At 36.5% G+C, this 144,179-nt stretch overlaps 1 protein-coding gene across 4 annotated transcripts; it reads right to left on the reverse strand.

Moving 5' to 3' along the window:
- Window positions 1–17,994: 17,994 nt before the first annotated feature.
- On the reverse strand, window positions 17,995–79,888 carry MAP3K7 (mitogen-activated protein kinase kinase kinase 7). 4 transcript variants are annotated; one of them, XM_069488958.1, is made up of 17 exons: window positions 79,580–79,888; window positions 65,380–65,490; window positions 62,761–62,826; window positions 62,210–62,255; window positions 60,971–61,109; window positions 57,605–57,729; window positions 55,183–55,311; window positions 53,321–53,451; window positions 51,632–51,713; window positions 49,253–49,383; window positions 48,467–48,596; window positions 45,721–45,801; window positions 37,423–37,487; window positions 28,806–28,911; window positions 24,378–24,439; window positions 23,249–23,364; window positions 17,995–21,101 (listed from the first exon to the last, which is right to left on the reverse strand). In XM_069488958.1, exons 1-17 carry the CDS (start codon window positions 79,697–79,699, stop codon window positions 20,921–20,923), a joined length of 1,821 nt encoding a protein of 606 aa, XP_069345059.1. In that variant the 5' UTR covers window positions 79,700–79,888; the 3' UTR covers window positions 17,995–20,920. The 4 variants fall into 4 exon arrangements, with proteins under 4 accessions (XP_069345059.1, XP_069345060.1, XP_069345062.1 ...); XM_069488959.1 differs by lacking the exon at window positions 45,721–45,801; XM_069488961.1 differs by lacking the exon at window positions 23,249–23,364.
- Between the last annotated feature and the right edge of the window lie 64,291 nt (window positions 79,889–144,179).

Consider the following 144,179-nt stretch of genomic DNA (forward strand, 5'->3'; position numbering starts at 1 on the left):
AAAATAAAAAAGTGTCTGAAATTGCTACAGAAAAGTACATTTAACAAAACAAAATTATATGAGACTCTTAGCCTTTTTCTTTGAAACAGGTTCTCACTTTGTCACCCACGTGTGGTGTGCAGTGGCACAATCATAGCTCACTATAACCTGGAACTCCTGGGCTCAAGTGATCTTCCTGTCTCAGCCATCTGAGTAGTTGGGACTACAGGTGCATGACACCATGACTGGATAATTTTTAGAAAGTTCTTTTTTTTTTTTTTTAAGAGATGTTGTCTTGCTATGTTGTTCAGGCTGGTCTTGAATTCCTGGCCTCAAGCGATGCCTCCGCGTCAACCTCTGGAAATGCTGGGATTACGGTGTGAGCCACTACGCCCAGCCAGACTCTTAGTGTTTTATGAAGCTTTCCTTTATCTTTAAATTTAGACTCCCAAGAAAATTCCAAACTTCAGTTTCCTTCATCCTTTTCAGTTTTGAAACAATTTGAATACCTGCTTTTCCTTTTCCACCAGAGAGCATAAAAGTACTATGTTTGATAGCCCTTATCTTTATAACGAGTTACAGTATTCCTTTGTTTCTAATTCTCACCCAGGAGAAGTTTGTTGTCTCTTAAGAAGGATCAAAGAACATGAACCTTCTCAGAATTGTAGGGAATCTCTGTAGCAAACTTGACCATTGTCCTACCAGGGCAAGTGTCTAAGTCCATTTTGTGCTGCTATAACAGAATACCTAAGACTGGGGAATTTATAAAGAGCAGAGATTTGTTGCTTACCATTCTGGAGGCTGGGAAGTCCGAAGTTTTGAGCATTGTATCTGGTGAGGACCTTGCTGAAGTGCTATCCCATGGCAGATGACAGAAGGGCAAGAGAGCATACACACACACAAGATTAGAAATAGAGATAGGGATGAGAGAGAGAGAGTGCATGAGTGAGCAAGAGAGAGCTGAACTCATCCTTTTTATCAGGAACCCACCCCTTCCGTAACTAACCCACTCCTGCAATAATGGCCCTAATCCATTTCATGAGGGCTCTGAGCTAGTCACCTCTTAAAGGTCTCTGGTGGAGGATAAAGCAACTCTATCTTGTACACTAATACCCCATGTTGACTCTGGTTAACCCCTGTTTCAGAAATGTCTCTAGATTTCTACTTTATCTACTGTTACTGCAAATCCTGCCCTTAGGTCAAAACAACCCTCACCATAAATCCTGCCTTCAGGCAGAGTCACATAGCATTCTTGTCATTCTCTGAGAGATGGACGTCAATTGTCTTACCCATTCCTGCCCTATGGCATATAAGTCCCAGGTCTGGGAGTGACGGCACAGGGATCCACCATCCTGTTTTGTCTTGCCATTTCCTGAGACATGGACTCTGTTCATAAGTCCCTGTTAAATGTTTCTTTCTGAGAAACTTGATTTGTCAGCCTCTTTCTTTAGCATCTCAGCTTCCTCAGACTTTGGGGGTAGGTTTGCATAGACCTGCTCAGCGAGGAACATTCCACCTTTCAACACTGTTGCATTGCGAATCAAACTTCCAACGCATGGACTTTGGGGTGCACATTCAAACCACCGCAGCAGACTTCCTCTCTGCAGCTTCTCCAACAGACGGGCGTTCAGTCTGTGTCCAATCCTGTCCAGCGATGAGTAGGTCTCCACCTCACAGACCGCCCATTCCACTTGTGGTCAGCCTCACAAACATTCATTCCACAGTTTGTCTTGGACAGTGTGAGGTGCTGGGGATACCTAGAGAACAAGATGGATGTGGTCCCACTCTCATAAAGCTGACATTAGAACGTTCTTCTGGGTTTGTGTGTGTGTGTTTTAAATTGAAATCTTATCCCTTTACCTTAAGCCCATTCATTCTAATTATGACTGCAGAGTCATCAAGAGCCCATGACACGGTTTAAAGAGAGGCTGCCTTGGGCAGCCCTGTGACAAGAACCCTGTCGGCTTTAAACTCCAAATTATTAAGCATTTATACCTTTTCGCTCATCTCAAAAAGAAGTAGAAGCAGTTCATAACTTCATTATAATAGGTAATAGAATGATGGATTTAATGCAGACCAGAAACCTTGTAGGGGATGAAATCAGCCTGGATGCCATCTACTGGGTACATGTGAGTTACTCAGGGGACAGAACATGAAGCCAGACACCTCCCTGGTAAGAGTTGGGGAAGGAAAGACCAGCAAACTCAGCTAAAGTTCAGTTTAGCCAGGCAGGGGGAGCCTGGTGTCCAGAGAGCAAGGTGCCAAGCAGAAGGTAATGATCTGACCATTCTGGCAAGCAGCTGACCTTGGAAAGTTTCAGCAGAAGGTGACAGTGTCTTATGAGCTGCTGGGTGGGGCATCTGGGAACAGATCCTATTTGGATGTCTAGACAAGCGGGAAATTTGTCAGCCCAAGGATGGGCGAGCTGCTAACAGGGTTCCTACCAGAGGAATGGGGTGTACAAGATTCCAGATTCCACAGTGGGCATTGGTATGATTAGGACCAGCAATGGGCAAGATCAAGACAGGACTCCAACCCTAAACGGACGTGGTCATGTTATCAGGGCACAAGTCAAATGAGCATCAAGGAGAACCTGATGTTAAGTCCCTGAGTGGTCTATACCCCACATCTGTGGATAGGTTTGAGTCATGCCTAAATTAGTCAGGCATGCTTTCAGCTGCAAGTGGCTGAAAATCTGAGTCGCTGTGGCTTATTGCATAGGTACATTTATTGCCCCCTTAATAAGAAGTCAGAAGCGTGGTCTCAGGATTGGTGGTGCAGCTCATCAAGGTCATCCCCATCTTCTGCTCCATCAGCTGGACGTGGGCTCTTACATGCTGGTCGCAGGCATCCCGTCCTCACACCATGCCTTAAGCAGGAAGGACAGGTGGGAGCAAAAGCCTGCTTGCTCCCAAGCCTCTGTCCATGTGTCTGGATGAGAAAGGCTTTTTCAGAAGCCTCTCAGCAGCCTGTCCCCCAGTACTGATTGGCCATATGTGGGCCACTCAGCCACACTGAGCTGCAGCAGGAGCTGGAAATGCAAATCCCTGTTTCTGGCCTCTATGGAGGGAGGTAGACAAGGTGATGGAGACAGTGTTTGCCATAAATCTTTCTATTTTTTTCCTTTTTCCATTAATTTGAGCAGCACTTTAGATGCCCCTGCTTGCTCCCTTGTCAGAAGTACATTAAGGCCGGGCGCGGTGGCTCATGCCTGTAATCCTAGCACTCTGGGAGGCCGAGGCGGGTGGATCACTCAAGGTCAGGAGTTTGAGACCAGCCTGAGCAAGAACGAGACCCCGTCTCTACTAAAAATAGAAAAAAAAATTATATGGACAACTAAAAATATATATATAGAAAAATTAGCCGGGCATGGTGGCACATGCCTGTAGTCCCAGCTACTCGGGAGGCTGAGGCAGGAGGATCGCTTGAGCCCAGGAGTTTGAGGTTGCTGTGAGCTAGGCTGACGCCACGGCACTCACTCTAGCCTGGGCAACAAAGTGAGACTCTGTCTCAAAAAAAAAAAAAAAAAAAAAAAAAAAAGAAGTACATTAAGTGAAGGCCAGGCACAGTGGCTCACTCCTGTAATCCTAGCACTCTGGGAGTGCCTGCAATCCTCGGGAGGCCGAGGTGGGAGGATCGCTTGACTTCAGGAGTTTGAGACTAGCCTGAGCAAGAGCGAGACTCCGTCTCTACTAAAAATAGAAAAAATTAGCTGGGCATGGGGACACACACCTGTAGTCCCAGTTACTCGGGAGGCTGAGGCTGGATGATAACTTGAGCCCAGGAATCTGAGGTTGCTGTGACCTACGATGACGCCACTGCACTCTACCCAGGGCAACAGAGGGAAACTCTGTCTTAAATAAAAAAATAAAATAAAATAAAAAGTACATTAGGTGGCTTTGGCTACTTTAGGAACAAATGGTGTTGATTTTCACATAGGTTTACAGCTCATCCCTCTCTCTGAGATTGACCGATCCAGATTCTTCAGGGCCAGGTGTTGGAGCATATGAGACCTGGCACCACAACTTGTGGCCCTCGGTGAGGCAGGCGTCAGGTACTGGTCACGTGGCAGCCGAGAGAACACTGCTCTACACTCTCTGTTTTGGAAAACTGCCAAGCCCTCACAGTCCAAGGAGAGTGGATTTCAAGCCCTTGACTGACTTATTCACTTATGCCTTTTCCCTCCCCTCACCCCAATCCACAACGTTATACAGAAAAGGCCTACAAATGTCATTAAAAAACAAAGAGGAAGTATGTAACATACGGCAAGAATTTCCTTAGGTAGTAATAGGGTGGACCCTTAAATTCTGAAACGACCAGTCCCCCCAGTCTAAGATGATACCAAAAACAGTTGCGCAAGAGGGCAGGGACTGCAGAACTTGTGTGCATCTTGGGGAGAAAGAAACAAAGGGGCCATTGGGCATCTGGGATAGAATAAAGACACTCAGAAATATAATCAATTAAAAAACTTCACTTGTGCCGTTTCTGAAGAAGATATTGGATGACATCAGTGAAATGAGGGAGTAAACATGACACCAAAGACACGAAAGCCAGGAAATAGGGTCCATCCCAGGAGAATAGTGAAGTCACAGGATGACGGCTCAGCACTGGCCTAGAGAGCGCGGAGTCTGTGCTGGAGCTGGAGGAACTGTACTGGGGCGGCTGCAGAATGATGTCTCCGAGGAGAAACGGGTCTGGGAGGTCTGGTTTTGGAGAATAGGAAAAATTGCTGACAGGTGTGGGTGACAAATCTGTTGGAGCACTTATTTAAAAAGGGATCAATCTATAGGCAAATGAACAAAGGTACAAGGAGAAACAAATAATTTAAAATGAAAGGCAATATAATTACTGTCTTAGTCCATTCAGGCTGCCATAACAAAATGCCATAGACTGGGTGGCTTATAAACAACAGAAATTGATTTCTCCCAGTTCTGGCAGATTTGACCCCTAGTGAGAGCATGGTTCCCGGTTCACAGATGCCATCTTCTTCTTGTGTCCTCACATGGCAGAAGGGCAAGGAAGTTGTCCAGGGTCTTTTTTTATAAGGGCACTAATCCCATTCATGAGGGCTCCCCTTTCATGATCTAATCACCTCCCAAACGTCCCACTTCTTAAGACCATCAACTTGGGGGGTTAGGATTTCAGTGTATGAATTTAGGGGGGGACACAAACATTCAGACCATTGCAATTATAGTAATACATTACTTGGATCAGCAGCGAATGATATTTATATTGTCATGATAATGTAATATTGACTGTGATTTAGCCCGAAATTGTGCATTGGAAGAAAAGGTAGGGGAAATGGCAGAGGAGTGTGTCCATTACCTAAATCCTCCATTAACTAAAATATGATATTCAAAATTTTGGTATGCAAAATTGTTAAATCAAGAAATAGTTGTATAAGCATATTATTTAAAAACATGGGTTAAATAGAAGAAATGGATGGAGAGCAAAGGGTGGGACAGAAACTGCTAATTTTGTAAAAAAACAAATTTGATTTAAAAACCATGTGCATGAATTACCTTAAAAATTGAAATTGAGCTTTAAAATGCATTTTAAAAGTAAGGCAAATTGTTGATTTTGCTGAGGTGCATTATGCTTCTTGGCTCCGAGGCTTACCCCAACCTGTGGCCGGGCCACCATGGTGTGCTACAAAATCATGACCCTAATGAGCTGGCCCAGCAGGCAGAAGTGGAGGAGCACGTCAGCACTTCTGGGCTTGTTTTGCCCTCTTGTTAAACAGAACGAAGTTCTCAGGAGTTTTAATTAAGCTCAAATTGGGAATGAAGCAGGCTGCGGGATTGGGAGAAGAGATGAAAACCCCATTCCTTGTGGCAGCCTGTCTTGTCATCTGTGAATGCTTAGCACGCAATGATCAGCCCTACTCGGCTACCACAGGGGAAATTACCATATGTAAATACGAAACTCGGGATTACCAAAGGTCCTTGAATGCTCAAAGTGATTAGTGTTCAACTTAATCCTCAGGGATTAGTATTTATGCCAAGTCAATAATTGAAAGGATATTCTGTAAATGACTCATTTAGGCATAGTGTACATGTATGGTTTTACAAATAATCACTACAATTTATGGTGATTAGAGTATTAAGTTCAATTTCCACTTATGTTTGGAGGCAGCTGTTTCTCTCAGTGTCCCTCAGGTTTAATACACTAAGATTTGCAGTGGGTCATGTGTTGTATCTGGGAATGCTATCCTGTCATTTTATCCAAGAGAGACTCACCGTTGCGCTGGTCTTGCGAACGCATCCCGTGAGCAGAGCAGCAGCAATTTGGCTCAAGGACTCTCCCTGCAGTCCCAGAGATCTTTCACGGGGCCTGTCTTTTACACTTGCTCACAGGATATTTCCTGATTCCTAAGTCGAGGAAACACTTTTGAAATGACTGTGAAGAATTTATGTTAACATTGTTGTAACTGTGAAAGGATTTAGAGTCTTTTATAAAAGGAGGAACCAGCTAATCCACATTAATTCTAGTTTCCCACCAATGTTTTGATACCTTCTCATCAATGCCTGAAGTATGTGTAACAGAGGGAAAGTATGAGCCCCAGTGGAGAGTGGGGAAGGTAACATTAACGATACTGAGAGATTATAGGCATTTAGCGTTGGATCTGTGTTTACACGATGAGGAAACTGGGGCCGGGCTTACGGCAGGATCAGACTGTGAGTTGGTGTCCAGCTGGGACCAGAGCTCATTTGCTCCCCCCTCGCCCCCCGCCCCACCCCGGGGCTTTGCCATTCCCACACACAGTCAGCTGGAATTCTCCTGTTTTCAGGCTCCAAAGCAAATTTCATTTGTTGACTGCAGCTCCTTCCCTGAATTTGAGTGCAATTTCATGAATGCTGATGTAAGATAAAGCAGAAATGTACTCTTTAGTGAGGGCACCCATCGTGGAATTACAAATAATAAAAACTGGAGATTGTCATGTCAATGAATAGTCTGATTGTGTCCCCGTGACTATGGCTCTTTCCTTTTTCACTTCCTTTTTCTTTACAAATACGTACCTATAAAAAAATCACTAAAACGTGGATATTCACCAAGGAAAAATTAAAAGGAGCATACCCATGTGTTCTCAAAAATCAACTTGAAGAGGGCAGTCTTGTGAGATGAAATGTCATATTTCAGTGGATAATAAAATGGCCATTTCTAACAGCCAGCAGAATAGAGAATTTGGAACTAAGGTGGTAAAGAAACTCTTTTAAGTTACAAATATTTAATACTTTCAGGTCCCGTTTAGCCTCTTTAAAGTATAAAATAAAACATTTTTTTCTCCCAAATAACCAGTGCATTGTGTCTGAGTGGGGGCAAATTCGATTGTGTTTTATTCTGATGAACCTGCTTATCCACGAACAGTCTGCCGGAACGCTTTGCATTTCGGACTAACCACCTCCACGTTTGTCATCGTGACAGGTTGTTATTTACGGGGAATGGCAGGTTCTTCAGATCCTAAATGAAGCTCTAAGGAACGAAGCTCTAAGGAACAATTAGAGCAACAATGCTTAGACATTTCAGGCAGCACAATTGGCTCAGGTACTAGCTTGTTTAGTCAAGAAAAAGAAATGCATATTTCCTATATTTTTTGATTTATAGACCTGCCCAAAGAGTGTGATTTATGTTGATTTTAAGATAAAGTCACTGAAGTTAGGGGTATGCGGTTTGAACTGCAAGAGTTGGCATGGCTAATCCTGGAAAGAGTAGATTCATCTGATGCCTCCTAAGTGTGAAAATAAGCTAAGCTAGCTTTAAAACTAAGGCATCTCTCTGCAATATTTTTTCTGGTCTTTTATCATGTCTCTGAGTGGTTGGGAAGAGTCATCTGCTGGCAAGACCTGAACAGGATCTCAGAGGGAGACTTCCTCTTTATCCACTTAAGTGAGTAGGCAAAGTTAAAGGCCATTTCACTGCTGGTAAAGAAAGGCATGTGAGCATGAGCACGACAGGCTTCGCTGGTTTCCAGTTTCAGTGTCTGGACACTTAGGCATCAAGGTGCTTTTTTGTCTACACACGTTTTCTGCCCACGTGTGCGTTCTGTTGATGGGTCTGCTCACAACTCTATAAACTGAGTGTCTCAAGGACAGGCAGAGATTGGGATTTGTTCCTGAGAGATTAACGAATTTGCCTCCATTTCTTTCCCTCAAAAGAGACAGTGTGACTTCCTGAAGCTTTTCCTTGTGTGCTTCAGGTCAAAAACCTTACTGGGGTGCAGAGGGATTTATGCTTCATATATATGCGGCTGGTCATTACTGGAGAAGTACTCTGAAAAACCGCTAGTCGCAATTTGTCCTCTTTTGATGGTTAAAGACTGATTTATTACGCTGAGTTCTTGTGTCTTCTCTCCTTCTTTCACATTCCTCCTCAAATACTGGATTCTTTGCCACACTATTTAAAGACTGTGGTAATTACACAAGATCAATTAAAAAGAAAAAAATACACTTGATTATCTAAAAACAGTTATCTTTGCAGGCTTACATTGGGGTCAGTTATATTATATATGCTATAATGCCTACAAAATGCATTTTATGTCAAACAATTCAGAAATATATAAGAAAAAAAGTAATAGTCGCTCCATCACCATTCACCCTTCCTGGGATAAACACTGTTAAGAGTTTCCTTCTTCACTGTTTTCCATATTCTTATGCATGTCATGTTCCATTTTTCTTTGTTTTGCTTAGAAATTTTTTTGACCAAAACAGTACTATATCTGCTTTTCAGTGTTCTATTTTCAGGTAGCAATAGGTCACAGACATCCATCCATATCAATACATACATAGATCTGATGCATTCCTTTAAAAAAACTACATAATTTACCATAATTAATTTAATTTTTTCCCTACTGATACTTTTGTTGTTTAGGGTATTTTTGTAATTAAAAAAATTTGGGGCCTGTATACACAGTGTTTCAAGTAACTTCTTCGTAGCCATGTCTTTACATGTAGCTGCTCCTAATCCTGTAGATTCCTCAAAGTGGAAATGCTTTGTCCAATGGTATAGATTTACTTTTAATAGAAGCTTGCTTGTTTTGTTACATTTATGACTTTGGAATAAACGTGAAAAAACAAGTCCAAGATCTCTACACTAAAAACTACAAAACATTGGTGAGAGAAATTAGAAAAGACATAAATAAAGGGAGAAAATCCTCATGTTTATGAATTGAAAAATTCAATATCATTAAAATGTCAAGTCTCTCCAACTTGGGTCTATAAATTCAAGGCAATCCCAATCAAAATCCAAATAGACTTTTTTGGGGGGTAGAAATTAAGCTGATATTAAAATTTATATGGAAATTTCTAAAATAATTTCTTTAAAAAAATAGGACCAAAGTTACTGGTTTTGAGACTTGTTTTAAAGCTACAATTTTGTATAGATTCACGGGAAAGAATAGTGAATCCACAAATAGACTCATATATATATATGTACATATATATATATACACACACACACATATATGGTCAATTGATTTCAACAAAGGTATTAAGGCAATTCAATGAGGAAAAGAAAGTCTTTTCAATGAATAGTGCTGGAACACAACTGTGCAGCTGTATGGAAAAAAGAGCATTGATCCTTGCCTTACACCAAACATAATAATTACTCAAAATTGATCACAGATATAAATGTAAAAGCTAAAATAAGTAATTTCTAGAAGAAAGAGACGGAAAGGTCTTTGTTACCTTGGAGTGGGCAAATATTTTTTTGAATAGAACTCAGCATAAAACATAAAACAAAATAAAAAATTGATAAATTGGAGTGCATCAAAATTAAAAGCTTTTTCCCTTTGAAAAATATCATTAGGAAACTAAAAATGCAAGCCACACAATGGAAGAAAATATTCACAGCACAAATATAAGACAAAAAATTGTGACAAGAGTATACAAAAGTCTGACATCTCAATACAAGAAGAGAGCACAATTTTAATTTTTTTAGTTTTGGTACAGATGGGGTTTCACTATGTTGCTCAGGCTGGTTTTAAACTCCTGGCCTCAAGTGAGCCTCCCATCTTGGCCTCCCAAAGTGCTGGGATAAGCTATGACATAGGCATAAGCCACCACACATGGCCTTTGTCTCTTTTTATAATATTTTATTTGCAGTCTATTTTATCTAAATATAGCTACTCCTGCTCTTTTTTGTTTTCCAGTTGCATGAAACATATTTTTCCCACACGTTCACTTTCAGTCTGTGTGTCTTTATAGGTGAAGTGGGTTTCTTATAGGCAGCATATAGTTGGGTCTTGGTTCTGCATACATTCACCCACTCTATGCCTTTTTATTAAAGAATTGAGTCCATTTACATTCAATGTTATTATTGATAAGGACTTATTATTGCCAGTTTGTTGCTTGTTTTCTGGTTGTTCTGTAACTCCTCTCTCCTTTCCTTTCTTACTTACTGTGTTCTTTTGTGGTTAAGTGATTTTCTCTGGTAGAATGTTTTAATTTGTTTTTATTTTGAATGAATCTATTATAGGTTTTTGCATTGTTGTTACCATGAGGCTTATGAAAAACATCTTATAGATATAACAGGTCATTTTAAAAAGATGACAACTTATCTTGGATCACAGAGAAAAGAATAGAAAAACAAAGAATGAAAAAAGAACTTCTACACTTTAATTCCATCCTCCCCTACATTTTGACTTTATGTTGCCTCAATTTACATATTTTTATATTGCCTATACCTAACAAGCTGCTGTAGCTATTATTGTTTTTGATATATTTTTCTTTTGGCCTTCAGACTAGAGTTACGAGTGGATTGCACCACAATTACAATATTAGAGTATTCTTTTTTTTTTTTTGAGACAGAGTCTCACTGTGTTGCCCAGGCTAGAGTGAGTGCCGTGGCGTCAGCCTAGCTCACAGCAACCTCAAACTCCTGAGCTCAAGCGATCCTCCTGCCTCAGCCTCCCGAGTAGCTGGGACTACAGGCATGCACCACCATGCCCGGTTAATTTTTTCTATATATATTTTTAGCTGTCCATATAATTTCTTTCTATTTTTAGTAGAGACGGGGTCTCGCTCTTGCTCAGGCTGGTCTCGAACTCCTGAGCTCAAAGGATCCACCCACCTCGGCCTCCCAGAGTGCTAGGATTACAGGCGTGAGCCACCGCGCCTGGCCTAATATTAGAGTATTCTGAGTTTGTCCGTGTACTTAATTTTAGCAGTGGGTTTTACAGCTTCAAATGCTTTCTTTTTGCATGTTAGTGTTTTGTTCTCTCAGACTGAAGAACTGTCTTTAGCATTTCTTGTAAAATATGTCTAGTGCAGGTGAATTTTCTAGGGGTTCATGCCCAAGGGTTCCGTGGAAGGAACCTCCTACAGTGTGGCGCTGCTGCACCCTCTGATATGGTGTCTCCTTTGGCCCAGTTCCACAGCAGAGTTTCCAGGGCTGGGGATAGCAGTCCTGCCTCCCTCTTTGTCTCTGGCTGATCTCAGGTATATTTTCCCCTTCAGGTGCTCTCAGTGCTTCCAGTGGGTTGAGGCAGGGACAGGTCTCTTTACCAGAGAACCCCAGATGGTAAGAAAGCTGATTGTTGACTTCATTCTCACTTTTTCCAGTGTAGAAACTGTGAGTTGGGGAAAGTTTTCCACACACTTGGTGCTGGGCAGAATGGGGGGAGGGCATCATGGATGTGGAGGTCCGATTCTCTTACAGAGTGCTTGGAGTTTTTTCAATTCTGTGTCCCCAGGAACTGTCTTCTCCTCATGCTCGAGTTTTGGGATCTTGCTGGTGATATTCTCAGCAGTGTGTGTGTGTGTGTGTGTGTGTGTGTATTTTGTGTGTGTGTGTGGGGGTGAAGCCAGCTTTCTTCTATGTGACATTTTGGAACCAGAAGACTTGGTAATTCTCAAATTTGTTTGTATAACAGAATCATTTAGGGAATTAGAAAAAACAAGTTAAATCTCTGGGTCCTACCCTGTCATTCTGAAGCACAATGTCCCCAGAACAAAATTTCCTTCATCAAATCCAAGGGAGTGGATTTGGAATCCCTTCCTATCAGATCTATCCCTACCTGCTGGGATCCAGGTTAAGGCCAGTAGTGGAAAGTTCTAACCCTTGTAGGATGCAGACAAAGGCTCTAATTGTTGTGTCCATGGCAAAAGGCCTGGTTCCTGGTCCACATAGCTGTACTATGGAATGCCACTTGTCAATGAAACATGGTCATCCTGTTGTCTAAGGTTTTTATCCCCTCCTGGTTTTATTTTTAATGCACAGAAAACAATAAAAAGGGAAAGAATTTTTAAAAGGAAAAAGTCACTACAATGCTAACATCTGAAGAGATTAGCCATTTCATTTTTCTGTTTTCTCTCATAATGTTTGTTATTGAATCAAAAGTGTAGTTTATTATGTCTCAAACAAGAAGCAGTACAATTAATCAAAGTATGCACCTAAACTATCGACATAGTTTTGCCATCTTAACAGTAGCTTGTTTATGCCAGCAGTGAAGAACCCTGGAAGGTGAGTGGTGATGAAATCGTCAAAGGCCTTCACCACAGCTTGTTGAGAATTGACTATTTTTCCTTGCAAGAAGTGGTCCAAAGCCTGGAAGAAGTGGTAGTCAGTTGGTGCAAGGTCTGGTGAATATGGTGGATGACAAGAGTTGCCAAGTCCAGCTGCTGTAGTTTGAGCAGCGTCGTTTGTGCAACATGTGGTTGAACATTGTCTTGCAGGATGATTGGCCTGTCTCTGGTGACCAATCTTGGCTGCTTAATCACAAGCATCCTCATCATTTTGTCCAATTGGTTGCAGTAGACATCTGTTATAATTGACTAACCAGGTTTCATGAAGCTGTAATGGATAATATCAGCACTGGATCACCAAATAGACACCATTAGTAGTTTTTGATGAGTATGCGGTTTTGGACTGTGTTTTGGCATTTCGTCTTTATCCAGCCATTGTGCTGAATGCTTGTGATTGTCAATAAAAATTCATTTTTCATCACACGTAACAATCCAGTGTAGAAATGGTCTGCCTTTATGTCGTGACAGCAAATAAAGTCAAGCTTTGAGATGATTTCTCTTCTGATGCTCGTTATCCCATGTATCCAGCTTCTTAACTTGCTGATTGCTTGAAATGCTCCAATATTGTTGAAATAGTAACATCAAACCTTGCTGCTAATTCATGCATTGGTTGAGATGGATTTGCTTCCACTACAGCTTTCAGCTCATCATTATCCATCCACCTTGGTCTCAGGTCACCCACGAGGCTCATTTTCAAGATTGAAATCACCAGAATGGAACTTCTCAACCATCAACACACTGTGAGTTCCTTAGCCACATCCTCCCCAAACACTTCGTTGATATTTTGAGCTGTCTGTGCTGCATTGGTTTCACGATGGAACTCATATTCAAAAAGAACATGAAGTTTTGATTTATCCATGGTTTCACAAAAATTGTTCTAAAACAAAATTTGAAAGATAATCACAAACCCAAATCTGTGTTTGAAAGACTGAGGATGTACCTTTACAATAAAAATAAAACAAGAAGTGTCAAAGTGAAATGTCAGAGATATCAACTGTTAAACTCAGTACTGAAGGAAATCAGACATTTCATACTTAATAATCTAATCGAATTGCTCCATTCAATGACATTTTTATTTCATTTCCATAAAGGACCAAATAGACCGTTGTGAATGGGCATAGGAAGCTAGCTCTCTTCCCCTTTAGTAAGGAAATAAGAAAGTATTAATACATTCCAAGTTCTAAACTAAGTAATAATGAGATTTCTGTAGGCTCTAAGATTTAGAAGACCTGGGTTTGAACTGGCATCCATCATTTACTAGCTGGGCAAATTTTCAAACCCCTCTGAGCTTCAGTGTATCTCTAAAGCAAGGGCAACATTTAAGAAATGACTGAAACATATTAATAAAATACACTTAATAAATGTTAGTTCTCTTTTCTTTCAATTAAATTCTCTATAATGATGTCTCTAAGTTTGTTAAACACTTTTTCCCTAAAGTCAATTTTTCTTTGTTTTCTTACAGTGGACTTTCCACCATGTTTTCTTCCTAAGGGGCGCTGGCTGATACTGAATATTTAAATTATTTCAAGTCTGGTTTCTAACTAAGGTGTTCTAACCTAAAACATATTTTGAGAAGTTTTAATTTATTTTTCCAAGCCACATTCATTATAAAAGGAAAATATTGAAGTATGCGTCCACCATATTGGTCAGATTTTTATATTAATGAAAATGCAAGTCACTTGTGCGTTCTGGTGAGAGACCAGGTTTTCCCACTTCCCCTTTTATTGTGGAGAGTGGGGACAGTGGAAGTGGTGGAGGCTGGGCCCTACCTTCCTTTCCAAAGGAGTGTAGTGGTGGCTACTCTTGTCCCCCGTGTCCCTCAATCCTTCACTTGTAACTGAACTCTGCTCTCTTAGTTAGGCAAGTGGTGCCCATTACAAAGATGTTTCCCAGCCTCCCTGCAGCCAGAAGTGGCCATGTGACTAAGGTCTGGTCAAAGGATGTGAGTGTAAGCGATGTGCACCTTCACTATTCTTACTTTCCTTTTGGATGGGATGCAGATAAGTAGAATTATCATATTACTTTAGACTTCTATATGAGAAGGAAAGAACTACTACCTCATTTAAGCCATTATTTTGGGCAGCAGCCAACCTTATGTCCTAATGAATATAGGGAGACAGTGGACATGGTCTGGAGCACTGAGATTAAAGGGATTTTCTGATATGGGTAAAAAAGAAAGTATTAATAAAAGAAGAAGAAATGTTCGGCTCAGCCCAAGGAAATGTGCACCACTTCCTCAATCCCTCTACATATAAAACTTGGAACTATGAATGGGGAGACACAATTATATAGTCAGACATGAGTTCTAAGAAGGTACTAATAGTATAATGACCCCAAAGTACAGAAATAGATTTGTTTTATAAGCATATAATTCATTGATTTCATATGCGGCTTAGATAATAGAGCTATGCATACAATCCTTAAAGAAATAACATCTGTTAAAAGATCCTTATGGTAAATGCAAAAGGAAAAACAGTGGTATCAATTTTTGCAAGTAATATGTCTATCATATTTTAGATGGACATTTAGTTAAGGACCTTTGTAGGAAACTGCTTAAAAGCCAAAAGGGTTCTACCGTGTGTGATAAAGGAATATTACTATTTATTCTGCAACCGTAAAAGTTGCACCCATTTTCAGATTTCTTCAGCTTCTAATTTGAATTTGGTAAATGAGTCAATCAAAGATTAATGTAGTCATTCCTGTAATAACTAAAGAGGTATCCACAAATAAAAACAAGCAGTAAGTCTGAAAAGTAATTGCATTTTGTAAATTGTTTTTGCTTTTCAGAGGATAAATATCCAGCATTTACTCAGTAATTTCTGGAGCTTTCAAAGCAATGATCCTGCTGCTATATGGCATCTATAAGATATTGACCATTAAATTACAGGATAAGGAATGCATTTCATGATTTGGAAATTTAAAAGCACTATAAAACTCAGAAAAATAACCATCCATTTCTCAAAAAAAGCTTCACTGAAAAGTGGCCTTATATATTTTGGAAAATCCAAGTTATGTGTAACACAGAAGACACTGATTCCAAAGGCTGCCTAAAATAAATATGAAGGGCAGGTCATTTATTAATAAATAGAAGCTTGGTTTTGGTGAGACTGCATGGCAAGGGCTGTGAGAAACTCTTAGGGCAGTGGCTAGTCATGGATCGAAGAGGAGCATAGGGCCTGGTGGTAAGTAAGTACCACATAATCTGCTGACAACATAATTATTTCTTTCTATGTGCACGACTAAAACTGGAAGGCCCACTGACAGCATTTGTGATATACTGTATCAAATACTTTTATTTTTATGAAGATTGTTTTCACTGCTACTGAAAATATTGTTTTGCAGGTTGTGGTGTAATAATTAACCTAGTCTTCCCTAGGATTTTGAGCAAGCAGAAAGCAGCTGCAATCTACAAAAAAACCAAAAGAACCAGAAAACTTAAAATTCCTCTCCAAGGAATTAAAACTATTTAAGTGTGGGCGGGGGAAGGCTCAAAAAGTAAAGAGTACATACTGTTGGATTTCATTTACGTAAAATTCTAGAAAATGCAAACTATGTTGTTAGAAAGCAGATCAGTTGTCTAAGGCTTGGGGCGGAGGGAGGGCACAAATGGAAGGGGCAGGAGGGCACTTTCCGGGGAGGTAGACATGTTCAGGATCTTGATTGCTGGGGTGGTTTTCCCAAGTGTCAAAACTCAATTAAGAAGCACATTTTAAATGGATGCACTTTATTGTGTATAAATTATACCCTAATTATAAAATAATAAAACAAAACAAAAAGCAGAAATAAACATTTTAAAAAAAGGAAAAAAAAACTCAGGTTAACTCTCGCTTTCCTGTGGAGTGGCGAACAAGTCATCTTTCCAGACCAAGCCCCACGATGCTATTGTCTGTGTTTTGGGCACGTCTTTTAGGTGAAGGGGGTGGAAGAATGAAGATACTCCATCTGCCAAATAAGGGAATGTGAAAGCTAAAGCACCTGAGAATTTGGTAAGCATATAAAATAATAGCATGGCACATTGTTTAGAGCATAGACTTGAGTTTAAAAGACACATGGAGGTCTCAGTGTTGGCTTTGCTATCTAGCGGCTGGTTACAAAGCCCCTGTGCATGAAGGCTGGAAGTTACCTCATGTTCCTTTCCTTTGTCATTCAATTTAAGATTTTTCCCATGCTCTTCTTCACATTATGGACTTATGGTGGCCAAGGAGTCCCCATGCATGAGATTCTGTCTAAAACAGATGACAATAGAAAAGTAGACTCAGGCCCAAGTCTTAGCCTTTAAGAGCCTATTTTCCCATCTGTAAAATGGGAATACCATCTAACTACTGTGTGACTAAAATGGACATGTAACTTGGTATCATATTAGTAATAGCTGCTCAGTTTGTAACAGATTAACAATAAACATTTGTTATCATTTCCTTCAAAATGAAGGGCTATACTTAGTTAAATAAAAGATTAATGATATCTTTTAAGCCTGCGGTCCCTGGCCCCTGGGTCATGGACAGGCACCAGTCTGTGGCCTGTTAAGAATCAGGCCACAGAGCAGGAGGTGAGCGGCAGGCAAGCGAGCAAAGCTTCCTCTGTATTTACAGCCGCTCCCCATTGCTTGCATCACTGCCTGAGGTCCGCTGCCTGTCAGATCAGCGGCATTAGGTTCTGCATTATGGTGAGTTGTATAATTATTTCATTTTATATTACAATGTAATAATAGAAATAAAGTGCATAACAAATGTAACGCACTTGAATCATCTCGAAACCATCCACCCCCAGGGCCTGTGGAAAAATTGTCTTCCATGATACCAGTTCCTGGTGCCAAAAAGGTGAGGGACTGCAGTTTTAAGCCATCTTCTCTTCATGATGTCTTATTAAAATAAAATCTGTCAGGTCCTTCTGAAAAATGCTATGAGAGTTTCCAATAAAACACTATCAGAGTTAACTGAATATTTTTTCCACTTGTATACCTTTTTTCAAGCTACTTAGCTTACTATAATTTCTCTGAGAATATTAGTATATATCATCATCTTTGTATTATTGCTCAGTAAACATTTTGTTGAACTAAAAAAATATTAGTTAAAGAAATAAATGGATAGATTTACTAAAATGAAGGTAGGGTTTATAAGAATGTGTGTATAGGTAAAGGTTAGGGGACTAGAGTCAATAAATGAATGAAATACTTCATGTAACTTAGAAATACTGTAAGAAATGTTTTCTAATGGGAAGAATGACTTAGTGATATATGCCGTGTTGTGTTTCATATAAATTAGGACTCATAAAATTGTGAAAAGCACCCATTTAACCCAAAATTTTGAACTGGAGGAGATGATGTGCTAACTGGCCAATCACTCAGCCTCTCAAAAATCATGATTAAGGTACAACAGTGCTGAGTATTGTAAGAACACTGACATTTCAGCTTTTATTAGTTTCCGTGTAAGGTAAACACAGAACACCTCACAGCTCATTTGCTGATGTAAGTCATTCCACCATTTTTACACACCAGTTTAGAATAACAATCTGAATTTTATTAAAAACAAAAATAAATCTAAAAAGCTTCCTTCAATTACACAGTATGCACAAGAATTTCTGCATTACATCATTTTACATAAAATGTTCTGAATGACAGAAGTAGAACTTACTACCATTTGAAGAGAGGAGTTGAGCGCTGAAAACCACACACACTTATAGAAAGAAACAAAAGTTTCACAGGGAAGACCTGTGATCTCTGGCTACAGGCAGGAGCTGAAATTAGGAACATGAAAAAAACTTAAAGAAAAAAGACATTCAATACTCTAAAATACTTCAGCAAAAATAGTCAAACATCTGTAAACAACCTTTAACAAATCTTTTCAATATGCTGTGTTGCTACAAGGTAAAATACTCTTAATTGATTTTTAGTCAACTCAGAAAAGCAGTTTTTATTGCTGAGGAGTATTGCCCTCTAGACTAGATAAAAGCTTTGCTTTCTTTCCCTGGAAGGCAAGAATAAAATGGAAATTAGGGCTTAACAGAGTTTGTTTGTACATTTCTTAGACTGGGGCATTTCAGCCACTTGCTTGCCTGTTTGCTATTCCCACTCAAAAAAATGAGGGTTAGAATCGCAAAACCAGATTTAATTAAAACTCTGGCTCCAGTTAACATTTTTATTTGAAAGTTTGTTGGATGAGGACACTGATGAAACTGGCTGTGGATTTTAATTATCCCTGGTGTCCTTTTCTCCCATCTCCAGGGATCATCAGGACTTAAAAGTATGAGACCGGCAACACAACTACTTCAAAACAGAGTAAGGCTGAACTGCACTCAATGTCCAGGACAACTACAGTACTGAAAATCCCAAGGAACTTACTGTAAACAAACAAGCAACTGTTCAACAGCCTTTTGCATTTAGTACCATGACTAAAAAACCTACTATTTTCTTCCATTTACCTATCTGGATATTTTTATGAAGTGATTGCATGTAACAATAATAAAATTTCCCTTTAAGTGTGTTATGATACAGCAAAACGCATCAATAACTAAAAATAAAATCTGAAATCGCTAATGCTAAATCCTAATGGAAACGTTAAGCCTTAGCATTCACACTTGGACATCTCGTGCTCTGAGATAATTAGAAAAGCCTCTTAACAGTGACTAGGTCCCTTTTGGTGGAGTGAAAATGTACATACAAGCAGCAATGCTACAGATGAGTTACGCTTTTCCTTAGTCTATGGTTATTGTCTCTGTCAATTTTATTTATTATTACTATATTGAGCCCAGTATCAGTTTCAGCTAGGTAATCAAATTATTTGGGAATGATAACCTTCCTTTTATTTAAACTAAGTAATGGAAGACATTTAGTTCCCAGAAGCTTTATAATAATAGATTTGAAGAAGCTAAAAGTGACACAGTTTAGTACAAACTGTCCTTTACCTTTATTCCTTGTATACACAAGGAATTCATTATAAAACTCAGTGGGAGGAGGAAAAAAAAAATGGAAGAAAAAATTACTTGCTTTAGCATTTTTAAGAATAGTTTGATAACTTCTTAGATCAACTTGCTTATCCGAAATAGAGCAAAACTACAATACAATCATGATAGAATTCTAATAATCACAGCAATTATGCTTTCATTTAAAATTTTCTCTTCATAAAACATTAATGCTATAAAAATGAGATTGGTGACAGCTTTATTTAAAAGACACCTTGCACTGGTATCAAAATGTGACTTATTTTAATGCCAACTGAAAAAATAGAGCTTATATAGTCTATTATTTCAATGTTGTTTTATTACTTTTCTTTTGAAGGTTGGTAGCAAAGTTATTGTTAACAATATAAATATTCTCTTTTTTTAAGTGTTGAAATTCTCTTTAAAGTATTGAAAGGCAGCAGGCATTCCAGAATGGGCTTGCAAGGAAAATCAGTCGTTACAATATCTAGGATAAGGGGGATACTTGGATTTATATTTACTACTTTAACTTCCTCACTAACTTCTCCTGATTTGCCTGGTTTATTCTTCTTTCGGTATCATAAAAAGAAATCTAAGCCCAAGCCTTTTAGCTGGGACAATTATTTCCATTATTTCTCTTCAGTTTTTTTCCAAATATATGATAAAACAATCCAATAATCACTGCAGGAAGAAATGATCATTTAAACTGAATCATGTTCTTTTGCCTTTTAATTTCACTTGAGATATTAAGAGTCATAAAAGCTTTATAGTTTCAACACATACACACAATCACAGAACTAAAAATATGCTAAAAAAAGAGTTTAATTTTGTTCAATGTATCATAATCAAATTTTAGTCTAATGAAATCTGGTAAAATTGCTTTCATTAAATATATCAGCTGCTACTTACCTTTAAATATTTTACAGATGGAACTAAGTTCAGTACTGATCCAAGGATGCTGGCATCAAAGCCCTCACCTTTGAACTATCCCTGAAAGTTCTGTATATCTGTAATGTACCACCAATTATTCTAGATTTATAATACCCTGTCTTTAACTTGGTATATACCATCTTTTGGGAAAAAAAGTTACTAGATTTTTGAGATGAGATACAAGAACAAAATCATTCTTGAGGTTGCACCTCTAATATGGAAAAAAGGATGACGTTTGCATATAGCAGCTAGTTTGAAACCCTCTGCTCTCTCAGGCTAGCCTTCACACATTGAGCATGCATATACAGCCACAGTTCACCGCATCTGTTCTGATGTTGAGAACTGCTGCTTATTCAAGTCACAGATGTCACTATGTTATGAATGAGACACAGTAAAATTGCATGTCCACCATGAGAAAAGGAAAACAAACAAAGAAACAAATGCAGCAAATATAGGCAGATGGAATTCAGAACACGCCAAAGATCTAACACTCATGAATTGTCATTATAAGGGGTTTTCTTTCCTTAAAAAAAAGTCTTTCTTTGCATATTTTAAAATTTAACGGTCCCAGAGAATCATGAAGTGCCTTGTCGTTTTTGCTGCTGACTTCTGATAACCTCTAGTTGTTTTTTGCATTGCTGGTAGTAAGTTGAAAGGCTTTTGTTTTCATCTAAAAGCTTTTTATGTTCCTGTACCAGACGAGATGTATTTTGCTGGTCCTTTTCATCCTGGTCCAGTTCTGCAACCAGTTCTTGCCTAAAAACAAATACCACATGATAAAATATTACATGTGATGGAAAAATTGATACCTTACTAGCTGATGACAGAAGTTCAATTAATGAGAACTTTTATTTTGGGTCTATCATTCCGCATCTTAGGCACACTACTCAAATATAATTGTGGGCCAGAATGGAAACTATCAGCTACTCTTCCGGTGTAACCATATATGTATCATAACCTGTTTAATAAGTAACTGTAGTTGGATGATTAATGAAGCAGATAAAATGGTAAAATAAAAGTTTCAGAAAATTTCATTTAGTATCCCCTTTTTGTGCAGGAAGAAGAAAAAAGGTTGGGGAATGCTCTGACTATAGGAAAATAACACGAAGTTTTTATCATTCATATTCTACTTTTACATTTATATTCATATTCTGAAGTTGCAATTCTATTTAACTATAATTCAGAGTAGTGGGTAACAGAACATTTGCAAGCTAATTAAAATAGATGCTATCCAACTTATTTCCTATTTTAAAACAGGCAGAAAATGCAAAGTATCACTTTTAAGCCACTTAAAATTGCAAATATTTTCAGGAAAGACTCATGGAGTCTTTTTTTTTTTTGAGACAGAGTCTCACTCTGTTGCCCAGGCTAGAGTGAGTGCCGTGGCATTAGCCTAGCTCACAGCAACCTCAAACTCCTGAGCTCAAGCGATCCTCCTGTCTCAGCCTCCCGAGTAGCTGGGACTACAGGCATGCACCACCATGCCCGGCTAATTTTTTTTCTATATATATTTTTAGCTGTCCATATAATTTCTTTCTATTTTTAGTAGAGATGGGGTCTCGCTCTTGCTCAAGCTGGTCTCGAACTTCTGAGCTCAAACGATCCGCCCGCCTCGGCCTCACAGAGTGCTAGGATTACAGGCGTGAGCCACCGCGCCCGGCCATGGAGTCTTTTATAGTCTGATAAACTTCTTTAAGTCCCTTTTATTTGGAGAGTATTAAGAAGGGCGAGGTTACTGGATATAAATGAATACTTAATAAAAAGTCCTCAAAAATAATTTCCCAATAATATTAATATTTCTCACTTTAAATATTTAAAATTGATTAAAACTGTCATAATTTTCACAACCCACATTCCAATTCACCATTTGTTTTTTCCAGCATAGAACTCTTTCAAATGATTTTAAAGTATGACAAAAGTATAGGTTAAATATATGTTATAAGAACATAGAGTATTTTTTCAAAATAAAGTACCAGCAATTCCACAATTCTAAAATTTCCAGACTGTAGTATTTCATTTCCTATTTTGGCTTATCTTTAAGATACCAAGTTGATTTCATTTAAAACATTGTATCAGTAAATTGTGATAAAACTATTATTTCTTTTCTTTGAAGCACAAACAGAAAACTTTTTACAAATTACTTCAGAAAGTAAGAATTTCATTTATTTAGATTAAAATAGATAGATGGAATCCTATTATACATATATAAAGTTGCCATGATTTCTTCCTGTAACACTTCATTTTAGTTACCACTCATAAATCAGCTTGATAAGTATAAAATTTCATCATGCTTAAGAAAACTGAAGATATATACACATCTTTAAGAACTGTGAATTTAGTGGTATGGAAATTGGACTGGATTTCTTTAAAAAGGCAGGAAGGCAGTTTCTATAACGCTCAGAAAAACATGTACAGGTATCAAACTCCCCAGAAATACACTCATAGGTATGAAATAAAGTCCGCTAACAAGTGATCCTACTTCCTAAACACACACCTGGAAAGACTCTATCTATAGAAATGTTTCTAAGATAAAACACAGCTGAACGTTAGTAAATCAAATTATTTTACCTATGTCCAAGGAAACAATAAATCTTCATAACAATAAATCTAAACAGCTTTTAACTTTAAAACTCTGAGAACATAAAACACATGGGCATATAGCACCAGTTTATTTTCCTTAGTATTAATATGACATAGTCAAAAGCACTGAGTTTTAAATGAAAAATAGTCAAAGGGTACTTAAAACTTAAACATGAAAATAAAATCTCCAAATTGGAAATACACTTGATGACTAATTTTAAAAATCATAAAGTTTTCATGTCTTCAAACAATATTGCACCTTAACATATTTTAAACTCAAAATACTAATGTGTCTTTATTTTTATTCATAAAAGATAACTTACTTTCTCTGTAATAATAATGCAATTTCTGTTTGAACTTTCATATATTCTTGTGCCATTTTACAATGCTGTTCAAATACTGCCATAGATTCTTTGGAGTTCGGACAAGGTGCTAGAGGCTGAAAATAATCAGGAATGTTAAAGCATAATTAAATCAAATTTCAATAGCTAGCTGAGAGTTAAGACAGAGACTGTGATATATTTTTATAGCACTAAGGCAATGATCTTTTATTAATAAAAATAAGTGTTAAACTATGCCCTAGAAAATCTGTGTCCTTTTGTCAGAGTAAGCTAAGAATTTAAACTTACTTTTGCTGTTTTAACACTTTTGTTTTTTACAGAGAACCACGACTAGAATACTTGTAGCCTCTGGTGTGACATTTCAGGTTGCCAAACTATATTATGCCTAAAGATGTTTATAGCCCCTATACTCATGAGGAGGCACTGAAGGGTATTATTTACATTTTCCATCACTATGAACCTAAGAAGGTATCACAAAATGTGCCAGAAATAGCTTATAGGATACACACTCATGTTTTTGAGACAGAGTCTCACTCTGTCACCCGGGCTAGAGTGCAGTGGCAGTCATGATAGCTCACTGCAACCTCTAACTCCTGGGCTCAAGTGATCCTTCTGCTTCAGTCTCTCAAGCAGCTGGGATGACAGGAGTGTGCATGGCTAATTTTTAAAAAAAAATTTTTGTAGAGACAGAGTCTCGAACTCCTGGCCTCAAGGGATCCTCCCGTTTTGGCCTACCAAAGTGGAGTTTTGTATTTCAATGTGCTAAAGTTAAAGAGTACAAATGCTATGCTTGGCAGTCTTGAAGAAAGATATTAGGGATATTTCAAGATGACTGTCAGGATAAGAACATATTATGCCAATTTTAAATTTGATTAACTTCAGATGTAGTAATTAAAGTATATAAAAATGTAAAAAAAAATCCCTGAATAAATTTGATTAACTTAACTAAAGGAATTATTTATTTTAATTTGATTTTTAAAAGTTTAAGGAGGCCAACTAAAAGCATGAATAAATGAATATAAAATGATGGATAGGAACATAATTGTCAGCTTCAAAGATAAATTCTCTAAGAAGAAAAAAGTAAACTTTCTCTAGAAAAGTACTCCTTTACCTGTAGTTGGTGATCCAGTGTAAGATAAGCCATTGGGATGGAGTTATCTGACCCATTGGTATCTGGAATGCAAGCATGTGTTTCATTTATTTTCTGTTATAAATAATTATACAAAAAGCAAGAAAGCATGCATGAAATGCTTTTTTCCTTCTAAAGTAAATGACATGTAAAATAAAAGTTACTGCTATTGGCAATGAATAGAGTTTATTTTTGAATTCTAAAGGTAAAAAGAGGACATCCAATTTCCAGATAATTGGATGCAATCATGTTCTCATACCTACAATTAAAGTTGGCTATAAACTGAATAGAAAATAATACAGTAAAGCTTGTCTTTGTTTAACTAAAAGCAAAAACAGTGATATGGGACCTTTATATTTTGAGTCTCTCGTTCTGCCCACTGAGCCAGCAGGGAGAGTCTCAGGACCTTTACGTTTTAAATTTAATCTTAATTGACCCTACCTAATCAAACCCACATCTCTTTCTTTTCTTTATGGTGTTAAGTTTATTTTACATAAGCCTATGTCAACTTTGTTAACATCAGTGTTTAACAGGGAAAGGGAGAAAGCAAGAGACACTTTCTCTTCCAGCAGATCATTTTCAATTTATATAGATTCTAATGTGAAGCCCCCTCCATCTTGCCCTCCAACGAGAATCACTGCAGAAAATGAGAAATGTTATTGATGAGAGTATATTACAAATATGGATAGCATGGAAACAAAAAAGAGGTTTAGAACTGTGGCTCAATGTCATGCCAAAAATAGTTAAATTGGTTAATTCCGACAACCAGTCAACTCTATCAAACTATTTGAACAGGAAGTGTTTGTTTATATTTCAAAAGAGGTAAAATTGTTATACGAATTGATTGAGATGCATGAGATGGTCTCTTCCCAACATGAACACTTATGTAGAACAGTTCCAGAAGTAAGCAGAGTAACTATGAAGTAACATAGACTTTTCTACTTCAGAAGTAGCTGCTTTCCCATTGCTGGTACAGAAAAAATGAGCTAAATGAGTGAGCTGGTAAGTAACTTCCTTGAAAGAGGAAGGTCGGGATGAAGGGAAGGTCAGGATGACGGCAGAGGCACTGCACTCAACTGAATAAAAAACCAAGACAGTTTGATAGTTCAGTAACCTTTTAATTTATTGTTGACTGATATTCCAGGTTTTTAAAAAAGCCATTGAGAATGTGCTTGCAATAACTTCAAAAGCGAATTAGCTAAATCAGGCCAAATAATGCATATAAGGAACACTGTGCAACGCTGGCATATAACTAAGCACTCAAAACACGGTGGTGGCTGTTATCATAATCAATATTATTATTGCTGATACTAAATGGAGGTTTAGGAAGAAGGGCAATTTTAAATAGTCAAATATGTATTTAGATTAAAAAAGTAATGTTTATGAAATACTAGAGTGCAATAGAGAAAAAAAAAAACCCACTAGAGCCTTGAGGTACTTATCCTAAATCATCTACAGTACTAACACAAACATTTTTTTTGAAAAGGCCAAACAACAAATATACTTAATTGGTTATTTCTTTGACCAAATCTCTCTCTACTCCCAACAGTAGTTTTTAAACTATGCTCCCACGCAAATACTGCTTTCCACAAAATCAAAACTGATTAAAAAAGATTTCCTTCTGACTTAACAGGAAAAATTAAGTGTGCTTAAAAAAAGTTTTCTCAATTTAACATTTCCATTCTTGTTAATCTTTCTTAAATTATTGATACCTTATATATCCCATTATATTAGCATCCTGTATCTCTTATGTTTTAGAATTAAGTATACATCAATGTTTAACAGTAATCTGGGAGTGGGAAAAAAAGTCCAAGGATTGGGCTACTCAAACAATTTAATAAGCCCTTTCATAGTGAAGAACTTAGGATTCTTTATTGAATTGCATCTTTTCTCTAAAACCAAGAAGTGGGACTTTACTTTCTCACTTATAAATTGAAATTGAGGTTCTAGTCTCTAATAGCAATAATTGGTCACAAGATAGCAAGGTTATTTAATGAAAGTTTGTTTTTTTAATGTTTCCATTGTTAATCAAATCTAACCCCTTCTCCTCAATGTCAAAACTCACATTGGTTTGGTTAAATGAGGCAAATTCTCCTTTCTACCCACCTCCCCAAAACACAACACTTGTTACCATCTCGTATTTTTTGAGCATGCATTCCTTCAGTGGAATGCTGCCTTCTCCTTTCTGCTCTGTGGCTAAAGAATAAGCCTAAGTGTTTATGAAAAAGTCATGGACTATGCCAGGCCTTATTTAATTGATTTCCTCTCTTGACTAGTAAAATACTCAGCTTGTAACTGTAAATTTAGGTGTTTATTATATGTATGATGAGTTTATTTTTAATGTGTCAGTATCATGAGTTTAATCAGATTGTGAAGAATGAGCCACGTCTTTTATGTCTATTTTTGCAAACTACTAAGCCCAGGGGAAACTCTTTAGTGAGTTTGCCTCTCTGTGGCTCCCTCTACTGGGTCTAGATCTCTTTCTCACTAGATCCTCTCCTTATCTATGTCTTTCTTTATACTCATTATACTATAAATAGAAACTGAAGAGCACTCATTATTTGCAATGATTATTAAATTGTTATGCTCTTTAGTTGTCTCTGAGAATACACAAAAAATTCTTTTATTTTAAATTTAAAAAATCTAATTAATTAGGTTGTTTTAACTTATGTTTACACTCAATTTTTTCCTGGGGTGGTGGGCCTTCTAGGAAAAAGACTACCTATCTTCTTCCTATAATTTATTCCATTAGTTTTTTATCAATACTTTTCTTAGAAATACTGAAAAGCTGAATTAATCACAAAGTTAAACCAGAGTCTCAACTTTTAAAATGTATTCAAAATTATTTAAAAATGATAACCACGTATTTGTAACATATTTCAAGGCAAAGACAAAATTCAGTTGATATTGCAACCTACTACTAGCTATTGGTATTTTGTGGTATTTTTAAGTATTGAAAAAAAAAATGAGACATTGGAAGGGTAGGAGCAGACATGAAGCAAAAATATAGCAGTTATGTGAGAGATACTTAAAAATATTTGATTTTAACCCCATGAATTCACAATTTGCTACACTGCTGACTGCAAGTATAGATTAGTTTAGGCTGAAGTTAGGAGGCTCTGCAAACCGAGTACCAGATCCCACAAATTTTAATGTCAGGGAGAGTACTCTTGTCAGAGGATTCAGGAATCAAAATGAGTTGGTATCATCATCTGAATATTAATAATAAAATCTGCCAAGAGCATTTTCCTGTCTACTCACTGGGGAGGAGCATGTCTATGATTAATTCTGCACATTTGCTGAGTGTGGTGAATGCCCTGGACAATCCTAGGTTGAGCTGTGCTGGGGTGAAATTTAGACAAGTTTTTGTCACCACTAAATTTAAACTTACTAAAACTAGAAAGAGTACGCCCCTGGCTATAAACACTGTTCTATCTTACATGACACACAGAATAAAAACCACCCAGTTAATTTTTTAAATTAAATTATAAACTTGACTGAACACCCCAAATACCTAAATACTTGAGTTATAATTTAGTTTGTAAATCAGAGGCAGACTTTAAAATTTTAATTTAATTGCCACTATTAATAACATAGTTGATCTTATATAAAATCCCAAATGCTTTAATTTTCTAAGGTCTAAGAGATCATCTTTCTCTGTCTGACTTAATAAAATATAAATAAAAATTTTCATTTAAATATATTTTTTAGTATTTATCAAGATATTCCGTTAACATTAGGGAAAGTTAATTCCACTATAGCACATCATTTCTGGTTTGCCCATAATGAAACTATTCCAACATTACCTTCAGACAGGAAGGTCACTAATATTGGGACCAGTTAATTATTCATGTTGGGGAGTTTAACAACTCTTAATTCACGTTTAAAGATCTATTTAATAGAATATTTATATAACTGAAATAAAGTTTCCTATCAGTTAAAAATGATTCAAAAGGAATAGTCAGAAATTTTCTTCTCCCTAAGGCATAGGATATTTTATGTCCTTAAAACAAAAAATTGAGATGAAGATGATAATGATTTTTGCCATTCTGCTGATTTTAGTTATTTAAAAGATAATGATTTCACTACTATCCGATAGAATGGTCATAACAGAAAAACCTCAGACTTAAATATCAAGAATACAATATACTTTCTAACTGGAAAAAACCCAAAACAAACTTTTTCAAAATATATATTTAGCATCTGGGGAAAAAAAAGTACAGAGGGCAAGGCAGTCTTTTAGTACGCCCCCAAATTTTTTAAATTTATTGCTAAACACCTGATTTTATTAATATGTAAAGCTAAACTACTGTGTAATACCTACCTTTGCAAAGATTAATGACACAACTAAATGAACATAAACATGATGAATTCAATTTTATAATTAAAATGAAAAAGTAGACTGGTCACCTGTGGAATCATCAGGGGTCCATGGATGACTTCGAGTTGGCTTTTCTGAGGTTGGTCCTGAGGTAGTGATCATTCTGACACTGGGACTGGATGACCTACTGCTCACCTGTAGGAAGAAGTTACAGGAGGAACAAAATGTGATCTTTGACTACAAAAAAACGACAAGATATGTGCCTGTAGTTCCAGCTACGCGGGTGGGAGGCTGAGGCAGGAGGATGGTTTGAGCCCAGGAGTTTGAGGCTGCTGTGGGCTATGATGATGCCACTGCACTCTAGCCCAGGCAACAGAGTGAGACCCTGTCTCTCTCGAAAAAAAAAAAAAACCCAGAACATTTCCATTAAAAGGCAAAAAAAAAAAAAAAAAAAAACCCAGAACATTTCCATTAAAAAGCAAAGGTCAGACTTCAATTTCTATTAGTAGAGATCCCTAAAAAAAATCTTGCAAAAAATAAAACAGACCCTCTAAGAATGTTCTACATATGTAAAAATCTACATGCTCTCACATATGATACCTTTTAATAATTGATGGGCTTGCAAGAAAGTAAGAAATACTCTGAAACCAGAAATAAAGTAAGATCAGGAGACTAACAAGTGCTTACATTGCTGTCTCTGGGGATTTCATGGCCTAGAGCTTTTGTTTTGACAGCCTGCAGCACTCAGAAGAGCAGACCAGAAAGCCTTGGGCCTTTGTAGGATAGGAGTAAGACTGCAGAGACCTCTGCTTAAAGCTAAAACCCAGTAAAGGCATCACTGTCAGGGAAAAGGTTAACTAGGAAAAAAAAAAAAAATCTACCCTATACATACAGATAGCAAATAAATTTGCCTGCCTTGGTAGTGGTTCTGGGTGGAGAAGAGAAAATTTATTCATTGTGAATCTACATAAAGTTTCCAGAATTGATGGAAGATACATGAATCCCAACCACAAGCAAAAAAACAAGAGAAAAACCCATGTACTGACTTGAACATGGGTATATACAGTCAGATTCTAGAAAACAAATAGTAGAAACAGCAGCCAGAGAGAAAAGATAGATTACCCACTAAAGAATACCAGTTAGATTCTCAATAGCAACAAAGAAAGCCAGAATAAAGTAGAACAGTACCTTCAACGTACTGAAAGAAAATAACTGCCAACTTAGAATTCTTTAGCCAACAATAATGTGAAGAATGAGGTCAAAATAATATTCTTAGATGAGCAAAAACTGAGTTACCAGCCATAGATTCTTACCATAGAAATTTCTCAAGCATATTATCTTTGGAAGAAGAATAATTTTTCCTTGATGGAACGGCCAAGATGCAATCAAGACTACTGTTAAACAAGGGAATAAATCTACACACTGAAAATATTCAGTGATGAAAACAGCGACTAATTTACATTTGCTAAACAAATGAATAAATACGATAGTACTAAAATTCTTTTTTTTTTGAGACAGAGTGTCGCTTTGTTGCCCAGGCTAGAGTGAGTGCAGTGGCGTCAGCCTAGCTCACAGCAACCTCAAACGCCTGGGCTTAAGCAATCCTACTGCCTCAGCCTCCCAAGTAGCTGGGACTACAGGCATGCGCCACCATGCCCGGCTAATTTTTTTTTTTATATATATATTTTAGTTGGCCAGATAATTTCTTTCTATTTTTAGTAGAGATGAGGTCTCGCTCATTGCTCAGGCTGGTCTCGAACTCCTGACCTTGAGCGATCCACCCGCCTCGGCCTCCCAGAGTGCTAGGATTACAGGCGTGAGCCACCGCGCCCGGCCTAAAATTCTTAACATTGATTTTAAAATCCTTGCATTGTTCAGGACGAGGTTATAGATGTTAATTAGGTTGGGCATGAATGCTAAAATTCAAAGGTATTTACTAAAAGTAATAATATATAACTACCAAACCAGAAAGAAAGATAATGGAATGAGAAATAAATTTATTCAATTCAAAAGAAGGAAAAAAGAAAGTAAAATAGGAGTAAACTATCAGTAACCACAATAAACGTAAATGGGTTATATTATATTAACAAAAATCAGATTATTAGGCTAAATTAAAGGCTGTTTATAAGAAACATATCTAATTCATAGAGACAGAGAAAATAGAAAGTTGAAGGATAAAAAAAGATAACAAAGCAAAAACTACCCAAAATAAAGTCCCTATATTAATATTAGGGAGAATATATTTTAGGCCAAAAAAAATTACTAGAGAAAGAGATAAAATGATAAATGGTTCAATTCAGAATATGACAATTCAAAATTTACATGCTGTATATACAAATAGATAAAGCAAAAAAAAAAAAAAACTGCAAGGAAAAGGGACAAATCACTCTCATAGTGAGATACTTTTAATACTCCTCGGTAAATGACATATAAAAGCAGATCAAAAACAAAACAAAACACATACACAATAAAACCTGAATTCCATAAAAAATAAGCTTGATCTAAACATATATGTGTATCCCCATACCAAGCAAATAAAGAGCACCCATGGAACATTTATGAACACTGATGATGTACTGAGCCATAAAGCAAATCTCAAAAAAGTTTAAAAAAATGTCAGTATCATATAAACCCTAATGTAATTATCTTTTGTACTGATTTCAAAATTAACCATAAAAATCCTACATTTTGAAATTTAAAAACACTTCTAAATAACTCACTGATCCAAGATAAAACAAAGGAAAATTAGAAAATACCTTTGGTATACAAGAAGAGTAAAATCATACACCAAAAAGAACCAGTGATGAAACGTGTAACTCTTACTTTTAGGATATTGCCACCCTTAGTAAAACAAGTATAGATATTATGAAATTATTCCTGAATCCTTTTTACCTTCTTTGATTGAAAGCAAGCTCTGATGATTTAAGAACAGTGTACTGATTTGCCCATAGTTATAATTATTATTGTAAATCAAAAGCAATTTCTCTTCAAAGAGGTGGCAGACTAGGGTTTCAAAGTCAGTGTAATGCTAATATTCATGCTAACATGTTGACATTTTAAAAGGGAACATGTTTGTGACATGTGAGAATCAGTATCAGTTGAGAAATTAAACAAGATGCAGTATAAGAATTAGATTTTCAAAATATAAGAATGGATTTAGTATATTAAAAGGCCACTGTACATTTATAATATTAAAATAAGTAAGTGTATTTGTATCTAATATGACTTATATATAGTACTCCTTAGGTTTAAATCTTTCCCAAGAGAATTCTTTGCTATATATTTCTTTTTAGCTTCTACTTTGCAAGAAATGCTTAGCACCTTATGTGCATGCTTGTTTGTTCCACTTACAATTTCCTATAGCTATTAAACTAAGAAATGAGGCTAATAATTTTATTTCAAGTTTCCAAACTGGTCTTTCTTTAAAACTATAATGAATTAGATTTAAATCTATAAATTAAATAAATCTTTATATTCCAAGGAATATGTATCTCAATGAATAACATAATATGCTAACAGGCACGTATAAAGAAATACTTAAAATAAGCCTTAATTTCTGAATACACAAGGCATAAATAAGAGGAACAGGTAACATTTGACAACTAAAAAAAAAAAAAAAACTAGTTTGTAGCTAAATTTATGTTCCTGCTTGACACTAACTACAAAAGAAGTCTTATTTTATAACAGCCTTTTTTTTTTTTTTAAATCACTGGTAAAATTCTGATGGCCATAAATGCTCTCAATCCACTAAACTCATTTAGGTTGCCCCTTCCTTCAAGACATTTACTTTATTATACTCTCACATAAACTGCGATGTTTAAGAGATATTAGGTAAACTTGACTTACCACAAGGATTGGATATGAAAGCGGTTATGAGAGTACAGATACGCCATACAGCAATTTAAGGCAGTAAAAGAATACTAAGCCAAATTTAAACCGAATGGGCAATTTACCATTAGTAGATATGAACTAGAATTGGCTTTTGACCAGAACTTTATCCCTATATTTATAAAAAGGAACTGGAAGTTATTTTACAGACAAAAATAAAGCTTAGCTTTTTATGTCTCACCTGAAAGACTGGGAAAATATTTTTGTAAGTCAAGAATTTATGCTCAGTGTTGCTATGTAGACTGACATTTTAAAAGCTATTTAAAACCCTCAGAAATCTTAGTTGCTAAAATTATACATACACAAAACTCAGAGATTAAATGCTGATTTATATGATATTCTTGCTGAAGTAAGATTTCAATAACACAAATATTTAAAAAAATGGGTATACGTTGGTAATGTGTATTTACATGGGTACTTCCTCTAGCATGGCAGTGACAGATAATTCAATTAAATCTATACACGACAGAGTGTACTGAAAACACGCTAATACAAAGGTATTGGCTCAATCCAATTCTGGCTTCATTACAGTTCTTCATAAGGAAGTTTTAAGATTTTATTATTCTTATATGGTCTTCTCCAATAGAAAGGTATACAATCAATCAGGAATTATTTAAAACTATTACGTATATTTCTGATTTACAGCTTTAAAAGAAAATCTATTTACACTAAAGGAGGTGCAAAATAAGGACAAAAGTGGTATAATAAATCACTTCCTTTAAATACATAATAATAATATGTAATATCTCTCAATGTCATAAAAGGCCTTTAAGGCAAATACTTTCTATGATCTGTGACATAATTTTTTTTTAATGTTACAGAAAGAATAAGATGCTGGTGGGTTTTACTTCTTTCCAAGTGCTATTTTCATTTTATTTCTTGGTAGTGATATACTATGATGAGAGGAAGGGAGTGGTACCAAGAGCCCTGGAGGCACACTATTGGGAGACAGGCATCCAACATGGATTGTCATCTACTGTGTGTCTGGTAACTTTCCATTTGATAAGAACTCTTGAGGGGTGCATGTTATGGTCCCTATTTGCAGATAAGGTTACTGAAGCTCAGGGAAATTAAGGAACTCACCCGAAGTCACCTATTTGACTAGTAAAAGTTGACTGTAAAGTTTGTATAGAAATGTAGTAGGTCTAGTTGTCTAAATAACCATAATTGCGTTATCTTGCAGTTATAATTTTCAATGAGTGCAGCCCGTTCTAAGAGAATTCTTGAATATAGCTCTATATTGGATACAATTGCAGAAGGGGTATGAGAATGTATAATTTTAGTGAAACATAGAATGGCTCACCTAGATGTACAAAAAATAAATTTTTTGCAGTCATCTGTAGAAATTTATTATCAAGATGGGTTAGCTTTGCTCAATGATATGGTACAGCTACAACTTATCATCACTGAAAACTATTTAAATAATTAATGATGATGCAGACTATCAGAAGCCAAAACATTTAAAATTTAAGAGATCTAGGATTATATCAGCATGTATTACATCTAGTTTTACAGGCAAGATAGAAGGATAACAGTGTAGAGTTTGTGTGCTTTGGAATCAGATCCGGATTTAAAACCTGGTTATAACAATCACTGGCAGCGTAAGGAAGTAAGAGGCTTCGGTAAGTTTCTCTAATCCTCAGTTTACCCACCTGCAAATGAGGAAAAAATGAGTCTCACCTGCCCAAATGAACTTCTTGTGGACTGGGCTTTATTGGTACTGTCAATGCCGTACAGCCAAAGACCACCAAGAAAACACTAATAGTGAAAAAAGCTGTGTTTAATATTCACTGCAGTGAAGGAGAATGCTCACCATGGAGCACTGTAGGTATCGCATAAGAGGGTTTTAGAAAAAGAATGTATTACAGCTTTTAGACTTTGGTTGAGTGATTTCGGGGAGGCTCTAAAGATGGAGGTGTTCACTCCAGATTGGCTGGTGTCAGAAAGCCAACGGCAATTCTATAGGGAAGGTAGAACAGAGTGAGGATAAAGCTGTAATCGGTAAGGAAGCAGCAGTCACTCTTATTAGCTAGGAGAGGGCAATGTTTGGTATTTTGTGGATGGCACAGTAAACTCGTTTTTGTCTGTGCTTAGAAAACATTACAAAGTGGTCCTGTTTTCTCTCATTTTATCATAAATGTTATGATAAATAACTGTCTGATATTGGTGTTCTGAGAGATTGTTTATGTCCAATTACATGGTCTAGCTGTGACAGCCAAACCAGCTTCTAACAACAGTGAGGCCTCAGTGTTGGATCAATTCCTGGATGTCAGTGACTATTTTTTCCTTTCTCAGTATCTTTCCAAAGCCTCTAGAAGGCCATATCTATTATGAATGCTTAATAAGCTTCGTGAATTAATTAAAACCCAAGTTTAAAAGTGAGTTGTATGTTGTAAGAATGCAATCTTTCACATATATATCATTATTTTTAATTAAGAAGCTTGCTTCATTCACTGTTCCCCTCAAATAAAAATGGCAGTATAAAAACAACCAGTTTAATTCTAGTTTACAGATGGAAAGTCTAAGTGATTTTACTAAGATTATATCTCGAGTCAAGAGCCAAAATACAAACTCCAGTCAATTCACCTTCCTCTACAAGATGTAATGTTATTAAAGTTTATCAGTATGTTTTCTCTCTTCCGCTGATCATTGTACCGCGTGGGCCAGATTTTTTCTTCATGCTTTCTATCAGTTTCCATGGCCAGAAAAAAAAAATTAAATCTGAGCATCTCTGTCTAATCACACTTAGCCAGACTTCAGAAAGAACTATACTTTCAAATTTTGAAAATCCATATTGTGAATATTTTTCTGCATCAAATGAATATTATCTTCATGAGTAATTAAAAACATTTAATGGTCACTTATACACTTTTCAGGGGAAAATGTATTCAGAGTACCTTAGGATTACTTTTGCTACTCTCATCCCAAAATAGACATTAGACATTTTAAGGTTATAGTACTTAAGTAATTTGGAAAGCGTAGATTAATTTTAAATCTGGCTATACAGTGGTTACATATCACCTGTTTTAGAACAGGTTTTACTGCCATATCAAACTCTCCCTCACTCTGAATCTTCTGGAGTAGCCTGACAGTTCATGCAAATGACTGTCCCATAACCAGAGTCAGCCTCAGTTCCAGCATTTTACTACCTAAATGTACTGTGAATTAAAAGGGTAACAATCATAATCTCAAATAATGCAGACCTTGTGAGGAAATGAGTAAGGCTTGGTGTGGAGAGATGAGTTCTGAATTATGACAACCCCTGTATCTGGAGGCCACACTAGGAGCTGCTCCTGGTATGTCTAGGGCAAGCTTGTCATTCCTAGTCAAAGGGAGAACACTCGGCTAGAAGTTCTCATAATTGGAATATTAATGGCAATAGTAAACACAGTTTAAAAGGCTGAGCTCATCAAACATCTAAGGAATTAAAGCAAATACCAGATGTCGAACTATTTGTTACTAAATGGGTTGATTAAAACTTTTAAGTATTTGAGGGGGAGAAAATGGAAAACTTGAGCCAAAAGTTGAGGTCTCACAGAAACAGATAAACTGAAAAAACTGCTATTAAATAAATGAAATCAAGATTTAGAGTCATTAACATCACAAGATATATAATAAATAAATGTGTCTATATATATTTTATGTATATATGTGTGTATAGGCATTATGAGTTGTGAAATAAACATATTTCCAGGTATAAATGAAGATAAAAGATATTTATCACTTAAATATCTGAAGTGGTTTTTGTTAAGTTGGTTAAGTTGATGGCCATAAAAGTCTTTTAAATTTTCATTAATGACTACAAAGACCCTCCAAAATTTAAAGTATGTTATAAAAATGAAATAATAATAAAACACCTTTCTAGGATGAAAAGTACTAATATATACTACCATAAATTAAATCACATGGTCTATAATCTATAATGCTAAAATTTCACACGAATATGAACCATATAATAATGTTATTACATCATCTATTTTTAAAATGTATTTCAGCACAACTGAAAACAAATACCTTATAATTAGTTCTCATTCATTTAATAGAATATGAGATAAATTATATATGTCAAGTATATTATTATGAATAACAGAGGAAAAATGATGGCTGAGCTGCTTTTACCTGGTTGGTAAAAACTGCACTAGTCAGTAATAGCTTAAATTATAGCACTATTTGGATCACCTACAAAGCAGCAGCAATAAAGAAACAATAGGAGTTTAGAGGAAGATCCAGAAATATAAACATAAAGAATGAAAAAATGATTGGGATAGAAGCCTTTCTAGAGTTTATTCATTTGCTTAATAAATGTTATCTTAAGGACAATTCACAAAAATATAAATCCAGTGGGTGTGTAAAATTAAAAGATGTTCCAGTTCTCCAGGTACGTCAGTACCTATGTAATCCCAGGGAAGTGGCATCTTATTGAGGAAACATTTATTCCCCTCATTAATAAAAAAGAGATACACTAATGAATCACTTTAAAGGAGAATGATAATAATGACAAACTGTTAATATTTTGAAGTTGAATACTTTCTTATTAAAGCATATATAAAAACCATAACGTATATACAGTGCTATTGAACAATTTACTTTTCCATGGTGTTTGATCAAGCTACTTTTATAAATTACCCTTCAAGTTAAATTAATAATGGCATTTATGCTTTTTTCCCCTAAGTATTTAAGGTCAAGTATCAATGAACTTCTCTATCACAATTTTAGGTCAACTCATAAACCTAATTTTGCAGAGTATATTATAGTTAATTCTTGATTTCTGCATATTATTATTCTTGGAAGACAAACAATTTGAATGTTAAGTCTTACCTGACCAGGTTCTGTTCCAGTTACAGTCAAATCTTGGACGGACCTACGTCTTGGCTGTCCGTTGCCTTCAAACAAACAAACAAACAAAACAAAACAAAACAAACAAAAGGTAAAATACTGAAATCTACTCAAATAGACACTAAGGGTGTAACTGCTACAGTAGGAAGTTGGAATTTGTTGCTCCTTGGATCTATACAAAATGTTTGTGGAAAAAAGAGTAAGTGTGTTCATTGAAAAAAAAAAAAAAAGAAGAGAAGGATGTAAAGAAAGGAAGAGAAACAGCTGCAGTGTTTTAACTCAAAAGTTGCTGGCCTACAACAGAGTCTATCCTAATACAGTAACCACTCCTACCACATGAATAACTGCTGAACTCTCTGCTACCATCTTCTGTCAAGTGTTTAAATAGATGAATGCCTGAGGGCTGGAGCTGATGACGGCATCTATTTCAAGGGCCTTACGTTACAGTTTTTATGGAAGACAGCTAGCAGGTTGTAAGACACGACTGACTTTAACTGGCAGCAATACCTTGTTTGTTTTGGAGCCTAAAAGGATGCTTAGACTTAAATTTATTATACTGAGTCACACTTAATCCCATTAGACTTTGTCAGAATATAGTAATTTATTTAATATTATTTGTGAACAACAACTCAACTTCCTACTGGAGATGAAGAATGACTCTCATTTCGTTCTTAAATATACAGCTTGTTGAAATGGGCTATTGTTAACCCTACTTTAGGAACTTCCATACTAATAATAATTTAATAAAAAATCACTTTACGAAAGACTTCTACAAACATAAGTCTTCAGCAAAACAGAATGAATTAAGCAATACCTTCTCTCAGTACTTTTATCTGGTATTAGGATTGTTTATAACTATCTTCTAAGACAAGAGATCAGCTGGGTAGAAGGAAACACCAAAATACTGTCAGTAACAAGCTAATACAATACTCAAAATTCTTTTGACTCTGAAAGCGATATTCTGTAATTTCTCAACTAGTGGGAAACCCTTAGAACATGTACTCTACATGCACTCTAATAGTTGTGGCCTGATAAGCAGACAGGATTCATTCATAAAACTTAAGATTTCCATAATCCTGTGCATAAAAAAAAAAAAAAAATCTTATTTTAAACTAATCACTAATTTAGCACCTAAATCCACGTGACCCCATTATTATTTTGCACATAAACAAAAAGGACCTTACTATGGAACAAGAATGTTTAATGCAATAATATGTGTAGTGAATATAAAACTCAAATTTATAACCACCCTTGAAAGTACAAGACATCATAATTTTATTTCATTTTAAGCTATGCTTTAGAATTCTTTGCATAATTTGAATTCAAATTTACTTCAAATTTCATTTTATTCTAAAAAGTTTCAACATTCCATTTTAAATTAAAATAACAAACTGTGCATTTATTGAATCAGACATACTAGATTACTTCTATGAATACTTTCAACTATCCCTGTTTCCTGAGGAAAAAAAGGATCCCCACCACCATGACTAATAAGCAATTTTAGGCACATTTCATTCAACACACTCATTCTAAAATTAGCAGTGATGAGACAGGCTTGTAAAAGTGTCTGGAATTCTCTTTTCATATTAGCAACACAGCAACATTTGTGAATCTGAGGAACCACCCAGCACATGTGTCTATAAACCATTACATCACCATTGCAACAACAACGAAAACTGAACTCAAATTTAGGTGCGGGTGGGGGCAGGGGGATAGGAAGAAAGGGAAGTAAAAACTTTTAAGGAAATAGGGTAAAGAAGAGCTGACAGTTAACAAATGCCATAAAATGACAAATCTTCAAGCTACCACGAGTCAAAGCAAGCAGTATTAGGCAAGGCATTTGATTAGCACAACCACGACAGAAACCATCTGGCAAATAGTTCAGACAAAGCAAAATAGGATTGCAATCAACAAATACTTGTTGCTCCAATATTAAATTTTAAGCCATAATTTAGAAATATGAATGTAAAAAATACCAATCTCCTATTATTTCAAATGAAAATTACTGAGTGTGTTCTCAGCAAATTTGGGTTGATTCTGAATTTTTCTGCAACTGAACACAAATTTAGAAATTCACTCATTTTACATTTTTTTTGCTTCCTTGATATGTGCATACCTACATTATACATGGCAGTGTAAAGGAAAAAAGTAGTAGAAATGAGGGCAACACAATGTAAACAGATGCCTGATCAAGGAATCCCAAACCTGCAAATGATGTCCTGAGTAATGAATTCTTTTCTTGAACTTTCATGACTTATGATAGAGAACAAAGCACATTTTTAAGGATGACTTCTAAGTAAAGAATATACAACATTGCCAGTGCATCCTAAATCCACCCCTCCCTAAACAGAAAGGGGGAGAAGAATAGCAGCTTATAGGTCAATTCAGTTCTTTTTACAGTAATGTCATAAAGATAGAATCCATCTCTTCAAAAAAGCTGAGCTGATATTTAAAAGTTATCACAGAGTTCTCCTAGAGACTGCTGGCTTAGGTCCCACAAAGTCACTCCTGTGTTTTTTTTAATTGGTTCAGTTCATAGCTTTCCTTACCTTCACTACTCTTATCTTTCTATTTCTCAAACTTCCTGAAGACTTTCTTCTTTTCATGTAAAAACCAACACTACATTTTCCTGGAGACATCTTTTAACCTAAATGTTGGAAAATTTGAGATTCGTAAGTTTTGAATATTAGAAATTACAGGACGTAATGTTCTCTTCATATGTAAAATACACAAGATTTTTAAAAATTTGTACAGCACGATGCACTGCAGTATTATATTACTGCTTCACAGTAAACTGAATATGTACTTTTTAAACACGTGTTCTCATTTAGGCCACCACAAATTTCATATTCCTTTACTAATTCCAACAAATTCTGGCTCTTTCATTAAAAAGGCCCTTCAGTGGGGTTTTTTGTTTTCCTAGTAAAGGAAAACAATTATTACTGATGATTTTTGCTTTCTAATAAACCACTTTTATTAGGTTAGAGTTTGATATTTTTAGATTACAAAAAGTGATCTCAGTAGACTACAATATAGTATAGAGATTACCTAAGCATTCATTGTAAGGTAACATTAACTTCCCCATCTAATTAGTCACACAAATACAGAATTTTATTACAAGGGAAGTGGCTATCACAGAAACTGGTATAGTGTATCTTATTACTAGTATAGCACCCCTTGGGCCCCAGCATCCCCAGTCAGAGGTTAACAACTTCTAGCAACACTTATCTGTGTAAGGTAGGAACTTGCCAGATCTAGAAAAACTGAATTCTTTTTCTCACTGTCTCTTCGTATCGGTGCTGCACTTTTTAGGAGGAAATATGTAATAATTTGCATACTTCCAGTTAAAGGAATGACTACAAACATTAATATCTAGCTCTTGAACCAAATGTAGTATTAGAAAGATATTTTCATCCTAGTGGAGAAAGCAAAATAGTGTCCAGGTGTCCTTGAAAAGTATCTCTAATTCCAGTTGTCTAGCATTCTACAAAGTCAGTCTGTTTGTCAAGCTCTGATATTTGGAACTTCTGAAGGAGGGCAACAACACATAAGTATTAGAAACCTAACTACTCATGTATTTTTCTGTTGAGTATGTTTATTTTCCACATTCTACTCATTTCATTTTACTATTTACCATACTCTTGGTAAAAACCCCAATATACAATATTGTATAAATGTCCTAAATGTCCTTGACGGAAATTAAAAGTGAATACTCATTAAATTGTTTGCAGTTGAAAGATCTACAGCTGAAATCATAAAGACACCTAAGGTTTCTTTTTAGCTTTAAGATGATATTACAAACAATAAATATCATTAAAATTCAGGCTCTTCAAGGAACTGGGCAAAAATATTTAAAATATTTCAGTAAGATTGACTCAAAAACATTGGTATATTCAATTTTCTTTATCATATCCTTAAGAACAGTATGTAAGACAGAAAATTCTCTTTGGTCAAGGCATTCTATCAATCTCAAATGTTATGCCATATTATTTTAGGCTTAGAAAAAACAAAAGGTATACTAAAGCAACACTATTCAAGGTTCTCAAATTGAAGTTCTTCAAGGCAATGCTTATCTATAGAATGGATGAGAAAATTTTCAAGTGCTTAAAATGAAATCATGTATTATAATTTAGTCTAAACTAAGAAATAAATTCTGAGTTATCGGTTATGATATTATGATAGCATTCACAAAACTGCTTAAATATAAATATTCTATATAATTTTCCAGTTTAGCTAATTTTCTCAAGATACATTTCTAATATATTATAATATCAGTATTTGGAAAATTTTACTTCTGCAAATCACATATTGGAAATTCATTTCATTTTATAATAGCAATCAAGCTGGTATAAACTATGTATAACAAATTTTATATTAGAGTGGAAATGTGAAGACCAATGTTTCAATTAAACCTTTTATAGGTAGTATATATGTATGTACACATCAGTATTTTTTTCCAGTGGGTTTCAAAATGCATTGTAATCATAGTTGATTCCCTTAAGTGCTATAACTACTCACACAAAAACTCAAGAGCAGGACTGCTGATCTTCCTTGACTACCGATGACACAAACATGAACAAAATTTGCTTTCTTAACTACTCATTCTCTTACTCTATGCTTTAAATTGGAAAAGGTTGTTGCTCCTTTTCTGTAATTTTTAGGCACCTTACCTGTTCATCTTTTGACATTTGGATTTTAAAAAAAGGTAAAATTTAGGTATTTTCCTAACATCAAAAGAATTGTTATCAGAATATTTGATATACTTTCAAAATCACAATCCCTATTTCATTTGTGTATTTGAGATGAAGGTAGGAGAAAAATAGATTCTTGGAAGCTTGGATAGCAACAAACACAAAATGTGGAGGAAAGTAAAGAAAATCCAAGCAAAGATCTGCATTCTTATTGCCCTTATTAAAGTCCTAGAAGAAAAAATATTTAGAAAAACTTGAAAAATCCAATAATCTGCCACCCATTCTCTATTCTGCAAATAGAAGTACAACAAATTAAAAAGTACTAGTTGAAAAGGAGAAGGATTATGCTTTTTAAAACTCAAGTTTTAATGGAAAATATTTAAGAAAGCCTATTTCCTTTTCTCAAAGCCCATTCCAACTTATCAGCTTATAATGTTCAATAAGCAAATGTATTAGAAAATTGCAGGTCAAATGGTCTAAATCCAGGGTAGGAATCTTCCACATTTACATTTACTTTGCTTAGATAGCATAATGCTACTTGGCAGGATCTTCTCCACAAATGAAGAGTCAGCAAAATGTCACATGTACTCTGCTGGTAATTTGCTCTTAACTTGGGTCTTGCTTGGTAATAAGGAGCCAGACTGATCTATGGCTCACACTTTAAGGGCAGCTGGACAGTGGGAAGCAGAAGAAAGGAGGGTTACCCCACCAAAGTTTGTCAATACTTCTTCAGAGCTAGGAATAAGGTAGACGAGATATAAAAAACTACATTCTGATCCAGAGAGAGTCCTAAAGGATTAAAGGTCAATTTCTGCATGACTGGAGAAACTATTAAATTGATGAACATTGCTGTTAGCCTCAAGTTGCTTTTTCTTCCACACCTGAAAAATGGCATAATACGTAACAGTTTGAAGAGCAAGCAAAAAAAAAACCAAGATTAGATTAGGGTCTTTGTGTTTCTTTACCCAGGACTAGGTTAGACATTTTTGTCATTATAAAGATGTACACGTGAAAACTTTTTGTGATGCTTGAAGGAATGCTCTTATTAAGAGAGGCAGTTCATTCCAAGAAGTACATTAGACTCAGTATATACTGCACTTGGCCAAAGGGAAGTATTACTGAAACTACTTTCTGTACAGATTAAAAAAAGAAAGCTGTATTTTAAAAAAATGCTTACAACTGGGTTCCAATGCTAATTAATAAGAGTTTGGATATATCAAGAAGTATTTGGTAATACCACAGAACTTGTGGGAAATCCACTTACAGCAAAAAAGTTCTATAAGTTATTACGAAATCTGGGAAATATCATCTTCCTTTATAATTAAAATGCCATGCAGGAAATTTGAGATATTCACAAAGGGTGAGCTATATTTTTATATTTAATTTTAAAATATGACCTAGGAACACGGCTTTTATTTCCATCAGTTTCAATTCCAGAGCTTGTATTCTTGTATTAAATAAAGTACAACAGATTAATGTTTGGATATCTAAAAACAAAAACTAACAAGAATATTTAATAAAAGCTATTATTGAATATTTTCATTTGAATCGCATTGCTGCTCTGGCAATTAAGAGATTCTAGGTTTCCTGACTCTGTAAGACCCAATGTCATAAAAGAGGGTCTCCCTGGCTGGCTAAGTGCTCTCCTTAATAAGAACCCTAAGGAGGAGCAAGACAGAATTAGTCTATTTTCTCTGAGAGCAGAAAATGCCTGTGATTTGGAATTAGAAGATCTGTACTGTGTAATTCTGGGAAAACTACTCAACATCATCAGATCTAAGTTCTTCAATTGTAAAAAAATAGCTATATTTCATCTGATAACCCAGTTACAAGGCTGTAAGCTATTAAGCTACTTTGCAGGCCACAAAGGACATCTAACCAGGGTTTCTCAGCCTTGGCACTGCAGACATTTTGAGCTGGATAATTCTTTGTTGTGGGGGGCTATCTGGTACACTGCAGGATGTTTAGCAGCATCCCTGGCCTCTGCCCACTGTATGCCATAGTACTTGTCAGCTGTAAACTATTATTCTTTCCCCTCTTCTCCCTCCCCCATTATCTTGTATAGTATTGGCTATATTACCATATTTATGTTCTTAATGGTTGTCCATAATCACAGCTCAGCACTATGTAAGCTTACACACTGCCACTTCTTTGTCAAAGTATTATTCCCTTATACATACACAGTACCTTTCATCATGGAGGTAAAATGATCCCAAGTACTTTGTTAATTTCTAAAGCAGTCCAGACTCAATGGATAAAAATTACTATATAAAAATGGATTAAGTCTATTCTTTGAATAGCAGTAATAATGTTGTAAAATAAGAAAACCCTTTGATAACCAATGAAAAATTACTCTAATATAAAATAGTTTTGCATAGACACATAAGAATTATATAATTTGTATTTTTGTATACTAGTTCCTAGCCAGTGGAGATGCTCAATAATGGCTTATTTATTTAATAAATACATACTTATTAAATATGTTAATATGTTTAATATGTGAAGCATTGAGCCAGCTACTGCTGATACAATCAATAATAACAACAACAGAATAATCAACAAACCCATGGTCTCTATCCTCACAGAGTTTTCAGTTTAGTAGAGAAGAGCCATTAAGTATTCAACTATAATACAAACACTATGCTAAAAGCATAATCACAGGCAAAGGACAGAGTGCTAAAGAATTCATCCAAATCACACTCATGAATGTGTATGGAAAATATTATATATTTCCTTATTAAGATTTTGGGTAAAGAGGTAGAGGAAATCCTAAAGCAGAGGGATAAATAAATGATAATTTTGATAACACATGTTAACCAATATTGAAGGTCAATATGTCATTTAAGTTTCTATTAAAAATGGTGATTTATATTTATCTATAAAATGATCACTGTAAGAAATAAAATCAGTTTCTCAATTTGAGCCACTAAAGTACCATGTGTAAGTTAGGTATAAAAACATGTAACTTATAATTTATGAGATTTTCTTATATACTACGTAAGAACCAGAATTGACTACTTATTTTACATGATTCTTTGGCAAGATACCCTGCAAAACAGCAAATATCATTTGGTTTTACTTTCTTTTGGTTTTCTAGGTTAAGGCAAAATGGTATTTAGCAACTCTCTTCTCTCAACTTCGTGTTTACTTGCTACCAACAGAAAAAGGCTGGGATAGAAAGCCCAGACAGGGAGCCCAAAAAGTAGTTAGTTGAGGAAGGAGAAGGGCCAAGGACAACAAAAAATTTAAAATAGTTGTTTCCTCTTTCTGCTGGGTGCAAAAATGTTTGGGGTTTAGCTCATGCTCACTTAAAAGATAAGACGAAGCTGCTAAAATTCTGGGTTAGTGTTCTTTTTTGTGAAAAGGTTTACTCTGTCTTCCATTTTTTCCTCATTATTAGAGATCTGAAGTATCTTTTCAAGCCTGTTTCAGAATAAATGTACAGTTTTCAATCTGTCTCCCTAATTACTGCATGCAAGGTATCTATTTTCATGTCCTATAAAAATTGGAGCAAAAAGCATTTTCAAAGTACCAGGGATCATTATTCCAGTTCCACAGCTATTAGACCAATTCAAGTGGTCTATGATACCTGATACGACGATCTCAGGGACATCCAGAATGTTGCCAAATGAAGCGGTTTTACGGTGGCCCCGTTTAGGCTTGGGATAGGCTGCAAAAACACATATATACAGTATACATGCAAACAACCACAAATAGTAACACAGAAAACGATTAACTACAAAAATAGAATAATTTTCAAATAGTTATGTTAATAACATTTCATGCAGAATGGCATGCAGAACTATCTAACTTTTCATCCATGCTTAGAAAAGGTGTGATTAAAAAGCAAACAACTACCAAGATGTTTCACACACTGGTTTTAATTAGCAAGAAAAGAAAGAGGACAGAGACAAAGCTGCAGGGTAATGAGGAAGCTAAATTTCAAGTGTGTTTACAGAAACAGTCTACCTAAGTGAAACCACTGATATGTGATGGGGGGTGGGAGGGATGAAGGAGGGAAGGAAGAGAGGAGTTAAAAAGAAATAAGCTGCCATATGTGTTTTAATTACACAAACACAGTAATACATGTTCAAGTTAGGTGTTTCTTGAAGTGTGCTATAAAGTAAAATTCAATTATTAAATAATCATTATTGAATCAAAGTATGAAATGTATATGCTTTTGTAATTATAAATATCTATAAATATTTCTAGTAAACTGAATATATACTATAGTTTCCAAAGTTTAGGGTACATTTCCACTAAACATGAAGGTCATAGAAAGGCTGGGGAGTATGAATCTTTCCACGTAAGATAATACACTAAAAAATTTAATTTGCATAAAATTCAAACGAAGTACAATAGCATTTGTTCTACATTCAGGCAGAAAGAATAGGATAATTTTAATGTGTGTGGTTATCTTTATTCTAGTGAAATATCATTTCTATAAAGAATAATTATAAACCAGTGCTTGACTAGAAAAATGATACTAGCAAAGACATAAAACTATTATTATAATACTATTTTCTGTTTTAGGGTAGCAATTAGCACTTGGCAGATCTATCTTGAATAATATCCGGGAAGTGAAGAAGGCTCCCCAAAGTGTGAGGGTATGTCCCTGTGAGCAGGGTTCATCTGACACTACACTGAAACAACCATGCACCAAAGAAATATTTGTGACTCATGGAGACCAGAAGGGCTTGTCAGCGGCTGGTGACTTCCACTCGACATGATAGTTTCTGAAGATACAACTGTGGCAGACTGCTAGTCCCCCCCACCAATCTCTATTCTTCCTGTTTCTCTTTGCAACAGACCCAATTTTATTTAGGACTGTAAAGTTCCCAGATAAAAGACCACAGATCCCTCCTTGCCTTGGAGCTATGTGTAGCCACCTGACCACAATACTCTGGCCAATGACATCCATGTGAAAATTGTCAGGAGGGACTTCTGGGAAAGCTCCTTCAAAGAATGTGGATGTCCTTTTGCCCTTCCCCTATTTCTTCCTTCCTGCTGCCTGCAATGTGGAAGTGATGACTAGAACCCTAACAGCCATTCTGGATCACAAGGTAACCTTGAGGATGGAACCCATCCAATAGGGGTTGTTGCACAGAGACAGGAGGAGACCAGTTGCCTAATGATCATGGAGCCTACCTCCAGACTTGTTTTTGTGTGAAAAATAAGGCTTATGTGTTACAGACACTGTTATTTTGGATATTCTGTTATATCTAATGGATTCTAATGCTAGCTGATAAAATCAGTGATCAGGATTAGTTGAAGACTAGTATGACGGTTCATCTTGACAACTTCTTTCTGAAAAGAGCTCCACACACAACGACAATATTCTATTTAGAAAAAAAAAACAAATAAATGAAAAAAAAAAAAAACCCTAAAAAATAAAACTTGGTTAGCTAAGTTAAAAAATATATATGCAAATATACAAGGAAATACATATTTATACACAAATATAGTTAAGAGACTAGAGGTAAATACACCAAAATGTTAAGTGTTTATGTCTGAGTGAGGTAATTTTTCAAGTTTTATTTTTTTGGCTTGTTTACATTTCCACATTTTTCACAACAGAAATGAGTTTACTTTTATAATAAGCTCCCCTCCATCCCTGAGAAAAATCAGAAAAAAACACTCCAAATTAAATTGGCATTACTAAAATGAAACCTAGTTAGACAAGAAGGTTGTCTGTTTACTTAGGACACAAAACATGTAATTGTTATTGTGCTAACCAGTTCTTCCATGATTAATAATGACAAAAAATGGAATGTAAATGCTGGCTTTTTCAAGATCCAACAAAATTATCATTTTTTGTTATACAATTAAAAGAATTACCCACAACCAGCTTAGCTATTTTTGCCACTGGAAGGAAGAAGGAGCAACAGTAAGGCCAAATCCTATTTGGCTCTGGAGTACAATTTTCTGCTGACTTCAAAATAAAATATTTGCTATTGAGTTCAGCACAAAAATCAAATAGAATCACTCAAAATCCCCTAAAGCATTCTAGTTTTGGCAAAATTTCAGTTTCTCACTTAGACTTTCAGCTCATCTTTGAGCAGAAAGAATTACATTTCATAAAATCTACGGTTAGGAAGGTATATTTTATAATGCAAATAATTTTACAACTCATACCTTTCTTATTTAGAATTTGAGATAAATGCATAAAGTATTGCTAGAAGCTTAGAAAAATATATTGTAAACCTACTTCCTGCTTTAAAAAAAATACATAAGGCACAAAAATTTCTGACATCCCCATGGAAACGACTGAAACTACCATGTCAAAGTGGCTTATATACATTTTCACTCTCTTCAGACTTGTGGTTCCTTTTTACCTGTGGTCGCAGCGATTCTAGCTTCTATTTCAGACATGTCAGCACTCATTCTCTTGCCCTCAGACGTTGGGGGTAAGCTCTCCATGCTGCTCCCACGGGAAGCTCCCAAGCTTAAACGTCCAGATTCACTCTGTTAAAATTACAGATCAATCTGAATTACTGAAGTTCTTTTGATTTAGAAATCTTGGGCAGCCTACGAGGAAGATGCCAAGTGGGATTCTTAAGGATCCTGTACTGCTCTGAAGAGGGAAATTTTCAGGAGAGGGAACTACAGGGGTAAGGGACAGCAAGCTGCAGACACGACCTGTCTGTATGAAAAGATCGTCATTACAGTTGGGAGTTAAATGCCCCAATTATTGACCTAAATGTCTCAAGTAAGATGAATAAAATCACTCCTTAAAATATTTTTAAACAAACAATGGCAAGAATATAATAAATATGAACAACATGAAATGACAGATTTATGACAACTCCCTTAACTGGGCAGTGCAGCTGAAACATATCCATTTTACATTTTTAACCATCAACCATTAAAGTTAGGAATTATCATAGGGAGGAAGTTACAGAGTTGGCAAAGGTAGCAATCAATGAAAGGGAAAACAATTTGATAATAAATGGTAAGGAGAATCTCATAATCTCATTATATTTCTAAAGCTCACCTCTCCGCTTCAGGAAGAAGATTAAGGATTCAAATGATAGAAGATGGCAAAAAATTAATTTCAGCTAGTATAATGTTATGACTACTGGTAAGACTATCATTCAATTTTATTTTTAATAACAACAAACCTGTTGCTTTGCCTGATTTTTCAATAATTTTGATTCCAAGCGTTTAATAGTATCATTTGTGGCAGGAACTTGCTCCATATTAGTGTCACTTTTATTACTGGTATTTGTAGAAGCAATGTCCATGAATGAGCCTAGGAAAGAAGGAACATTTATTACTACAGGTTGGTAATAGTACAAATGCTTTATTCAATAACATGTAACTTAAATTGTTTTCTAAACTGGCAATACATAAATAGAAATAAAATAAGACTTTTCAAGCTAATGAAGATACCCCAAAACAAACCCATTTTAAATGAAACTTAAGGATAGCACAAAAAAGGAACCAAGAAGCCTAAATAGTCTTCTAATAGTCAAGAATAACTTAGGATTTTTAGCCTGAGCTAGTAGAACTGAGGGCTACTAAAAAGATGAGGAAGATTATAGGAGGAGTGAGTTTGAAGGAAGTATCAGGAACTCTGTTTGGAAAATGTTAAGTCTGAGTTCCTATTAGAGATAAAGAAAGTAGTTGGATATATGAGTATAGAGTTTGGGTATGGGATGGAGAAAAATACCGGAAAATGGATGGCATATAAAGCTGTAATAGTGGATGGGGTTACCAAGGAAATGAGAGTAGATGCATAAGTGAAGAGGCCAAATGAAGAGGCCCTGGGCACTCTGACATTTATAGGTTGGGGATGTGAGGAATAACTAGCAAAGAACATACTTTTCTGCGAAGCAGAGAAAGGAAAGAGAGAAGGAAGAGGAGGAAGAGAAGGAAGTAATGAAGGGAGTGAGAGAGGAAAGAAGGGGAGGGAAGGAAAGAGGAAGGAAGGAAGAATAGAAATTATCCAAAGTGAAACATAAGAGAAAAGGAGTACTAAAAAAAAAAAAAAAAGAGAAAGAAAGAAAAGTGAGACCAAATGGCTAGAGATGTAGGCTCAGTATGGTATCTTGGAGACCGACTGCAGAAAGTGCTTTAAGAAGGAAAGTGCAATGAACTATTTCAAATGCTGCTGAGAGTCAGAGATGAGAACTGAAAATCATTCCTTAGATTTAGTAACATAGAGGTAACTAGTGACCTTGACAAGAGTAGTGGTATAATGTAAGTCTGAGTGGAGTCAGCACAAGAGAGAAGCTAGAGAATGCAAATACAGACTATATATGCTCTGGGAATGATGCCAGTAGAAAGGCTAAAATTGATGATACGAGAGAGGGGAGAATTTCTGGGAAGGGCAGATGGGATATAATGGACAAGTAAAAAGGTATGCTTTTGGCTAGAAGCATGTCAGCCATAGTAACTGGTAACCAAAGAAAATGCAGAGTAGATGGGCACAGATGCAGGTAGGTGGGTGGATGTAGTGAGGGAAGTTGTGGAAGCTGCCTTCTCGATTACTCCAATTTACTCAAGAGAACAAGGTCAGCTGAGAATGAGGAGTGGAAAGGAGGTGTCTGAAGTTCAAGGAGAACCTAAAATATAAAATTAAGACATCTAGGAGAGAGGAGATGAACTAAAATACAGGACAACTGTCCAGCAGCACTAAATATGCATGTAAGGATGGTACACGTGCTGTCTCCAGCCCCATTCAGCTGCACTGGTACAGGCAAGGAGGAAGCTGAGTGTTGGATTTAATCAGGCTTGTGGTTTAGCCAAGCAAGTTTAGGAGAGGGGCTAGAAAGCTGAAAATTATTCATATTTTACTGAACATTTTCAGTAAAACTGGAATTTTTGAGAATAACTAGTCAAAGAGTAAACTAGCTTAAAATAAAACTATTCTTGAGGTGGGAAAAATAGACCAATAAAAATAAAATTTTAAGTACAGGGTAAATATATGTGTATATGTACACACATACCTTTTAGTTAATTAATAGTGAAATGCTTATAATGCCATTATATTTTGAGAAATACAATATTTCCAATTACAATGTTATTTCTATAAGTTTTTTTTGATGACTACAAACTACATATCCCACTACTACTTCATATTTTAGAAAACAGGGAACTTTTAACTAAACACAGCTTCTTTAAGTAAGAGTATCGAGGAGAAGTAAATCATGAAGAAATATATACATTTTCAATAATTTCTAATACTACTTGATCTAGCATATCCATGTGAAAATTATTTTTCAAATTAAGAATGACATTCACAGCAATACAATATCCAATCTTTTTATGCATAACTGCAAAAATTCGAAGAGTTGGAAGCCGGTCTTCAGTAACTCTTTCATCTGGGTGCTTCATGAAGAATGATGTACCTGGAAACTCAAACTGCAGTCAATCATATGAAATGAAGGAATTAAAATGCAAATGGAGACATCATTCATTGCTTCTTGATTATAATTTCATGGGAATAGATACAAAAAAAAAAATCAAGTTATTACTCTTTCTATCCATCCATTCACCTGTACTGGTGGCAGAGTTGCTCTGTCCTTCATCTGAATACTGACAAGGATACTGTAACGGCTCATCTGCTCCTGGAAAATACTATATATAAAAAAGTAAATCACAGCTTAAAATTACTTTAACACAAATTAAATCCTGCTAAGATTAACCTAAAGAGTATAAATGAATTATTTCCTTGTCATGGGATCTGACTATAGCAAAGATGATGCTTTATTTTCTCTAAGGTACATACTGAATTTGTAGTTGCTTAAGTTTTTGATTTTACAAAGATGACCATACTGCATTTCTTCTTGAATTTCAAGTGTGATCAATGCCATGCACCTACCTAAGAATCTATTTTACATGGAGTCTAGATAGTCTTAAAGAAAACAACAAATATTTCTCTAGAGGAACATATGAAATAGAAGAGTATTATTCCTCATAATTATTTAAAACACATCTATGTTCTTATAGCATTGATGTAAACTTCCAAATTGTTGCAATCGTTGTTAGTCTGACAACTGAGACTGGTATACTAAAGAATAATTGTTGGAACTAATATTTTAAATATCAAGAGGATAGATTATAGATATCTTTCTATAAATTGGTGATAGAATGGTAAAAGTATCAACTGGACCAAAAAATTAGAACTTAAGGGAAAAAAAGGAAATGTATTCCCCTCAAATTAGACAAAGCATGTATAAACACACTCATAATTCAAACAATTCATGTATCACAAAATTTTAAGTTCTCTGACTACGGAGACTAGGTTGTTTTCTTATGTACATACATACCTTTAGGGACTAGAGCTCTATATAACATAGCTGGTATTCAAATATGATGGTAAACTTTAATCAGATTAGGTCAGCCTGCTTTGCCTAAGTAATTTTCAATAGACTGAACAAATTTAATCTTTCATCATTTAGGACATCACTTCATCTATATTTAAGGAGATTACAAGATTCTTTTACTGAACAAACTGTTCTGAAATTCAGGTACTTTCCTAAGTACTTATACTTTTTAAAGCCAAGGTACCACTTGACAGTTTTTGCTAGTATATCAAAAACTAGAGGCCTAAAATATTTTAAATAATTCTAAAAGTGTTTAATTTATAGACTAGAAAAAGTTGGTAATCATTTTTATTCTTCTAAATTAAAATAGTCTATAAATCCTAGAAGTTTAATTTTTTATTGGCATATGAAAACCTGAAAATATGCAACAAAAACTGAATAGTAAAAATCACTCAAATAAATGTGTCTGAGAATGGAATCTCTCTCCTGTCTTATATAAATGATTAAATGCTTGATGAAGATCGGTATAAAAAACCCTAAAATTTAGTTTAGCATGTATTGGAGTCAAATGTACCTAAGTCCTGTGAAGGCTTTAGAGATAATTTAATTCAGTTTCTCTCACATTACAGATGAGGCAACAGGTCCAGAAACAAACATACTTGTTCACTAATGTAAGCAGAAAAGCAAGTCCAGAAACCTAGTCTGGCCTTCTTTCCATTATAAAGAACTAGATTTCCCCCTCAAAATAACATTTCTTCTTGTGATTATATGAGTAATGAATACTCATTCTAATTTAGAAAATACAGAAAGTATAAAGCAGAATATAGTGATAATGTTTCTTTTACTTTAAAATCCCATTAAAACTCAGCATATATTAAATTCCCCTAAATCCAAAGCCCCTCAAAAGAAGGATTATACCCGCATCAAGTGAGTCATTATTTTCACAATTTCCTCCATTGAAGGGCGCTGAGAAGGATCTTTAGACCAACAACGAGTCATCAGGCTCTCAATGGGCTTAGGTAAATTTTTGATCAGTGGTGGTCGAGTACCTATAATTGAAAATTAGAGGGGGGGGGGAACAATGTATTTACCCAAAGAATGGTGCAAGCTTTTTATATGTATTTCCAAAGCAGTATTTATTTTATAGATCCTGTAATTTATGATTTATAATTTAGAGTAATAAAAGTACACTTTTTGTCCTTTAGGTTAACATTTAATTCTATCGATATATATTTTCATAAAGGGGAAACTACATCTTTTAAAAAGTTAAATAAAAATTTTTATAGTACATTATAGTAAGACTGAGAATTAACAATATTTGATTTGTTATAAACACTCTTTTAACAAATAACAATGGCTTAATGTGTTAAGAAAAGTAAAATGGTGGTTTCAGAAAACCTTTCTTGAATTGCATTTTTCAGATTCAATTGCAAATGGGTTTGAAAAATCATCTTCCATATCTAAAAAGGGGTCAACTACAGTGTTATACTCACTGACTACCAAATGACCCTTTTGTGGGGAGGGTCATTTTGCATTTCACAAGCTGAAAACTGCCAACCTTTTGTAATTACCAAACCTGTATTATTATTAGTAAGGTTCCTACTTAAAGAAGTCCTCAAATATAAGGAGATTTTTATAATTTTATCAATTAACAAGTTAGTTCTTTTGCTCCTTATTTCACTGACATTCAATTATTTACTGACAACTGATAGAAAGAAAGCAAACTTTCTTGGTCAATGTTCTAGCATTCTCTACAACACTAAAGGTAGTAACATTAAAGGCAGTACAGGAAACTGGTAAAAATTGCTAAGATTACTTAGATTATGGCACTGTTTGATAAGTCTATGAATGACCTAAATAGCAGGCAGACATTTGTTTTTATCACTTGTGGAATAAGATACAAAAATGTCATTAATCAGAACGATTATAATAATCTGATAGAAGTGAAATAACTGAGAGTGATACTAAAGTTAGGAAGGTTAAATAACTTCATGAAGAGCTTATTTTCCCAAAGCAAATGTGAAGGAACTTTATTAATGGAGAGGATGCATTCTAACATCATATGTGGTTAAAAACATCATTGTTAGAGGTATAAAAGGAACAGGAGGATGCAAGGACATTGACTCCAGAAGTCAATATGACTTATAGGCATTCAAGTCAGAAAGATCTGGATTTGAATCCCAGCTCTTGGGCAAGTTATTTAACCTTTCTAGGTCTCAGTTTCCTAATTGGTAAAATGAGGCAATAGGACTCATTTCATAAAGATGGGTGACAATATAAAAAGAAAGGGCATGAGAAGCACTTTGCGTTTTGCCTATGAGTTTAAGTAACAACTTTTATTCTTTGCTTTCTCTCCTCTGTGAGACCCTTGTCTCCTCAGGAGGAAAAGGCTATTACTCCCCAGTTATCTTAACCATGTGAAAGATTTTATTTATGTATTTATTTAATTTTTTCCACAGTCTAGTCCGATGCTTCTCTATCACTAAGAGAGAGCCAACCTAGACAGCTGGCTCTGGTTGTGCACTGATGGCCTTTCCTAATCAGCACAGCCAGCAAATGTCCTCAGTCCCATGTGAATGCTGGGACTGTTCTCAACCCTGCCCTGCTGGACTTTGGGGCAGGGACAAGGGAAGAGACTGATAATAGGAAAGTACTGTGGTAACAAAGACTATACATTTTAATGTTAGAAATAAATGGTCTCCTTTGGGGAAGGGGACAGGAACAATCTTCCAAATAGAAAACATACAAAGTACATTTAAGAAAAATTTCTTTTCACGAACCATTGTGAACAGCCCACATGATCCGGAAGGCTGGGCCACCAATCTCATCAAAAGGTTTCCGACGCGTTATCACTTCCCAAAGGATAATACCCCAGCTGAAGACGTCACATTTTTCACTGTAATTACTACCTAGAAAAAAAAAGGTAGTATAATCTCAAAACTTTTTTTCTACATGACTTAAAGAAACAACTGCTTCCATAAATTTTAAGAATGGGTATTTTGGATAAAAACAAGAGGCTATCACATGTGGAGCTAAGAAGTTAATCTTTCTGAAGTACTTTAAGTCTTTTCAATAAATACATTTTTAAATAAATTAAGAATCCAGAATACACTAAAAAATCTATTTGGAAAGTCAGTTATTTTCTACCTTTGGATCAAGAGGCACAGGCCTTGTCTTTTATGTTATTTAGACTGATACTTTCTTTGGGGCAGAGTATAAAACATTTATACATTCCTTTCTGTAATATTTTAATCTTAAATTTTCTTCCCATTCTCTGACAGGAAAGCATGACTCTGCTATCAAAGCAAAAGAACTTTCTAATTTCGAGTTGCATTTTTTCCCCCCACATATGGTTAGATAAAATTCTTAATTTTCAAACTTAAACATAAGTTGTGATTAATAAAAATTATAGATAACAGATTTATAGTAAACAGCAAAATTTAGATTATACAGCAAAATTTGTAGGACTACTCAGTTGGTGAGTGAATCCATACAATAAATGGGCAAAAAAACCCCAATCCACCATTAAGAATGAATAGTTTTTATAGTGATAGCTTTACAGGCAAAGTAGTATACTGTAATGTGGCTTACAATGTTACAATCTAATTTAGGATATAGGTGCAGCCAGTTGACGTCTTTCAGAAATGAAGATGTCTACATAGCCTAATAGTCTAAGTTTTGTTGCTCTAGACAATTAACAGTAACTATTACTCTCTTGTATAAACAAATCTTTTGTTCTCCATAATATGCCATTTTAACTCACCAAAAGATTTATTAAATAAGTATATAATTTTAAAACAATGCCAAATATATATATTCTGTATATGATATAGAAGGCATTATTCAATTTTATACAATATAACACTTCATTGTCTACTAATTTTTTAATTGCATTTTAGGGCAGAACAGATCCACTAAAGTGACTAGTTGCACAGCATTTTCTTTTTCTCTGGGTTGGCTAAAAACAAACAAAAAAGTAAAAAACTTTAAACTCATCAAAAATAAAAGACATGAGCCAAAAATCAGGGTCTGATTAATTCAATGTGTCTGAATTTTATGGGCATTCATACTTCCTAACATATAAATCACACACCTTCAATTTAACTTCTCACATTTAAAAGATAATTTGATATTTTTATACAGAAACCAAGTATACAATTTATAGACTGATCTTTTAGGACTTGAGTGAGAAATGGAGGTATAAAAGAAAATAAGAAAGTAAACATGTAAGTTTGCCCTTTACTTCTAGTCTTTACTATCATATTTCTGCCCAATTACTTGCATTCTTTTTAAAGAATGCTCATTTAAATTTTAGGGCTGTCCATTTTTAGTTACTAGGAAACCAATACAAAAGCACTGCTATTCCCGGTATTTATGTTCTACAAAGTCTCCATGAACACTGAACAATTGTTCCTAGGGGAAAATACAGGGTTAGGTTCCTGTGTGCCTTTGGTCACAACATTTTTGTCAACTGATCAATACATAACCTTGTTTCATGTGTGCTTCTGCTTAAAGACACCTTATTTAATATATATTGTTAATTTATTCATATTGAACTCAAGGCCAACAGCACTGTTACTCATGCCTGAATGAAGATTATCTAACACATGTATTTTCTCTGTAAGACATATCACAGCCTTCTTGTACTTAGGCAGTACTATGCTTGGGGGCTATTTTAAACAGCAAAATCACCAACAAAATTCACAAAAATGGGAAAAATATGGCTCTAACCAGATCATAAAGGACACCTGTTTATAGCATGAGAGCTGAAGTAAGAAGGTAGAGTATTGCTTTGTTACATGACCTCAGTTAGGAATGTGTGTTGGATGAATCAAAATTTACCCCACTCCATGCATGCACATTATCTGCAAATAACAGTGAATGTACCACAAGTATTAATTTTGGAGTTACAAATAAAGTTTAGAAAGTAGATAATTTTGCAATTATAGAATCTCTGAACAATGAGGATCAAATGTATATATGCTTGAACCTGCATAGAAGATGACAGACACTGAAACCTTGCCATTAAATTTAGGATATAAGACTAAGTTTATTTAACTCCTTTTTAGACTTCAGTATATACTTCATAATTATGCACTATGCAGAAATAAAACCATGGAAATGGGGAAAATCTGTAAATGCATATTGGATTCACATGGGGTGAGGCAGATTGTCAATCATATCATGCTTTTGCCATTTTACCTTCAAAAACTTCAGGTGCCATCCAAGCAGCACTCCCCTTGTTATTGGTCATGTGTGTCTGAATGTCACAGGCTGTACCAAAATCACAAATTTTTAGAACTGTCCCCCCTGCAACCAGCAGTAAGCTGTTAAAAAAATATATATGTCAAAAGTTACAAGGCCAATACTTGATTCTACAATACAAGAAGAGATATTCGTGGAAATTGAAAGAATTAGGCAAAATAAATGTTACAGTTCAACTTCTGTGAAATGTTATTTGGTCACTATACCAGCCTAATAGTTCAGAGGAATATCAACAAAAATTAACTGACCAAGACTTAGCTTTCTTAGGAAGGCTGCTAGACTCACATTTTCATCTCTCTGTAATCTTTCCTGACAATACTTCTCTCTGTCCAAAATAAAACATGGGGTTCAAAAAACTTCTAGTAAGTCAACATTATGGTGTTCTGAAATGGGGGCTTAATCATCAATGTGTTATTCTAAAAATAATAACATTATATAATTTAATTTAAGAAAATAAAGTTAAATAAACCAACATAGAAGGAAAATGGTCCTTAATTTAAATGTCTTCATTTTGAAGATACTTCTAAAAATGTCAATCCTCAAACCATTTTTGTGTTCAGAATATGTGTGTTTGGGAGGAGTACAAATCCATTATGGTTAAAAGGGACCTAATGAAAGATTTCTACAAAATTTCTGAACTTAAGACTCTGAATTTGGGTGGGAGGGGGTGACAAAAAAAAAAAAAAAAAAAAAAAAAAAAAAAAAGAGAGAGAGAGAGATTCTGACTTTCCTAGATTCCAGATTCCATATTACCTGACTACAATCATCAAGTAACATACTCTTACTTAAAAGGTTTTGCTTTTGATGACAAACAGAAATAGAGATGGGTACTATAATTTGCATAATCACACTGTAGCAATTAATATGCAACAGCAATACATGGGGATTCCTTTTAATTACAAATTTTACAAACTTTTTATATCTGGAGAGATTATTTATAAAATTTGTTCTCTTTTAGTCCAATGTGATTAAGATAAGCCAGAAAACCTACTATTCACATCTCCATACTATGAAAAATATTTTCATAATTCAAATACTACTATTCAGATCTCCGTATTACCAAAAATACTTCCTTGATAATTCAAGAATGCTAAATGCACTCTGTATGTACTTCAACTAAAAAGATTTTCCCCCCATCTCAATGCTTTTGTTCAAACTCTTACACTTTTCACCCAAGAAAATTGTTAAGAATTTTGTAACTGGTTTTATCCTGATACATTTAAGACATCATAATTTTTCTGAATGACTTTTATGATATATTAGTACTCCTTCTACTCACAAGATTTTAATAGTTCACCAGCCTTCACCATGCCATTCAAGGCTCACTGAAATTTGAACTTACATTATCTTTGTAGGCTTACTTTCACTAAGTTAGGACTTAAAATACATTTTAATTTCTGCTGTACCTGTGAATGAACTTGCAAGATAAATAAAATAGGGGCACAAACACAATCAAATACCATATAAAATGCCTCATTAGATAATCAGGTGCTTTCTTTATATGCCATTCTGAGGAACTCTTCCTGATCACAGAATCTATAGATTTTCCACTGACAACAAGATATAGCAGGTATTCATGCATATTCAATTGTGCATAAAAGCATAGCCATGCTAAAGAATTTTCTTTTCCCCAGTATTTTCTGGAAAATCAATTCTAATTCTACATTCCAATTTGTATACTAGGTGCACCAAAGTTGATTTGCAAGATGGATCCAACCAGAAAGGGCCCTAAGAAGAATGAATGACCTAGATGTTAATGGTATTTACTACCAAAAGGAGAATCCCTATCTACAATTGATTTTAGAAGGCTATATCTCGACTAATTAGATTGATTAAATAAACCTAAAATTTATGAGGTATAGTTGGATGGAGATTGGGGATAGTAGTTTAAGCCGTGTAATTAATGCAATACAAAAGATGTTAGAAAATGGAAATGGTTTCCTTTTGTAAGATATTTCTCCATATATTGTTCAATAACTAGCCACTTATTCCAAAGCCAAAACACATCCTAATGTAGAAGAAAAGGGACACTTAGGTGTTGCATCTGATGGTTTCAGGCTCCTCAAGGAAAAGAATGTTTTGTCTGTACCTAACGCATGCCTATATCCTTTAAACCACCGGTCAATTTGTTGCTGGATAAGAGCTATAACTGTCACTAGTTTGCTTTAATAATTCAATTCTGTGTTAATGCGGGGGGTGGGGAAGGAGGATCAAATATCCATAACCAGAGAAAAAAGACATTTTTTCTTCACTAGTTAAGGCAGGTAGCTAAGATAATAGCCTCAGGAGTTGAGTTTAAAAAATGAAAATGTCATGAATCTAGAGCTTAAACATTATTTTACCAGGGACCTGGGGAAATAGAACCAGTTTAAGCCTAGGAGTAGAAATAAGGTACACTCACAAGAACAGCCATTCTAAGAGTTGGAACGCATGTAGAGTGTACCACATTAAACATGAGTGAAAAGTTACACCCAGAAGGGATGTTTTAATGCTTTAAACCAGAATCAACAGAATGGAAAAATTGAAGACGATACTGACTTCTTAGGGGGAACCTCTCACGGAAGACTGATGTGGTGGGGAGGGGGTGGTGTCTGGGAAGATATGTGGGGACTTTTTCACTTTGTCACAGGTGCATAAAGAAAAGAAATTAGAGAGAAAAAGGAACAATACATTTTACATGTGTTTTCTTTAACTGAATATTTATACAACAAAAAACCCAAAACTTTTGCCTTTTAAACTACTTATCTAAGGAATTTACAGGTTTTTTGAAGTCCCAAGGATTCTCATTATGAAGAAATTCAGAATATTCTCAATCTCCACCCAGATGCCAGAAATGCCCTTTTTTTTTTTTTCTCTCTAAAAGGGCGAGTAGTAACAACTCTGCAAATTTTTGTAGAATGTCTACCTGTGGACATTGTGCTAGCTGTTAGGGATACAGGAAGAAACCAGTCAGACTTGTCTCTCTTCTCCAGGAACTGTCTATGAGCAACATTATATATCGCAGGCACAAAATGAGATGTATAGACTAACAGATTCTACAAGTATGCTAATCAAAGGTAGGAGTTATTAAAAATAAAAATCCAACTAAAGACAACATCTAAAATATAAGCTTAGATAAATGACTAAATGATGGTAAGTTAAAAATAAACATTGAGTAAGCCAAAAAGAGAAAGAGAAACTTTTATACAACAATCAGGTTGAATTAGGGAGTGGGTGGGGGAGGTGAAAGAAAGTGAGAAAGTGAGAACAAGACAGAAGGAGGAAGGGGGCAGGGGCGAGGGGTACCATATCATTAGAACTTACTTTGGTGGTTTCAGGTCCCTGTGAATTAGAGCTTTGGGTTGCATGCTGTGAAGATAAGCCACTCCTTGAGAACACTGTAAACACCAACTCATTGCGTGGGCAGCAGTGTAATATGGCAATGGTTCAGCACCATGCAGCACTGCAAAAGAAAGGCACAAACTAAAAAGAACTTTATTGCATATAACAAAAGATACAATGTGAATCCAAGTACTAACAGAACATATGACTGAGTATTTTTCTATATATGCTCCATCAGTCCTGCTTTTAATTCTTTTCTAAATAAAAAAGATGGAAATATCAAATAATTTTGAGTGGATAATTGTCACATAAGTATCTAACATTTAATAGTCTATTAAAATTAATATACATCACTGAACTTTTCTAAGTGATATTGACAGATAAAGTCTTTCACACAGTAATATAAATTATAAGCAGTCTTATGGCACACACTATAATGGAGATGCAGAGAAATAGTACACAAAGAAATAAAATGTGTATCAAGATGTTTATAACTATATTTTCTATAACAGTTAAAAACTAGAAGTAGTTCAACAACAACAAAAAAAATCCAGTGGAGTATTAGATACCCATTAACCATGATGAACACATGGGTGGTAAATATAAGTAAAAGTTTATATAAAATAATGTTAATTAAAAAGCAAGATATGACAATTTTATTTTCTCTACCTGGTGCTGTAAGAAGCAATATACTTATATTTATGGTTAGTATTTTTAGGGTAAAATAGCTTTGTTCTGCAAAGATAACTAAATGATACACAAAGTTTTTTTTCATTGTTATAATTAAAATGTTCTGTGCAGTGAGTTTTCACAATTTTATTTTTTGAAAAGAAAAAATAAAGCACAGTGAAATGGAAGTATGGTTAAAGGGTTTTAAAATGAGGAGGCTCAAAGATAAGGGAAGGCAAAAAGAAAAATTGAAAGTCTGAAGATATTTTAAAATCTATTTTAAAAAGCTAATTTTATTTTGCTTAATGCTTTTAACATAATGAAAAGTACTACCAATTTAAAAAGTTGATATAGACTTCTAAATTTCACATACTAATGTTATAGCATCTTTCTTATCTATTCATGTTTAATCTTTAGCAGATTTCTTTTAATTACGTCCTTGTGAGAGTCTGATGATAAATTGTGAAGAACATTAAATAACTTAGAGTTTATATTAAAAACTTTCAAATTCTTTTAATCTACTAGCATAAAGACAAGTCTAATGACACTCACCATTATATAAAGAGCCCCCTTCAGCATATTCCATCACAAGACACACCTAAAGAAAACGTATGCAAGAAGAATTAACCCCAGAGCTATGGCATCTTAGGACTCTTGAGAAATAATTTAATTCAACCCCTTGATTTTACAGACACATTACAAATCATTTTTTTTGGCCCCTGCTATGTGAATGTTATGAAAGAAAGGAAAAAAATATCTATGACCTAAGATCTTGTCCTCTAGGAGCCCAGTAGGAGTGGAGATATATGTAAAAACACAATCATAAGATCTTTCGGGGCTTTCTTCAGTGCTAATAAGTAGGTGCTGTCACAGGATATCAAAAGCCTCGTAAGAAGATGAAGTTATTTGATAAGACCACCTAAAACAACTCTTATACTGTTTTGCTAAAAGGCTAGAAACAAAATAAATGTATAAAGTACAACTGTTCTTTCAGAAATATATCTAAGACAGCAGATCAAGACAGCTTCCTAAACTACACACTTGTGGACATCTGCCATGTCATTTCTCATAGACAGATAACAACGAAAAAGTGACAGACTTACTGGATTCAAGCAGGCTCCATACAGCTTTACAATATTAGGATGGTTCACACGAGATAACTGCCGAAGCTGTAACAAATTAAGGTTTCTTTTAAAAAGTGGTAACTTTTGAGGTACTGATTTCACAGCATCATTAAAATCTTTTCATTGTACAAAATATTTAAACCACTCAACAATCTATGTAGCAGGCACTGTGGTCATAGGCACTGGAAATACCAAGTGCCTGCCTAGAATGGCATAGAATCCCTGTCCTCCAGCTCACACGGTTTAGTTGGGCAGACAGGTAAATAAATAATTAAAGCAATGTGCAAAGTACTATAACAGGAGTTATAAACAAGGCATGAGAACATGGAATAAGAAGAAATTAACTCTGCTGAGAAATGTTAGGATATCATCCTACAGATGGTACTGAGCGGAGTTATCCAAGCCAGTAGAAGCCATGTTACCACTGTTATCATCATTTCTATAGGTATGACTGAGCAGTCTAGCTACTCTACATGGGTCCCTGGTGGGCACCTGCTAGGTAGGTATTATCATTTCCATTTTAAAGATGAGATCTTAAAGTTAAGGCTCAGAGAGGATTATTAAATCATCCTATAGCTAGGAAGTGGTACAGGTGGGCTTCAACTTTAGTCTACCTTACTTAAAATGTGCACTCTTTCTGTATACTTGCCTCTATTCCATTTTCCATCTCTTGAATTAATTCTCTCCACTCCATTCCCACTGCCATTGCCTTAGTGATTCTAATCTGAACCACTGCAGCAATTACTACAGCCTTCTCCTAGCTGGTCTCCCTACTTTCAGTTTTAATCTTCTCTGATCCAGTGATTCACACTGAGGTCAGTGAGGGGTTTGGCTGTACTCATTCCTCTTGTTCTAGATCTCAAACTTCTATTAATGTATCCCGCCCCCCTCCACCAAACGACTTCTTGCTCTTTCTTCTCTCCCTTCTCTTCTCTTTTCTGCCCTTTCCCCTCTTCTTCCTCTCCTTCTCTATTACTTACATTATGCTGCTGGCTCATATTAAGTCCACGAGGGTCTCTAAACCTTTATCTTATATACCACTAGAAAGCTTTACCTCTCTACAGCCAACATTTGTGGATTGTCAGCCCTAACAGAAGTCACTAGTACATTTATTTACTACATGTGTGTGAAATGAGAAAACAGAACCCATTTTTTGGAAGTTGGAAAGCAAATGACTAGCAATAAGTGATGTAACAGACCTAAAAGAGCCGAATCATAAACTTGCAATAGAAAAACTGAGAAGCAACCAGATATATCTCACAAAACCTCTAAAAGGTTGGGAAGTGGTGGTACTAGCAGGTACCTATGCAAGTGAGCCAATAAATGGAGGGGGGTGGGAGATTGGTTGAAAGTTAAAACCAAAGATTCCTTCTCTGACTGCAAACAGCTTAATGACTATCTCTTACCATCCCAGCAGAAGACTAGAGGTAGATTCTTTAAAGAAGGTGAACAAATAGCATCTGGATTGAGGGACAAACATAAAGGAAGGAATAAGCTCAAAGTAGTTGTCTCTGGGAAGCAGAAAATTAGATGGAAGGAGGTATAGGGGATTGAAGTTTTTTTACTAAGAATTTTTGGAGAACCATTTGCCTCTTTAAATTCCATGCACATATAATCTCGATTTAAAAAAATTTTCCCCAAGCTATTTGACTCATGATTTCTAGTATTTAACACATATGCTATTTCACCCAGCTTTGTGAAACTGCCAATACAACAGTATATGATCAATGACCTTATCTAAACCATAAATAAAAATCATGACTACGGCAAGGCTGAGGCCAAACTCCTTAGAGCATTCTACTAGAGATCGTATTTCTTTATGGTGACATCAAACCATTCATCAGCATTTCTCAACTCATTCGGCCAATTACAAATCACTTCATCATATCAATTAAATCTTCATTTCTACATGTTCAACATTAAAAAAAATCATAAAGTATATACTTTGAAATTATGATTAAATGAAAACAGATATTAATTCAGGTTAATAAGGTTGAGGCCATTTATCCATTGGGCAATGAGGTTAAAGTGATGAAAATACTGATTTAATTAAACACTGTAATCTGATATACAAAATAATACAATGTTAATAAATTAATAAATCTGATAATATGGTAATGCCATGATTATTGAATTTTCCTTCATCAGACTATAAGAGAATAGAGTTGTAAATTTTCACGCTAAATGAGAAAAATCAAATTTGAAATTATTTTTAAAATAACCTCATTTGAGGTTTTAAAAACATTCAGTTAAAATTGAGTAAAATTTCCTTTCTTAATTTTAGATAATGGGAAAGAATACCTTTTCTTTTCTATTTTAAAACTAAAATACTATGCCTTGAAATAGATCTGAATTCCACTAACAAGAGATGAATTCATTTATGTAGTTAAGTCTCTTTTCCCCTGATTTTTAATCCGAATTAAGAGTGTGAATAAAAAAATGTTCCTATGGCTCCATATGGCATTATCTTTGGTTCAACCAGATTGCTGATGTACATGTATACAAAGAAATGACAACTGAGAAACAATCTTTTTCATATTAAATTCACAGAGTATCTTAGGTGAAGAACTAGACAACAGAAAGGTCATCTCAACTTACCTCTACAATAAAAGCTTTCCTCTCAGATTCACTTTCTATTTGTTTAATAGCAACATCTTTTGCTCTCCATTTAGCTTTGCAAACTACTCCAAAGGCTCCTCTTCCGACAACCTGAATTAAAAAAAAAAAAAATCTACAATAATCAGAATCAAATGGCTCCTGCCCAATATATAACATTGAAGCCAATCTTTAAGACTTATAAAAAGATTTTAGAAATCATCAATATCTGGACTTGCCACCAAGCAAGTATGAATTGTCATTAAAGTGAGGAGATAATGAAATGCACACTTGTCTCTATCTTTGAAAGTTTATGGTCTAGACACTCCGCCCCCCCCCCCCCCCCCCCCCCGCGCACCCCCGTAAAAACAAAAACAGCAAAAAACAAACAAAAACCATGGAAGCATAAATAATGTAAAGCAATTTGTTAAATGCAGAAAAAAATTTAAAACAAGCAAGATGAATGAGAAAACAGAAGATGGTTTCGAAAAATAAAAATAAAAAAGCAAGAACGTATGATAAATATGAATATTTTAAGATATCATATTTAAGAAGTTAAAAAATAGCTTTTAAATAATTCAAAAGGGATAGGGGAGAAAGGATATAAATATAAATATTAAAAGATTGGCGATGATGAAGGCTAGACAAAATGTATTATCTACTCAATAAAAGCAACAATAAAACAAAAATAAAAACAAACAATAGTTTTTGATACCTGTTAGAACAAAATCATTAGATTTTATCATTGCAGAGGACCTTAGTTAAGTGTCATCTACTTCAGTCTCTCAACTTCCAATGTGTCTAAGCAGTCTGTGTCAAGGCCTTTTTCCTAAGTGAAAACTCTACCTTCCTATACCACAATTTTATGTACTTTCTATATAGTAGGCACTGGAATAATGCTTTATATACATTACCTAATTTATATAGCCCTAGGAGACAGGTACTAATGCCATCCTCATTTTCAGGATGAAGCACTTAGCTTTCAATAAATAAACTAACTTGCCCAAAGCTATATAGCTAGCCAGTAGTAAAGTGCAGTTTGATGACAGGTAATCTAACATTAGAATGCTAATGATCCTAATTTGTAACATACATAGAGCCCTTCATATATCAGAGACTAGAACTTATATGTCTTCCCTTGGAGGAAACTTAACTTTAGACAAGCTTACATGAACAAATTCCTGACACAAAACTCTTCTAATAACAAAGCTGACTATAGCTAAGCTGATCAAATAATTTATTATCTATGTTAGGACACTCTGTAGAGTACAAAGGGGGTACTAATAATAACTGTATCAGGACAGTGGTTGTAAACTGGGATGTATGGCCCCTCCAGCTATAGCTCAAACTCTTCCACAAATCACATAAAGTAATATGAACATTTCTCATATTGCTCAATGTATAAAGTCACACAAATGGTTAACATTTTTGGAATGTTTACCACAGGCCAGGTATCATTCTATGTGCTTTTCATGCACTAACACATTTAATCCTCCCCCATTTTAAAGGTAGGCAAATGGAGTCTCATGTCCAAGATCACAGAGTCAGAAAGTATTCAGAGAAGCCAGAATTTGAAGCCTAGAGCATGTAATGACCAATATATTCTATATTCAGCTTCTGTCATTGACTTAAAGGAAATAGGGCTGTCTCTAGGCAAAATTGCAAAGTAGGTCAACATCTCTGGTAGCTAGTCTTTCCTTTGCTAACTTTTTCTTTTACCCTTCCAGAAGTTTAGGCTTTTACTCTCCTTCACATCTCTCATAAGAGAAAGGAACCAACATCAGTCATTTGCACTTGCCACCCAGTTACTTTACCATGAATGGGTATTGGCTACCAGGTACCATTAGAATAATGGAAAGAGCACATCCAGGCTCCGGAACCCAATAGATTTGAGTTTGAATGTAGGGCTCTGTCTATCTGTTAGCTCTTAATGCTGGACAAGTCTATGTTTCTGTTTTCTCAACAGTAAAATCGAGTTACTCACATTTCTCTTACTGAGTATAAATAGGGTTCACAAGTTAAAATCAGGTATTTCCTTAAATATTAAAAAAGAACAATAAGTGCTTGGAGTTGGGTATGAATCAGTGTAAGGAGCTATAATACTTCTCTCACAACTAAGATGAATACAAACAAATCCTAAAAGAAATTTCAACTTTATGGCAACATTAGACTAAAAAGATATACATAGAGACCAGCCTATCTATTGATATTACTATTAACTATGAAACAATTATTATAAAGTCATTTAATATAGTCTTCAATCATGTATTTATAAATGTATCAAAGAAATGGGTATGCAATAGGACTCCCCTTGTTTCATTTTTCTATTAAGTAATGTCCACACAGGGATTCTAAACATTATATTTGTGGATCAATCATGCACTTGTCACAAAAATTCATATGACTATTTGTGATCCACAAGTGCCACCTAGTGATGAGATGATAGCTAACTCTGAGCTATTAATTTAAAAAATGTGGCCAAATGAGGGCATGATAAACTTTCTGTTTTGCTTGAGAAAGCAATTTTTCAGAACACACTGAAATACAAAATAGGCACATTCCTGTTAGATGAGAGCCCATGGCCTCAAGAAGCCTCTACTCTCATCAGGGCCATAAAATCTTTCACATGCATGGCAAAACAACAGGATCTAAAATGACAACAAAGAAAGGCTAAGATGTCCAAAGTTGTATACACAAATCGAAATCGATGATAGAGTAACTGTTGTGAATTCAAAGGAGTGAAATTATAAGCACAGAATCAATGTTTAAAGAATTAAATTTCTGTGTATCAGAAAATGACTTTCAATTCTTTTCAAATGGCATAAATGTAAAGATATTAGAGGTGAGAAGAAAAAAATGTATAAAGAATGGACCCCTGTTTTCATGGGATAAACGTGAGGTAGAAAAGAAATTCAAAACTAAATAGTACTTTTTAATTTTTTAAACACTTACTAGCTGGAGACCCAAAGGTTAGAGTCCATGATGGAGACTTAAGAACTCCCCATTACCTCTTTCCAGAATAGGCTTAGGAATTCAAAGGCAAAAAGGACTTACAGCTTCCACTTCTCACTTAGATCCCCGGGAGCAAGAAGCCTCACAGAATGTGCTTTGCAAACATGAGAAGCTACAAAGGAGTAAGAACAGTGGCAAGGGAGATGGGCAGAGGGAGGCTCTCCCTAAGGCTCCCTCAGCCCTAGCAGGACGTGGAAGTGATACAGAAAAACTCTTGCCAGGAGGAAAGCAAGGTAAATGAAAATTAAAGATCCTCTGACTGCAGGAAGGAAGCTACTGCAGCACAGTGCTGGGACTGTATCAGAGGCTGTGGGATGGTGGCCAGCTCGAATACAGGCGGCTTAATTAAGAATACAGCTGACTTTCAAGAGGATCAATGAAAGCCAAGGGAAAGGCCTTGTCAGCAAGCAGGAGAAATGAGTAAGGTTTTCTGCCTTCAAGGGGTGCAAGTGAGGCTTTATGCTAAAAGAATGATGAACTTCATTTGTTTACTCCTTAAACCAATATTTCTTGAGTGCCTACTACATCCAGCTCCCGTTTGGGATATCAGAAATACAGCAGTAAATAAAACAAAGGCTCTGATCTACATGGAATGCACTTTCTAGTGTGCGTGGAGGGAAGTGGGAAGGAGAAAAGAGAATTGATACACAGACAAAAAGATAAATAAGAAAATATCAGACTGTAAAAAAATGCCACATAGAGAACAAAAAAATAGGATGCTATAAAAAAGAGATTAGTGGCAGCTCCAGACTATGTAGTATAGAAAGACCATCTGAGCAGGTTTTGAACCTGATATTTGAATGGCACGAGGCAGCAACCAAAGATCAGGGAGAAGAAACAACTAATGTAAAGGCCCTAAAGAAAAAAAAATCATTCCCTTATTCAACAATATTTGAACCCCCATCTATGGGCTACATGCCAATCTTGGCAATGAAGATACAGCACTGAACAAACCAAATCCAAATCCTTATTCTCGCTGTTTATATTCTTATGGAAAGAGACAAAGAGGAAGTGAGATATATAAGAAAAATATATAATATTTTAAAAAATAAGTGTGCTAAGAAGAAAAGGAGTAAGTTGTGTGTGTATATACATGTGTACACACTCCCCTGACTACACTGTCTACCAATTTTAAACAATGTAGTCACGCAAAACCTCATGGAGAAAGGTGACATTTTAGTGATGATCTAGAATACTTGGGGTGTTTGGTGTGGCTGGTGCATAGTAGGAGAAGAGAAGAGTAATGTAAGATAAGGCTGGAGGGACAGGCAGACCCTGGATCCTGAAAGGTTCTATGCACCATGAAAAAGACTTTGGATTTCAGTCTAAGCGCAATGGGAAGCAATTGGAGAAATTTAAGGAAGGAAAGATATACTGTGACTTACATTAAAAAAATCATTCTAGCTCTTATTTAAAGAATGGATTATGGAGAAGCTGGAATATATAAAGAGAGAGACCCATTAGGAGGATATTACAGCAGCCCAAGCAACTGGTAATAGCTGTGAGGACAAGGTTGATGCGAATAATACAGAAAACCGGGCAGATCTGGGACATGACTTAGAGGTAGAGTCAATAGGGCTTACTGATTGTCTGCATGCAGGTGGGACAGGTGGAGAGGAAAAGAGATGAATCAAGGACAATGTCTAGATTGGGCAATAATTTACTGAAGTATAAGAATGAAGAAAGCAGATTTTAAAAAATAACTCAAGAGTTTTGTTTTAGTCATATGAAATTTAAGATGCCTATTAGATATCCAAGTGGGATCTATGGAGAAGTCAGGCAAAGAGGTACAAACTTGGGAGTCATCAGTATATTGTTGGTATTTCTAGTCAATCAATTGGATGAGATCACCAAAAAATAATAATACGTAGATACTGAGGTCTGAGAACTCAGCTTTGCAGCATTTCGCCATTTAAAACACAACACAGGAGAAAGAGCTAGCAAAGACTAAGAAGAAACAGTCAATATGGTAGCAAGCAAACCAAGAGAGTGTCACAGAAGCCAAGAGAAAAAAATGTTTGAAGAAGAAAGCAGAGGGAAGAACAGTGAAAGCATTAAGCCTGTGGCTCTCAAAGTGTGGTCTCTGGTTCAGAAGCATCAGTATCACCTGGAAATTTGTACGAATTGTAAATTCCAAGCAATCTGTGTTTTACCAAGCCTTCCAGGTAATCCTGATGTTTCAGAACCACTGCATTAGGCCAATACATTAACAACATAATAATAAGACAAGATATTTCAGTGGAAGCCATCTCACAGACAAGAGAGCCCTCCCCTGCTGTTGACATTATTGATGAAAGCTTTCCAGAGCACCCAGATACCATCTTGGGCAGGAGAAAGGGAAAATGAAAATCCTTATGAGGGAAGACTGAACTTTGAAATAACTAAATACATCTTGAATTTTCTGAGTAAAAAATTACCTGAAAGAGATGTTTTACATTGAAATTAACCAAGTTACCTTTAATGTGGCAAGATTAAATGCTTTTCTCTACTGAGTTGAAAAGAGGGAGGATTCAAGGTGGCAATCAATTACAGAAAAATAATTACTTTTCTGAACAATCTTCAAAAACAAACAGGAAATGCGGACATGATTAGCCCGGCATGTCCCAGCTACTGGGGAGGCTGAGGCAGTAGGATTGCTTGAGCCCAGGAGTTTGAGGTTGCTGTGAGCAAGGCTGACGCCACGGCACTCTAGCCCAGGCAACAGAGCAAGACTCTGTCTCAAAAAAAAAAAAAAAAAAAAAAAAAAAAGAGGAAATACAGACATGGAATTGAAAAAAAGAGTATAAATATATATGCATAAGGGATTGGGTGGAAAATACAATAATTAGATGATATACAACTGGGCAAGTTGTTTCATGCTATATTTTGCCTTCCTTCCCCCAATTCTGACACTAGCTCTCTAAGGGAGCAAGTCTGAATGGGAATTAGTGGTGGCAGAAAGTGCAGTACAGAATGAAAAAGTGCATTCCAATATACTCCTCATCCCATTTTCTAAGAAATAACATTTTAAAGAAGTGCAATGTTATTATTTGTACAATGCAACCTTATATTTGTTTAACAAAATACTATAACTTATAAAAGCACCTTCTTACAACTATGACAAAGTTTAAGTCATAACCCTGTGAATATCCAAGATTTTTTACTTCTCCCTCAGAGAGGAGAAAACCAAGGTTCCTAGAGTTGAAGTTATCTCCTCAAAAATCATGTAACTAGTAAACCAGAGTCACCTTTCAGATAGGTCTCATGGTCCCAGCAAAACAGAAGCCCAATAGATAGATACACAGCACTTGGTCCAGTGCCTTGTACAGAGGAGTCATTAGAAAATGATACTCAGAAATATTAGGTCATTAAATATGAAATATCTGATTTTGAATCAAAAGTGTAGTTTATTATATCTCAAACAAGAAGCAGTACAATTAATCAAATTATGTGCCTAAACTATCGATACAGTTTTGCCATCTTAACAGAAGCTTGTTTATACCAGCAGCAAAGAAGCCTGGAGAACAAATGGTGATGAAATCGTCAAAGACGTTTTCCACTGCTTGTTGAGAATTGAATATATTTTTTCTTGCAAGAAGTGGTCCAAAGCCTGGCAGAAGTGTTTGTCAGTTGGTGCAAGGTCTGGTGAATACAGTGGAAAACAGAGAGTTTCAAAGTCTAGCTGCTGTAGTTTGAGTATTGTTGTTTGTGCTACATTTGGTCAAGCACTGTCTTGCAAGAGGATTGGCCTGTCTCTATTGACCAACCTTGGCTGCTTAATCACAAGCATCCTCATCATTTCTCCAATTGGTTGCAGCAGACATCTGCTGTAATTGACTGACCAGGCTCCATGAAGGTATAGTGGATAATACCAGTGCTGGACCACCAAATAGAAGCCATTAGCTTTTCTGATGAATATTCGGTTTTGGACTGTGTTTTGGCACTTCATCTTTATCCAACCATTGTACCAAATGCTTGTGATTGTCAATAAGAATCCATTTCTCATCGCATGTATTAATATGGTGTACAAATGGTTTGCCTTTATGTTGTGACAGCAAAGAAAAGCAAGCTTTTGAGACGATTTCTATTCTGACACTTGTTTAATTCATGGGTTACCCATCTATCCAGCTTCTTTACCTTCCCAATTTGTTTCAAATGGTCCAATATTGTTGGTATAGTAACGTACAGTAACACCTTGCTGCTAATTCCTGCATAGGTTGAGGTGGATTCACTTCCACTACAGCTTTCAGCTCATTATTATCCACCTTGGTCTCAAGTAGCCCACGTGGCTCATTTTCAAGATTAAAATCACCAGAATGGAACTTTTCAAACCACTGAGTACTGTGTGTTAATTAGCCACATCATTCCCAAACACTCCATTGATATTTTAAGCTGTCTGTGCTGCATTGGTTCCGTGACGGTACTCATATTTGAAAATAACATGAATTGTTGACTTATCCATGGTTTCACAAAAATTGCTCTAAAACAAAACTTGAAAGATAACCATAAGCCAAAATGTGCATTTGAAAGACTGAGGAAATACCTTCACAATAAAAATAAAACAAGAAGTGTCAAAGTGAAACGTCAGAGATATCAACTGTCAAACTTACTATAATACTTAAGGAAATTGGACATTTCATACTTAATAACCTAATAGTAGGCATGATACAACTAACAACTGTCAACTTTTCAAAAGATTATACTCAAATTTCTAACTGTTTAGAAGGAGGTTTTTTATTTATTTATTTATTTATTTTTTGAGACAGAGTCTCATTCTGTTGCCCAGGCTAGAGTGAGTGCCGTGGCGTCAGCCTAGCTCACAGTAACCTCAAACTCCTGAGCTCAAGGGATCCTCCTGTCTCAGCCTCCCGAGTAGCTGGGACTACAGGCATGCACCAACCATGCCCGGCTAATTTTTTTCTATATATATTTTTAGCTGTCCATATAATTTCTTTCTATATATATATATATTTTTTTTTTTAGTAGAGATGGGGTCTCGCTCTTGCTCAGGCTGGTCTCGAACTCCTGAGCTCAAACGATCCGCCCACCTCGGCCTCCCAGAGTGCTAGGATTACAGGCGTGAGCCACCACGCCCAGCCGAGAAGGAGGTTTTTAAAAGGCCTAATCTCCTGTGAGAAATGAGAGTGAATTGGGGTTAATAGAAGGCATGTGTATAAAGGGATTATAGTAGATAGTCTCCAAAGATGGCGGCCATCAATCCCTTCCCTCTCTGTCTGTCCCTAATTAAGAAATAGTTCCATCTTGGCCTCCTCCACTGACTCTGCTTCCTCTGTCCAAACCTTAGATGCTGATACTTTCCAAGGTTCTGTCCTTGGACCTTCTTTCTTAATGTGTTCTCTAATCTCACAGCTTCACACTCTCACATTTTTCTCCCATCCAGGTCTTCTGCCTAAGCTCAAGATATATTTAAAACTGCCTTTGGGAGCTGGAGGTTCTGCAGGCTCCTCAAGTCCAACATATGGAATATCAACTCCATTATCTATCCTTTACGTTTGGCGTATTGTAGCTTACTTGACTGTGGTTAAGTAGGTTTACAGATTATATTATTTCATTTTAATTAAGTCAATCCTTACATTTTGGAAAGGTTTTATTTAGAAAGTACTTATTACAACTTGAGCCATCATCAAACAATAGTGTGGAACCATAACTTAAGTTTTGCTAATTGTTATTTCATCTCCCATTGTTTTAAAATATCTATTTTACACATATACATCCAAAACTGTGAGTATGCAAAACAGAAGATAGATGATACATGATAAAAAAAACATGAACACTGTCCTTACAGGACTGGTAGATAAAGTCCACCACTGTCAGCACTCTAGCTCTCTCAGGCTGACAGTGTAAAATAGCATTCTGTTGATGGGGGTAAATATTACAAGTGTTTACATTTAAAAAAAATATATATATACCTTTAAGGAAATGTTTCCGGTACAAATAGCATGGTAATGAATTTACTTATCATATTAATCGAGAATATAAAATGGTGGAGAAGATCAGATATGGAGTAATAGGATGTCTAGACTATGAAGGCCAAGCCTGAAAACATATAAGGAGATTATGTACATTATTAGATAACGAATTAAGCCAATGTTACAAACTACAGAAAGCAACTCGATGTTTTTCTTGACATATGGCTGATTAGTGGAAGAGTGGCATAGATGGCCACTCTTGAGACACACTGGCAACCGAGGTGAACAAAGAAAAATCTAATATTCAAGTTACAAAACACTGAAAGACACTTTCTGCTTACTACCAAATTTCTAATTCAAGTTCACAAGTCAAAATGCTTTTTGGATTATATTCTTATCTGAATAATATAACATAGTTTCTCTGAATGATGTTTGAATAATGTTTTGCTCAAAGATCAATTTTCATCAAGAGTGTTAAAAAAAGCACACATCCAAGTTAGAAGTATTTCCCTATCATACTCATCCAACCAAAATGGTGAACCTACAAAGAAATATTTCAGATATTCTTCACAACCCCTCATCTGTAAAAATAGAAGAACAAAGGAATGCAAAGACAACTTTGGTTTTAAAAGGGAAGTCAATTTAGAAATATATCCTTCTAAATTTATGAATATTTTCTAAATTAAAATGTTTTGGATTAATTCTCTTAGGATAAGCATTTCTCCCCATATAGTTTACTCCTCTTGGCTTGGGGTCTACAACTTTCGTCTCATACAACAAAGCAGATTTAAATTTATTTTCTTAGTATAAAAAATATAACAGAAGAATGTGAGAGGTGGTGTGGATATTTCCATGCAATTACTACTGAAAGACACAAAAACCAAAATCAGAATGTGTTACGTGTGTATGAGTGTTTAAAGTTAAGCAATTCCTTTAAATTCAATTTCTTTAGGATGGAAGATAACTCCATTCCTTCAGGCAAGTCAAGTTAAAAAACAAACACACACCTAAACTAAACTGAAAAGGATGTATGTATGCCCTGTGCTTTCAGTTTACTACGAAATAACTCTTTTAATTGTCCCTGATTCATGTTATTTTTTGTTTAATGACTATGGCTGTCAGTTTGGTTTGGCCCTGTTCTATGGACTATGTGAATGGACCCCTGGCAATGTGGCCATCGCTCTGGCTGGAAATGTAGAACATAGATCATACATTTATTAGTTAGGACTTGGGGCCTCCAACTATTTCAGAACTTCAATATCTATTAATAAACTTCAGCAGAGTAAAACTGCCATCTGCTGACAAGACAGACTTGATTAACATAAAAGTAAAGTGTTGATTATTCAAACTTTCTTCTGAAATTTTTCATGCAGTCTTTTAAAGCTTGTCATAATCTGACTCATTTAATAGTCCTTTCTTTCAGATATGCTATCTTTTAAGTTACACATGCACAATCCAAAAATTATCTCTGTAGCTACCTCTTTACCATAAAAACCATTCCAGATTTCTACTGAAATCAATGGTCACTAAGTTTCACATGGACGAATGTATTGATAATTTTGGGTATCTGTAATTAATAGTGACTAACAAATTTACAAACAGTTTATTCAGACCACTATAAATTAGGTTTCTCTCTAATATCAGTTGCCCATATCTTTATAATCTAAACCTACAAAATATATATTACTGACAAAGTTCTTTCTATATCTCCCCGTCCTAGTATATTTTAGCTTTTAAAACAAAACCTCTGTGTGTCTCCTTAATGAAGCTTAAGAACATATATAAATACTACAGTGATTATATGTGTCCAATATTGTATCCTTGGTCATACACTATAGTTGAGGTTAACATTGTGGGTCTCCCCTTTAAAAAGCAATCTTTGGGTCTTTTTAACACTTTAGTAAAGACCGGCCAACAACTGGCTTATTCACAGTACCTAGTCTCATCATAAGTCAGACATTTTAAGGAGAGAATTCTAGGATTCTTCTATTCATCTTCCATAGTACCTTATCAGTATTAGGCACAGAAAGGAACATTCATGAAATACTCAGGACCAAATACTCTATAAGGGAAATCAGTATTTTATTTCCCCATTCCCAGAAGAAGGTTTGGTTATAAAGTACTCCAGAAAGAGTGGAAAAAGCAACTGACTCCTGAGTAAGAAATCTCAAATTCAATTCCCAGCTTTACCATTTACTTCGGCATGTGGCTTCTGGCAAATCAAACTCTATGACCACTTGCCAATATCCATAAAATGGGGTATCATTTGCCCTGTCTACCCAGGATTAGTTGGTTACCAACTTAATTCCATGGGAGATCATGATCACTGTCCTTAAAGAACTTCTAAGCTTACTGTGGAAACAGAACATAAATACTGGAAACAATGAATGTGTTTCCATTTTAGAACTGGAAAAGGCCTAAAATGATCTTGTTTGATCTCTCATTTTACATGAATAATCACAGGCCCAGAAAAACGAGGTGACTTGCACAAAGTTACAGAAATATATAACAGCAGAATTGGTACAGCACCTACATTTTCTAATTTTCAGCCAAGTACACTTTCAACTACACCATGCTGTCTTAACTCATCCCCAATACATACTCTTTTATTCTAACATCCTCTATCCCCACATCTGGAATGGAAAAAACTAAATGACTTAAAAAAAAAGAAATCTAGGTAGATTTCTGAGGCCAAGAACTTATAAAATTTGATACCAGATTGAATTTAAGAAGTACCTAACCTAATATCATTGAGTTACAATATTAGGAAAGCAAGGATTAAAATCAGCTGATGTCTTAGAAATATGTATCTACTAAATGACTACATATTTGGCCTGTGGTTAAAATTTTCTTTTTACACAGTTTCTAATTATGCTGATATAACATGATTCAATTATATTGTTATTCAAGAAATGCAAAATGATTTTCTTAATTGAAAAGGTAAAAGTCTTGTACAATATAAAATATTGAAAGCAATGTAAAATAGTTTTTGTTTCTGGTCATCTTTCTCTGTTCTCTTAATCACGATTTAACCTACAAGAGGAATCTAAGTTGAGAAATACTGGGTGTCCCTGGTGCATCCTGGATTATATAACACCATTTTAATGTGTTCAAATGAAGAATATGATGAAAATTAAGTAATGCTTTTAATATCAGAAAGGTTCGAATTCAATCTTTAATGTGAAAATAAATTGGGCATTAAAAAATGAAAAGAACACAAACCAAAAAAACTTCTCAATGACTGCCTATTAGAAATAAATTTTCATCTAGAAACAAAAATCTGCTACCCAGGAACATACTAAATGTGTGCATGTACACACACATACACATTGAAACATTATCTAAACTGAAAGAAGAGTCTTGGAAACAAAAACCTAACCAGAAGTGAGATGGCTTTGGGGGGAGAACATCAAAATGACAAATGCCTTTTTAGTAACTTGCATTCTTCCATGAAGCAAGAAGGTAAAAAGCTTTAGAAAGTAGCACAAAAAAACTAAGGTTGTAAAATTCAAATGAGGTTAAGTTTGTAAAAGCATTTGGTAGACCATAAAGTACAAGTTATTATTATATGACAATTCGTAGTCTACAAGCATAGCAACTCACCACAGAGTAGACGTAAATGCTTATTTAAAAACTGCAATTCTTGTATACTGACTCACTGAATTTTTATTTTTAAAAAAGAATGTTAGCCACGAATGCGGGATCAACTATCCACATCTGAAAAAGGAATTTATCATAGCCTCAACAGAAAAAAGAACACACCAAAAACATTTCACCCTCTTTTCAAAAACAGGTCTTCTTTTAGCCATCCGACCTTAAAGCAGGTCACCGTTCCTCTCTGGGAACTAGATTTCCTAATAATATGTGTCAGGCACTGTGCTGGCTGTTTTGCATGTATTGTCTACTAGGATCTGTTATACATTCATTTTATAGATAAAATGAAATACAAATTATTATCCCTACTTTACTTAACTATTTTACTTAAGGAAACTAAAAGTTAGGAAACTTGCCCCAAATCACACAGTAAGTGGCATGTACCTGACATACTGAACCTTCCTCTCTAACTCCAAAGACCCTGCTCTTCCCACTATACTACCTTGTAAAATGACGTTCTCAATGATCTCTAAAGTTACTTTATGTGATTAAAAAAATACATGATTTGGTAATCCATTATTCTTCCAAAGCATGCATAGGAAGAAAAATTTATTCATTGAATGTTGCTTATCTCACTACTTTTAATTTGCTGCCACCTAAAAGTAATTTTAGATATTCAAAGTAGACACAATTCTTTCAGAGTCTGTAATATTCCACTAGGACACACAGGGTTCTTTACGCTACATGTACTGCAAAGTACTTAATTTTAAAAATGATAACTAAATGGTAATTGTTTGGTAGATATTATTTCCAACCAAAGTTTTAAAGTGTCTTTAAAACAAACAGTTTTTACTTTTCTAAATTTTACAGTTCTTAGAACCAATCTACCGCTCTGTGAATTTGAAAAGAAGCAATGTATTAAACGCGTCTTGAAATATCTTGCTCCAATATAAATTATTGTAGAATAAAGAATAGATTCGGGTTTTCCTAACAGTGATTTCTAGTCTGATGTTATATTCTGATTGTCACTGCAATCATTAGTTGTCTTTCTTCAGAATATGCTACTTGAAACATTTTTCCATCGCAGATCAGTCTGTATTAGTAATGGTGAAATTGATCTAATTAGCTCAACTGAAGGCAGAACATTTAAATATTATGAGCACTGCTCTATGGTATTAGAGAAACTTAGAAGCATCCAGCACTAGGGGAAACACTTTATTAGACTCCACGATTTGCTGATTTAACAACCATTTATTACCATCCCTACGTGCCAGGCACTGAGCTAGAAGTCGAACATAATACAATCCTTAGCGCGTAAGAACACGTCTAGGGAATTGAAACTCCAAAACGGCTACGGTCTTTACTGAATTTACTTACAGATATGAGAACTGATGGACCACACGATGTCATCAGTTCATTCTCGTTTGAGATCACTCAAATTCAGGCACCGGAGTATCAAATTCAAAATCAAGAGTGCCGAAGTGAGAAAAAAAGACAGCTACCCTGGAGCAGTTAAGTGCAGAGTCCCCCCCGACACCCCATCTCTGAGGGGCTGTGGGGACTCCCGGGTGGATCCTGGGGCGCGGAGCCCTGTGAATTAGAGGGGCTAGAGAGGCGCCTTCAGAGCCGGGACCAGACAGAGGCGGGGAAGGGCCGGGATAGGCGTCTCCTTGCCAGGCTTTGCTCACCTCTTCCACCTCGATCTCCTTGTAGTCGATCTCTTCAAAGTTGAGGACCTGGGAAGGGGCTTCGATCATCTCACCGGCCGAAGACGAGGAGGAGGACGAGGCGGCGGAGGCTGTAGACATGATCCCTCGCGGCTCCCGGGGGGCCCCGGGATGGTGCCGCCCGGACAATCCGGGTGAGACCCGCGCCCACCCGCCTCCGGACCGACCTTCAGCCTGGAGCCGCGCAGTCCTGCCACCCGGCGATCCGTGGCGGGCGCAGGGGCAGCGGCCACAGCCGTGTCCCGGCTCTGGCCCCGCTGCGTTTTCCGCTGCCGGCCCCGCCCACCACACTTCCGGTTCCGGTCTGAAATCGGAAACAGGGCCGTGAGCTCGCGGGAGGGGAGGGGAGAATTTTGTGACTTAAAGAGAAAGGAAGGACAGGTTGGGGGTGGGGTGGAGTAGGGTGAGAGGCTAGCCTGGACCTGTGGAAGAAATTTCGCGAGACCTTTGTTAAAGGGCCACTGCAACCTGACGATACCGCGAGAGCTGACGCACTGACGTAATTAAAGTGCGCTAACGGAAGTGGCGCGGAGCATGACGGAAAATCAATGCGGTTGGTCCTTTAAGAACAAGCGGGAAAGATAAAAATCTGCGATTTCGTATCTCCTTCGTGAACTATGTCATGTCCTCACTTTCTCTTCCGTGAGCCGCCTGCATACGGGCGGGATATGTTAGACTTGTTTCATTTTCAGTTTCATTCCTAAGCTAAGCTGAGCTGTTTCTTTAAGAAGCCTTGCAAATTGTGTTTTCCTCAATGTATATGCAAGGAAATAGTTGCTTCTGTTACTTTGAGCTAGTCCCTGACTCTGTGAGAGATTCTACAAGAGCGAGTCAGCTCATGCAACTTGAGTAACACTATGGAGGCTGAGTGCTCACTAACGGAAGTTAATATTTTGGTGTTACAAACTTTACACGGATTAGGTTGATAAGGTATTTATAATGTGGCATAATTTGTCCTGTTCATCTCAAGTTATAGATCACTATTGCAGGACATACAGGACACTAGTGTTTTACGCTGATAAATTAATCAACAGCAGCCTTGCAAATCAATTATTTTTGTTGCCATTTTCAGGACACGAGAAAGTAGGCATCAGAGAGATTAAAACAATTATGATCCTCACAAGCTAGGTCACCCTATCTGCGGGCTGGAGAGTATTGGCCATGTGGTACTACCAACACAATTTTCAGTTTTAAACTAGCTGTTAAACTTTTTTTAGTCAGTTTGATCTGAAGCCTAACTGTGGGAAAATTGGAGTTAGAGATGAAGATTTAAGGACCAAAGCCAGATTCTTGTGAATGTCAAATTCTAAGTCTCAACAAGACACTGAAAAGGGACGATCTGAAAGGGGGGGAGTGAGAGGAATAGTGATCCAGATGTCACCAGAGGAGGGCTTTCCAATCCCACATTTGGGATTGCAAATACGTCACTGGATCTGGTCATCAAGAAGTTATTGTGAACTCTTGGAAAACATTTTGTCACTTTTTACTTTGGTTCTAGTAACACTCAATGACAGTTTGATGGATGGATAAAAGAATGAAAAAGGGAATAATTTCTTTGCACTGTACACAGTACACACTCTCTCTGGATGATCTTACCCAGGGTCTTGACTTCCCATGCCATTTTTATGATTGTGACTCCCAATATTCTGATTTTTCTTGAATTCTGGACCTATTGGACATCTCTATCTAGATATAACATAAACACCTAAACTACAAGATGCCAAAAGCAAATTTGAAAGTTGCCATCCACTACAAATATGTTCTTTTGTGTGCTTTTCCTATCTCACTGAAGGATCCCATCCATCACCCACTCAACCAAGTGAGAAACAGGACATGTGAAATAATGTGCATGCACTAATAACCAAATAGAAACAGATTTAATCAATGGTATAATCATTTTCACTTGTCATTTCTTGCCTTTCCAAACTAGGATGGTAACCTCTTACCTTGTGTTGTCATGCTGCAGGTTCATATCTGATTTCTCTTTAATACCTTGATCTTAGTACAGTGGATGCTTGCCAAGTGTCAATTCAAGAAATATTTCTTATATATTTTGGACAAATGAATAGCTTCTGTCAGGCCTGGAGTGTACGATCCATTTCCTATACCTCCAGTTTAGGGCCAGAATCCTGACAAGGGGCTAATCGCTGCAGCCATGATGAATTCTACTTGATTTTCCCTCAAATTTTGCTATGCAAAACATCAAATATACAAAAAAGTTGAAAGAATATTACAATGAACACCTGTATACCCACCACCAAGATTCTACCTTTAACATTTTACTATATTTATTTTTATCATATACATATCATAAATAGGTATATATATCCATCTATCCATCCATCCATACTTACATCCATCTGTCCTTTTTTTGTTAGATGCATTTCAAAGTGAATTGCTTGTATGACTTTGAACCTCGTCTACCCCAATACTTCTGCTTCTGTGTTTTATTCATTGATTTGGACTTCTGATATTGATACCAGTCAAAAATTAATCCTTATCCAACTTACTGGCAGATTCCTTTTTTATTTTTTGTCTGCATGGGACCTTTTTCCTAGCTTCTGATAATACAAAGTCTCAGCAGTATTCATGTTTCTGAACTCCAAGATTATTGCCAAGTTCCAATTCACCTCTTCCATTCTGCAATTTGTTTATGTGAGCTAGTAAATTCCTATTTTAATTTAAGCTGGTCCAAGTTGTACTTTTGTCATTTGCAACCAAAGAATCCTAAGTAGTCAAGTTTTTATTAAGACATGATGGAGTGGAGTTGAACTCATCTCAGTTCACCTCAATTTTGACTTTGCATTCCTTTTAATTTCTTTAACTTTCATGAATTAAGGATGGAAGCTTGACCTTACAATTTCATGTCAACTTCAGTAACCCATCTGTATGTCTCCACAAATCCCCAGAGATACATACAAAGCTATTTCTGTGGTCTCCTTGAAGTCCCTCCCAGTTTGAGAACCCTCCCCCACCCTCCCTTATGTCAGCACCCTAACAACTACTCTCTAACTCCCAACTCTGTTTTCAATTTTGGGCTTTTTATACTCTCCAGGAAATGAGGGAAAAAGGGTTTCAAAATTCCTTTCCTGCCACTCCTTTGTATGTTCTGAATGGGATTCACATCTTATTTGGCTCATTTTGGATATGGGGATATCTAGAACCCATTTTCATGGAGGCTTAGCAGAAACTGAGATTAAAATAGCTCTACTTTAATGTTCTGTGGCATTGGCATGTATGATATATCTAAAGAGTTCCATATTTTATCAGTTAATATGACTTTTGTGATAAGTAACAGGAAAACCAACACAAAATGGCTTAAACAATAAAGGGGGTTTATTGGCCCAGTTAAGTGGAAAGTCAAAAGCTAGGACAGGCTCCAGGTTTCATTTAATTCATAGACTTAAAGATAATGTCAATACTTGAGTTTCCATTTTTCTCTTCTGCTTTTTGTGGTATTTGCCGTGGTCTAGGATAATGTTTCTCAACATTTTTCTCCCCATTTTTGTCCCCCTAAGGAGACTTTTCAGATGTCATAGTGCCTCTCCCCCAAATTTTGATACTATGGATATACTGTATATTTATTTATGTATTGTATTATATTTGTGCATTACACACAAAAAGGGACAAGATTTTTTCTCTCTCCAATTTTTAGTCCCTTTGGAGGTCATATTGCTCCTACTGAGAATGCATGCACTAGAAGTTTCATTTTTCACATGATGTATCACTAAGCTATATAATTAGGGACGTCTCTTTTGGTAGCCATCTCAGAAGAACAGGAAGCATTCTTTTTCAAAAGCCCTTGGTAACTATACCTTTGAGTGAGGGATGGGGGACAAATGCTTGAGGATACAGATATAGTCATGCACAGCATAACAATGTTTCAGTCAACAATGGACACCATACACAATGATGGTCCCATAATATTATAATGGAGCTGAGAAATTTTTATTACCTCATGACATCATAGCAGTCATAACATCATAGTGTAATGCGTTACTCATGTGTTTGTGGTTATGCTGGTGTAAACAAACCTGTGCTGCCAGTTGTATAAAAGTATAGTACATACTATTATGTATAGTACATAATACTTGCTAATAAATGACTATGTTACTGGTTTATGTATTTACTATACTATATTTTTATTGTTATTTTATAGTGTACTTCTACTTATATTAATAGAGTTAACTATAAAGTGCCTCAGGCAGATCCTTCAGGAGGTATTCTAGAAGGCATTGTTATAGTAAGAAATGACAGCTCCGTGCATGTTTTGCCCCTGAAAACCTTTCAGTGGGACAAGATGTGGAGGTGGAAGATAGAGTCATTGATGATCCTGACCCTGTGTAGGCCTAGGCTGATATGTGTGTTTGTGTCTTAGTTTTTAACAAAAAAGTTTAAAAAGTAAAAAATAAATGTAAAAAGCTTATAGAATAAGAATACAAAGAAATATTACTGTACAGTTGTGCAATGTATTTGTGTTTTAAGCTGTTATTACAAAACAGTCAAAAAGTTAAAAAATTAAAAAGTTTATAAAGAAAAAATTACAGTAAGCTGAGATTAACTTATTAACAGCTTACAGTAAAGCCAAGGAAGAAAGAAAAATATTTTTTGATAAACTTAGTGTATTCTAAGTATAGGTGTTTATAATGTATACAGCAATGTACAATAATGTCCTAGGTCTTCACATTCACTAACCGCTCACTCACTAACTTACCCAGAACAATTTCCAGTCCCACAAGCCCCATTCATGGTAAGTGCCCTATACAGATGTACCATTTTTTAACTTTTATACTGTATTTTTACTGTACCTTTTCTATGTTTTGATACACAAATACCATTGTGTTACAATTACCTACAGCAGGGGTCCTCAAACTATGATGAGTTGTATAATTATTTCATCATATATTACAATGTAATAATAATAGAAATAAGTGCACAATAAATGTAATGTGCTTGAATCATTCCAAAATCATCCCCCACCCTCCCCAGTCCATGGAAATATTGTCTTCCATGAAAATGGTCCCTGTGCTGAAAAGGTTGGGGACCACTGACCTGCAGTATTTGGTATAGTAGTAACATTCTGTACAGGTTTGTAGCCTAGAAGCAGTAGGTATACCATATAGCCTAGGTATGTAGTAAGCTATACCATCTTTGTGTAAATACACTCTATGATGTTTGCACAATGATGAAATTGCCTAAGAATGTTTTTCTCAGAACATAGTTATGTAATTAAATGATGCATAACTGTCTCTTGTTTAGCTTAGATCCAGGGCTCATGAAAGCATGGGCTTTGAGAGAAGAAGATGTTACTTTAGAGGAAAAATCTGAATACTCTCAGGAAGAGCAAAGCAGGGAATGGTTGCTGGGTATGCAATCAGCAAATGTTCATTATTCAGATGTCTGTTCAGGTTGAGCTCTGTGATGGTTAGTTTTGTGTCAACTTGGCTGATATAAAGGATATCCAGATAGCTGGCAAAACTTATATGTAGGTGTACCTGTGAGGGTGTATCAGGAAGAGATTAGCATATGAATAAGTAGATTGAGTAAAGATTTACCCTCACCAATGTACATGGGCCACATCCCATCTGTTGAGGGCCTGAATAGAACAAAAAGGTGAAGGAAGGGTGAATTCACTGTATCTTTTTGAGCTGGGACATCCATTTTCTCCTGCCCTTGGACATTGGAGCTTCTGGTTCTTGGGCCTTTTCCTCCAGGACTTATACCAGTGTCCCCCTCAGAGCTTTGAAGTTGTATTGGAAGTTACGCATTGTCTCTCCTGGTTTTCAGGCCTTTGGAATTGGACTGAATCACACGACCGGCTTTCCTGGTTCTCCAGCTTGCAGATGGCAGATGGCATAACTTCATAGCCTCCATGATTATGTGAACCAATGCCCATAATAAATCTCCTTATATATATTCTATTGGCTTTGTTTCTCTAAAGAACCCTAATACAAGCTCTTTACCTAGAAAGTATTAATACTATCCTTACTACCTCTCTGAGAACCAAACCAGCTCAATTCAATCAAATATTATTCTTTCGGCCGGGCGCGGTGGCTCACGCCTGTAATCCTAGCACTCTGGGAGGCCGAGGTGGGCGGATCGTTTGAGCTCAGGAGTTCGAGACCAGCCTGAGCAAGAGCGAGACCCCATCTCTACTAAAAATAGAAAGAAATTATATGGACAGCTAAAAATATATATAGAAAAAATTAGCCGGGCATGGTGGTGCATGCCTGTAGTCCCAGCTACTCGGGAGGCTGAGACAGGAGGATCGCTTGAGCTCAGGAGTTTGAGGTTGCTGTGAGCTAGGCTGACGCCACGGCACTCACTCTAGCCTGGGCAACAGAGTGAGACTCTGTCTCAAAAAAAAAAAAAAAAAAAAAAACAAAAAAAACAAACAAACAAATATTATTCTTTCCAGGAAACTCAGAAGCTCTGCTGTACTATATTCAAAACTTGTGTATGCAGAGGATAGCTAATCCCTTAGCATTTCAGTGACACTGCTAGAGAGCAGCTCTCCAAATTTATGCATTTCTTTGATATCTGAGTTTATTCCATATTTCTACTCCCCACATCTTCATCCAAGGTCTTTGGCGTCCCAGGAGAAACTAAACTGGAATTTAACCAATCTATGGAGCTGCTAGAAGAGTTTGTATTCTAGGTGTTCACAATATGGCTTGTAAGGGTGGGCATACAAAGATGGAGTAGAGGCTTCTAGTAAGTGCACCTCCAAGACATTGTCTGACATCATATTTAGCTGAAATTTCTGTTTGCAGCTAACGTTTTCCCCAACCTCCATCCATGCTAGCTATAGGTGAATACTTTGATGATGCCTGTGTTCTGCAGATAAGATCTCCATAATTGTTTTCTAAAGACTTGATATGAAAAAGTGCAACTTGTCTCAAAATTCATTCCAATATTATCATTTTCTATATGTGCCATGACATGAAAAATTGGGAAGAACTGAGTTAGGAGGCTGTTGCGTAAGTCAAGGCAAGAAGTATTAGTGGTTTAAATAACATGAATAGTGGCCACAGGGGTTGTAGATAAATGGATAGATTTGAGAGACATTTAGGAAATAGAATTGGTGGGAGTCAATGATTGACACTGAATGTGGGGAAGGAGGTAAAGAAAAGGCCAATGTAAAGGATGACTCCCAGATTTCTTACTTGTGAAACTCAGGGTAAGAAGGGTGCCTTTTACAGAAGGCGGGAAGAATAAATGGAATAAGGAAGGGGGAGAAGAGAATGAAGAAATCGGTTTGGGCATGTTGAGCTAGAGACACCAGAAAGAATTCCAAGTGTTATTATCAAGCAAGCAGTTGATCTTGAGGGAAAAAGGCAAAGCTAGAGAAACAGATGCCAGCCTACTGATGACAATTAAATGGAAATGAATGGGATCACTGAAGGAAGATGTGTAAAATGAGATAGACTAGGACTTAAGACAGAGACTTAAGCAATCAAATGTTTAAGCGGTGGAGGAACTGCCAAAAATTTTGTGAGAAACCAGAAATTATGATGTTGTAAAAACTGAGATAAAAAGGGTATTTCAGTGTTGAATACTTGTGAGAGGTTAAATGTGAGAAAAAACTGAACAGCACTTATTGGATGTAGGGACTCATGGTCATTTATAACCTTAACTAGGACAATTTCCATGATGGGAACAGAAACTAGATGAGTCAGATTGAGAAGTGAGTGAAAGGTGAGGAAAATGAAGACAGTAATATAGACAACCTTTTAAGTTTGGTTGTTAAGGGGAGGGAAAATATAGAACAGTGTGAATTAAACCCACATTGGGGCAAGGAAGTTTAGGGATTTGAGAGGAGTGTAGTTGAAATTATGAATCATGGGGGCCAACCTGAAGAGAGGATGAAAAGAGAATGGGAGGGTGTGATGGATTGGGAGAAGGTAGAAGGGTCAGTGGGGTGGAAGTTAGATATGTGATTGAAGAACAGGTGTAATGAAAGTTTCCTCCACAAACTGAGTGGATCTGGAGTTGATTAGAAAGTGAGATATTTGAATTTGTGATTTCAAAGGTGGTGCAGTTTCAGGTGAGGGCAAGATTATTTTTTTCTTTGAGATGGGGTCTAGCTCTGTTGCCCAGGCTGGAGGGCAGTGGCACAGTCATAGCTTACTGCATCCTGGAACTCTTGGACTCAAACAATTCTCCTTTCTCAGCCTCCCAAGAAGTCCCATGAGTGGGACTACAGGCATGCACCAACATACCTGGCTAATTTTTCTTATTTTTTGTAGAGATGGGGTCTCACTAGTTTGCCCAGCATAGTCTTGAACTCCTGGCTTCAGGTGATCTTCTTGGCTGAGGATAAGATTTAATCTGAGATATGGTTGGGAGAAAAGAAGAGTTAGGTCTTTGGAACTGAGAAGAGCAGGAACTAAGAAGTCAGGATATCGATGGTTCATTCATCTAACCATCTGCTGTTGAACATTGAAGTTGTTTCTAACATTTATTTTTATATTATAAATATCACTGAGATGAACATCCTTGTATTGAAGTTTAATGTTTTTAGGGTGTCTTCATACAAAAGCTACTCTGTTTCCCTTGTTATCTTATTTTCGTTTCTTTGAAATGTTTCTAATTTTTGTATCCTTTAAAGAAGGGTAGTAAACTATTAATAATTGCAATTAGGATTTCTGTGCTTTATCTTCAAAGAACAGGTTTTAGAACTCTAATGACAGAGTTCTTATCTTGATTCTGCCACATATCTTGAATAAATTACTTAGACTTTCAACTTTAGTTTATCTACCTAATACTTACATCAAAGGTTTTTGGTGCAGATTGAAAGTGACAGGTTCATAGAAATTAAATGTGAAATAATTGTCAGTTTGCCTTTTTTTGGTCCTTGAGTGGTGACATTGGGGAAAACAGTTCTCCATCACAGACACTAGAAGACTCCATTGTCCCAGGAGAGCTTAGTTGCTGACTGGTATAAACTTGAAAGGAAAAGAGAGCGAGCTTGGGTAGATTTGTGGAGGGGAAAAAAGCATGCTGGTGATTTTTTACATACTCTCTGTGAGAGAGAGTGAATGGGCTCAGATGGGCAGTTGAGATGCCCCCATGTGGGTGTGTAAGGTCTCTTGCAGTGTTCATAGAGCCCAGAGAAGGAGGATGGGGGCTAAATCAGGATTTAGAGGCTAGCTGTGCTCATACTACCATATTCTGGTTAAGGGTATATTGTCGAGGGAGGAAGATAGAATATATTTCATTTACCAGTTTATCTTGATTTAGAACTTATAAATATTAATATTTAGACATATAATATGTGGGCCTCCATTTGCACTCTTGACCTGAGCCCCACAAATGTTAGGAGAAGGTCTGTTTTTGTACGTGTTGTATTTCTATTCCTGTGTACTGCTAGTGGTTTACAGGTATGGTATTCCCAACTTGGATTTGCTATTTCCTAAATTTCCCACAGATGCCTCTAATCACTTAAGTCTCAGCTCAATTACTATCTCAGAGATGGTGATATTATCCTCCTTTCAGGCCCCTACCCTTTCACTTTCTATCTATTATTTTTATTTTATTTCTAGCCCTTTACCTATCTGACATAATCTAATTTAATTATTTCCTCCCTTGTTCATTTTCTGTCCTCCACTCTCTCCCTGACCTTGCCCATTTGCTGTTAGCTCCACTGGGGCAGAAATCATAAGTGTTTAGTAGACACTTAATAAATTTTTTTAGGAAGTAAATGAAAATCTATATTTTTAAGTAAATGATGTTTAATTTATTTCAGGTATAAGAACTGGGTTAACAAAATATTTTCTATAATATCATTGGGAAATTATTTGATAAATAGCTACATATACAATTAGCATACAAATTATTTGTAATGAAGATTTTTAAGTACTTGAGGGTTTTGAAAATGCTTTGTTTTCCTGGCCAGTTTAAGTCTCTCTCTGATTTTAATATTACTAATTTTTAGGACCCTTATTCTTCCTAGATTTTCCAAGGGTAAACTTTAGTTCTTCTTCTTTCCAAATGCCCACTGCTGGTTAATCCATTCGAATGGTTTGCTTGCTAAAAGTTAGTAATAAAGTGTTATTGTGGCATTAATGATTACTTTCAGAAATAATTGATATTTTAACAAAAAAAATATGTACAATCAGAGAGAATAGAGAGATTTTTATTTTCCAAGCTTTGGAGGCAAGCTTTAACATCATCACACACCTCACCATCAGTTTTTCAAAGCAGAAACTTAATCAGATAAAGAACGTGAGTCAGAAATGAAAATAATCTTCATGGAAAATAGTGCTCTTCACTACAAATGTGCATTCATTAAATGTTTTATATTGTAGCCTAATATGTCAAATCGGTGTTCTTAGATGATCTTTCTCCGAAGAAATTGCAGAAGCAATTTGGTTTCATTTTCGGGAATAAATAAGGGTGTTTCATTTCCCACAGCCTCAGGGAATCACAAATTAAAACTTTCCACTAAAATGGATGCCATCTACTATTCATTATTTCAACAAACAAACCACTCCACTCTGCTGAAGTTGCAATCAGGGTAAGGGATATTGTAGTGCTTGAAACCTGCAAGGCTGAGGGGGCCCACTTTGCGTTCTCCTTCGTTAGCAACCCATTTCACATCTTCCTCCGAGTTTCCCAGCACCCCACAGAGCTGCTCTCCGTGGTGCAAAGCTCCATTAAGTAAATAGAGGCTCCATATTTAGAAGCCATCTGTGGGAATTCAAAGTGCTCTGAGAGGGAAATTGGTACTATCAAGATTAAGGTATTAATGAAAAGTTCTGTTAAATTTCTGTTGGAATGCTAATTAATCTTCTAAAAATTGTTAATCAATTCAATTATGTAACACACTTAAACTTTAACATGCGGTACAGGAAAAGTAACAGGGTCTTTTAATTATGCCCAGAGGCATTCAGAAAGTAAAGGGAAAAAGTCTAGTGGGAAAATCATCCCCAAACGGTGCTTTAGTTTGCTCTTCAGTATGCACTTGTTCTATCACATTTGATAGGTTTGAGAAATCAATATTTAGTGCTCAGATATTGGAGGAAATATTAGAAGTATTGGAAGAAATTCAGGAAGTGGAATTCTGACAACTATTCCTTAATGGAATAATCTCCTATCTGAAGCGCAGAAGACAATCTCAGCATGGATTATTAAACCCATACTTTAGGTTGAATTATTAAATGAAGAAATAATCTGATAAAATTTCAGTATTTGAAGCCTGACTAACCATGCTAGGTGTTAGTATTGAGCTAAATGAGCTATGCTATATTCCTATCAATATTAAAATATTTTGTTTGTTAATAAGAACTTGAATCATATCAATTTTGTTAAATGTTATGATGTCAATCCATCTCTAAATCTTTTAATGTATGTGAAACAGTATGTGACAGTATGTTGTGCATGCCTAGAAAATATGTGGTATTCAAAAATGTTAATATGAGCGAAATACTATAGAGAGGAACAGAAATAGACAACATGATGCAACAACAAAAGTTAGTCATTACCCTGTAGATCCGTCAGTGAGTATTAAACTCTCGCAGACTCTGCTCCAGTAAGTCTTTGATGTGACCAGGGCAGCATTACTTTCTATTTCATAGCCCAGGCAGAGTTGAGAACTCTTGAGGTCACACATAGGCAGCGACATTTATTTTAATAAATAATTTGAATAATTCATTTTAAAGAACTAAAAATTAGTAATTGCATTTTAATCTTGGGCCCATTTTCCTATTGTTTAAAAGAAGAAAGTTTTTTTTTTTTTGTTTCAGCATATTATGGGGGTACAAATGTTTAGGTTATGTATAATGCCCTTCCCTCCCTCCCCCCACTCCCAAGTCAGAACTTCAAACATGTCCATCCCCCAGATGGTGCTCATCGCACTCGTTATGTATGTATATACCCATCCCCTCTTCCCCTCTCCCATCTGCCTGATGCCCGATGAATGTTTTTCCTATATGTGCACTTAAGTGTTGATCAGTTAAAACCAATTTGACGGTGAGTACATGTGGTGCAGAAAGTTGGTTTTAATGATTCTGTTTTGATTTGTAATACATTCTTTTGAATAAAGTTGAAGATTATTTCTGATAGGATCCACCTTGGTGAGGACATCCTGATCTTGGCTGTCATCTTTAGTTTTGTAAATTCAGTAACTCAATTTTATTGGTTCAAAGAATGATAGGGCTTTTGGTTCCTGCTTGCCAAAATCACTAGTCACCGTATGAACTAAAGAGCCAATACAGTATAGTAGTGCTAAGTAAGCGGCTGGAGGAAGGGAGACTGGTTAAGCTGGGGACAATTATAACAGGAGAGAAGAACAAAAGGCTTGAAAAGTGTAGTATGTACAACAGTTCCGTCCTTATCTGAAGTTTCACCTTCTGCAGTTTCAGTTACCTGTGGTCAACTGAGGCCTGAAAATATTAAATTGAAAATTCCAGAAATAATTTGTAAGTTTTAAATTGTGCACTATTCTGAGTAGCATGATGAAATTTCACACCGTCCCACTCGTCCTGCCTAGAATGTGAATCATCCCTTTGTCCAGGGTATCCATACTATATACACTACCTGCCCATTAGTTGCTTAGTGGCCATCTTGGTTATCAGCTAGAAAAAACATGGTGGATATAGGGTTCGGTATTATCCATGGTTTCAGGGATCCGTAGGTGTCTTGAAACATGTCCCCCATGGATAAAAGGGGACTACTGTATAAAGATTTTGGTACAGTTGTGGGTGAACTCATTAGTATCCTGTAAAAATTGCTTTATCACCTTAGCCTGATTACTGCTTGAAAAGAAAACAGCTAGCTTTGTAACCACAGGAAGACATCTCATTTTAATGCTCTCTATGTACAGTCACCAAAGCCTACTTGCCTGAAAGCTTAGAGTTAGATTTCCAGTTCTAGGGGTCTCATGAGCTATCAGATGATCAAATTGGTTTTGGGCATATTGGAGTCCCTTAAGACAAACTATTAATTGTAATCTTCTTTGTTTGAGGAATCATTTTTGAATATGAACTTTCCCTAGAAAAATATGAAGCTTATCTGTTTCCTTATTTGATGAGATAATTATGCTTTAGGGTTGCATCATTATGGTTTTTCTAATAGTATTCCCTTTGTTTTCTTATCTGATAATTTATTACAGATTGCTTAAAACTTGGGTGGGGGGTAGGGTAGAGAGATTCTTTGGTTTAAGGAAGAAGAAATTAAAGTTGAAATTTAAGCAGAGTAAAACATTTTAAAGAGCGCAAGTTCAATTAATCCCTAGGAATGAATCCTCAGGGATGTTTAGGAATGTGGTCTGTACTGTAATGAATGCATTAAAGGTAACATTATACCGCTTGGAATTAAGTAGAAATAGGTAATTTTGGGAAGATGAAAAAGAACAAATATTATCATCCAGCTTATGTGAGGGTTTTAAATCTCTAAATTTCTTTTTTTTTTTTTTTTTTTGAGACAGAGTCTCACTTTGTTGCCCAGGCTAGAGTGAGTGCCGTGGCGTCAGCTTAGCTCACAGCAACCTCAGACTCCGCGGCTTAAGCGATCCTACTGCCTCAGCCTCCCGAGTAGCTGGGACTACAGGCATGCGCCACTATGCCCGGCTAATTTTTTCTATATAGATTTTTAGTTGTCCATATAATGTCTTTCTATTTTTAGTAGAGACGGGGTCTCGCTCAGGCTGGTCTCGAACTTCTGACCTTGAGCAATCCACCCGCCTCGGCCTCCCAGAGTGCTAGGATTACAGGCGTGAGCCACCGCGCCCGGCCTTCTAAATTTCTTAACTTTTCTAATAAATACTTCTGTTTTCCTTGATAAGTGACAATTGCTTAGAGTTAGTATGTCATTATCTTGGTCCATAGCCTAAAGGGAAATTTCATTCTGAGATCAAATTAAGTAATTCTTGATCAATCTAAATGAGAGTAAGTTCTACACTTTCTTATACATTCAGACAATTCAAAAGTTTGTTAATCAATATAAGCCATCTTCATTAAAAGAAAAACAATAGCATATTCTAATTGACATATGATGCTTATCAAACTAACAAATATGGAGTTGTCTTTGGTTTTAATTTCATATAATATTGCTTACCTTAACTCTCTTGTTCAGAATTGATTTCTACCTTTTTCTAAAGGACTCATTATCAACTTTAATAAGCTTGGGATTGATCCCCTTTGGAAAACAAAGAATACATTATATCCTAGGTCTCTAGCTTAATTTATAAAAAATAGATATTATCGTATTTGATAATTCACCTCCAATTGAAGCATATTGAACTCGCATAAAAATGACTTCTGAAAGCAACAAAATTAGCTGCAGGCCTATAATAAGATATAAAATCTGCATTAAAAATTTAGCCTTGAGATACCATTGGATCTTGAGAAAGAAAGTGAGAGATTCAGAATATGTAGAGAAGAAGAGGTAAGACGACTTTGCTTCTTACATTCAAGATGGTTTTTTATTTTAGATTTTAATTTGCTATATATAAAATTGTGTTTATATTAAGAAAAATTGTTAGGGTTTTATCTATTATTTTTATTCTTGGTTCTTTATGGCTAAAAATGGATTGTGGAGTATGTGATGATTACTTACAAAAGAAAAAGTCCTGCATGAAAGCTATCCCCTCTTAGCTAGGTTGTCAAAGTGAACTTTAAAAAATAAATTAAAACTCAGAGCTCAGTGCAAGTGGGATGCTATGGCTGTGTTCTGGTGTATTTATACCTGGATGGCTTAGTTCTAAATCATGTGTTCGTTCCTTCATCAAGCAATGGTGATTTACTGAGTGTAGACAGTAGTAGCCACTGTACTATGGTACCCGTAAAGTCTGTTTAGCCTGGAGCTAAAAAGCAGTTACAGTTATATTTTGTTTTCATGTCCCCCCCCCTTTTTTTTTTTGCTCTAGGGTCTCTTTTGTTTACATGAAAATGGCCAATACTTGCCCGGTATAGCAGACATTCTGAGTGCCCCACCCATATCCTCTTATACTCTCTTACTATTTCGACACATATGAGCTCAACTTCCAACAGCCAGAGACTACATCTTTGCTGGGGGGCTAACTTTGGGTTACCAAAACCCAGTTTGCCCACATACATGGGCAGGCTGGAGGTGCGTGGAAGTTAATGTGTCCCAGGTGATGGCCTTTAACCCAGTGGCCTGTGGTGTAGAGGTATAAACACCCAGGCTCTTTACCCTCTTTGCTGGACTAATTCTAGAGCTTCCCTGTGGTGTTTACTGGGATAGTTGGCTTAATAATACACACTGCACTGCCTGCCTTTCCTTTTCTGTATCACCTTCCCATTTTTATGTAAGGATCATTGTTCCGAATTACTATGGACACTCAATTTTTGTCTCAGGGTTTGCTTCTAGGGGAAACACAACTAAGAATTTGGTATTGTCCAAACAATCCAGGTAGAATCTTGGCTGTAGCAGCGTAAGTCCACCAAATACTAAAAGCAGGTAGAATTTTTGTTTTTTTTTTCAGGTCTGAAAACTTACATACCTCAACCTATGACTGGCAGAATCTTGGTGAGTATATTTGATTGCCGATTATGGTCACAGAAATTCTGGTGTATATAAATTCACATTCACAAAATCCATTGTATTGGATTAACTGGTTTCACTTTGAGGTAGCCAAATGACCCAACAAATTGTTAGCTTTAAATAATGGAAATAACTGGGTAGAGTAATTATATCTGTCATTTTTTTTTTTTTTTTTGAAACAAAGTCTCACTCTGTTGCCCGGGCTAGAGTGAGTGCTGTGGCATCAGCCTAGCTCACAGCAACCTCAAACTCCTGGGCTTAAGCGATCCTACTGCCTCAGCCTCCCGAGTAGCTGGGACTACAGGTATGCACCACCATTCCCAGCTAATTTTTTCTATATATATTTTTAGTTGGCCAGATAATTTCTTTCTATTTTTAGTAGAGGCGGGGTCTGGCTCTTGCTCAGGCTGGTCTCCAACTCCTGACCTCGAGCGATCCACCTGCCTGGGCCTCCCAAATTGCTAGGATTCCAGGCGTGAGCCACCGCGCCCGGCCTATCTGTCATTTTTTAATAGAACAAAGCTTACTGAATGTCTACCATGTGCCAGGTACTGTTTAGTGATACTTCAATGACTAAGGATTGCTTAGTTTTAACTCTCTGACTTCAAGGAAGTTTAAAGGTGAGCTTATTTTATTGTTTCTAGCTATATTACATGCTGTTTATGCAAATATATGGTATTCTTGGAAATCCTAATAGTTGTTAATAAGAGGTTATTGGTTTTACTGACTGTGTCTAATTCTTTTCCCTAGTACTTGCACTGCAATATGCAGAGTGATAATACATTTCCTCTGCTATGCTCTTCTATATTGATTGCAGTTTACTAATTTTGAATATCTGGTACATCTACTTAACTAGTTCTTTTTTTGCTTTTCATCTTTAGTCATTCTTTTCTTTCAAGAATGACTTTTCATTATTGTAAAATTTTATTTGTTTCAAGGTCTACTTTATTATTCCAATAATGTCTCACTGAGATTAGCATTTCTCAAAGTTTTTATATTTGGTTCAGCCATATTTACACAAAATTTTAAAAGCTTTTGATTATGTATAGAAATGCTCAAAACTGAATACATTTTTGATTAAGTGGTCTGTAGCACAAATAATTCTTAATACTATGAATAGTATATATGTTTGAAATAAGTGCCATATTTAGTTTTAGACATTATAGCAATTTTTTAGCTTAATTTAAAATATAAAGTTAGTAATTTCTTAGAAATGCATAAAATTCTTACAAATGCTTACTTCTTCCTGTCATATGTCAGTGTAAGAATTTACAAATTAAAAACTATGGTTTTCTCATGGTCATGGTATTCCTGTGCATTCATTGATTGGAATGCTCACCTGAAATTTGCAACTAGCCAAACCTTGAGGAAACATAGCAGAAGAAAGTTTATGTCCATTATTAACTAGAGTCCATTAAATAGAGTCCATTATTTAAAGTTTTAGATTTAAAAAATATGAGTATTTCTGTTTTAAAAAGATGGTTATTAGGCATTCTTTGCCTTTAATATTCTTTGCATATAGACATGCTTTACACTCTGTAGTTGAGTTTTCTTCTGCTGTTAACATCTTGGTTTTCCTTTGGAGAATGACCCCTCTCAATACTTGGGTTTCAGGTGAGGTTGACTGCTCCCCCTTCCATGGATGGAACATAATTTAGGAGTGGCTAATAATAGTAGTATTAATACATCCCTTTGATGACATCCCTATGGTGGTTGGTTCAAGGAGGATGTAAGCCAAGACAGGCCAATCAGAGCCAGTAGACTTTGGCTAGAACTATAGGAAAGAGGCATTCTCTTCCTGCTAGGGTTGCTAGGCTGGTAGTCTATGTGTCTGGAGCTACTAGTAGCTAGAATATTTTTGGGACCATTTGAAAAGAGCTTGCTTCAGAATAAAGCCTGTAAAAGGAATTGGAGCACAAATGGAGAGAAACAGAATCCTACTGACAAAGCCTAAGCATCTCGGGCCAGTGGTGCTGAGATCCATCCCTGTCCTCTTACTTGAACCATTAATGTTCAGCTGCCCCATCAACACTCTCTCACCACTGCTTCACAGTTTGCATTATTTTTTCTTACTTACAACCTTAGGTTTCCTAATACTTATTAATACTATATAAACTATATGAATCCATTGTTCTCCCTCCCTCCACAAGACTTCCGTGTTCAAAACAGCAAACAAATAGACTTCTATTTTATGAACTGGTGGCTTTTGTCCTATGTGTGGGAGAGTAAAGCTGTTCTTTGCTGAGGAGCAATAAGAAGTGCCCTATGGTGTTGAATTCCTAGTTAGATGTCTAAAGGAAGGCAGAGTCATTAAACTTAGAGTATGACCTAAATCTATAATTGTTAAGAAGATCCATTGGTCCTTAGAGATATACCTACTATTTATTCAATGAATGTTTACCAAGCTGTTGCTATTTTAGATATGGGGAAAGAGTAATGAGTAATACAAATAAAAATCCCTGACTTCTTAGAGCTGACATTCTTGTATTGTTCCAGAAGGCACAGTACCCAGAACTGGAGCCAGTTCTGGCGCAGGTGGAACTCAGGAAGACTTCATTCCTCTTCCTAAAACCCTTAAATGTTTCCCCAACGTACTTAAATAAAATCCAAAGGCCTTAATACATTGTTGGGTCTGCCCGACAAGATCTGACCCACGCTCACTTGTCCAAAACCTTATCCAAGGATTTACACCCCCTGGCTTACACCAGCTTACACCAGTCATACCGGCTTGCTTTCCTTTCCTCTAATGTTAATCTGTCTCAGCAACTTTCACATTTTCTCTCCTCTGTCTTGACTATCTTCCCCTCCCTCCATTGCACTGCACTTCACATGGTCCCAGCTTAAATGGCACTTCCTCACTTTCCTCACCCACCCTGCCTAAAGTGGGTCCCCTTAATAATATCTCAAAGAACACTGTTTTTCCATAGTATTTATGATAAATTATTATATGTACATATATACATGTATGTATATATTTATGTGTATGTGCTTTATTTTTTAGTGTTTACGTACTACCTCTCCCACCACTGTAAGCTCTGTCAAGTCAGAGACTATATCTGTTTTGTTCACCAGCAAATTACTCAGTGCCTGGCATAGTGCCTAGTACATTGTAGAGACTTAAATACGTTTGTTGAATAACTTTTTAGAAGTAGTCTCAATTCTCTCAACCCTTTTTTGAGTCTCATGTCTTCCGATTCCAGGACCTCTTCTAGCCCTCTTCTTTAGCTGCCTGTCCTAGAAGTCATTCTGGTACAGGAGTCATCATCTATTTATGTGATAGGCTGGGTCTCAGGCACCAAAATGAGAGAGTGACCACAGACACCTGATGAGATAACAGGACCCAAAACAGAAACTCCACCCTTACAACTAGAGCTTCCCAGAGCTGGAATTGAAAGGGCAGGACATTCCCAGAATCCCATTCGTCATTCCTGGGGCACTGAACCCCAAGCCTGACTGTGGGCAGAAGAGGATCAGCAACATGGAAGCCAGTGATGAGACTGAGAATATGGGCAAGTGTCTGCTTCTAAGCTTGTTTGTTTTGAATGTGATATGTGTGTGAGTCAGGGGTGGTTATATACTGAATAGCTGTATCTGCTTACCTACTGACTGCCTAACACACAGAATGGCTGGCTAATCAGGGAAAGACAGATCCTCTGTGGGATAATCAGTAGAACTAACTGGAGTTAGTTCTGGGGGAGCCAAAGGCAGGGGAAATGACAAGAGCCAACATTCCAGTCTGGCCTAGTCTCATCATTCTGGTTTTGTTGGCTTTAGATGGGATGTAAATAGATTCTGTCTTAGCCTACTCTAGTCCCTTTTAGACTTCAAACCTTCTTAGATCCAAGGATTAATTTTTCCTCCAATATTTTCTTATGAAAGTTTTGAAACATACAGCAACTGGAAATAGTTTTACTGTCAACACCCAAATACCTGCCACCTAGATTCTATCATTAGCATTTCAGTCTGCTTGTTTTATCACGTTACCATCCATCTATTTAGCCCTTTATCCACCATCACTGCATCTTAATTTTTGATGTATTTACTAATGAAAGTAAATATAGTTGTTGGTACATTTCCCCTTAAATACTTCAGCACTCATCATTACCGGAAATTTAGTATTTTTACATTTTTTCTTCCGGGGTAAATTTTACACATAATAAATGCACAAATCTTTAGAGTACATTCACTGAGTCTTGACAAATGAATATACTTGTATAAACCAAACCCCATTACAATATAAAACGTTACCCGTCATCCCGGAAAGTTCTTATGCCCTTTTCCTGTCAATCCCTGCCCCAACCACTAGAGGCCATGGCTGTTCTGTTTTTTGTTTTGTTTTTTTTCCTTACCATAGTTTCGACACACTGATTCATATCAGTTAGTGTCATTAATGAGCCCTCAAATAATCTTTCTTCAGCAGTTATCTGTTCTTCTCATGATTCATGTAGAAAGAACTCTGCTTCCAAAATTCAAACTCAGCCAAAGCTTGAAAGAAAGAACTTGAAACAACAAAGCCAGTGTCGGCTTCATAATGACTTTCTCCATTTAGAGCCCAGTGTTATGTTACCTAACTCATATTTCCTCAGGGTGCACCAGATACAGATTGAAAATAGGGTCATAGGGTCACAGTATTACATTAACAGAAACAAAACAGTATTTCTTTGGTTATCACCTCCCCCTCCTCCCACCCACTCTGAGATCATTCTGGCCTCTTAAATTCTTACCAGCACTTTCAGGAAGTATATGTCTCATATGAGCTTGCTAACAGCCAAAATCATTCCTCTGTATTGAGACTAGCTCATTACCCTTTGTTGGGTCAAACTGGTACTTTGAAAGTCTCTGTTAACCTAAAGATGAGTTATTTTCTAGAAGCATCTTTCACAGATAGATCTTCACTGGCCAAATCTCACTTGTTCTCTAGATATGCTTGGACATGTCTAAATTTCTTTGGGTTCATAGCTCGCTCGACATAGTCCTGGTATTTGTTACCTACTATCACAACTGACATCCTTAAAAACTAAACCATTGATAAGGACTATATCTTTTTTCTAGACCTTATTTGCCCAATATAATAAAAAACATTTTCTATTTTATGTTAGCCTTTAGTTTTTACACATGCCTTTTGATGTATTAAAGTGCAGACTTTATTATATTAAACATTAACACACCCAAACTACCTCCTGTACACTGAATTTGGACTCTTCTAAACCATCTTATTGGCAATGATTTTGAAATTGTGCAGGGTTGGTGTTGACTGCCAGTCAAAAATTTAGCTTCACTCATGTTCTTGGCTTTATCCAAGCAACAGTATTTATTTATATATTTGAATATCCCATTATATTTTATTCTTATTTGAAAAATGAATTCACAATAGAAAAATGAAAGAGCTGGTAAGATACAAAGCCTTAAGTATCTTAATAATGAATTTGGGACAAAGACTAAAGTGAGCTGAAAGCAGTGATTTGTCAATCTCAATTAAAGGTTCATTAGAGTTAAGCAGCTTGTCCGTGTGTTGAGGTATATTAAAAAAAGAAAGAATATATGTGGAATGCTTTAGAACTATATCATCAAAGATTGGGTTTAAAAGGTGAAGTATAATAAGAGATATTATAGTATAACATTTTGTAGCTCTTTGGGAAGAAAACCCACTGTTAAAGTCATTTATTATAATGTAATTTTCCTACTACTATCTATTATAATTTATAATGACATATATACTATGTGATTATTTATCCAGTGTAGATTTCTTCCAGTACACTATAATCTTCCTGAGATTTTTTTCTTTTATCCACTCTTCTGTGAGAAATTAACAAAATGACTAGCACTTAGATGGGTACAATAAATGTGTTAAATGAATGAATGAATTTGTGTGAATATTCCTATAGAAAAGCTACCTTGGTGTTGGTTTGAAAGATGTGAACATTTTAAATATTGATATATGCAGACAAATAGCTCTCTAAAAAAGCGTAAATCCCATTCTTGAGGTATTGGAAAAATCTAAAAAGGATACAGATTTATTTGTTTTCTTGTGAAGGAATTAATATGCGACTGTGTTTAAAAAAACCCTATTCCAGCTGAGTATAGTAGTTCACACCTGTACTCCAGCACTTTGGGTGGCCGAGGTGGGAAGCTCACTTGAGGCTAGGAGCTTTCAATACCAACTTGGGCAACATAGTGAGATTCTGTCTCTACACACAAACAAACAAACAACCTATTCTGTTGCATTTAAAATGTTCAAATAGAGAAAAAATTGGCTCCTTCAGGAAAAGTAAATTGTATTGAGAAATTATGTTTTAAGATTTTGAAATTTTTGCTTCTTGTAAGTTGATGGTGTGGTTACTCTAAGGAAGTAACATAAAAACTGAAACTTGTAGATGTTAGCCAGGTAAAAAGTATAGGAAATGTATTTTATATAGAAGGAAGGGCAAGTGCAAATATATGATATAAAAGCAAAACCCTAAACATTCAATACTAGAGGTGAAATTAAATAAATTATATGCATCCATACCTTGAATACTATGGAGTCATAACAACAAATGAGATGGTTTAGTAGAAAGATGTTATGTTATTGAGGAGGAAAACACAGGTGTAGGATCCTGTTTTCTTGAAACAAACAAACAAATGTGGGTATGTGCACACGGAGAAAAAGTGTCTCCGAGGACACAAACCAAAACGTTAACTGCTTTACACCTGGGGAGTGGATGGGCTGGGGTTGTGATAGGGAGATTTTTCATTTAATATACTTTGGTTTTAATGCAAAAATTTTAAACAACCTGTATACATTTTGTAAGGAATGATTTTTTTTTTTTAAAGAAATAAAGAAGATGTGGAAGCATGGTGGACTGCTCTTAGAGTGCATTTGTTAATAAACTTACAGGAAGCATCAGGACATTTCTTGTAGCAATTCTTTACTAGACTTATACAAAATCAGTTAGGTTAGATTAATGATTTTCTAACATTTTTACCGCCATGGAGCCTGTTGTTTACATTCAATCGTAGGCAGAATTCCTGTATGTGAAAAGTGATGAAAGCAGAGTTGCTTAGTGGAAGCTGGGAGTGAGGGGCCTCTCTCGGTGTTCCCCTCCCCTTGTAATCTTTTGACAGCCCCTAGGGCTCTGCTGAACACAGTTTGAAATACACTGGTCTCTTCCCGGGATGCTTTTGATTTAGTCCTTCCTGAAGGTCAGAGGGATATACCAGCCCTGTGATTCTAAAGCACAAAGAATAAAGAATGCCTACAGGTAACCCCTGAATTCCCTCTTGCCTTACAGAAAACACGTTTAAAGCAGGAAACATTCATGTCATGTAAGATATTTCCAGATGTACAATAGAAGAGGAACAGTTTTTATTTTGCATTTCTTGGCTTTGGTGTCTTATAATTGTACTTCTTCACATGCAAGCTTTATGATCTGTGCCCTCTTTATATCCTGAAAGTGACTAGAACAGTTTTGTTAAGGTAACGATTATAGGTTCTGTAAATGTCTAGCTGTTCTACCATTCTTAGATATAATGAAACAAACAACTTTACAAAATAAAATATTGTTTTGTATTTCTATAAGAATATGCCTTTTTCAGGTCTGAGCAATTGAACAAAGAAATACATTTTTAAAAAGCCTAAGTAGTATTTAATAGTGAAATCTAAGCCATTTTTTAAAAAGATCTAGCCTTCTTTTAGGATGTGCACACAATTTTATATTTACTGTTTCATGCCTAATGTTTGATTTATGGGATTTTTTTTCAGCATTAGAAGTGCAATTTCTTAATACCATATATTGTTATGTTTAACTTGCTCGTATAGTCTTAAATGTTTTGACATAAACATGCTAGTGTGTTTAAACAATTAGGGAAAGCATGCATCACAATTTATTCACATAGACCTAAATTTTTGTACTGTGCCTTAAATGGCTTTATTTATTTTTATTTTTAATGTGTGTGTGTGAGAGAGAGACACTATAGTAGAGGAAAGTAAAACAACCATAATATTGAAAAAGAAAAAAAAAAAAATCTCTCTTCCCCACAAGGTGGTACTGTGGTTCTTTTACTCTTTCAAAAATCTGTGTCTAGAACTGGTATTTCTCCACTTGTCTTCCTTTCCCCACCTTTACAGGTGATCTTCAATTAGATTCTAATAAAAATGAGAAATAATTTCAAAGGAAACCTGCTACTTTTAGGTTTGAAGTAACTTGTGAGCAACTAAAAATTCTCTATTTAGCCTTCTTCACAAGAGGTTTTTTTTTTTCTTAGCTTTTTGCCTCTTTTAAAAAGTTCTTGTATAAACTTTGATTATAGTTTACAACATTTTATTTATAGTTTTTGTACTATATATACCACGATAGTGGATATAGTAGTAGTTTGTTATAAAGAAACAACAATATTAAGCACCTTAAAATGTTTCCATAAATAAGTATAAATGCAGCTCATTCGTTGTCGTTAGGTAATTCAACTTTGTGGTGTTTTAATTTTCTGTCTTTTCTAACAAACTTTCATGATAAAGAATTTGATCCAAACCTCAGTTCTACAGATAAAAATGACCAAAAATGGTTGTTTAAAAAAGCATTTGAGTAGACATAGTGCTATTAATCTCTTTTTACATTGTATCCTTCAGCTTCTTTGAAGATTTAAAAAAATATATTCATATTTGGATATGGAACAGCATATATAAATTTGTGTTTTTCTGTACCAAGAACCAAGACAAATAATTGCAAGACTGGGTTCCAGTCTCAGCTTCCCCACTCGGCTCGCCAGTCACAGGCCGACGCTTGTCAAGCCCCTGCATAGATTTCTGGGTCTGGCATCGGGGACACGGTGACAAAGAAGCCACGGCAGCTCCTGCCCTCGGGCAGCGGCGGTCTCAGGGATCTTGCATAGCAGGAATTTAATAGTTGGAAGTGGGGCGAGGGGACCTGTGTCTTAAGACTGCCTTTACGTAGTAAGCAGAGTTCTTCCTTAACTGCCTGTTTATTGGGGTGGCTCCGGAGCGGGTTGATGGAGATCGGGGCTTGTCTGGGGGAGGCCAGGGTCTAGGGAGTGGAAACAAATCTTTGATGAATTTGGTCACAGTGACGAACGTGGGAAGAAAAGGAGAAATGAAAGAAGAGAAGAAAAAGGATTCTGCGAGAGATTGGGAAGACAAAACCAAGAGAAAACACGGAATCAAAAACAACAGCAAAAACCAGCGAGGAGCGAAGGCAGAAAGTAGAAAAGAGCGAGAAGTGGAGTGTAGCGAAGACGGGGCAGGACGCGAGGAGCTCGAGGCTGCGTATCCATTCTTTCATGTCATCCTCTCGGGGATACCGCAGACACGGGTGTCTTAAGTGTCGCTTAACGGTTGGGAAAATTTCGACCTTGAGAGGTTAGGTAACTGCTCAAGGTCACCGAGCTAAGTGCCAGAGCCAGGATTCTCAGCGCCGCTCGACCCGGATCCGGGCCCTGGCCAGCCGGCCGGCCGCGGGGGGAGGACGCGCAGGGCGGGCGGAGCGCAGCCGGGCCGGGAAGGAGCCGCGGCGCCAGGAGCGCGCGGAGGCGGCGGCAGGGCTGGGGGCCGCTTCCTCCCCAATCGAGAGCGCTTTTCAGGGCCGCGGCGGGGCAGACTCTCTGGGCGTCCCCTCCTCGGCCGGGATATGGGCAGGGGAGCGAGGGCCGAGTCGTCCGGGCTCCGGTGCGGGGAGAAGCACCCCATCCCTTCGCTCCCCGTCTCGCCCAGGCTCTTCCCGAGCCACACTCGGGTCCCCCAGCCACGCCAGCACTGGGCGCCCCCCTCCCGGGGCCCACACCTGTCATCCCCGCCCGGACCCACCAACGTGCCCCGAGGCCTGCGGGCGGGGGCTGCACTGAGTCGGTGCCGAGTTAACCACAGGTCCCAGCGCTCAGGCACCCGGCCGGGAGGGACAACGTGTCCCAGCGCCCGGGCTCGGCGCTGCCGGGGAGCATCCGTGTAGATGCGACTAGACTTACACGACACAAGGAAGCCCGGGCTATTTACAAACCTCACAGTAACTTACATGAACGTACACAAATACATACGACTAGGGACATGTGTCCGTCATAGGCAGTAAAAACAAAACGCCCGCAAAGAAGAAAGAATAATGCCCAGTCTATACTGTAAATCGATGCAGCCTCGTGTTATGAGCGCCCTATTCGATGAATAGCTCCTGCCAATCCTCAGTGATTATTCAATGATTATTAATTGACGAGACACCTTTCACCTGAAAATGGCTTGTCTGCATTGTCTTTCTCCGTAGAGAACTGCGTATTAAAGTTTCTTTGTTAGGGAGAACAAAGAAGAATCCAAATTATTTTAAGGAGGCTTTAGCATTTGCCTTGGCAAAGCGTTTTGCTAAAGATCAACCTTCGCTATTTGACTCGCCCCCTCTCTGTCACAGACGCAGAGTTGTCTTTGGAAAGAGGCTAGTGCTCCTGGTGGGTTTGGGGGCTCCCTCTTCTTAGAGATTAGCAATTTAAAGTTAAGAGGAAATTTAGAAGCCTCGTAATACAGCCTTTAACATTCACATCGGAGGTAATTGAGGCCTGGAGAAGTCAAGGCTGTCTTGCAAGTTTGTGCCAAAGCTGGGACTGGACCCCAGGTCCCGGCCAGGTGCTCTGCGTGCTTGTCAGAGCGGCGGCTCCCAATGCCTCTGCCCACGTGGCCCCGCACCCCACACTCATCTTCTCTCCTGGGAGCCCAGTAAAAAAGCCCTTCTTGAAAGTTTGTCAAGAAGGCAATGTCTTCTTCCTTTTCATTTTAAAAATTATTTTCTCTTGCTGTCAGATTCATTCTGACATAGATCAGGAGTGGAAAAGTGTGTGGTATAGAATAGAGTCATTAGTAAATCCATCTCGTTTTTTGTTTCATTTGACAGCAACACATTAAATTAATCCCTGTCCAAAAGAATCACATTAAGGGAGCTGTCAATGCTAATCCCCAGCTCATTGTTGCTACCTAGCTCAGGGTTGACTTTAATAGGTCGCGCTGACATTTGTTTCTTCAGAGGCACGTCGGTGACTTCATCCAGACCCAAATCTGTTCCCATCAAAAAGTCAAGGCACCCACAAGTTTTTACAGACCCTAAATTCTCTGGGCTTAGGGTTTGCGCTATTGTTGGAAATGTTCATTCACACTTGTACCTTTAATTGAGTAAAGATGCTTATAACAGTAAAAAGAAAGTAAGGTAGAAAATCCTCTGGGAGTGGGTGAGAGGGAAGCTGATTAAAAAGAATTTAAAAATAAAATGAAGTTGCTATTGCTCTTATACTTATTTTTAGCATCCTGTTTTAGCTACCATTGTTGTCTACATACTTGTGTACAAACCAGATTTAAGATTTAAAAAAACTTAGAAAAAAATAAAACGGTTGGGAGGAAAACAGATTACCCAGACTAATGAAAGAAAAAAGGTGGAGGGAGAGGCAGGGCTGAAAAAGCCTGGAAAAAATATAAGATTCAAAGAGCTATAGAAGGTATAGAAGAAAAAAGGGAGTTTCCTGCAAATCCATGTAGTAGTTTGGATAGAAAGAATTTAGGCAGTACAGAAACTAGGAAAAAATATATTATTGTAAGATTAAAATATCCCTCTAACATTCAGAAACTGTAATAATAAAATGTTTTCTTGAAATGCAATCTCTGTGTTTCTCTCTCTTTTCTCTTTCACCCCTGGACCCCTGGACTCTTACCCCCTCCCCCACTAATATGGATTATCTAGCTTTGTGCTTCTGACATTTATGGATTCCAGATCTGACAATCATATATTATCCTTCGTCTGGGCAGTGAAGAGAAAGCAGAGGACTGATCCAATCTTAAATCATTTGACCTGTTCTTAAAATATGCTTCCCACCTGATTATTCTTATTTTCATAGATATTTGGCAAGGTTTAGAAGACAGAATGGGAACTAAAAATTGAGAAATGATCACCCATTATTTAACAAGGTTATGGCGAGTGATTATTGTACACATACTACAGGTTTGCTATATTCATGCATACCAGAAATGAGGTATGTATATTCTGTTTTTACTAATTGAACTATGATTTATTCATATATTGCAAAGTGATATTGTAAATCATTTTGTCAAGTAAAAACTCATCTTTCCCCATTTTCTTCCCCTGAAAGTCTATATTTTCAAGTAAACATGGTATAGCAGTACTTCTTATTCTCAGAATTTTTGCTATTTTAATTCCAATTTTGTTTTACTTTTATTGTAGTTTTTGCCTCCTTTTGCTCCCTTTATGTCCTGAAAGTCATCTCTGGGCTGTAAGGGTAAAAAAATATCTTTTTTTTTTTTATTGATACAACAGTAGATATACATATTTTCAGGGAAAAATATCTTTTCTTCTACCCATCCTAGGTTCATGGCTGAAGCTCCTATAACAGAAGATAGATTAATAAGAGACAAACATACAAATTTATTTACTATAAGTTTTACATCATATGAGAACCTTTGTAATGAAATGAAGACCTGAAGAGACAGTTAAATCTGATTTTTTTAATAGTAGGTTTGATGAAGAGTGGATAGTCGTGGACAAATATGATAGGACAACTGGAGTAGGTGCTAAATGTGACAAACTGGGGGAAAACCAGCAAGGCCTGGTGATTCAGGTTCCTCTCTGTGTCTCTTTGTCTACAGAGCTAAGGATGTTCCTTTCCTCTGGGTATAGGGAGGACATCTCTCACATGAGGGTCTTATGACCTGCTTCAAGGAAAGGTCAGAAAATCCTTCCTAGGTTCATGACCTGTTCAGGGGAAAAGAGTGGGGGAAACCCTCCTACTTCTGCAGTTCTCTCAAGTTCTTTTAGCTTAAAATATTCTTTTAACTTAAAATATTCCTTCAGCTTAAAATATGCCAAGGTTTCATATTTTGGGTTAGCATGTCCTGAACCCCACAGGGATATAACTACTTTTGAAGTTACTTTTATACAGTCTTTGTAAAACATAGTTTCATTGAGCTATCTATTAAAAGCTGTTTCATTTATTTTAATGATTGAACAACTGAGATTCATTCCAAGAAAATGGGCTAGGGTTTTGGTGGCTCAAACAATAAGACTATAAAGGACCAGTAAGAAAATAACTGAGCATGCATTCAATACTCTCCAGAAAATGCCAGGAGTATAAGGAATAAGAACTTAGGTTCATATTTTATCAGTGGACTAAGACCTGGTTGACATTTTAGAAATTGTTGGGTTAGAGCAGACATGAATGGAATGTTAAAACTCCAGGGACTCCAAACTTAACACCTTGCACTCAGCACAGTGTCTTGTACACAGTAGGCATTCAGTAAATAATCTTTAAATCAATAGTGAATGTGTGTGTAAAGCATGCATGGGGGAGGGAATGTAGGCTGGAATGAACACAGATAGAAAACAAAGAGATGGCCAGAGGAGTGGCAAAGTTGGACATGGTTAGTTGTAGAAGCGAGGGTAGCTGGTGGCATTTTGCTGGGTTGAAATGACTGAGGAGCTGGCTCTGTGTGAATTAAGGTAGAGGGTAAAGCCAGTAGGCAATAATGCAGCAGATATGTAAGTACTTATCCTTTGGAAATGTGTTCATATGCACCGTATTCATGGTCAGACAAGAGCTTTGCCTTCAGGAAACATACATGTTCAAATTTAGATAATTGAAACATCCTCCTATAGAAAGGCGTGTATGTGGAAGTTCTTGGTTTAGCCCCCACAGCAGTAGAACCCATGCCACTATGTATAATGATGAGCCAGTAAATGACTTTCAGTCCCTGAACTTCCGAGTGACTACATGGTTCCTCTTTATGTAAACGGGAAGGACTCCTTCTCTTCTTCCTCCTGGGCAGGGGAAGCAAGGCATGCCCTAAGACAAACCACTAGTGATGGAGACATCACTGGCAGACAAACCATTGGCAGAAGCTGGGGAGGGCTCTGAGGTGTGGTTGGTTTGGGGATGGCTGCAATGGCAGTGGGATTATGAGGTGGAGAAGAACTTTCTAGTAGAGTACACTCAGAGCCATTCTCTGGGGTCCTGAGCCATTTCCCCACACCCCATCCCTTGCACCAGTCCTCCCACTGTTCTTTTCTTTACTGGCTCAAGGGATGCTTGGCTGCTCTCCTTTTCCACATCTGACTCCTAGGATTTTTGTCTGGAGTTTTCTCCATCTTGTGGAATAGAGCCCTGGTTCACTGCTTTTGTCCTACCGTCTGTCTGACCTTGAGGCAAATACAACATTTTTGATTTTTAAAAAAGATTATTGTTTTTATTAGCAATAATGGGAATGGAGGGAAGAAATATAGGTGAAAGGGTACCCCCATTTTCCCATTCTTTTACATGCTTAGACATTTATGAAAATACAATGCAGTATATAGATGAAGTGTGTTTCTGAGGGTATGCAAAGGATGGAAATCAGAGGCACTGAAGTCTCAGACCCCATTTCTCTAGACAGTTGTCACAGGAGTCGGAGGAGAGGTCTGGGATGAACAAAGTCTCTGAGGATGGTGAGGATTTGGAGAGGGATGTGGGTGCTGCCGGTGACACTGAGGCTTGAGCTGGGTGAGGTAGGGTCAGGGGAGAGGAAGGCAATTCTGGGACTTCACTGTCCATTCACCTCTCCTTGCTTGCTATTGCTTCTGGACACAGGCTTCCCCATGGGAGAGCAGGGAGCGGGTGAGAAGTGGGACACACACCCAGGATTATTTCTAAGTGCTAATAATTTCTCTGAGCTATCAATGGCCTTTCACTACTGACCTGTGGCATATTACTGTGACACTGTTGTCTGGGTTACTGAGCCAGGCTGTGGACTAGAAAGAAGATCCAAGGAGGAGAAAGGAGGTATATGAATCTATATACTTTTAGTTTTGTTCTATGGCTTCTAAGCCCAGTGAAAAGACTGTAACTGACAACTACAACTCATTTTCAAACTTAAATTATATCTGTGTAATTTAGGTAGAAAGCCCCTGGGCAGGTATGGCACCTTTTTTCTGCGCTTGCCAGGGTACCAAGCATACTGAAGGCATTTAGCAAATAATGATAATAATTTAAAGCAATGGGAGCGTTGGGTGTATAGGGAGATAAGAAACTGGAAGACTGGGGCCCACTAATAATTAATAATGTCTCATGAGGTGGTCCCACTGTTTTTGGATTTCAAATCCCTTTGTTCAATTTCTTGCTGGAGTGAATTCCACACAAAAAAGAATAATCTTTAATTTGATACTTAGTCACTTCAGTGTCCTGTGCTGAGCTGGTTAAGATTGCATATTCTTATGAAAATAAACGCATTCATAATCAGTCAGATAATGTCGCTCCCCAGGGTTTCTAAATGCAAAAGCAAGAGATCATATATTCAGATATGTGGCTTCAAAGTCATAGGATCATCTGAGAAGTTCGCATTCTTTATTTTTTACTTTTTATTCTTGGAATTGAAAGGAAAACAACACCATAAAAATTTCTAATTAAATACATAATGAAACAAGGCCCAGCATTCACAAGTTAAGGCTTCACTAGGAAGGAATTCTTGTCCTTTTGTGTGATAGGCTGAATAGACAGACACTTTTTGCAATATGACAGGATGACTGGAGTGTGCCTTTGATTAAGGTTTAATTACCAATTCTTTTGCTGCCCTTTGTGCTTACATCCTGAAGAGTTGGGGTCTGCCATAATTTAGTTGGGTTGAAATAGTCAGAGACGGTAGAATAGAGTAGCCCATGACTAGATTGGAAAGAAGGCAAAGTGTGTCTTGTATGCACATCACTTCTTCCAGCGTCTTCTTTTTCCCATATCTAGTGCACTCCTTATACCTGCCTTGGGCTTGGTTTAAATTTCCCTTTTCTTCCCCGTATCAAAGCTTATGGTTCTTTGCTTTTCCTAACTGACCCCATTCCATTTTAGATTCCAGTTTTTTAATATTCTTGAATCCTTTCCTTCTTCTATATCTTCTTTGCCATGGTCTTATTTTGAGTTTGTACCATCTTTTGTCTGAATTGCTAGAATAGTTTCTTGAATGGTGTATTCAGTCTAGTCTCCTTGTGGGGCATCCTTCACCCTGCTGTTAGACTTTTCTTTCTAGAACACAGATCTGCTTTTGTCTCACCTCTGCTTAAAAATTTTGACACCCTGCCTCCATCAGTTACAGGGTAAAAATCATACTACTAAGCAGAGCATAAAAAGTTCTTTGTTATCTGGTCCCTGGCTATCTTCCCAGTTTTATCAATTGCCCCCCTGGTCATGAATCTTTATATACGCTATTTATGGGCTGCTTTGCTCCATCTACATATTTGAACGTGACATTGTGTCTGCTTGGACTGCCTATCAAGGCTTACCTTGAAATAATCTTACTGTTCTGGGAAGGATAATTATTTCCTCATCACCATACTTTCTTTTAAGAGAATGTATCCTTGGACTAGGGGTGGATTGAGGCAGATTCTCTTTCCAAGGAATTGATATGGAGACACATAAAGAGTGAATTATTTGGCTATGGGTGTTGGATGAATAAGGTCTCACAGTCTCAAGTGCCGATGTGGTCATATGTGCAAGCCAAGAGAGCTGATCTGTAGGAAAAGGTAGGAGTATGGAGCAGATTGTGGGAAAAAGTACATATGAGAAATCCTTAGGGGCCTTAAAGAGACAAAAGGAGTGGGGCACCATCTTGGTTCCTGTTGGCTGATCGATTCCTGTTGGAGTCACTCTTGAGACTGCAGTTGCTTGTCAGATACTCTTAACTCTTTATGCTAATATCTTCTTTATTTAACTGACCCACATGAGTCTCTGTTTCTTGTTATCAAATGATGCCTTTTTAAGACTCATGTGTTACATGCAATAAAATTATTTGTATATAGTATATCCATCTTCCCCAACAGACAGAAAACCCTCTGATAGAGACATTTAAGAAAAATTTATCTTGAGATTCCCAGGAGTTAGTCTAGCTTTGGTTGGTTGATGATACATATTTGAATGAATGAAAACGAGACTTATTTTCTCCATGCCTTTTCTGATAAAAAGCTTACAAAATTGCAAAGTTGGTGTTGCTATCATAGTGGATGGCAAAGTGTTAGGTCTTTCAGTAACATATTTGTATTTTAATAAGGACTATCTGAAATCAATCCTTTGAGGTACAGAAAAAGCCACAAAAGTGGGAATTTGTCAGTGTTGGATTTGGGAATTTGTCAGTATTGGATTTCATGGGGAGGTATTTTGGGAGCTTTTCAACATCCCTTGAAATTATAACATATCTTTGTTCAGGACCAGCGGGGCATAGGGACAGCAGCAGAAGGAACTGTCTGAGGGACAGAAGGACTCCTCTGCAGGAGCTGATTGAGTGGGAACCATGACTGGGACCTTATTGCCCAGAACTGCATTTACTTTCTTCCCGATAGTTTTAGATAAGCACTGATCTTCCAGGAAAAACAGAAATAGTCTTAGTAAAACCAATCAAAACACTGAGTTACTTGAGATAAAATCACTGTGGGAAACTTCACTCTAAATCAGTGTATTGCTCTTTAACTATTGTTGTCTCTAATAATCCACTCTCTTTTACACTTTCTATGTTGGTATTACTGATCGGATGATAACAGACATCAAATAAACATGTTTTTTCTATGGTATGAATTAAAGAGGATATTGTCATATTACAGAGAAGACCTCATTATAGGAAAACAAAACAGGATAAATCATTGAAATTAGCTTAAGATGTTTCCCTCCCCCAATTTTTACCTTCCAAGATATTTGATTCCTTAGAATTCTCGATCTTAACTTTTAATCAAGAGATTTACATTTTCACGTTCTTTTTTTTCCTCCCTCATTACAGTGTATCCGTAAGCCTCCTTTCTGCTTACACCAAGCCAGGGGAGTGAAACTGTCATTTTCTCAAGCGGCTATCCTCACTGGCTGGCGTTTCTGTTGGGGCAGATACCTTTGAGAACATCAGGCTTCAAGAGACCAAAGCCTGTTTAAAGCAAAGCTTCTTTAAACAGGGAATGCATCCTTGTTAATACTATTTCTGGTAAATGGGCCACACATTAGAGGCTAGCTTTGTTTAAGGACTTAATAAATTCTACTTGTGCTTTGAGGTGATGTTCTTTTTACATTAAATGTAATTATAATAGGCTAGAGATGCAACGTAGGCAGGTTGTTGGATAAATACATAAACTTATGAATGCTTAACAGATTCAGGGTTTATATTGTAAGGTTTATTCCTCCCTTGTGAAAATGTTATTTGGCTCCAGGAAAATGTATGTGCACTGTCTTTCGGAGAATCTATGAACATAAATGGAGGTTAAACAGCTGGACAGAACGCCAATGTTTTAAAATATAGCTAGGACTCAAAGCTGGAAAGCAAAAAGGCCTCCTTGGCTTCAAAGGTAGCCAATTAAGTTGCAAACACTATTGATAATAGTTTCTTTATTCAGAGGCTTATTATATAAAACATCATGCTGTCTTGAAACTGAAGAGGATGCCGTGCAATCGCCTCCATAATCCATAATTGAAAGAATCATAAATGTAACAATTATTTCCCTGTATGATTGCTTTCACAATTTCTTGTTCTCTGCAGGATCCTTGTTTTTTGTTTTTTTTTTTCCCCTTCAGCTCATTGCAACAATCAAGCAATTATAGTGTGATTCATATTTAAGATTAAATTTTGCATGTCTACTGAGGTATATAAAAATCTCTATTTTTCATAATTGTGAACTATGCTTATATAATCAATCAACTTTTAAAGTAAGTAGTATTGAATTTCATAAGTTTTACCAATCAATGACTTATAATAAAGCCATGTGATTAATTTAAAGATGGATGTAAACAGTATAATATTCAAATTGGAAAAGCTTCTCTGTATGATGGAAAAAAGGTAAGAAATAAAAACAATTCTCATGTTGGATATTTAATTCAATCTTTAAAAAATTGTATCATCCTCCAGAAGCTATTTCTGGCTTTAAGTACTTTAAAATGTTTAGTAATGAACTAAATGAAGATGTTATTACTTCTCAGATTTGATATTGTCATTCTGCAGATTTCATGCAGTGACAGAGGACTCGAATGAATCTATTTTTTTCTTTGCTCTATTTAAGAAGTTTAGTCGATATTTGTTTAGGAGTGATTGTTCACCCAAGGTAGAATCGGAGACTGGCCAGCTTTTCTGGGAATCCTGATGTAACAGGGCATAGACCGAGTTTGAAGAGAGGGAAGAGGCTCGCTCTCTTCCTGCCGACTCCCTACTCCACCTGGAATCTAGGGGAGAAAAGAGAGAGAGTGGAAGCAGGTAGGGAAGAGGAGTGGAAGAACTGAAGGAGAGTGAGGCAACAGTTCCAGAGGAGGCTCTAGACATGTGAAATAAAAGCAGCTCTTTACATACATGTAAGTTCATGCTTTATTTATTTAAAAAATTTAAAAGCCATCAAATTATGTCATCTTAACTAAAGTTAACAGCACTTTATTGGACTTCAGACTTTATTTAGAAAACACCCAACTATTTCTTTGCATGTATAACCTATACGTTGTCACAAAACTCTTCATGTTTTACATGATCTCAGAGGCGGTCGTCTAATTCATTCTTCTAATTGCACAGGAGAAACCTGAGTACTCTATGTTATAATTAGGGTGACTCCATACTTGATTGTCCAAATCTGGATACTTTTGAGAATAAAAGGGGTTGCTATTAATAATTGCCTCAGAACAACAGGTGTAAACTGGGAAACTAGGATTTATGAGCACCTTGATTATAAAAAATGGAAATTAAAATTGCCAGACGGTTGAGTCATTAAAATTAATTTAATTGCTTTTTTAGTGTTCTGCCACTACGACTGAGGGAAAAGTTAAATTGGCAGTTCTAATAATAGTTAACATTTTTTATCACTTCTTATGTACCAGACATTATTCTGAGCATTTTTTTTGTAGAAACATGATTAATCCTTATGATAACCCTATGCAGTTGCTACACTTGTCCCTATTTCATAGATGAGGAAACTGACACCTAGAGAGGTTAAGTTACTTGTCTATGGTCACAAAGCTAGCAAGTAAAGGATCTAGGATCCAACTCCAGGTATTTTGGCTCCAGAGTCCATGTCTTGACAGCCACCTTGTTTTGCCTATCATGCCTCTAATATTGACGTTTGCAGAGGAAGGTGTCCAATGGCACTAGTATTTGAAGGGCTGAGCACATTCAAAGATTTGCAATTCCAAGACCTTAAAGAATTGGAGGCCGAGCATGGGAGGTAAAGTAGATGATTAGAGACCAAGATAAAACATCTGCATCAGAGATCACAAGTTCAAGAATTAGGCTACAGTTATGAATGACCCTCAGTGTGCTTTCTGACATGTAGGTCTCACACATGGTGTTCAGGAAGCAGAAGCAATAACAATGTGGTTAGCCTGGGTGAGCAGGCAGAGGTAGAAGCAGCATCCTATGGAAGTGATGAGTAAAGGTAGGGAATAGAGGTTCCTGACCATCCATTCAATCTACACAAGAACGATATACACAACCTAGGCTTCAGTTTTTGTTGGCAGAAGGGAAAGAGTTCCTCTCGCTTCCAGGGAATAAAAGTATGAAAGGGAGCTGGTGAGCACAGGGACAAGGAGAGGTTTTCTAGTTCATCCCCTAAGGATCCTTGTTATAGCCTCCAATCCTGGCTACCACTGAACTGCTGGAGATGTCAGTAGAGGTTCCACTAGGCTGATGCTGTGCTCAGAAATCATGAAGAACCACTGTACTGATTATATTTTGATTTCCAGCTCTCTTCATAGTGGGAAATGATGAGATTCAAGAACGAGGAGCAATATACTGCCAGTTCTTTTTTTTTTTTTTTCTTTAACAGAGACCTTGTTCTTGCATGCCAGTTCTAATTCTACATAATGGGAGTTGTGTTGATATTTTTGGTAGTTATTTTCCTCCTTATCTCCAAGACATTTCCAGTCCCAATCATTTATTATGATATAGATTTTGGTATAGACATACATTTACCACATATACTTTTAAACTCTTTGGCATAGTATGTTTAAGTTTTCATTAAAGAATATGAGAACATACTCATTCACCTCTTTTATTGATAATTCACTCACCTGGATCCCAGTTGTATTCTATTCATTAAACTGGCAAACTCAATCTTATGTTGGTCAATCTTACAGAGGACCCCTTTATTGAATAGTGCTACCATGGGAAGCTAATATGGAGAAAATAATTCCTGTCTCCAAAGTATAGAGGTAAGGAACTAATGCCAGGAAGTAAAACAAAACCAAAGATAAACAACTTAATCAAAAGCAATGTAAAAAAGGGCAAATGATAGTAGGAATTACTTACATTAATTCTCAGTGATTATAGCTTGCAAGTGTTTTCACCAGATATTTTATCCTACCTTAATCTGTTTGAATATTATCATGTATTTTTTGCAAAATGATGAAGTACAAGGACAAAAATCTAAAAGAAAAAAATTATATTATCTTAAGAAAGCTAAACAACATCTTGTAATTTTAGATTATATATACAAAGTGTCTATGTATTTTTTCCATGTGTATTATTAAAAAAACCTTCTGGTTTTAAATTAGAAAGGAGCCCAGAGGTTATCTAATTTAATTTTCCCCTTCGTAGGGTGAATAACCAAGGATCAGAATCTTTCATGCCTTGCTCAAGGTCGCTTGGGAGCACAAACAAAACTGGAGTCCAGGTTTCCTGTCCCTCAGTCTTCAGCGCTTTCAACATTTTTGTGTTCATTTAAAAATATTCATATAGTATATATAATACAGATTGTATATCTGTAAAACTAGTGTTGGAAGACAAAGGCAGACATTTAATTCAGGAAAATGTAATTTTTTTTTCTCTAACAAACTCATTCCTGTGATGCACACAAAACATCAGCTACAGTCAGCAAACCACATAACAACTCTAAATTCTACTCTTGCTTCCATCACTGACTTTATGCAGTCTTTGTTAGGTCTGATCACCTCAATGACGGTTATCCCATGTACATAGTAGGAAAAATAATGTCGTCATTTTCTGAAGCAGGGAAAAGGTTGCTTTTTTTTTTTTTTTTTTTTTTAAGCATCAACAATTGAAAAGGACTTGAAAATTCCATGTTATGGACATACTATCATGTTTTGATGAGAAGCAAATTATCTAAAGTACTAGCAATAATGGTTAAATAAGGTAGAAAACCTTTTAGCATGATACTGTTTGTTTTTGTCTTTGATTTCAGTTCTACTCCTTTCTATACAATTAAAAATGTTTTCTCCTATATATGTTTTTCTGTCTTGACCAAATTCTTTTTAGAAATAAATTGTTATAAAACTACGATAACTTTTCTGAACTTAATAAATCATTCAGGTAATTTCCACTTGGATCCCTGCCTTATCTGGATAGACAATTGCCATTGGTCACATTAACTGGGTAATTACTTAATCTTCATTACTTTCTGATATTATAGCCGAACCAAAAATAAAAAAGTATGAGCACGGAGGGCAAATTGTGAACAAAAGAGCATAGCTATATAACTTTTTTTTGTGTTTATATTTTTTGGAGGTGGTGGGGACAAATATTCTTTTCAAGTTGGAGAAATAAAAATGAAGAAAGAACCAAAATAATCTGTTTTTGGAGTAATAGTTCTTAAATTAAATGCTTAATTATAGTATTAGAATAGGCATCACCCCAAACTATATTTCATCATCAGCACATGCAAGACGTAATTACAGACATCATTGCAAATATCTGATGCTTTTTTATAGGAACTAACATTTGAATCTGTTTAAGGAAAGTCTGTTTGCTGCACCTCATTTGCAGCAAACAAATAAAATGCTTATTCTTCTTGTCATTCATTAAAATACATCCATTTTAGTCTTGAAGGTATAGGTTTGAATCAAAGAAGTATCTTTTAAGTAGAAATATTCCTTGCAATTAATATGTTGGCACTTATTTTATGGTTCTGATTATATTTTTACTTTAACCATTAGAGGGCACATTAGTTCAAGAGAAATTAAACAAAAAGCACCGCAATAAGATGGAAATAGGTTTAGAAGTGGTAGGCAGAGAAAATTTATGTATTTAACTCTGCTTATTTTCACTCATTTCATTGTCATTTGCAATAAAATTTATCAGAAACTTTTTAATCTGAAAAAGACTTCAAGTATATGTAGGTTCATGTAAGAAATAACTCTTCACTTTTTATTGCTAGCTACTACTCCTAGGAGAATGAGGTTAGCCTAGTTGAATTTGATGAGGTTGACTGTTATGCGACCAAGGAGGACATAATAAATCATGGCATTTGAAGAACATCTTGAGTTCAAAGGTACGTATGATTAGGTTATTATGAAGTAAGTAAATGCCAGTCCCCAGTTTTGTGGTTAATAAAAAACGGTGCCTAAGTGTGAATGAATGCAGCTCAGCAACTAGGCTTCACAGCAAATATTTATAACCTTTAAAATTTGGTACAAATTACAGAGAGAACAATAGATGGCCCTGGAGTGAACACAAGGCTTTATTTCACTGGAAAGACTTGACTGAGGTCATAAACTGAAAGAGGGCAAGCAGCTCAAGTGGCTTATGAATGACTGCCACGTCTCAAAATGAGTTCATGTGTTTTCAATCTACGGCAAACTGTTATTATTGCTAATGTTCAGGCTTTTTAAAGGCTGCAGGTTTTTAATCTGTAAAGGCTGAAATAGATACGAGCAAGCATTCAACAATAATACTTTAATGGTGTCAAGTTAAAGGAATACTTTAAATGATTAATTCATTAACTTATTTAATAAAATTTATTGAGCACCTACTAAGTTTCAAGTTCTGAGCTGGGTGCTATGGAATAAAAACAGATAATATATTGTCCCTGGCTTGAGAATACATTGTTTTTATTGCCCTGTGATTTATAGAGAAATAAATCAGCAAATAACTGTAGTGTACGATAACATTATATATTAGTGGGAAAACAGGAAAGAGATTTGTCAAACCCACTACAAAAAATACTTCACATTATATTTTTTTAAAGGGAACTGAGTGGTTAGGCAAAATCATTAGTATATACTACCTTTGGTTTAAGACTGCAGAACTGCTCTGGTAATATTTTTCTCTAAGAGTCAATTATACAATAAATTGTAGTAATTAGTGGCATAAAACAAGGTAATAATGTAATTAAAACCAAAATATTTACTTGCTATAGAAGATACTTTTATGCATCTTAATGCTGCTCCTTGCAATCTAATAATACTCTATAGGAATTTCTGTGTGGCTTTTACATCTGGTGGTTTTGGAATTAGCATGTACAAAGAGAGCTCAGAATTATGCTTTAATTATGATTTGAATGATGATTTGAGTCTGAGCATGAGTTGTCAACAGAATTGTGAGCTGAGGGAAAAAGAGATAAGGACTGTTAGTGGGATAAAAAGTATATTTGCAGTCACTTACTTTAAAGTGCCTTTTGTTTTAAAAGAAGTAATTAATGTTAGGAATTAATTGGTTCAGATTCTTGATTTTAGAGTTATCACTTGGTTGCTAAGATGAAGCCTTTTCAAAATTACTACACGATATGCAATGACAGGAACATTCAGTTGAAGGTAGAAAACATAATTGAAAAGCTAGTTTTTGAGTGTCTGCTCATCACCCTAATTGATAGTAGATGAGCCCGAGGAACTAAATGCTGTAGTTCAATAAAAAATGTGTTTAGCTAAATTTCACATGATGATGCATGGTTTTTCTAGGTGCTAAACACTATTGTGGATGTTTTCATGTAATAGCAGGCTTTAAGTGGAGCCTGGTCAGTATACATTAACTATTATAAAACAATTATTAAGTCAAAATTTCATGCAAAAAATGGATTCAGATATAACACCTAAAAATCGTTGTGGGTTTGGATAACCAAATTAGAGCATTCATAAAATGTAGCCATAAAGAGTAATGTTTTAGATGTATATTTATTAACATAGAAAGCACATTACAGAATAGATTATACAGTCTGAGTCTCAATATGGTAAGAAAAAAACAACATATATAAGAATGTTAAAAATCAGAAAGGACATATACCAAATGTTAACAATGTCATCTTAGGCCGTGGGATTAGGGAAGTTTTCATTTTATTTGGGTTTCTCTGTATTTTCCTAAGTTTTCTACAGCAAATATATTTAATTATTTAATAAAAATGATATATTAGTATCCAGCTGCCCAGTATTTAGCAGGAAATTTTTCATATTACTTTGGAATACAACAATATACTCTTGTTGATGCTGTGTTGATCCTAACATATTTATAATTCCTATTTATTCATGTGCTCTCTGTTTTTATATTTGCATATTTTCTTGTAACAAGTATTAAAAATTTAGCAAAATATAACACAGATAACACCTAATTTGTTTTATACAAATGAGAGGATACAGTGAATTCAGAAATAGAAAAAAAGGACAATTAAACAATGGATCTGAATTTTAGCTTTGCAAATACAGCAGAAGTGAATATGTAAGAATACGTGCAGCAAATTATGTATAGAATGTGACCTGGGCACATAGGAAGAATGAGATGATAGAAAAGAAGTCCAAATTAGACCACATTTTAAGTGTGCCCATGGGGAAAAGGAAGATAGAACTATTGGTAGTGACTGGCCAAACCAATCAGTCAGGGCAGGAGGTCATCCTTTGAAGAAAGGTAGGTGGTGAGTCAGCTAACACCCTGGCAATCTATTTTTATAAGGTTATATCCCTTTTAATGAGGAAAAAGCTTGGCCCAATTGATCTTCTCAAAGAGAGTTTATTTTCTTATTTCTATTTAAAATAATAGTTTTTGGCAGATGCATTCTCAGGGCAATGTAAGTCTCAGACATCACATTAGTGTGAACAGTTGAACCAAACATTCAAAAATCAAATGAGATGGATGGATTTGAATGGAGGTTCAGCAGGATTTTTCATTGATAGGAAGAGCAAAAATGGCCCCTAAAGTATTTATTTGAGAAAAACCACACACACATATAGATATACATATAATAACTCTTCAGGGCATCTCCACTCTGGGTCAGATGGGATCCAGCTGTAAGAGAAGAAGATTGCTTTGCCAGTCAGTATTAATAAACATGAAGTAAGCATTTATTAAGTTGTTGAAAGTAAATGTTATAAAATCAGGGCTTAAGGGAGGAAGTTATGTTTCTGGGGACACAATATTAAGCTTCTTTCTCCCTTTTCTGATTAAACGAGATACTCTAGTGGGTGTCTTACTTTTTCTATTTTATAGGCTGTCTTCATTCCTACATATGGAAAATGGCTTTTAACTACTAGTGAATAAATCAATTTTTTATTACAATTTTATTAACAGTAAGTAATCAGTTTCACAATTTTATTTAGAATGTTGGTTGAAATATCTGGCTGCAATTTTTTTCAGTCCAAATGAAAATTTGTAAACCAACCATGTTTCAAATTGTCCCTTTAACCAATAAACTTATTTTCTTGAGGGAGAAAGCTTAGGAAATTTTCTAATTAGTGCTAAGACCTGATTTTCTGTGGCTCACAGCTTCATTTATTCTACTTCTTCAAATTATGCTGTAGGAAATGTCTTTACAGCTTGGTGTTTTCTATTGATCTCTACAATTGTTCTCAGTAATTTAGAAGTTAACTGTGCAGTGATTTTTCAAGAACGCACTGGAGCCTTGAATCAGCACACACTCCTTTCCACCAAGCCAGGGGGCAAAGATTCTTGCAGCGACCCCGTCTTATGGCTCCATACGGAAGAGTGGGGGGCATGGACTCCAATTGTCAAGTTCATTTCCTCCATGTAAACTCTCCTATTCTATCAGCCTGCAGTTCATGCCTTAAATGCCTCTTCCTTCATAAAGAGCTTGAGAGGGGATTTGAATAGCCTGAGCTTACCTGAGAAACTAAAGATCATTAATTGGAAAGGTGCTTCTGGGCAACAGGAAATTTTTCACTGGAATGGTTTCAAATCTAAGAAAGTAATTAATTTCTCTGTGGAAGAGGATCACGTTTTCCTCTTCTGGTACCCTTCACTATTGCAATTGAATAGTTTAAGGCACAACAGAGGGACTCTGACTCCTCTCTCATTAATCCTCACAGTTTTTCTCTTTCTTTCCTTTTCCATTTTGGCATTAGTGATGCCTTCTAGGGATTTTGGGGGCGATGTCTTACTTTATTTTTATGAGGAAAAGTTAAGGAATATGTTTGAAGGAATATAATGTACAATAGTTATTTTTCTTAATGTGCATCTACTACTATCAGAAAGAGTTTTCAAAAATAAAAATTTTCATTTGTTAATAGGAAAATGACAAATTAGGAAAAATAGTTACAATAAATGTGATAAAGGTTTACTATATATATATATATATATAAAAAATGTATGTGTGTGAGAGAGAGAGAGAGACAGAGCAAGCTTATCTTACAAAAAATATTAAAACTCCAATCAAAATAAGGGGAGGGGACAGGGACAGATAATTCAAAGGAGAAATGGAAAGATCTAAAGAGCCATTGTTATTAATAATCAAAAATTAATATTGAAATAAGATATATTAGAAAAGTTATCTATCATCATCATCATCATTTAGTATCAGAATGGACTCATAAACTCCTATTTCATTCAATGGGTTGTAATTTTTACTATATTTATTTTTATGCTTAAATTTCCCCCAGATTTTGTCAGTGGGAGGACCTTCAAGCTGCATGTTGTATCTTTTTGATGTGATTCCATCATTGTTTTGAATACATTCTTACTTTCTGGCATGAAAAGATGTTTAAGGTTGATCTTGAACTTTTTCTGCCCCAGACCTGGAATCAACATTTCTGCAAGGAGCTATTGTTCTGTTAGTAGAGAATAAAATTTAGAAACGAAGATAGGTGTAAGGTTGGTGTGTGTGTGTGTGGCGGGGCGTGTAGCCCCTTCCCCTGCTACAAACCCCTCTGCCCTAAATAGTGAGCCAGCTCTACTCTTCTGTTTGAACAAACACCTGGCCTCACCAAGCCCAGCCACATCTTATGACTGACAACACACCCAGCCCCTAAGCTGTCTACCTGACCCTGGAGACATCCTATTAGCCCCAGAAACATCCTACTTACTAAAAACTTAATAATCCACTTAAACAAACACCTAAAAAACAAGCCCCCCTCCACTTATGCCCCTCACTACATATAAATACCCTTGCCTTAGTCCCAGACAACTGCGACTTCCCGAGCCCCTGGTTTCTCCCGGGACATGAAAACCTCACCCGGGTCCCTCCCTTGGGATCCATTACCTTCACCCTAAAACACTCCAATAAAGCCTCTTTACTTAACCCTTTCAACTCTGCTCATCTTTATTTCTCTAGTGCTGACCATCCAAAAACCTTACAATAGGTATTAAATGTGCTCATTTGTTATGAGGCCCCTTTAGTAGTCAGAACTTGTGTGTGTGTGTATTAAAAGTCATAGGTATCCTGCTGATACTTCTAATTTTAATCCAAATTCACAAAGTTCTTTACTTGCCTTTCTTCATTACATATTTGCATGTCCCTTCTCCTGCAGTGAGAACTCTGGTTTCTGGGAACATTAACACATTTACTCATTTGCTCATCCCTTGAAGGTACATAAAATAGTTTCAGAATTAGTACATTTTATCACCACAAAAACAAACCTACTAAGACCATTCAAAATTTGTTTGCAATTCTTTCATTTTTTAGTTGGTGCTTAAAAGTAACTTGAATGAGTTATTTATTTCTCCTGAAGAGTGTTTATGTTATTTATTTGAAATAGTTTGGTTCATTATTTCTGTTTCCTTTTACTTTTAGATTGTGAGTTTTCCCCATCCTTGTTGATTTACTTTTGTTTTTGAGTATCTAGAACATTAGCGTACTTCCAAAAGTATATACAAATGTGTACCAGGTTTAATCAATGCTTCCTTTCATCCCTTTCATCCACTTCCTCTACCTCTATGTAGGTAATCAATTTTTTTTTCAAAAACAAGCATATTCTTGTATGCTTCTTCCTTTCCTTTCTTTTTTATACAAAGGTAGCATACTATATATACATTTTTCACTGGTATAAAAATAACTCCCTATCAGTTTACAGATATTTTCTTCATTACTTTTTACTGCTTCATCATACTTCACTGTGTGTTTGTACCATAGTTAATTCATTCAATCTCCTATGTTAGGGCTCCTAGATACATTTCAGTATTTTTTTAGTTGCAAATAATGTGGCAATGGATAACCTCATATTGTTGGAAGTGTAATTTCTGGGTAAAAATCCTAGAAATGGGATTGTTGGGTTAAAGGTAAATGTGTACATAGTTTTATTAGATATTGTCAGTCTTCTCTTAGGGTTGTATCATTTTGCATTCCCACTGGTGTTGTATGAAGGTCATTTTCTCCCAAAACCCATGAACAAAGTATATTGTCAAGCTTTTGAATTTTTTCCAATTTGAGGGGTGAAAAATGGTATCCCAGTGTAATTTTACATTATCTATTATGAGTGAAGTTGGACATTTTTTTCATATGGTTAGAAGCATTTTTAAGCCTTTCTTTTCTTTGGTGAATTGACTGTTCATGACTTCTACTCACTTTTCTATAGGATTTTTGTTCATTTATTCATTGTTTCTTTTTATATCATTGAAACTAGCTCTTTATCTGTGATACATTGTACAGATTTTTCTCCCAATTTGCCATTTATCTTTTGATTTTGCTTGTAGTGTTTTATGTCAAGCAAATGTTTTTTATTTTTATGTAATCAAATATACCAATTTTTCTTTTACTGCATCTGGATTTTGAGTCATGATTAGTAAGTCTTTCTCTAGAGCCAGGTTAGAAAAATTACTATGCCTTCCCTTTAGTATTTATATTCTTTCATTTTGTTTTAATGTATGTATCAGGAATGAATTCAATTTTATGTTTTTCCAGTGGCTACTAGTTGTTCTAATACCATTTATTAAAACACTCATCTTCATCTCAGTAATTTGAGATACTACCTTTATCAAATGTTTTATCAAATAATTTATCAAATTTTTTTAATAAAGGAAAAATTTTCATATATAGTTAGAACTGTTCCTCAACTTTCTATTTTAGTCCATTGGTCTGCCTGTGTATTCATTCATCAGTATTATATTGTTCTATGGTATCTTCTAATATCTAGGAAGGCTTGTACTCTCTTATATCTTTTCTCTTTCAGTGTTTTCCAAGTGTTCTTGGATATCTATTTTTCCATATGAACTTCAGTATCAGTTTGTTTAACTCCAGAAAAAAGTTTGTAGATATATTTTTTATTGGGATTGCATTAAATTTATAAATTAAATTTAAGGGAGAACTGATATCTTGATGATATTGAAATTTATTAATCAAGAACAAAGAATGTCTTTCTACTCATGAGTGTTTTATAATTTTATTCATATGAATTTTGAACTGAACATTTCTTGTTCAGTTTGTTCCTAAGTACTTTACCTTTTTCTTGCTGTTGTAAATGGGTTTTCTCTTCCATCATATCTTGTTTATTATTTGAGTATATAAAGGTTGATGATTTTTGCATGTTAATTTTATATTTTCTTACCCTGAGGAATTCCTTAATTTTTGAGGTAGTTTTATCAATAATTTGCTAGGGCTTTTTAGGTATATTAAAGTCTTCTGTAAGTAAAGATAGTTGTACTTTTTGGCCCCTAATTCTTATGCCTCTGAATGTTTTCTTTTGTCAAATAGCATTGACTAATATTCCATCACAATGTTAAATACCAGTGAAAATAGTGGGAAGCCTTTCTTGTTCCTGACCTTAATGGTAATGCCCTGAGTTGTGAATAGTTTTTTATTTACATATGTGATTTTTGTGTTATTTGGTGCATAGATATTCATAGCTGCTCTATCTTCAAGGTGAATTCTTGCATTTAGCATTACATAGTGTATTTTCTTGTTTAGTGCTTTTTGGCCTGAATTCTATTTTATGTTAGGATTAAAAACTCTGCTTTCTTATTGTTTCCATTTGTATTGTGTATATATGCTCGTAGCTTTAAGTTTAATCTTTTAAAATCACTGTTTTAAATATGTCTCTTGTATATAGCATAGTTGGGTTTTGCTTTATCAACCAATTTGAAAATATTTTTCTTTTAATAGGCAGTGTAAACTAATTCACATTTATTGGTATGACCATCTTCTGTATATGCCACAGCCTACCAGAGTATGAAGCCCAACATACCGTAAATACATGTTGGTTTATTTATTTTTAGGGTCATATACCTTACTCAGAAAACCAAAAAACCAAAAAACAAATCCAGAGCTCTGTTGGAGGGATGCCATGTAAGATGATAAAAAAAAAAAAAAAAAAAAAATCATACCCCAGAACTGACATGGGAAATTGAAGAGCTGAAATAGTCTATTAAATAGAAAATCAATTCTTGAATTCTTTTTGGTATATTTACATGAAGTTGACAAATGGGCATTCTGGGCACAAGTATCTGTATTAGAAATTGTGCATGTAAACCTTGTCTATGCTACCACAAAAGCATTTCAGTTTTAAGGATGCCACTTTTAAATACTGTAGAAATTTAGTGCATTTCAAGTTGTATATTAGTTTAACAGGTCAAAGTATGAAAATAGATTCTACGAATATGTGAAGAAGGCAGCCACAAAATAGGCCAGAAGGACTTGGTTATGTCTCTAGGTAATATTTAACTGAGTTTTGAAATTTGAATGGCTTTTGGACTTCATAAATTATTTCTATTACATTGGGATTCAAAAGAAGAGAGAACTTATCTGCCTCAAGTCATCTTTTCTCCACATCTGTCATCAAATACTTACCTGTTTTTGTAATTATTATGTAGTAATTTTGTATTTTGTAAAAGGTCTTGAAGTAATTTTAATTATTATTATAAACATGTTGGAGAAATACTGTATGATTCTATATGACTTTCTTTGTTATCTTTGAGTTTTTGACTATCCTCTATTTATAAGAAAGTTTATTTTGACATACCACTGCCTTCAAAAAGTTTTAAGTCACCTAGATTAAAACTAGGAGAAAAGACAGGTCAGCCTAGATTCAGAATTTAAATTTAAACTCTCATGGGCCTAAGACAGGATACTAAAGAGAATCATGATTCATATTCTATGTTCTCTAAGGTGGAACAAGTGTCTAGACTCCTGAGAGCTGAATGTCAGCAGGCTTTAACACAGTGATTCTCAGTGTAGCAAAAGTGGTGGAAAACCACATCAAGGACTGAAAAACCGAGGGGAAAAAAGCTGTCTCCTAAAACACAGGAGACCCAGAGAAGATGAAGTATGGCAGAGACCTTGTGGTTTCCATCTGTTCAAGAAAAACTTGAGTAAACATTTTAGTTGGTTTCCGTTGCCTGCCCCATGTTGGTGTATGCTTACTATTCACTGCACCTGTATTCTATATTCCTATTAACTAAGAGTAATCTGCTTTTCTGTGATTTGGCTGTAATTCTATAGCTCACTGGTCATAAGTGATAATAACTCCATCAATTGATTAATGTTTTATAGTTTGCAAAGCACTTTTACAAACATTATTGCATATGATCCTTATGGTAAGCCTGTGATGTAGATAGAAGAGACATTATTTCACTCCTGAATAATTTGAAGCTCAGGATAGTTAATTGATTTTTTCCAAGATCACACAGCTTATAGAATTATGTGGGAACTGGAACCTAGGTCTCTTCACCTAAAGTCCAGAGATTTTTTTTTTTTAATTTCTATTATGAAATTTGTTAATGATGACATTCATGTGTAATTTTCACTAATGGAAAAATGGCAGTAAAGGTGTGAAAGGACTCACATTTCATGGAAGGACAGGAATGAAGTCTGAGAGTCCTCAATGTTGCTTTTCTGGTGTAATCATAGAATTGTAGGATTTGAAAATTAATAAATCAATGAATAGATATAATTTGTTTTGGATCATAATATACAAAGCCCTACAGTTACCTGATCTCTTATACATCTTGTTTTCAAATTGTTTCAGAGAGAGAGCCCTAGTCTCTCTCAGTATAACCTTTTCAAGTCTTAACTTCGCTCATCACGAAATACTTATTTCAGTCTAACCTAAGTCCTGACTGCTGTCATTTAAGCTCAAATACTTTTGTTCAGCAGGAGGGAGTGTAAAATTTTTATTTATGGCTTTGGAAGGGTGCAGGAAATATATTTGAATGATTTCTGACGGCTGACAAGCCCTAACAACTGATAGTCCCAGGCACTGAACTGAATGTCTTTTGGCAGGGATGGCTATTTTGAGAGGAAAAGACAGAAACTGGCAAAAAAACTTTTTTCATGCAGGTGTGATTTTATGATGGAATTTTATGACAGAAACCAACCAAGTGTCCTTTATATGGTTTACGATGTCATCAGCTCCTAGACTGAGATTTCTTTCTCATTATTCATGTTTATTTGGCTTAAAGCAAATTAAAAATCAGACAAGAAAGTTGTGATATAATTTTGATTTTGCAGATGTAATCTAACTCCTGAGCAACTTCAGAGAAGTTTGCTTCTTTCATTTGTGCTACTCAGTTCTGTTCTTAAAAGTGTGTTTGCTTTCTCAAAGATAGAAATTGTGCTGGTCTGTGTGGCTTGTGCACTTTTGAGCCCTCTCAGCAGTTCATATTAAAGGCAAACAAGGAAAGCTCTGCATATCGTAGTTATTTTTCTAGCTTTAAAGATTTTAAAGATGGGATTTTAAAAATTAGTCCACTCTGAAGAAAAAAATTGTAGCTGGAATTCTCTCACTATGGTACACACTGATGCATTTCTTTGCTATTGTTTTCTTCAATCTACAGTAAATGGGGTAAAATCATGGCAGAAGTTTGTGTTTTTTCCTTCTGAAGTTCCAGTTTGTTACCATGTGTAGGAAGTACCAGAAACAGGTGTTCCTTCACAAGGCATCTTAGAGCATTTTCCATCCTCACAGCTTTCTTATGAGTGGTCACTTTTCCATTGTAACTTGTGACCCTGCCCCTGACCAAATCTGAATGGAGCTATTGTGAGCATCAGGCCAAAGTACAGCATCTACAGGCTGATCAGTCTACACCTTTTCATGTCTACCTCCCAATTCCCCTGACCCTAGTTCTTTATAAGCAGTGCACACACACATACACTTTTCCTACATCTCCAGGCTTTCCTTAATATCTATTTGTAACCTTATTCCATCTACTCATTATCCAGTGCCTGATTTTCTACTTTTCTTTGGGAATCTCTCTTTTTTGTTCTTACTGCACTGGTCTCCACTTTCCCCTTTTCTCAAGCCCCTTCTTTCACCCATAACAAGCATATCCAAGTTTAAAAAAAATTAGAAATCTGTATCTGTCCATGTCATTTCAAAGTTTAATAGCATTTGTGAGTGGATGGCATTTCTGCTTGGCATACAAGCATTAGACATGACTCAGACTTGAGTCATGGACATACAAAGCAGGCATTCAAATCAATTTTCTTTTTGTTTGTAGTCCTTATTGTTATGCAGTGAATTATGTCCCCCCCCCCAAATTCGTATATGGAAGCCCTCACTCCCAATGTAATTGTATTCAGAGATAGGTTCTTTAAGGAGTTAATTAATGTTAAAGGAGATCATAAAGGCGGGGCCCTAATCCAACAGGACTGGTGTCATGAGACGAGGAAGAGGCACCAGGAACATGCATGTGCAGAGAAAAGGACATGTGAGGACACAGTGAAAGGATGTCATCTGCAAGCCTCTTCAGAAACCAACCCTGTTGGCACTTTGATCTTAAAACTGTCAGCTTCTAGAACTGGGATAAAATAAATTTCAGTTGTTTAAGCCACCCAGTCAATGGCATGTTGTTATGGCAGCCCTAGCAGCCTAATACACTTACATAAGGCTTGAATTTTAAGACATGATTTTAGTGGAATTAGACTTGAACATCTCAAAATGATAAACTTAATTCCTATCAGCATCAGTGTCAATATATAATTGATTCAACCCTGTTATCATGACACCTGGGGGCTGTAAGTTAAACAATGATTTCAGTGGGAATGTAATTAAACCTTTGGCCCATAGTTCATATGTGCTAGGTAATTAAGTTAAAAACACTTATTCAAATTCTTATGTAGGACACACTTTGGGGTCTGCATTTGTCTTGAGCACCCTGCATCCTGAGAGCTGAGCATTTCAACCTCTGACTTAGGACTAATATTGATTTTGATCAGAAACTGTAAATATTCATGACTTATCCTTATTTAAGAGAATATATGTATAATATAATCTATGTCGCTGGGGTTTCAAGGTGGTTGTTGAGAATGGCTCCATTAGTGATTTGTTTTTTGAAACTAGAGTCTGTAACCTCATTAATTTAGCTGATGCCTAGAGAGTACATATTGAAATCAAATTCAGTTTTAAAAATGATTAAATAAACAATTAAAAAATATGAACTGTAAATTACATTTTACATGTACAACACAAATAAGAGTCTTAGATAATGTAGGTTTAAGTTTGACTCTAGTACTTCTTAATAGGTGATAGCTGTTGGCCGATCCATGCACATGTGCACAACCTTGGATGCATAGGATATGGCCTCTAAAAAGCTACTCTGCAGGGGACTGCATCTGTTGGGGTTCAGTCAGGAAGCAGGGTCATTAGGAGTATTATGGGAATAAGAGATTTCTTATAGGAATTAGATCTGATGCAAATGTGGAAGGAACTGGGGGAGTAAGGCCCAGAGAAGGAGTTGGAGAATCAGAGAAGGAACCATTAACCAGTATGTCTGAAGTACTGGCCAAGATGGACAAGTGAGAGCTTGCAGAGAAATCTTGAGAAGGCAAGCACACCCAGCTGCCACAGTGGGGTCATGGAAAAGTCTTTGGGAAGCTATTGGCTTGGTGTGGCTACCACCACTGAGGACTGCAGCTGAGTAGCTGGCAGTGTGCCTGGGGACACTGTTGATTGGCAGAGTCATCAGCTGCAAGGATGAGCTGAGCACAGATGAGAGGAGAGTGAGGATGAACTGGGACCCACCAGGCACCTCTGCATCTGTTTGCTACCATGTCTGACTGTGAGTTCCTTCCAAGAGTAAAGGCTACGGGTTTACTTCTGTCTTCCAAATCTTGCACAAGTTTCTCTTTTGGCCAACTTGAATCTGGAACCTTCAGGGTTCTCAACTTAACCAAGTTGGCACTGCACAGCACACCACAGCATAGCACAGTATAAGACTATCAGTTTCTACAGGGCTTTGTAGGACAGAAGAGTTAATGCTTGTGGTTTAGAACTAGCATCATTCTAGAGGTGTTATTTGAGGGTTTTTGAAAGATATACCTGCTGACAAATATCCCCTGCATCATCCAACCTGTCTTCATTGGTGTCCAGGGTTCTTACCATTGGCTTCTATTTTGAGTTAAGGTATTATGTCTATAAAAATTTCCAGTGGAAATGCAAAATTTTAGAAAGTTAATACATTAAATCTACTAGTTTGTAATTTATATAAATAATATAGTATTTTATCACCTTGCTGGTGCAATATATAAGAAGGTTTGGGTAGAGAAGATGGCAAAAGCTCTTGTGTTATTCCAGAGGATCAGGCCGAGATGAGTGTCTTGGTGGAAGCCAGTACAGATATAGGGAGTGCATAAATGGAGAAGAAAGGGTGTAAAAGTGGAATTCGCCTACTTAACTGTATTTCCTAATAATGATTCTGCTTAGAATTAGCCTCTCCACTACACTGCTCAAGGATGAAATTACAAATGGTACTTGTGAGATGTTAATATTCATATTTATGTTCATGAAGTTAACACTGGAATCATTTTCATTTTGAAAAGGTATGTAACGATGCAATGATTTGTTCTTTAGTACCTGGAAAATAAACTTATTTTTAGGTTGCCAGGTTTCCACACATACTGTTTTCATTTAGCTTTGCCTGATTCTGTTATAAATCTTAGGATCAAACTTTAAGACCAGGATTTCTATTAAGTGTTCTTTCCTTCCCTTCCCTTCTTTTTTGATGTGGTTCTTAAAACAAAATGCAGCGATGATTTCTGTCTCTGACCTCTGGCAGACTGCGGTCTCCTGCAAATTGGCTTGGATGCTCTCCCTTCAATGGGCAAGATTGCACAGACAGGGGCACCTGCAGGCAGCTACTTGTGTTCTGGTCACTGTGAGGTATGATGAACAGGAGCAAAAGTAGGCAAACAGGATAGACTGACATCAAGGACATTTGGGGTGGGCAAGTTCTTCTAGTTTAAGCCTGAGACAGCAAGGTAAATTAATAAGGAAAATAGTCATTTATACCTGCAGACATCAGCAGGCATTTCAGCCAGGCTGCCGACGAAAGGTCGTAGCTCACTGCCATGGAGACAGCCAAAAGTGAGGTTAAAAATAATTTGTTTTCAAACATTGTTTAGATACTTTCTACTCTGCGGTGACAGAGGAGTGTCTCATTTCCTCTCCCCCATGCTTTTCCACCCCTTGACTCTTTAGCTCGCTTTTGAGCATGCACGTGCTCTCTCTTTCTAAAAACATGCAGAAGCAATAAATCAGCTAGTTTAAGAAGACCCAGCCAACCCAACACAGATCGATTTCACAGGGAAGTCGATGGGCTGCTAATAGAATTACAACTACCTGTCAAAACAGGGAAAACATATCTGTGACAGTGACAAAGGGCAAATCAATTTAAGAAGAGGTTTTTTTTTCTTCCAGAAACATAGATGTGGAGTACATGGATGTCTCTGGAAGTCTGTAATTGTGAATAGAAACTATATACTTGGGCCGTTAAAGCTAAGATTATGTCAGTGATTCCGGGAGAGCACACTGACTCTTTTCTTTTTTTCTAGGAGGTTTGTCTGGTAACTGTAACAATTTGCTCTGTAATAGAATATAACAGGGAGCGGCTGCCTGAAAGCACATTTTATTAACTATGTTATCCTGAGTAAGTTGGTCTTGTCCATTAAGTAAATTATATTCCCACAAACTTTGCATTTTCATGTTTCCTGTGTGTCTCATTTCAGACAAGGAGCTGTGCATTGGCAAGGACATCTATCTGGCAAATCTTTATCTTGTAAGTCAACTTGATCATTTTCAGAGGCCTCATAAAACTGTTGGCAATGTGACTTTTACTAAAAGCAATTTCTGTGTTCAGGCTTAGTTTCTTTAAAAGGAAATCTTAATCATGAGTACAACTGCCAGGCTCAACCCATTTTGTATCAACATGAGGCTCGTTTAGGTCAAGGACTTAATTTTTAAAAACAATCTAATGTGCATGACTTTAGCTCAGCACCGTGGATTTTCTGCAAAACAAACAAAAAGTAATCCTATGTTGCAACAGAATCTGTCATTGTAATCAGGAAAAACACCGGGTCGCATATTCACCAAAGCTCAGTAATGGAAGGTACCCCTAGTAAGCATGTTGCTGCCCCCTCACTGGGGAAGAGCTTCTGTGTGGCAATGTAGGTAGGAGTTAAGACACATGGTTCTGGTCTTACACTTGCCACTTAGCTGCACGACTTGGGTAAGCCACTTAACCCCTCCAAGCCCATGTTTCTAATTCTGTACGACAGGCTACTAATAGTGGTGACTTCATACAGTTTTTCTTTATTATTATTTCAAAATACAGTTGTTAATGTGTAAATCCAAGGTACTCTGATGCAGAACGATGGATTCCTGTGACGTCACTCATTTCTATAATTTCCCTTCTACTTATGACTGGGCCAAGGAGAGGATAATCCAACTGGCCAATTTTTGCTCCAGGAAACCAAGTGAAGCTTTCCCATGCTGTGTTTAAATTAACAGATGTATAAGAACTATATGCCCCTACACCCTCCATAAATACCTCTGTTGTCATGTATTGTCATTTCCACCTCTACCTTTAGAAAATTATCTCATTCCTTGGCCTTTGCTGCCTGGGAAACTAGGTAATGAGCACTAGTAAAATGTACTGTACGTTCTCTGTACCTAGTGTTTTCCGGGTGGTGGCCTTTTGCCTGGCATTGAGGCCAATGATTCATCCTCCTGGCTCAACCTGACCTTGCAGACTACAGCTCTCATGAGTATGAACTCATTTCCATCCCCATTCCCACGGTGGGGTGAGAAATAAAGGCAAGAACAAGATTTTAATTACTTTCCAAGAATGTTAGATAGTAACAAATGACATTAAAAAAAATTCTCTTCCAGATTGAATGCTGATTGGAGTTGCATTCCACAAGGACTTAGTAATAAAACTGTACTTGGCCCAGCTGTTTCAGAGTGAAGTCTGAAAAGAGGGGCAGTCACCTAGTATGATGCTCCACTATCGGCTTACATCAGCATACTCTCGCTTGGGCCCAGACACTGTCACATTTTGTACTGCAGTTCCATGAAATTCATCCTGGAGCTCTCCCAATCTCAGCGTTATTGTATTAGCATCATTGCTTGACATGAACAAATACTGACTGTAGCCTAATTTCTGTTCTACCTCATTCCCCCCCACCAAAAAGGACCTTATAAGAAGGCACTATTATGCATCTACGTGGATAAAGACAAAAATGTAAGTTTCTCTTGTTGTTGGTAGAACAAAGTATAATTAGTCTCGTTACACAATTAGGATCATTATGTGATGGTTTCATACTTAGGACATGTTGATGTTGTTACCCTGGAGCTACACCTTCATCATCATAGTGGAACTGTTTCATTCTCTAAGGGATAAGCGCAGGACAGCCTGGAGGCTCAGGATTGGATGTTTTAAGTATGATAGAGCCGGAGGAAGAGCGCCGAGTGATTTAAGGTCTCTGTGAGCCCCTGTCTTGAAGTTTTTTGTGTAAGCCTCCACTCTATGCCTCAAATTCCCCTTGCTCATGTGAAGGGAGAATCTAAATATGGTGCTTGAAAGGGCTGTCAAGATCTTACCTTTGTGGTGGAGAAATCTCCCACTAATCTCATCACCTGATACTGGAGCCAAAGGTGTTCCCAAATGAAGGTTCAGAAGGAGAACAGACATATATATCCAGGCTGATGTCTGGGCAAAGTGCTGGGCCTTCTCCCTGGTTTCTGAAGAGATGAGGTGGATGAGAAAGAGCCTATGGCTCAGGGCCAGGTGACTGGTGTTCACCTCCACCTCTGTGTCTTGTGGGCTGTGGGATGTTTGGTGTTTAATTTAACCCAACTCTGCCTTAGGTTTGCAGTACAGCAAGTGGGAAAACAGTTGCTGTGTGGGCAAATGATAGAAAACATTTTTAAATTTAAAAAATGTATAGCATGATTATTATTTTTGAGAACCACAGGCAAGAACCCTATGAGGCCCCACAGTTCTGCAGCCACTGCAGTAATTTCCTTCTCTGCAGGTTCTTCTCCATTCTTCCTCCATGCCAGGGACCTGTTGTGGCTATCTCCTCTAGCACAGAGCTAGGACTGTCTGGGGAATACTGGTTAATTGCTGAGCAGCTAATCAGAATTGTAAAGGTCAGTGATAACAGGCAGCAACTTACTCATGTTCAAAAACAGCAGGATGTGACAAAAGCAATTTATCTTGATAAATGCACTTCAGAAATCTATTGAGCTTATTTTGTCTCCCTCGGGCTCCGTCTGTCCAGCTTCATCTGCCCCTTTCAGTTTCTGCTTCTGTCCCTTCTTTGGTTTTTGTTTCTTGGTATTACATGTCACCTTCTGGCTCCCTTGTTACTTTCCCCTCGTAGTAACAGTCATGCGGAGAGAACCATAACTATTCCTTTTCTTTGGGTCCCATTTTCCTTTCTTTCTTCTCTCATCCTTTTTCCCTTGCTTTTCATTCCCATCCCTTAACCCCAACGTGCATTTGTCTCTTCCTACTAATAAAAGTGGATTACTATTTGTGCTATCAACCACAGTTTCATGGCTTGCATTGTACCTGCTTCCATAAGACCCCTCCCTGGCCGTTCTTCAAGGACCAAGCTAATTGTTTCTGTAAAAACCTGGTTTGGAGAGGGCAGGGGTGATACCTTACCTGAGCTCACACGCAGCACTCTTGTGTTCCTCCTGCCAGGTCCCTCCTTGAGCTCCACTGCTTGCTGTGAAGTCCCCTGAGAATAGAACTCCACCTCCACTGCTGCTCCTGCCATCGGTGGCCGCACTGATGCCGGTTGTGGAGGCTGTAAGCGACCACTGTGCCTGCGTGGTGCACAGTCCTCATGGCTGCTGCCATTCTGAGTCCTTCTCCAAAGTGGGGAGAATGTCCCCACCTTAGGCTGCACATTTCATTCTAGGACTATGGTAACTCTCTGAGTGCCCTCATCAGACAGGGTCTCAGAGGGAAAGAGATGGCCCAGTTGAAAGGTGTTGCTGGGTAGAGTTTGAGGGAGAGACTATTTTCAGAGGTGTTATTAGTTAGCAATGATTCACAAAACATTTTTGTTTCCCTGTAAATAATAATTACTTAATGACAATAATCACACTAATTGCTATATGTTGGATATACAAATGAAATCATTGAAGAATATTTGAGGCTCTCTTTGTAACTAAAAATCAAATCCCAAATCCTTTTTATGTTTTACAAGGCCCCCATCCCCTCTCTCCCTATCCAGCCAGATCTTCAGGCTCTCTGCCTAGCCCCAAACTCTGCTTTCCTTCTGTTTTGCAAAGCTGGCCAAACTGTTTTCCCCTTCAGGGCCCTTGCATATGTTGGTGTCTCTGCATGGAACAAGCTTTCCCTCCTCTTCCCTTCACCTGGCTAACTCATTTCTCAGGTTGCAGTGTCATTTTGTCATTTCCAGAGAATATTGCTATATACTTTCCTAACACCATCCACATTTTCTCTGTAGAACTCATGACAAATAAAACAAAGCAGCAGATGAGCTTTGCATGGACTGTGTAATGACAGTGATTGACCCAACTCTGAGCATGTGAGCTTCGGTAGGAGGTGGGGATGGGGTGGGTTTATTCATATAATTTGTGCAATCATTTGCTATCCATCTCCCTGCCTACATGACTTGGGGGATCACGTTTGTTTTTTTATATTGATGCTTCCCCAGACCTAGACATAATAAGCAAAGTACCAACCATATGCTGGGTGCTTTACTTATGTTGCATGGGTTACTTCAATTTTCACCATAATTTTGTCCAGTAGGGGCTGGTAAACTACTGTCCACAGTCCAAATTCAGCCTGTCAACTATTTTTGTCAATGAAGTTTTATTAGAACACAACCATGTTAACTTGTTTATCTATTATCTATGGCAACTTTTGTGCTACAAAGGCAGAATTAAGTAGTTAAAAGAGAGACCACTTTACCTGCAAAGCCAAAAATATTTACCTTCTGACCCTTTACAGAAAAAATGGGCTGGCCCCTGTTGTAAGGTAATGCAGAATCTCCATTTCATGGGTGAGGAAACTGAAAATCAACAATTTTCCTTTTTGCTGTCTTATAATAATGATGATTAATGAGAGTAATGTTAGTGCATATGTTTAATTGTATTTGAAAATCTTGGATTAACACAGTGATATTGCTGTTTGAAGGTATCATGTCAAGATTAGTTTTCTTTAATACATGGTTTCAGTGGTGTCACAGCCAAAAATGATCTCTCAAAGATACACGGATTCAAGTGGAAGAAGTACATTGTTGGTTTCACTTACAAATCGTGATAATTATTTTTTAAATCCATCCACCAATTAAGCAAAAGTTTTTGTCTTAATTCATCCAGTATGTTTACACCTTCCCTGCTATCAATTGCTTGTCAACATGCAGATGAATTTGAAGGCGCTCTGTTCTCATATTTTACAGAATGTGTTCACAAGCTATTGAAATTGCTCACCTGGACATGTTTTAAACAGGTTAGGAAATTGTAATTAAGTTGAAGTACCCATATTTGGCAGCTCTTGAAGATGATGCATATCATTTCCAGCAACAAAAATCACATAACAGCAAAAACGTTTGTTTTCAAAATGCTCTCTCTGAAGCACAAGTTTCTCCCATAAAGAGGTTATTTCCCCTCTCTCACACTGCCACCTTTACCTAGAGGGAACAGATTTTGTGCTTCTTTTTTGAAAATATATGCACCCCAGTGACAGGTCTGATTATCTCATTGTTGTTTTCAACTCTTCTTGTGGCTGACTGAGAGTGCAAACAGGACATAGGAAAAATGTTCATCTTACCGTTTTCTTGTTATTCATTGGTATCATTAGTATTTTCTTTAAGCTGCAGCATCTTGGAAAGGTCTCTTCACTTCATTTGTCTCTTTTGTGATGGTTGGTTTAGTTAAAATATTCCATACAACCTCTCAAAATGCACTCAGGCAGACATATGACTGAGGGCTCCCCTGTCATCCTCCAAATGAATGTACATACTAAATATTAGAAATCCTTAACACTTTTTTATGTTTTAGATAAATACAAATAGAAATTGTCACATTATCTTCCCACACCCCAGTGGCTGATCTTGCTAATCCTCTGGGCACCCACATCTTATTTCAGAGAAAACTGCTTTGAAAACCAGAAAGCAACCACAAGTTACTAAATGGGAGGAAGGTGACATGATCAGGTTCAATTTGTCTTTGGATTTTAATTTGTGGCTCTGAGTCTAGACAATTTATGGTGGTGGTTTTTTTTTTTTTTTTTTTCTTCTGAGACAGAATCTCGCTTTGTTGCCCGGGCTAGAATGCCGTGGTGTCAGCGTAGCTCACAGCAACCTCAAACTCCTGGGCTTAAGCGATCCTCCTGCCTCAGCCTCCCGAGTAGCTAGGACCACAGGCATGCGCCAACATGCCCGGCTAATTTTTTTCTGTATATATATTTTTAGCTGTCCAGATAGTTTCTTTCTATTTTTTTTAGTAGAGATGGGGTCTTGCTCTTGCTCAGGCTGGTCTTGAACTCCTGACCTTGAGCAATCCTCCTGCTTCGGCCTCCCAAAGTGCTAGGATTATAGGCGTGAGCCACCGTGCCCGGCCACAATTTATGTTTTTAATGGGTGCATATTCAAATAAATAAGTTAGCTTGTTTTACATAATGTTATCCAAACATCTTCAGAATAGGCAACCACTCTGAGCCTCAAGAAAAGCTGGCTAGCCTTGCTAGTATCTTGATGCCTTCTCAAATTCTTTGATAGCTACAGGGCCTTTGCTCTTTAGGTTGAAGAATAAGGTGCTTTGGGTACAAGGAGAGGACTGAGGTGACTTAAGCACCTCATTGTGGAAGGAAGAATAGTTGTGTTCTGTAAGAGACAGGGCAAATGTTTTTTGTGACCTTATTAAAACTGAAGATTTAAGAGAAAAATTTATTAGCTCTGACTTCATATTAAAAAAAAAGAAGAATACAAAAAATGAGAAATGACTCTAGGTTAAGAGTTGCTCAAGAAGTTATGCCCTTTTTAAGCCTTAATGAAAAATTCTTTTTTTCCCCCTTAACATAAGCATATGAAGACAAAGAACCAGTCACTGACCTTTAAACAAGGAAAGAAAAAAATGGAGTTGGTCCCTGAGAAATAGGAGTTGTCAAAACAAAACCTACCTATGTGGAATAGTCATTTTGGATAAAAGTGCTGTCCTAGTTTATTTTGCAGACCTTCTACCCAGTACATGAGGGACTTCACCCCTTGTTAAGCCTGTAGAATTACTTTTGAGAGGAGAATTTTCACTATCTATTTAGGAAATAATTATGTAAAAAGTTTATTGCTTCACTTTATAATTTTTCCAATTGCTATAATTGTGTTAGTTTAGAAGACAAAGTAAATTAGAAATTTTAAAGACCACTCTGTGTACCTGCAGATAACTTACAGGATGGGATCCACATCTGGAACCATACCTTCCAAACCCTTGAATGGCTGGAAAATGCGTTTTATTGGGAAAAGGAGTGTAGAGCTATACAGAATGTTAAATTGGAATCTTAACCAAGGTACCAAGATATGATCAATGTTAGACACTGAAATGAGTTGTGAAATAGAGCATCTGTTTGGAATTTCAAAGTATGTTTTAAACTCAGTTTTATGACTTCTTAATCTTATTGTTGCTTTGAGTATAGAAAAGAGGTAAAAAGGGTAGATATCTGTGGATAGGGAATTTTTTGGTAAAGGATTTCTTTGATGAAAGGTGTTGGGTGGATTGTGAGTTTTGATTCCTGCTTTATCAAGAGGGTGCCTGCCTGTTGCATTGGCTGTCAAGACCAGAGACCTTGAAATGTGCCCTCTGCAGGGAGCCAGGCACCATGGACAGCGTCTGCCTCCTGCACGGGGAATCCAGAATATGAAGGATGTGTCTATGGCTATACCACTTTGAACTCAGCACTGGAGGAATTAATGGTTTCTGATACTCTGGGATAGCCTTTGTCCCTTGAATTTGTTTAGATAAAGAATTTGTGGGTATTTCCCATACTAGATTCAAATAATGAAGGAGAGAGAGGTGTTGTGGTGGTCATCTTAGGTCCTGATAGTGTTGATTAGTGGAGCAATGGCACCTCAGCAGATGGAGTGAGCCAGGGGTCACTGATGGAGTCACAGCAGCTGCAGAAAATGCCAGGTGACCAGCCAGAGTGGAGATGCATTGCTCCAGTCTAAGAAGTGGCAGCAGAAGATTGCAATACTTGAGAATCCCTGAGGAGCTCTCAAATATGTCTCAAAAATATGACCTTTAAAAAAAGATCCCTGAGAGCTCCTCAGGGATCCTGGTCACAGAGGTACCACTTCATTCTGGGCCTCCAGAACAAAGAGGCAACAGAACACAGGGAGAGCACTCAGTGGTGTAGGGACAAAGAAAAGGCTGGTGTGAGATGTTTTAGCTCCTTCTTCCGGCTGCAGTGGTAGGGCTGGAGTCAGAGGGCGGGTATGATTGTGGAGTGAGCAGAGAGCACTATTTCTTTTGGTCTGCATGGGAGGGTACTATGGCCTGAGTGTTTGTCACCTTGCCCCAAATTTATATGTCAAAATCCTAATACCAAGGTGATGGGATTAGAAGTGGGGCCTCTGGGAGGTGATTAGGTTGTGAGGGTGGAGGCCTCATGAATGAGATTAGTGATCTTATAAAAGAGGCCCCAGGGAACCATCTTGCCCCTTCCACTGTGTTGAGGACACAGTGAGAAGTCACCATCTATGAACCAGAAAGTGGGCCCTCACCAGACACTGAATCTGCCAATGCCTTAAACTGTGGACTTTTCATCCTCCAGAATTGTGAGAAATACACTTTTGTTGTTTATAAGCTACCTGGTTTATGATATTTTGTTATAGCAGCCTGAATGGACTAAGACAATGGTTGTTTACCAGCATCAGTTGGTCTCCTCATCAATGAATTATTAAAGGGCTGGTAGATGTTGTGAACCTGAGCATTGAAATGCAATGCAAGCTATATGTCCTCCCACCTGTTATGTATGTTCCATGCAAAGATAACCTCTCTCAGAATTACTGCTGGTGATTTTTCTTTTTTTTTTCTTTTTTTTTTTTTTTTGCATAAGGAAGTGAGGAAAAAAAGTAACAAGCACCAAAGGATACAGAGATGGGTTGTTTGTATTTCAGGGAAAATCACAGAATCTTACCAGTTTAGGGTGGGGAAACTAGTGAGATTCAATACAGTGCAGCGATTTAGATTGCAGGTTTTGGAGTCAAGTTGTCTGAGTTTGAATCCTGGGATTTTAGATAAGTATAGGCCTCTTTTGCCTTACCTATAAAAGGGGTAAGCTACTTATCTCATTGGATTTTTATAGAAATTAAAGATAATCCCTGTGGAGTGCTTGCTGTAGTTCTTGGTACTTGATAAGTGTGCAGTAATTGTCAGCTAAGATTGTTATTGTTGTTTCCTAATCCATGCAGTTGATTCTTGTTATTCATAGTATTTTATTCTATAAAGTTGCCATGAACACTGAATTAGCAAATATTGACCCATTGATCCTAGAGGAAATACAAGGCTAAGCTCCTGCAAGCCTATGGTCACAATATTTTTGTCAACCAATGAATACATACATAACTTTGTGTTATGTGTGTTTTTGTTTAAAGATGTCTTATTTAATATATGTTGTTGATTCATTAACATTGGATTCTCAGCTAAGAGCATTATAACACATGCCTGAATGAGGATTATCCAGCACAAAGATTTTCTTTGTAAGGCACATTCTTGTGCTTTGGCATTACACATGGGGGCCATTTCAAGCAGCAAAATTTCCAACAAAAAGCACAAAGATGCAAAAAAATGTGGCACTCCGTCTGTGAAGAGGACACTTGTTTACAGTATAAGAGCTGAAACAAGAAGGCAGAATATCAGCTTGCTTGACCTCAGCTAGGACTATACATGCTGAACAACTTAAATTTTTTTTGCCATTGTGTATGTGTCTGTGAGTGATAGTGAAAGCCTCAGAGTATTGATTTTGGGTGCCAGTAAATTTTAGGGAGTAGGAAAATTTACAACTACAAAATCCATGAATAATGACAATTGTCTGTATCTTGGTGCTATGGTTTGAATGTGTCCCCCACAGTTTATGTGTTGGAAACTTACTTCCCAATGCAACAGTGTTAAGAGGTGGGACCTTTAAGGAGTGAAGGTCATGAGGGCTCTTTCCTCATGAACCGATTAATGTCATGATCTTGGGAGTGGTTTTGTTATTGTGAGAATGCGCTTGTTATAAAAGTGAGTTTGGCCCCCTCTTGCTCTTGCTCATGTGCTTTCTTACCCATGTGGTACCTTCCACATTCTGCCATGGGATGATGCAGCACAAGGGCTCTCCCTCACCAGATTTTGGTGCCATGCTCTTGGACTTCCCAGCTTCCAGAACTATGAGCCAAATAAATTTCTGTTCATTGTAAATTACTCAGTCTGTGATATTCGGTCATAGAAGCATAAAATAGACTAAGACACTGGGTGACCAGCAACTGGTGCTCCAAGGTAGTTTAACTCTCTCCAGTAAAGGGAAAATGACATGCAGAGGATGCTCCTTCTGGCTTTGGCCAGGGCTCACTTTTACAATGCTTGCTAAATTCCACCCCATGAGACCTCACAGAAGCACTTTAACATTTTCTTCAAATGTCATTCATATACGGGAAGACAGCTATTGTGTCTCCTTGGACTCAACTGTGGATTAAACATCCCCCTTTCCTGTAGCTAGTCTCCATATGATAATTCTTGATTGTCCTCACTGTCCCTGTTGCCCTTTTTGGAAGATGTTTCAGTGTTTCAACATCTCTTTTAGAGAGTGAAACCCAGGATTAAAACTAAGTATCCGAGTGCCAGGCAAGGTCTGACAGAGCCCCACAGAAAAGTGATAATTATCTCTCTCATTTTAAATGCTATGTTTTTGTTAAATATTTTTAGAGTTTGTGTGGCAGAGACTATTGGTACAAACACAGTAAACACACATTTCTTAACACTTCCTTGCCCTATGCATCCAGGTGGGTCATATGACTAATTCTCACCAGTGGGCTATAGGTGGAAATGACGTAAGCCACCTGCAGGTCTGATCCACAAGAACATCTTAAAGAATTCTTTATGACCTCCTTGGGCACCATATGCTCCAGACGACACAGCAACGAGGTGGAAGGAGCCCTAGGTCCTGAGTCTCCACATGGTGGAGAGCTGTGTAGAGGAGCCCTTCAACCTGCCACAAGACTTGGCATGATCGAGACATAAAATTTAATTGTTTCAAAAACTGATTTTTGGCAGTATACAGTGTTAATTACTGTAATGAATATAATCTGTAACAGCTTTTTTGTTAGCCATATTATGCTGCTGATTCACATCGAGTGTGCTATGTACTAAGATCTGTTTTTTTTAAAATACAGGCTGCTACTTAGATATAGACCTCTATCATGAACTTGCTGATATTTTTGGATGTATGTCCAATATGTTAGATTTATCCTATTAGACTGTATTTTTTAGATCTAGCTAATCCCTTCCCAGATTCTCAAGAACTTGTTAGATTGTGAGTCTGTCAAACAGCCATCCTTACAAATTTTGTGTCTTCCACAAATGTGTAAGCCTTTAAGCTCCTCACCGATAAACGCTTTATTATCCAATACCCTGGACCTTGGTATTCAAATAAGACACAGATATTGTTTCTAGCCTGATTACATATTATTTTCCCATATGAATTATGGGTCAATTCTAGTGATGCTCCTTTTCTTTTTTCCCCCCTTTTTAATGTTTTCTGTTCTTCAACATGACTACTTATTATTTTATCTAGATTTTTTTCTTTTTTCCTCCTTTATTTTACACTTTCAGTCTCTGGAAAACATATTCTTCCCTCTCCTTGAGAAACTACCTGTTAATAGCTAAGGGTACATTGTTTTAGAATTTGATGCTGGGGCCCAGGGTTAAAAAACCCACCCTTTGACCTCAT

The sequence above is a fragment of the Eulemur rufifrons genome, chromosome 15 (assembly GCF_041146395.1).
Source record: "Eulemur rufifrons isolate Redbay chromosome 15, OSU_ERuf_1, whole genome shotgun sequence".
NCBI lineage: Eukaryota > Metazoa > Chordata > Mammalia > Primates > Lemuridae > Eulemur > Eulemur rufifrons.

Coding starts and splice junctions, on each gene's coding strand:
- MAP3K7 (XM_069488958.1), bottom strand. CDS start 79,699: ATGTCTACAGCCTCCGCCGCCTCGTCCTCCTCCTCGTCTTCGGCCGGT. Junction 57,730..60,970: donor AGGGACCTGAAACCACCAAA/GTAAGTTCTAAT, acceptor TTTTTTTAACAG/CTTACTGCTGGTTGCAGGGG. Junction 23,365..24,377: donor CACTGGATCACCAACTACAG/GTAAAGGAGTAC, acceptor GATTATTTTCAG/CCTCTAGCACCTTGTCCGAA.